Raw genomic sequence first — 121,896 nt, forward strand, 5'->3', positions numbered from 1 at the left:
CAGTGAAAAAACAAGGATAAGACAAATGTTCACACAAGTCAAAGTCCCATAAGAGGAACAGTTAAAGGATCTCAGAGGGAAAAAATCGCATTCAAACAGGAGCTGAAAATCTTTTTTTCAGGAAAGAGGCAAAAAGCAAGATTTTTTGACAGGTAGCAATAGCCCTTCCAGGCAGGGAATCATCATAAAGACAGAAGAAGTCAGGAACTCTTGTATGGATTTAGAAAACAAAGAATAGACCTTTTACAATCTGGTCAGAGGCCCAATACGTGTAGGAAAAGAATGGAAAATGAAAGAGAGAGGTAAATTGGGATTAGATGGAAGTACTAAGCAGAGGAGCTTGTTCTTGCTTTTACAAGCAGTGGAAGCTAATCAGAGCTGATTTGGAAGATTCCAAGTTTGCAGACTGGCTCCAAGGTGAGAGAAAGTGGCAGAGGGTCCAGAAGAGGAGACTATGTGCCTAAGCAAGAAGAGATCCTGGACCAGAGAAGCTAGCATGAGAGGAGACAAAAAATGAAGCAAACACATTAGAAAAGAATGACTAATGGAGCTTAGAAAGGAAAACCAAAGGTGAGAAGAATCTAGCACTTAGTCCATGTTCTGCACTGCACTATGTTCTGATATCAGAATCCAGCTCTGAAAAGGAAAAAGAAGCTATAGCCCAAAAGACAGCTCTGCTGCTTATCCCCAGCTTCAGGATTGGGAGGACCTGACCCAGTTAGAGCCATGACCCTACCAGATTATTGTTGGGGTGTGAGGGGGTACTCCATAGATTTTAGATTTGGGGGTTTGGGGTTTTTTTTTTAGTTGTATATGGACACAATATCTTTCTTATTTATATTTATGTGGTACTGAATTTTGAACCCAGTGCCTCATGCATGCAAGGCAAGTGATCTACCATTGAGCTATAAACCCAGTCCCAAAGATTTAGGGTTTTGTTTTCGGTACTGGGGCACTTTACCACTGAGCTACAATCCCCAGCCCTTTCTATTTTTTTATTATTTTTTAAAATTATTATTCTTTTTTGGGTGTACCAGGGATTGAACTCAGAGGCACTGAGCCTATTTTGTATTTTATTTAGAGATAGGGTCTCACTGAGTTGCTTAGTTCCTCGATTTTGCTGAGGCTGGCTTTGAACCTGCGATACTCCTGCCTCAGCCTCACCAGTTGCTGGGATTACAGGCTTGCACCACCATGCCTGACTAGATCTTGGTTTTTTAAAAAGTCCATTCTGTATAAATAGGACTGGAAGTCATCAGTGACAGTCTCACTGCAGCCACTGTTCTCATATCTTATTTACCTTCTTTACTTTTAAATATCCCAGGGACCCTTCCAACCTCCTTTGTGCAAAACCCCTTTACGCTCTAAAAGCCAATCCTTCTAGGACTCCAGAATTCTTAGCAAACAAACACCTGCCTTCATCTGTCCAAGCACAATTGTGGGAACAAAGAAGGAAGGGGGAGAGAGACACCAAGGAAATCCTTTTTTTTTTTTTTTTGGTCCTTGTGTTTGTGGCTCTGGAGATACAGCTTTGGAGAAATGCAGTTCCTTTACTGGAATGGAATGACATCAAGCAGGTCTTGGTTCCCTGTGCCTGGCCCTATAGATGTTGACATTCTTATCCTCATCCCGCTGGGCCAGCTCAAGTTGGAAGTGCTGGGGAAGAAGGTGCTGAAAGAAGTTCTCTGTCCCATGTTCCTCTCTCATCTTGGAGGCCAGGTAGATGGTGCCATGATGCCCACACAGATGTTGGAGGGTTCCCAGTAGCAGTGGGAAGGTGGGCTCCATGTACACGATATCAGCCCCCAGCACTATGTCATAGTCTCCAGGGAAGACATGCTGATCAATCCCCCAGGACAAGGCACAAACCTGGGCCCGGCCTCCGGCTGGCACGTTAGCCTGGACATTGCCCTTGATCTGCTCTAGGGCCACTGGCAGGTCAGTGATGGTAACATCCCCCCCTGAGAGAGAGCAAGGAGGAGAAATGCAAGTCAGAGGGACCAACCACCGGCTCCTGGTTGGAAGGTCCAGAGACCACAATGCCTAGAGGGCAATGTCTTCACAGCCCAAAGTCCACACTTTGACTTTTAGTTGCCCTAACATCCATCTCACCGACTGCTATTCTCATTACTCCACATTCTACAACATCAACATTCCCTCTGAGCTAATCTTCAACCTCTCTGCCAAACACAACAATCAGATGTCAGCAGAAGCCTGGGCACGACTGAGCTGGAGATGGGCTATGCACCTACCCCCACTGACACAAGCTGCCTTCAGGGATCTGGAAAGCTTCCCAGAAGACATGACCTCAGCTGAGCTCTAAAGGGAAAGCAGGAGTTAGTCAGGTGTTGCTTTCCAAGCAGAGGATAGTGAATATGAAGGCCTGGCAGGAGAAAAGTATGACATGTTCAAAGAAGGCTGTAACTTAAAGGTTGTGGAACAGAAAAGTGTCAAGACATGAGAAAAGAAGACCATAACATGCTAAGGAGATTTAGGTTTCATAGAGGGCAATAGGATTTAAGATGAGAAGCAGGACTGGGCATGGGGGTGCACACCTGTAACCTCAGCAGCTTGGAAGGTTGAGACAGGAGGATCGAAAGTTCAAAGCTAGCAACTTAGCAAGACCCTGTCTCTGAATAAAAATATTTTTAAAGGGCTGGTGATGTGGCTCAGTGGTTAAGTGTCCCTAGGTTCAATCCCCAGTACCAAAAAAAAAAAGCAGGGTGAAGATCAGATTAGCATTTCAGAAAGCATTCATGCAATAAATTGAGCACCCAGAAGTGCTAAGGATACAGTGGAGAGCAAAACAAAACCTCAGCTTTCCTTGAATTTTATTCTAGAGGTAGAAATGCACTATGTACTGCAAAATTAACTATTTAACTATAAATTAAAAATCATTATTTAACTATAATCATGATGAGTATTATAGAAAGAGATGTAGGAAGTACTAAGGATGAATTCATTCATTTTTATCATGTGCTTATATGCCAGGTGTTGAGACTACAGCAGTGAACCAGCCAGACAAGTGTCCCCTTCCTATGGAGCTTACAGTCTAGTAGCAAGAAACAGATGACAACAATTAAAAAAAAAAGGAAATACAATACACCATATGTCAAATGGTAATAAGTGTTATGGTGAAATGTCAAGCAAGAAAAGAAATAAGAAATGTTTAAGGATCAGGACAGGGAGTGTCATTTTAAATTGGATGATTGGGAAAAGTCTCCATAAGCAGGTTATGTTTGGGCAAAGACCTGAAGGCAGCATAGAGCAAATCACGTGGATCTCTCAGGCTAAAGTCTACCAAGTGACAGAACAGCAAGCAAAAAGACCTTGAGGTAGGACTCTGGTGCCTGATGCGAGTGAGGAACAGTGTGTCAGAAGCTAGAGTAGAGAGTAAAGGGGACAATAGTAGGCACTGGATCATAGTCAGGGTCTTATAAGAAGATTGAGAAATCTGGCTTTCAAATTTCCAGGAAACTGTGGAAGAATTTTAAATGGAAGAAAGGCATAAACTGATTTAATGTTTTAAGGGATGTATTTTGGTTTCTGCAATTAGAGGGCATTGGGGGATTTGAACCTGGGGTATTCTACCACTGATCTACATCCCCATCCCTTTTTATTTTTTATTTTGAGACAAGTCTTGCTAAGTTGCCCAGGCTGGCCTCAAACTTAAAGTCCTCAAATTTAATCCTCCTACTTTGGTCTCCCAAGTTGCTGGGATTACAGTCATGTACCACCAAATGTATTTTTAATATATTCAAATATCAAAAGAATATATTTCTGAATATATTTTGGAGATAGAATCCACAGGATTTGCCAACACATTGAATATGAAATATGACAGAGAAAGAGGGAAAGTTCGGATAGTTTTCAGACATTTGGCCTAACTAGAAAACCAAATTGCCATTCAACTGAACAAATAGTGCTACAGCAGGTGGTTTGAATAGGAAATTATAATGTCGTTTCTGGACACTGCATAAAGATACTGAGTAGATAGTCACAAACATGAAAAGGACATTCAAAGCCACAAAGTGTTGAGAGTGCTCAGGAGGGAATGTAGTCAGAAAAAAGAAAAGGTCAAAAGATTACTACCTGAGCTCTGGGGCACTCAAATTTTTAGTTGCGAAGATGAATAGCCACTGACAAAAGAGAAGGGAAAAGTGTGCCAGTCAGGCAGGCAGAAACAGGTGTGGCACTCCAGAAAACAAAGAAAGTTTCAAGGAGGAAGTGGCAATGTCAAATGCAGAGTTGATTGAGGTGGGCTGAGGACAGACTCCTGGGTTTAACAATACAAAGTTGAAAGGGAAGCTCATAACCTTAACTAGAGCCATTGAAGTGAAAGGCATGGTGCAGTCTGGATTGGAATGGATGGAGAAAAAAACAGAAGAAGAAGCAGAGACAGTGAACAATAACTCTTTTGAGGAATTTTTTTTTTTAAAGCAGAGCAGAAAAAATGGCTTGGTATCTGGAGGGAGATGTAGGATCAGAGTATTTTTTTCTGAGATAGGAGAAATTATAGTATATTTATGTATGTATGTATATATAATAATATAAAATATGTGTAGACAGTAGACATAATTATACATAGCATAATCACATATAGAGAGAGGGGAGGAGAATAAAACCCAAAGAGAAGGAAAAATCAACAATACAGAAGATGCTTGGGGGCTGTTGCTGGAACGGTGTCTTTGAGCTGGTGGGAAAATTTAGAATCTTTAGACAAATGGAGGGTTTGACTATAGCTAGCACAGTGTGTTGATCCATGATAACAAGGCAAAAGGCAGCCAGATGTGTTGGTGGACACCTGTAATTTCAGCCACTTGGGAGCCTGATGCAGAAGGATCACAAGTTTAAGGCCAGCCTCAGCAACTCAGTGAGACCCTGTCTCAAAATAAAATAAAAAGGGCTGAGGGTGTAGTTCATTGGTAGAGGGTCCCTGAGTTCTAGCCCTAATACCACTAAAAACAACAACAAAGCAGAAGGCAATGTATCAGACTCAGACACAGGAGAATAGATGTTGCAGCAGGAGCATGTGGACATTTTTTGAGAAAATACAAGCAATCAGGAGATGGAAAACAAAGTCATCAGCTGAGGGTGATGATAGTGGAAGAGGCACTCACAGTTTTGAAGAACAAGAAAGGAAGAAACAGATGTTTAGGGGAGTGGAAGAATAAGCAGAAAAGGGGAAGTGTAACAGACTAGCATTTAAGACCCACCTGTCAGTGATAGCAAATTTAAAATGAGACCAATGAGTACAGATGGATATGTACTAGAAAGGCCTAAACTGGCCTGGGGTGGAATTATCAAAGAAGCTTTTCCTTGGAAGTGATAGTTGAGCTGAGCAATGAGGAATGCATATGCATTAACCAGGTAGCAAAAGGGTTTCAGACAGAAAGTGCAGCCTGTGTAAAGTCCCCAAGGAAGGGAACATCAAAGTAGGTTGTGGAACCAACAAAAGGGCAATAGCATAAAGAGGACAGGAGGGAAAGAGAAGAACAAAAAGAAGCTGGAGAGCTAGGTGCACATCTGTAATCCCAGCTCTCAGGAGGCTAAGGCAGAAGGATCACAAGTTCAAGGCCCTGTCTCAAAATAAAATAAGAGTTGGAGATTTAGCTCAGTGGTAGAACTCTTGTTCAGTACATGCAAAGCCCTGGATTCAATCACTAGTACCTCCCTGCTGAAAAAAAAATATGAAGAAAAAAGAGGAAGAAAGAAAAAGGCTAGAGAGAGAGGTAAGGCATCGGAGGCCATACTAAAGGTATTTGTTCTATCCTGAAAACAAAAAGAACCCACTAAAAGTTTTGGAATGGGGTGGGGTGTGATTACATCTGCATTTTTTTGGTATTGGGGACTGAACTCAAGGGCACTTGACCACTGAGCCACCTCCCCAGCCCTATTTTGTATTTTATTTAGAGACAGGGTCTCACTGAATTGCTTTTGCTGAGGCTGGCTTCAAACTTATGATACTCCTGCCTCAGCCTCCCAGACTGCTGGGATTACAGGCATGCACCACGGTGCCCAGTTCCACATTTGCATTTTGAAAGTCATTCTGACTGCTGAGTGGAGTGGGCAGAAGTCTAAGTAGGGGCAAAAAGTCAAGGTAGGAAGACTAGAATGACTATGTTGCAGTCCAAGCAAGTGGTGATGGTCGCTTGGACTGGGAAGCTATCAGTGGATATGACAATACATGAAAAAATCCAGGAAATTTTTCAGGAGATAAAATCAATAGGACTTGAATAATGATATAGGGGTGATAAACAATGACATGTGAAAGGTTATGTCTAGGTACATTGGGAGGATGGTGGTTTGATTCACCAAAATGAGGAAGCCTGAGGGAGGATCACAGAATCTAGGTTGGGTATGCCAAACTTTCGCATAGGGAAGCATGAAGGCTCTTGTGAAAAACCAGGCAAGAAATGGTAATGGCCTAAACTCAACGTGGTGGGAAGTAGAGCAGATAACTGTGGAAGAGCTAAGGACATATAATGCAAGGACTGGCTGATTACCAGGAATTTGAGGGAAAGGGAAAGAGACAAAATGACACTCATAGCTGGGTGTGGTGGCATACACTTGTAATCCCAGTGGCAAGGAAGACTGAGGCAGGAGGATTGTAAATTTAAGGCCAGACTCATCAATTTAGAGAGGCCCTAGCAATTTAGTAAGATCTGCTCTCAAGATAAAAAAATAAAAAGGGATGGGGATGTTGCTCAGTGGTTAAGTGCCTCTGGATATAATCTCCAGTACCAAGAAAAGAGAGATAGACAGAAGATAGATAGATAAATAGATGGAAAGATAGATAGATAACATTCAGATTTCTAACTTGGCAACTTAACAGGGAGCAAAGGAAAAGAAGCTAGTCTGGTAGCAAGTGAAGGTAAGTGTTCCCATTATATGGATGCTTTTGGGCTGGGATTGTGGCTCAGCATAGCACGTGCGAGGCCCCAGGTTCGATCCTCAGCACCACATAATAATCAATAAATAAAAGTATAAATAAATATAAATATATATATTCATATATATTAAAATTGGTAAAAACAATTCACATCTTAAAAATATATATATATATATATATATATATATATATGCCTGCTTTTTCTCCTGTTAATATAACTACCTGACACTTTTCCATTCATCCCTCATGGAAAAGTTGCTGTTGACATTCCCTGTTTTCACAATGTTCATCTCCTCCTCACCTAACAGAGCTCTCCCCTGATGGATTCCCAGGGAGTTAAGGTAGACAGGGCCAGAGCAAGTCTACTGGCTCTGTACATACATCACCAAAGCTCTTGAACAGCAGCATCTTCCCCCCATTTTCTCCACTAAACCACAAGCTCCTTATGGAGTCCTGGAAAATCACTGTTGAATTCCCAATATCTAGCATGACTTCTGGCACTTAGGGAATTTGGAATACTATTGGTTGAAGGAATGCTTATCTCTGGGAAGACTTCCTTTAGCCACTGGAACTGTGGCTCAGAGGTAGCACACTTGCCTGGAATGTATGAGGAACTGGCTTCGATTCTCAGCACCGCAATAAATAAATAAAAAACAAAGGTCCATCAACAACTAAAAAAAAAAATTTTAATTAAAAAAAAAGGGGGGCTGGAGTTGTGGCTCGGAGGTAGAGCATTTGCCTCGCATGTGCAAGGTCCTGGGTTTGATCCTCAGTATCACATAAAAATAAATAAATAAAACAAAGGTGTTGTGTCCAACTACAACTAAAAAATAAATATTTTTAAAAAATATTTCATTTAATATAGGAACCTTAACTAGGTTCCCAAAACCTAGTTTTGCTTTTATGAACAAGGGCATGCTAATTTGCATGACTTCATTCATATTTGTTTTTTGGGGGTGGTTTTTTTTTGGGGGGGTACCAGGGAATGAACCCAGGTGCACTTAATCACTGAGCCACATTCTCAGTCCTTTTTTGTATTTTATTTAGAGACAGGAGTTGCTTAGGGCCTCACTAAATTGCTCAAGCTCATCTTGATCTTGCAATTCTGCCTCAGCTTCCCAGTCACTGGGATTATAGGCATGTACCACTGCTCCCTGCAGTTTCTATCTTTTTGCTTTCTGTGATTTCATGGGGGATTTGTCAATTAAAATTCCCTTTCGCATTTGAGAGGCTGAGACAGGAGGATTGCAAATTCAAGGCTAGCCTCAGCAAGGCCCTAAGCAACTCAGGGAGACCCTGCCTCAAAATAAAAAATAAAAAAGGGTCAGAGATGTGGCTCAGTGGTTAAGTGTCCCTGGGTTCAACCCCTGATACCACTCCAAAAAAAAAAAAAAAAAAAAAGTTTTTAGATAATTACTTTCAGTGTAGGGTTTGTCTGTTCCTTAGATTATAAGAGACTTTTTTTTTTTTTTAGTTTTTGGTTCTTGATACAAGCAAACTTTTCCTTACCCTTTCCTTTTCCAAGTCTGCCATGCTTAATTCCTACCCCCACTTCCCAAAAACCCAAGGAATCTAACATATATTAATACATAATGAAGTCTAAAGCAGTCACAAGGTTTAATACCCACAGGTCACTTTTCTACATGATACCCCCACATATGCATTTTGACAGAAGACCACCTCCAAGCCAAAGAGGATTTTTTTTGTCTTGTTTTTGTAATGGAGATTTAACTCAGGGGTGTTTTATTACTAAACCACATCCCCAGCCCTTTTTATTTTTATTTTTTGAGATAAGGTCTGGCTAAGTTGCTTAGGGCTTCGCTAAGTTGCTTAGGCTGGCCTTACACTTGCAATCCTTCTGACTCAGCCTCCCCAGTCACTGGGATTATAGTCATGGGCCACTATGCCATGCCCAAAGGCGACTTTAATTGACAAACTCTCCCATGAAATCACAGAGAGCAAAAAGATAGAAACTATCTGGATTGGTGGCACATATCTGTTACCCCAATGACTGGGGAGGCTGAGGCAGGAGGACTGCAAATTCAAGGTCAGACTCAACAACTGAGCGAGGCCCAAAGCAACTTTAGCAAGACAATGTCTCAGAATTCAAGATAAAAAAACAGAAAGGATTGAGGATGTCTCAGTGATTAAGCACTCCTGGGTTCAATCACTGATACGCCTCTCCCCACCACCACCAAAAGTAGAAACTACTTCTACAAGACCTGCCCAATTTTTATTTCTTGCCCTCAAATCAACCATCCCGGGTGCTCTGACAGCTAATTAGTGCTTTCTGTCACAGAAGGTGGTGGCGGGGGTGGAGGTGGGGGTGTGTGTGGGGGAGGTTGTTAAAGAGAAGGACTGGGCTGAACCCAAAGCACTGCCGTCTCCCAAGAGTCCACAAAGTGACAATTTCTCCACATTCCCGTTCCCCAACCCCTCCCTCCGCAATGCCAGCTCACACACCCTGCAGCGCTGCCAAGATTCCCACGATGCCGGTCCCTGCGCCCAGTTCGATCACCTTCTTGCCTCGAAAATCCACATTGTGACTTTCGAAATAGTTGCACAAGCTCAGAGCCTATGAGGGGTGGGGGAGAGAAAAGAGAGTGGCAGAGATGACTCCATAGGGAAGACTAGGAATCGAGGGTCGGTGGTACCTCCCAGGGACCCTCAACTGGCATAGCCCTTTTCTCACCGAATCCCACACGCCTGCAGCCACCCCGAGTCGTGAACCAAAATTCTGCGTGATGTTCAGTACATGCCCACAGAAACAGAACCGGCTTTTCTCGGAGTAAGAGTCAGTAAAGAGGCCGACTTCGTGAGGGAACACTGACTCCGGCTCTGATTCGGGATCCCGGCGGCAGTTCGCCATCCGGCAAGAGAGTACCCCGGAGCCACGGCGGGTGCTCGGATCCCGGGTCTGTGGCGGAGTAGAGGTTGAGGGCCGCCCCCGCACCCCCCGTCTCGGTTTCCCCGTGGCATCGAGCCCCGCCTCCCCGAGTCAGCACTCCTTTCTCCAGATGGACTTCCTGGAGGTGGAATGAGGAGCTGCCCCTCCTGCCTTGGTCCCTAGTATATACCCAACAGGACCTACTTAGGAACAGACAGGTGTGTGTGTGTGTGGTGTGTGTGTGTGTGTGTGTGTGTGTGTGTGTGTGTGTGTGTGTCCTCGCCAGAGGGCTCGGGATCGGGGAGAGGAAAGAGAAACGTGCTTGATTCCACTGTAGGAGGCGAGGCCCCCAGATCCCTCCTACCTGTGGGGTGCACAGGTACCTGCAGCCAGGCATGGTAATCAGACCGTGCAGAAACAACCTAAGAGAAGAGGTTGGTGCCCGGACTGGCCTTGCCAAACGGCTTAGAAACTAGCGGTGCGGAGGCCAGCTCCGGCACTCGACCCTTGAGCTCCTCCCAGCTCAGCCCAGTCGAATTTGCTCTTGGGTCTTTAAGGGGGCGGGACCTGCTTGCAGCATGCTTGTGCGTCATTACCTTGCGCCTCGGCCTCGGCCTCCACGTGGATGCTGTGAAACCCGCGACCGGGCATCATGGCGGGAATCGAGACTGGAACCCCAGTGGGAGCTGAGGCCCCGCAGCCTCAGAAGCGCTACTACAGGCAACGCGCCCACTCCAACCCTATGGCGGACCACACGCTGCGCTAGTGAGGAGCCGGGCAGGGGGAGCGGAAAGAGGGCTGGAGCCTCCGAGCAGCCAGGGAGAGCAATTGTGCTGGCACTGTAGGGAGGATTGGGATGGACCCGGGAGAATCAACTGGGTGACGTCAGTTAGGGGGTGGATCGGAGAGATTTGGCTGAGGGCTGAGCTGGCCAGTTGGAAGGGGGCGTGGCGTCCTAGTAGCGGTGCCAAATCTGGGAAGAGAGTTACTGAAACTAGCAGGTTGTCGTTTCCATCTTTCACTTTTGTTTGCTGGGTTTAACAAAAACAAAACAAAAAACCACAAAGATATACACAATCCTACACTCCTTATCTTACTGTCTCCTCGCAGAGCACACAAAATAGGAGGATCTCAGTGCCTTAGGCAGTCTCTAGGAGAAGGGGAACTTGTGTCCCAGAAATGAGAGCTGCCCAGTCAGGGTCATATCAACCCCAGAAGTGGAGATGGGCAGATCAACAATTGTGGGCCTCATAATGGGCCTGTGATTCACACTGGGAGCGAGGGGGCTTTCCGTTGTGCCTACTAGGGTCTAGTGTTACAGAATTTTTGAGAAATCCTCCTCTGTATACTCCACCCATACACATGCAATCCCACTTCTGAAAAATTGCATAACCAATATTCTTACATGTCTTATGTCTTCTTTCCAATAGCCCTGTGAAGCCAGAGGAGATGGACTGGTCTGAGCTATATCCAGAGTTCTTCGCCCCACTCACTCAAAATCAGAGCCATGATGACCCAAAGGATAAGAAAGAAAATCGAGCTCAGGCCCAAGTGGAATTTGCAGACATAGGCTGTGGCTATGGTGGCCTGTTAGGTAACACTGGCTCTTTCTCTGGAGTGAGGAGGGGCCTAGGTTCTGCTACCTCAGCAGGTTTGATGGGGACTACAGGTGACCTTTCCCCCTTAAGACATTGGTGACATCAGTGTGGAAAGCCTCCCACCTCCCTTCTGGATGTGTGGCCTTTGCCTTGGAGAAGGGAGGGGGTTGCCTCAAATGCCTCTTAGAACCTCATTTGTTCTGTCTGGCCTCAGTCCCTACTTGAGCCCCATTTTGCCTGCCAGGTGCTGGGTCAGTGAGCCGGTCAGCACAAGCGTCAGAGATTAGCTGCTGTGGTCAGTGATCCTGAACTGTCTTTCTCAGGGATTCCACCACTTTCCCTAACCCCCACCACACCTTCAACTAGTCACATTTTTTCTTCTCCACTCTTATGTTTTGGGGTTCCTATTATACTGTCTGTATTGTTTCAGGTATGCATGTCATGCCACTTCCCTAGTTTTAGATCTTTCCATACAGATAACAGCCTGATAGGGAGAAGAACATGGTACTTAGAGGTAGAAAACCTTGGTTTAAGTTCCAGCTCTACCCCTTCTTAGCTCTATGATCTTGAACATTTCTGGCCCTTAGAGTCCTCATCTTCTCAGTCTACCGTAGAATCTTATAGAAATTAAATAAGACCATGTATGAAATCACTGTGAAAACTGTAAAGGAAATTGCATATGTAACTCAGCCTTCCCATTGTAATCCTGGTGACAATTTTTGTATCTCCCCCAACTCATCCCCAGCAGAGAATAATTCATATAGGTATATCATACCCATTCTTGGCTTTGGTAGTTGCAGATTGAGTCCTCCTTTCTTGTGTTGACCCCTTTGAATTTCCACAAGTATGAGGTTGATGATCCCATTGCTATTTCTGTTTCCAGTGGAACTATCACCACTGTTTCCAGACACTCTGATTCTGGGTCTGGAGATACGTGTGAAGGTCTCAGACTATGTACAAGACCGGATTCGGGCACTTCGCACAGCCCCTGGAGGTGGCTTCCAGAACATTGCCTGTCTCCGTAGTAATGCCATGAAGCACCTTCCTAACTTCTTCCGCAAAGGCCAGGTGGGGAGGGGACCTGGTGGGTTAGGCTGGTAAGCAGGCCAGGCCTAGAGGCCAGGTCTCAACCTTCTTGGTGCCTATCTGTCTCACAGTTGACAAAGATGTTCTTCCTCTTTCCTGATCCACACTTCAAGCGAACAAAGCACAAGTGGCGAATCATCAGTCCCACACTGCTGGCAGAATATGCCTATGTACTAAGAGTTGGGGTGAGTTGGGAAGGAGGAGGGGTGAGTGGCTTACTTGGAATCTTCACTAAGAATTAGTTGGAAATGTATTTAGGAACTTCCATCATCACTCCCATCATTTTGCTGCTCAGTTGCATACAGCCCTTACCTAGGCTGATTTTGCCTATGCAGGGGCTGGTATATACCATAACTGATGTGCTGGAGCTACACCACTGGATGTGCACCCATTTTGAAGGGCACCCCTTGTTTGAGCGTGTGCCTCTGGAAGAGCTGGTAAGTAAAGGGCCTAGGGGAAATGTAAGGATGCAGGTCCTTTCCAGAGTACTTCTATACTCTTTGAACCCAGGTCAGGGCCAGGAGGATGGGATGGCAGTCTAGGGGTTGGGGAGTCTGAAAAGTGGGAAAGGACTTATTGGACCATTCCTTCTTCCAGAGTGAAGATCCCATTATAGGACATCTAGGCACCTCAACAGAGGAGGGAAAGAAAGTTCTACGTAATGGAGGAAAGAATTTCCCAGCTATCTTCCGAAGAATACAGGATCCTGCCCTCTAGGCATTGACCCCCAATTCTACCCTGCCTGGTCACTGACTGCCTACCCTACCTTAGCTGAACCCCATCTTCCAGGGACAGGAAAGAAGATCAGGCCTCTTCCAAAGAGATTGGGCCTTCCCACCTGAGCCTGGTGGGGCTGGGAGACTGCATTCTCTCCAAAAGTTGGGGAGGTGCTAGTGTTCTCACTTTCTAATTCATCCAATGCCAGCAGAAAGCACAAGCAGATAACTGGGAAGGACAAAGGACCTTGGCCGGAGGAGACCTTTGGAAGGGTGTAGGGTCTTGTCCTCCTGTAGTACTCCCTGCTCCTTGTGGGGACTCTCCTTATGTGGGATGCGGAATGCAATGTCCCACTGTCTAAACTCTCTACTCAGCTCAAATCATTTGTCCACTTGTGTTTTCTTTGCAGTCCTGGGGAATAATGTGTATGCATGCTCACGCATGCCCATGCTGCTATTTCTCGGGAAACATTGGTGGGGGGTGTATCAGGAGCCTCCTCTCATCTTCTCCCTGCCTAAGACTTGACTGGGGCAATCTCTGCCCCCTTTATTGTTGCTGTCTTGGAGAATCCCTGGTGGTAAGGGGGTGGAGACCCTCTCTTTTTCCATGTAAACCTTTGATTCCAGAACTTCAGAGCTGACTGGCACAGTGCCAGACACGGATAGTGAGGGGATTGAGATGTAAGAAGCAGAGATCTAAACTATGGAGAATTCTCTTTTTAAAAAAATATTTTTTAGATGTTGATGGATCTTTATTTTATTCATTTATTTATATGTGGTGCTGAGGATCAAATCCAGTGCCTCACACATACTAGGCAAGTGCTCTACCATTGAGCCACAATTCCAGCCCTAAACTATGGAGAATTTTAAAGCTAAAAGTGGAAAGGAGCGATTGACCAGACAGCTACTTAAAAGGAGACTGAGTCCGCTAGGAATTCAGAGCATGCACTCAGCCCTTGCTCATCCAACAGTCCAGAGAATTTCCAAACTTCTACTTTGCAAAAAGTTCTTTCATTTCTGTTCCTCAAACTCCAGATTCCCATGGGTAGAAAGAGAGCACTCACTGACCTAAGAGACCCCTCCTGAAGAAACAGATGAGGTGCCTGAAGCCATTTTAACCCATTAACCCACCTGCCACCTGCCTAGTATGAGTATGATACAATGGGAAAGGTAGATCCTGCTCATCTGCACAGAGAACGCAAATGTACCCCAACAAGCCAAAAATGTGGGGACAGTTACAGCCTCTACTAGGTTTCCCTTCTTTTCCTTTGTGGAGAAGCTGGAGGATGAGGAATTCCTAATGATGGCTCAATAGGGGCTTGGTTCCCTGGGGAAGTGGGAATTACCCCCAAGGTTGTCTCCTGTAATCTAAATAAATCCTAAATAACCTTTCCCCAGAAAAGACCTTTAGTTGTTGGATTAGGGCACTAACTACCAAGGAGAAACTGAGACAGGCCTCCCCTCCAACAAGGGTCATTGCAGCATGAGATCCAAAAAAGGCACAAAATTAATCGCAGACCTGCTTACTGATCTTGAGTGCTAATCTTGAACATAGACCACTCAGGAAAACGGGATTGGCTAAGAAGCTCTGAGAAGGGGTGTTGTCACTGCCTTGTCAGGGCTTAAATAGGGGTTCAGGCAAGTAGTCCAAATGCGCCAGAGAAGGGCTCTCTCGGGTTCTCTGAACTGCACCATGACCCAAACCCTCAAGTTCTCCTCCAGAGTGTTCCATCGCGTCCGCTGGGCTCCTGAGTTGGGCGCCTCCCGAGGCTCCAACTCAACGCCCGGGAGCTTGGCGGACATCCCCGGCCCCTCCATGCCTGCCTTCTTGGCTGAACTTTTCTGCAAAGGGGGACTGTCGAGACTACACGAACTGCAGGTAGGAAGGGACAAGTCTCTGTTCCTGGAGCTGGGGGAACTGGCTTTGATAACGCCAGCAAGGACGGAACATAGGACAGTTGGTGAGAATGGATGCCCATGAATTATTTAAAAAAAAAAAAAAGGCTCGATGGGACTGGGGTCGGGGAAGGTATTTCGACGAGTGCAGAATCAAGGGGTTGCCCTCAGAGCTTTCTCTCTGTACAAACGTTTCCTGACCCTGTAAGATAAGAATGCGGGAAAGGTAGTGCTGGGGATCCTCCTGCACGTTTGGCTGTAAATCTACGAGTTCACTTTCATTCGCTAGGGACTCTTCCTGAAATAGACAGCTCAGGTGGGGGAAGCTTTAGGGATTTCTCCTCCTTGGTTTTGCCCAGATGACCAAAAAGAGGTCCTGAATGTCTGCATGACACAAAATTCCTCCGTTTGGCCCACCACATTCAAACTTTCCAAGACGGTAGAGAAGGAGTTTCAAGCATTGTGGCCATATACTTAGCTGGGCACTCAAGAAACTCCTGGGTCCCAAGCCTAGTTAAGTGCGCTTGGCATTGGCACAAGCCAAACTCAGTGCCCATCCAGGGTATCCTAGTGTCTGCTGCATGGGTTTTCCCAGGTGCAGGGCGCTGCCCGCTTCGGCCCCATGTGGCTGGCCAGATTCGGGACCCTGCGCACAGTGTATTTGGCCTCCCCTGCACTCGTCGAACAGCTCCTGAGACAAGAGGGTCCTCGGCCAGAGCGTTGCAGCTTCTCGTCCTGGGCGGAGCACCGTCGCCGCCACCAGCGGGCTTGCGGACTACTTACCGCGTGAGTCCTCTCTGCCCTCAAAGCTCATACTCCTGACAGCGAGTCCTAGTGAGTTGCAACCCAATATATGCAGAGGCTTAGAGAAAGCTCCGCTGTTTCTTGCAACCTTCCAGCATCTCGGGGTTCTCCAGTCTGTTCCATCCAAACTCAGGTTGAACCCTGCTCTCGATCTCCACTCACTTCCTTATACTTAGAGACCAGAATCCTGGGAACCGAGGTAACAGCCGGAAAAGGCGAGGGTACAGAATCTGGATAGAATGTAAGATTATTTTGCTCAGGTTACCCGGGAACTCAGTCCTCCCCGCCCCCGGAGGAGGGGCGGGTAGAAAATGAGTAAAGAAGGTAGAAACATGGAAGATGGGCACAGGCAGGGGTAGCTTTTTTTTTAATCTGGAAGGAGGAGACGCAATACTTGGCCACCCCAGTCAAGCCATCTTCAGATATCCCCACCTCCTTAGTGCGCCCTCTCTCTGCACCCCTGCAGGGAAGGTGAAGAATGGCAGAAGCTCCGTAGTCTCTTGGCGCCGCTTCTCCTCCGGCCTCAAGCGGCTGCTGGCTATGCCGAAACCCTGGACAAAGTGGTCTGTGATCTTGTGCGACGACTAAGGCGCCAGAGGGGACGTGGCACCGGGCCGCCCACCCTGGTTCGGGATGTGGCGGGAGAGTTTTACAAGTTTGGACTGGAAGGTGAATGCCAAAACAAAATTAGGGGTAGGTGTGGGAGACACCCGAGCGATCTCCCAGTGCCCTTACAGCGCCCCCTCCTGGCCAGGCATAGCCGCGGTGCTACTGGGTTCTCGCCTGGGCTGCCTGGAGGCTGAAGTGCCCCCGGACACCGAGACTTTCATCCGCGCGGTAGGCTCGGTGTTTGTGTCTACGCTGTTAACCATGGCGATGCCCAGCTGGCTGCATCGCCTAGTGCCGGGACCTTGGGCCCGCCTCTGCCGAGACTGGGACCAGATGTTTGCGTTTGGTAAGACACAGAAGAGGGTTGGGAATGGGGAAAAGTACAACTTCTCAGAGGTAGTGAGGCATCAGGGTGTCTTTTCCCCATGTAGCCCAGCAGCTCGTGGAGCGGCAAGAGACCGAGGTAGCCACGATGAACCAGGGAAACCCTGAAAAGAACATGCCATCTGGGGCACACCTGACCTACTTCCTTTTCCGGGAGAAAGTGTCTGCCCAGTCCATCCTGGGGAATGTGACAGAGCTGCTACTGGCTGGAGTGGACACGGTGAGGTTCACCCTCTACCCTGAGAGACCCACTTCCGGAGTTTATCCTCCCCAGTCTCTGGTGCCACTTTTCTGCTTCAGGGAATCCCCTATGGTCATGAAGGGGCTCAATTAATCCCTTGATTTAGCACATTCTTGGCCCCAGACTGCTTCATATTCTGCCGCCTCTACTAGGCCCCATACCTAACACCTAAGATGCTCTCTCCTGCCCCTTCAGGTGTCCAACACACTCTCCTGGGCTCTCTATGAGCTCTCCCGGCATCCTGAAGTCCAGAGGGCACTCCATTCTGAGATCACAGCTACCCTGGGCCCAGGCTCCTGTGCCCACCCGCAAGCCACAGTTCTGTCCCAGCTCCCCCTGCTGAAAGCTGTGGTCAAGGAAGTACTAAGGTGAGGGGGGAGGAGAAGAGGAACTAGAGGAAAGGCTGGGGAAGCAGGGAGAAAGGAGAAAAATGGTATTCTATGGCTGGCCAAAATTGGGTTTGGAAGTTGGAGGCAATGAGAAAGAGGCTATCTCCCCTAGCCTCATCTTGCTTTTCCCTATCTTTTGCTCTGCAACCTAGACTATACCCTGTAGTACCTGGAAATTCCCGTGTTCCAGACAAAGACATTCATGTGGGTGACTACATTATCCCCAAAAATGTGAGTATAGCCTATGAAGCCCCTTTTTCTGAGCCACTCCTTACTATCTTGGGCCCCAGTCCTGTTCTCAGACACCCTTCAAACCTTCCCCTTGATCTTAATTCCTTTCTCTTGAGTACAATGAGGCAGCAGAGAAATAATTCCAAAAGTAGCCCCAAAAAACTTCCCTGTCAACCAGAACCTGACTTTATCCCAGTCCATAGATTTTCTTTTTCATAACTATCCCCACTCTACCTAACTCTTTGCTTCTGAGTCCAAACTGACAAGTTTGATTCCACTCCCACCAGACGCTGGTCTCTCTGTGTCACTATGCCACTTCAAGGGATCCTGCCCAGTTTCCAGAGCCAAACAGTTTTCGCCCAGCTCGCTGGCTGGGGGAGGGCCCAGCCCCCCACCCATTTGCATCTCTTCCCTTTGGCTTTGGCAAGCGCAGCTGCATGGGGAGACGCTTGGCTGAGCTTGAGCTTCAAATGGCTTTGGCCCAGGTAAGTGTTAGAGAGCTTATGTACCCAGACTGAGAAACTCAACCCCTCTAAACTGTGAGCTCTTGTCATATGATAAGCATAGGAAAACATGTAAAACCTGGCAGACCTAATCCTTGAAAATATGGCAATGCCATTATAGGTCTGAAGTATAAACAAGGATATTTGGACTTTTTGCCTTCTATAATCCCTTACCCTCACTGACCAAGAAGGTCCCTACTGTCCACAGATGCCACCCCAACTATTCTAACACTAATAAAGCCCTTTGCCAGTTAATCCTCCCATTATAGATTCCTTCTCACCCATGGTGATAGCCTTCTTCTTCCCTTTACAGATCTTGACCCATTTTGAGGTGCTGCCTGAGCCAGGTGCTCCTCCTGTCAGACCCATGACCAGGACTGTCCTGGTGCCCGAAAGAAGCATCAACCTACAGTTTGTGGACAGATAGTCCTTTGAAAGAGGCTGTCATCAACAATTTCTTTCATCATAGGGATTTTTTGGGCAGAAGATCAAGAGAGACACCTGTTCCCAGACAAGGCCTAACTAAGCTGAATATAATGACCGTAGCAAAGTGCAGGAGGCAGCCCTGACCCATGTGTTAAGTATGCACTTGACCTGTCTCAGTAGGTCCTGAGACAACCGCGGTCCCTCCACTTGCTTGGCCCTTTTCCTGGTCATATACAAATCCTTCAGAGCTAACTCAGATTTTAACAGGTAATCTTGGTGGCCTGAGGTAGGATTCAACTACTGCTCTTTTGGTGCTTCCACAGTGATCACTGATGCTGCTGGCTAAGTATTTCTCACAGCATGAGCAAAGAAATTGTGCATCTGCTCTGTACCTGGTTGGTCTCCCTTTAAATATGTGAGCTCTTCAAGAGAGAGGGATGAGACTTTATTTGGTCTTCATATTCCATATCAGGACCTATCTGATTAGGTGACAAAACACACATTCTCATATTGAAATTGGACCATGTAGAGAAGGGATAAACAGCTTACCAGGCTATGTCTACCCCTCTTCCTTCCTTCATCTTGCCCCAAGAAGATGAATCTGCCCTAGACTGGTTTATGATTAAAAAAAAAAAAAAAAAAACAAAAAAAAAAAAAAAAACCTTGGCTCTCTAGTCACTTTTTCTTCTTTTTCTTTGAAACAGTGTCTTACTATGCTGCCCATGCTGGCCTTGAACTCATGATCCTCCTGCCTCAGCCTCCCAAGTAGCTGGTATTACACGTGTACACTACCATGCCCGGCCTCTCTGGTCATCACTTAATTCCCAGGCAGAGATATCTTTGGGCCAGTCTTGTTTTATTTTTTATATTGAAAATTTTTAATATTCTTAAGTTTTCAAATAAAAGAATCCAAATGTTTTACCCTTGACTTTTGACTAAATCTTCTCTTACTCTCACTTCCTGCAAGACCCTGATCCCCATCTCCTTCCTTGGATTTTCAGATCCCAGGAATGACTGCCAAAGCAATGGGAGGTCTGGGTCCCTGGAAGAGTGATTTGCGTTCCAAAGCCTGACATGTTTCTGTCTGCAGTGGGAACAGCCAAGTCTAGTCTTGCTTTCAGTAAGAGGTCAAGGGGGTGGTAGTGAAAAGTAATTGTAGGAGCTGAGTTTAAAATGGGTTGGGGAGCTAGGCAGAGACAGCTGACTCTTTGGTGAGAGAAGTCTTTTGGAACCTGAACTACCAGAATTGAAGGATATCCTAAACTGCTACTCTGGAAACAAATTACTACAAGATAGTTTGCTTCAGAGAAAGAGGGTCATAGGAAGGGAAATGTGGAGTCTGACAGCATGAAAGTTGAGTGGGAGAGTGGCCAGAAGCCTGGGGCATGCAGTAGGAACACTGGAATGGGCAGAAGGAGCTAGTTTCTTAGTCAGCATTCTGGCCCCCGAGAGACTGGACACAGTATTCCTCTTGTAATGTGTGCAGGTTAACTCATCTTCCATCCAGATAAAACTCTCAACACCCTATGCAGCTCCTCTGCATTCCAAATTACCCTTCCCTTGTTAGGGCTTGCCCCTTTCTCCTGTCCTTCCCCCCATTCCAATTACTTGGGTGTTGGTGAAATTTCATTTCACATGTCTTTCTCCTCTGCATTTCCTCTGCCCCATCTTAGACATGGCTCCCTGACCACAGAAACTCCATTAACCATCGGACCTTCTGTGGAGGGAACAAATCATGCAAGATCTACGAAAGGGCATGGTATGCCCAATGCCTTGTGCAAAGACCCAAGAGACCCCTCCTCTCAACTCCCTTCTCTACTTAGTCTCCACTTGTATTCCCTTATCACCAAACCCAACTTAAACCTAAAATGACCTGATTTTTAGTACAGTTAAGCTTTAATAAAGCCTAGCCTACTATTGGGCTTTTTGCCCTGGAATCAGTGATAAGACTTCTACCTACCCATACTCTTTCTCAGGTAAGAAGGAATGAACAATTGAAGAGGACAGCAGTGCTCATGATCTTTTTCTTGGAAAAGGATCTCTTTAAGTTAGAAAAAGGGAAAGAGAGGACACCACATTGACCTGGTCCCAACCCCCATCTACAGACCTTCATTGGTGCTGAAGGAGAGGGAAAAATACTATCACTGTGCCTGGCTATAGGACCCAGGGTGGAAATGGAGATTGTGTAAGCATGCCTATTATTACTGGATGTGTCTAAGTTTCTATATAGCTCAGGCTCTGCACAGAAATTCCATGTATGTCACTGAGCCCTATGGGCCAGTATGAGTATTAGTAGTCACTCTGATTTCTAGCTCTCATGTAGCCCCCACCAGCTCTTCTGTGAATAGTCTATCTATAAAGTTTGGCCCTCTGTTCCCTCAGGTGGAGGCAAAGAGGGATATATCCTTAGGGAAAGTTTCCCACTGAAAGATGGAGGGATTGGCCTCAGTTCTCTCTCTGTTCTGATCTCCTCAGAACTTGGAAGTGATATGCTTCCACATTCCAAGGTGAATCAGACCCCAGTTCAGCTTTGATTCCTATACTTCCAAGTGCATCTGTATCCCAGCACCATGGACAGCACCCGGAACCCTTTCTGGAGAGGATCAAGGTTTCCTGCCCAAGGATATGTGGGCCTTTAGAAGAGAATAATTTTCTCCAAAGCACCGCAAGTGAGGAGGAAGCACAGAATCTTCCCTAAGAGAAGGACCAATAATAAGAAAGGCCTCTGGATCTGACTTTAGCAATGTAAGAAGGAATTATTTTAATGTTGATGAATGGTTCACTTGAAAGACACCATCATTCATATAATACACAATCCCCAGGCCTCAGGAGAAAGGTACCAGGCTTTGGATTGACCCATTTTCTTTTTCAGTGCTGGGGATGGAACCCAAATTTCCCATAGAGCCCTCTCTATGCTTCTGCCTCCAAGAACAATACTTTCCACTTAATACTACTAACTGGGCAAACCAGGATCAGACCTGTGATCCTGAACTGCCATCAAAATAGGTCGGGGGGACTCCCTCCATGGGTCCATATTCACTTCATACCACTTTTCTGAGGAAGCACAGTACCTGAGAAGAATAGAATTCAGATGACCTCCAGAATAAGATGGACATCTCCAACCTTTCCCCACCACCAGGCTCTAACGTTCAGAGAGAGAGGGTCTGAAGAGTTCTCAAGCAAGTGCTATACCCCTGAACTACATCCTTGGCCCAAGGAGTTCTTATTCTTACAAACAACCACCATCCTTCACATTTGCAGTGTCTATTACCCATCATGTTTCCATATCTATTATATCACTCAAAACAAAATTCCAAGGTTCTGTGCAACTCCTGATGAAAAACACATTTTGGAATTTGTTATACCAGTTACTATTTGAAATAAATGAACCATCAACTAGTCTAGAAATATTTATGCCATTGTTGATTTTCTTTGCAATGGCATCCAACCTGTCCCTCGTTTATCCTCATTCCAACTCTATGAGGTAGACAGGAAAACTATAGCTTAGAGATTTTTTCCTAAATCACACAACTTAAAGGTGGCAGGTCTACCCTCCTTAGATAGCATTGAGCACTGCCATCTAGCAGCCAAAGTGACTTATTCTCTAGCAAGTGGGAGTCACAACTTCAACTCAGAACCCACTGCTGCATTTAGAATTTGCAACATGTGAACAGAAGCCTCCCAGCCCTCCAGAAAACCCCCAGATGAGAAAGGAGTCTCCACGTGCATATAAATGATTCTTTATGCCCTTCCCCCATGCAATGGGGGATGGAGCAGGGGGAAGTCCCCCGCCCTCATGCAGGGAACGGGAGGTCAATGTATACTAGTCTTATTGCCAGATGCCCTGTGGCCATGGGATGGGGAATGGGGGTCTACAGCCCCTTTCTTCTGGCATCGGTCCCCCTTTGCCAAGTCACCATGGTGGAGCTGGGGTGAGGGGGGGCTGGAGGCCCTAGGAGCTGAGGTAAAGACGGTTCTTTCCAGGGAAGAAAAGCTGCTCTCCCCACCTGCCCACTGACCATCTCAGGATGAGTATGAGGAGCTGTCAATGGTGGCTAGAATGTCATCCAGGTGTCTACTCAGTGGGCAGTAGAGAACAGACAATGTCTCCAGCCTGAGGCTGCCCACAAAGATCCTCAGTGGTGGGGGCCACTGCCCCAAACACCTTGTCCAGGTGGTTCCTCCAGCAGCCATGAGAGCTTGTGTCTGGCTGATGCATTGACTTAAGATCCCTGCTTTTGGAATCCAGATCAGACGGTGGTGACCCTCATGACAACTTCTCGACCAGAATGGGAGCTGGAACGGGCATCTGGTGGCCGCAGCTGTCCAAGGAGGTGCAGGATTGTATAACCACAGCGCTGAGGCAAGAGCGTCCGCATGCGCTGGGCAGCTGGGGGACGGCTGGTAGCCCCAGTGGGGGGGCCCGTCCGTGAGGTCCTAGGGCCTGGCTTCCCTGCTGTCCCTCCCCCTGCATCTCCTCCTATGTCTTTTGTCTTGTCATAATTCAGCACCTTCCACTGCTGGTTCACTGCCTGCCAGCGCTTGAAGATTCGGTAGACAGAAGAGCCTTCATGAACGATGAGGCCTGAACAAGAAGGATAAAAAATCTGGGATCAACTGCTGTTGAGACCAAGGCCAAAGGTCCTTAAAACACACATAACAGAGTGAGAAGACACAGCTGCAAAGGATCCTGAAGAAGCAGGGAAGGGAGGGATATCAGGATACCTCTAAGGACACCAATGGCAGAAAACAAAGCCATGAAACTGAGGGGATAGACAGAAAAGTTAAGTGAGTGACTAAAAGGAAGATGCTAAGCACATAAGGGAGAGAGAGGTGCCCTCACCTATGCAGACAACATCCATGAAGCCGTACATGCCGTAACAGATCTGAAAGAGCAGATCTTGTCGTTGCCACTTGGCTGAAGGGCTGAGTGAGGACCAGATAAGCCAGGAGATGCTGGCGACGAGGAAGAGCGAGCCCAGAACTATGGCTGCAATCTGGACTTTCTCGATGACTGTCAGGGAGATGGCCTGCCACTGTGTAAGAGAAAAGACTCCAAATGGTCACAGAAAGGGACAGAGGACTGGGTAATGGGCAATCCTGAAAAGGAGGAGGCTCCAGGGGCCTTTTCTACATCCTTTAGGTAGGATTTACATCTGTCTTCTCTGTGCCTTAATCAAACCTAAAATGTGACACTCACATGACACTATTTATCTGTCTTATTTTACAAAGGCAGAATCAGGCAAGTGCTCTAAAGCCAAAACATCTAGGTATAAATTCCAAATCTTAACTCTATTCCTTACTGGTTGAATAACCTTATGCAAGTTTTTAAATCCCTTTGTGCATCAGGGTTCTCATCTGTAAATTGGGGGAAAATGTATCTTAATTAATAGGATTATTATTAAGCTTAAAAGAATTAAAGAGTTAAGGTATAACCACACTTGATAAACAGAAAATACTGCATTTGCTATCATTATCATCATCAACAACTTTCTTTTCCTTTTCTGTTGTCCCAGTGCCTGAAGCAGTGTCTGGAATACAAGTGGCACCCAATAAATGTCTTTGTGAATAAATGAATAAATGAAGAAAGGATTTACAGACAGGAAACTTCCATAATGGTGGGGAGGAGTGTCTTTGGAAAAAAAAGAGTAAATGAGATAAAATAGGCTCCCTGATCCCTATAGTAGAAAGGCCTTCCCCCATTCTGAGTCCACTCTTTGCACCTCACCTGCAATGGGTTCTTGGTGCTGATCGCCAGGACCTGGTACTTGAAGTAGCAGAGTTCACAGCTCCAGGAGCCCCTCTCACTGATCCAGCGGATGAGGCAGGGCTGGTGAGTGCAGCGCACCGATCCGTCACAGCGGCAGGGGCTCAGGAGCTCCCCCTGGAGGAAGTGTGAGGAAAGGCCCTGTCAGTCATCACCATCCCACCTGATTCTGTGCTCCTGTTGAGGGAAACCTCTTAAATTCAGACCTGGACTAGGGAGGTAGCTCAGTAGTAGAGCGCTTATTTAATATGTGTGAGGCCCTAGGTTTGATCCCCAAAAGTGGGGGGAAAAAGACAAAACCCCCTCAGGTCTTTCACCCAACACTGGGCAAAAGGCTAACGCTGCAGCAGAAAAGAAGGAAGTTAGAGTTCAACAAACACTTCCCATACTAAAGTAATGCGGTATAGGGGTTAGAGGTAAGTCTAGGCCTTCTCTTTTCCTAGAACTTGCAAAAGGTAGTTTTCAATATTTCCTAGAGGGAAGGCTTTGCTCTAGGATGCGGAGGGACAGAAGAGTGAGAGTTTCTGAACCATGGTTTCCTTCCCCCATCCTTTCATTGTAAAGTACAGCATTTCATAGATATGATGGAGACTAGAATGGATTATTGGTCTTCATTTCCACAAGGGTAACTCTTGAAGGTGGGAGTGAAGCATGTTCCCCTTTAGTCAAGGAATCATTTCTCATTACACAGAGACACCCTCTGGCACTATCCCGGGACAACTTTGCCCATAAAATTTAACAAAGGCGGCTCTTTGGAATAAGAAAGTTGCAGAATGTGAAGTGAAAAGTGCCCCAGCGGGAGAAATAGTGAGGCAAGGTTCTAGTTTGGTCCCTCCTCTGAAGATGGGAACAGATGCATTCTCCATAGGTCCCCTCAGTCAATGGCGACCCTGGCTAAGGGGAGCAGGAGACAATGCTGTCCCCATTAATGGGAGAGAGGAATCATGACCTCTCCCAGGAAAAAGCCCCACCTCTTCCTAAGGACCCCCGCCACCCCAACCTAAACACACTCTCCAGGAATCTCCAGCCAGCTGCCCCACCTCGCCCTATTCCCACCCAGGTCCTGGGTCCCGCCCAGCCTCCTCAGGCCCCGCCCCCTGCTCACGGTCCCGCCGGACAGCCCAGGTGCGCGCCCCCCACCCCTCCCTGCCCAGCCAGGTGCCCAGGCCTGACCTGCTCTGGGCCCTGGAAGCAGATCCGGCACTGAGGGGTTCGGAGTCCGCTATCCAGGCTGCTGCTGAGCGACAGGGCATCCAGTGCGCCCGGGGGTGGTGGTGGCGGCGCGGGCGGTGGCGGGGGTCCGGTCCGCGGCTCCTTGTCCCCGGCCAGGCCCCGGGCCCGCGGCTCCGACCCGTAGTACTCCTCCTCGTCGCCGTCGCCGTCCCGGGTGGAGCAGCCGGCGAAAGGCGCCCAGCCGCAGCCGCCTCCCCCGCCCCCCCGGGGCTGCGGCTCGGCCCGGGGCCGCCCCCCGCCCGTCAGCACCAGCAGCTTCAGCTCGTTCAGGAACATGCGGAGCCGAGACTTGAGCATCGTCCGGGCGCCGGGGGGCGGGGGGCGGCGTGCAAGGGGGGCTCTTGGGCGGCGGGGGGAAGGGAAGGGACAAGGCCGGGAAGGGGGCGCGCGCTGGAGAGCCGAGCCGGGCTGGGGTCTTCCGGGCCTGCAAACGCCTTTCACTGCTGACACCACCCGGGCTCCGGGGCTCGCGAGGCCGAGAGGGCTGGTGGCCCAGGGGCGGCAGGGTAGGCAACCATGACCGGGGCAGGGGGCGGGGAGGGGGGCTCAGGGTGCCGCGCCCTGCGGGTCCGGGTCCGGAGCGGGCCGGGCCCCCGGGGTTACGCGCCCGGGTCCTCCTGCGGCGGGGCCGCCCCCCATCGCCGTCCTCCGGCCCCAGTCCCGCTCCGGCTCCCGGATCCGGCTCGGCTCGGCCCGTGCGCTCGGCGGTGGCAAATGGCGGCTCCTTCCGGCGGCGGCGGCGGCGGCGGAGACCCCCCCGGAGCGGCGGGCGGGCGGGGCGGGCGGGGCGGGAGCCGGGGAGCCGGTGAGGGATGGAGGGAGGGGCGGGGAGGGAGAGAAGGAGAAGGGGCCGCGGCTGCGCATCCCCGCCCTGCCCCACACGAGCAGGTGTCCCCAGGGGCGGGGCGAGTGTGCTAGCCCCGGCAGGGGAGGGAGGGGAGTGGCCGAGGAAGGGGAGTGTGCACATGGGTAGGAGAATAGGTGTGTGTATGGGAGTGGGTGTGTGTGCCAGAGAGAATGTAAGAAAAGGTAAGTGCTGAAAGAAAGCAGGTGTACGGGGGAGAGGTTTATGCGAAATGCGAGTGTGCACAGAGCTGAGCAACGTCTGAGGTTGAGCAAGGGATTGACTCAAGCAATAAACACTCTTATGCAAAAGACTGAAAAGTGTGCTAGGCATTGGACTGTAAAAGAGAGCTGTGTGTGTAAGGAATGAAATCGGATTATGAGAGAAACAGAAGCGTATCATTGTAACCATTGTAACACGTCAGGGAGGTGAATGAGCAAGACAAATAGTAGTGCCAAAGGGATGGGAGTATATTTCCCGATACCTTCTTGCCCTCACCTCCACTACACTGAAAGACAGACACACACACACACACTCTCTCTCTCTTCTCTCTCTCTCTCTCTCTCTCTCTCTCTCTCTCTCACACACACACACACACACACACACACACACACACACACACATAGAGCCCTTTGTTTTTATGGGGGCCCTGAGCCTGAGAAACAATTCTCCCCAATCCCTTCTTTCTTTTCTTTTTTTTCTTCCTGTTTTACACTTAACATCCTCCCTCTCACCCCTTTTGCAAAGCTGAGGGAAAAGAGATTCCAGGGGAGCCCACTGGGTCAAACATGCTGGGAAAAAATTAATTAGTAAAAGAGTAATTAACAGGAGAAAGGAGGAGATGGAGCCAGGGACAGACTGCCAAATTAAGGCTCCCAACAGAAAGTGACAGAGAAGAGGCAATGTTTTTATGAAGTATTCAAATGTTTTGGATGGACAAATGAATGAATCAGAAAAAGAGGCTGGGAATCAGGCAGACATAGAGGATAGTTTCTGTTTTAGAGACAATAAGCTGCAGTAGTCTTAGTAGGGGGAAGGTAAGGGAACTAGTATATAAAGGGAGTTTGACAAACTTGCAGACATTTAGCTTAGACTTCCAGAAGCCATATAAACCAACCATCCCTAGCAAGGAAGCCAATAAAATATTTACCTCTCCAGCCTGGGCATGGGAGGTGTTTGTTGTTGTTTTGTGTTTTTGCAGTTTGAACCCAGGAACCCATTACTACCTAGGTACATCCACAGTCGTGTGTGTGTGTGTGTGTGTGTGTGTGTATGTGTGTGTGTGTGTGTGTGTATGTGTGTGTGTGTGTGTGTGTAATTATTATTATTTTTTAAAACAGGGTCTAAGTTGGCTAGGCTAGCCTCAAACTTTCCATCCTCCTGCTCACTATGGTGGCAAATACCTATAATTCTACTGTGGAGGTTTTTCTTTTGAGTGTCCCAGGTGCCCTTGCCAGCAAGGGCCCAGAGCTGCAACAGAATGGAAAGCAAGAAGAAATCTATAGCAACATGTCTTCCTATTTTACCCTGAATCATGGCTTACATTTCTCTTTATATGAACTCTTACATTGTTAGCCAGATAATTAGGGAAATTACAAATTTGGATAAAAGAAGTGGCAAATGCAAATGATAATAAAATAGTTACAGACTTTAGGGCTAGGGGTGCAGTTCAGTGGTAGAGAACATGCTTACCATTCCAAGCCCTTAGGTTCAATTCCCCAGCAACCAACCACCCCATTTTTTTTTTTGCCGGTACTGGGGATTGACCCAAGACCTTGCACATGCTAGGCAAGTGCTCTACCACTGAGCTATATCCCCAGCCCCCCAAAAAATAATTTTTATATGGTTCCATATTTTAGATAAATTCCCACAAATGGGATAGTAATCCCTTAGTCCCACACTCCCAAAGAGCTCAAAGATAATAAAGTTGGAGTTAATAATACAAGAGAAGTCAGAGATGGGCTGGCACTGTAGCTCAGTGGCAAAGGGCTTACTTAGCAGGTGTGAGGCACTGGGTTCAATCCTTAGCACCACATAAAAATAAACAAAATAAAGGCATGCTGCCCATCTACAACTACAAAAAAAATTTTTAAAGAGAAGTCAGAGAAATCTTCCTCTATCTAGGTGTATGTGGACAGGAACCTTTTGAAAACAACAACTACTACTTCTGGGCAGGGATAAGGGGTAAGAAAGCTGCACTGGGAGAAGAGAGGGAAGCACAATGATCTGAGTAGTCATAAGGTTTGCAGAGGGGCACAAGTCATTCTCATATTATGTAGTGGTCTGTGGGGAGGATGACTTCCTTAGACATGCACACCCCTATATCTACCTGTCTGTATACAACACACACATCACAGAACCGCAGAATCTTAGTGCTGAAAAGAACTTTTCAGGTCAAGTATTCCAGTTCAGCTCATCCATAACTGTCTCTGCCAAGTGACATCTAGTCTCTGGCTTTAACACCCCCTAGGAGGTTTGGGAGATGGGAAGAGGGGAGGGAATTACCTTGCCACTCTTCCTATTAGATTATTGTATTATCTCCTGTCCATTTTTAAGTCCTGGAAATTGACATGGAAATTTTAAGACATGGAAATTGTCTACTCTATTTTATAAGATCACACGATTGGCTACATCTTTATAGACAGCCTTATCACTACTTCGGAGAGCTAGTGACTGAGATGGCAAAACCTAACCAAAACAAAAAAACCACCTACAAACTGGAAGCAAGCACTTTATAAAATTTTGTTGAATGAATGAGTGAAACAAAGACCCAAATGAGAATCTGTTTTCCCATGGCGATGGAGCGAAAAGATGACAACACCACCTCTAGTACTCGGATCCCTCATCCTCACACGGACCACAACCTGGCCACCAACAAGGAAGAGACTGAGAGACAAGCAAGAGCCTGGAGTAGCGCTCAGGTTCGGCCTTCAGCCAGGAGTTGAAAGCTGGGTGGCCCAGGTTGCCATGGCACCGCTTTGGGCTCCACCCTCCCTCGCCCCCGTGCGCCCCCCCTCCACAGACCGGGTTTTGTCAGCCAGTCATGTGTCTCGCTGCGTAACCACACCTCTGCTCCTCCGAGCAATGTTAAGCGGTCACGTGTGATAGCAACAGGTCACGTGGCTACCGTCGCCCCTCGGCCCCCTTCCCTCATCACTCCCCTCCCCTCATCGCCCCCCTCTCAAAGAGGCTCCGACGGACCCTCTGCGCATGGGTAGCAGTCACGTGTCCCGAACGTCCGGCGTTCGCCCCTCCCTCCCCGTTTCCGCGCGCCTATTTGGCAGCTGGTCACATGGTGAGGGTGGGGGAGAGGGGGCCTCTCTAGCCTGCGGCCTGTGTCTACGGTCCCGCCCGTAACGTCCAGCTGCCTCGGACGGAGCTCGCGTGTATGGCGCCGAAGAAACCGGCTCCGGGGTCCCGATAACGGGCCTGCCCTCGTAGCTCTTGGTCTGCAGTGAGGTAAATGCAGCCACTTCTCAGGAATGGGGGCCAGTCCCCGCCCCCCAAGACTTCCGATGCGTGCGCCTGGCGGGCTGCTTTTGGAAGGGTCGCCCAAGGGCGGGAAGTGGGGCCTTTGTGGTGGTGGAAAGGTGTAACTTTAGGGACTGGGGTGTAAAATCGTCGATGCTAGATGTGCCATGTGTGATCTCCTTTGTGCACAGCACAGTGGTCCCCAAGAGAAAAGCGTATATTTTTCTTTCAGTTTCACGTGGCCAGAGGAGTTGCTGGTAGAGTCATTGTGTTACCTGAGCGCGGCCTCTGGACTGTTGGGAAGGGGATGGGATGCTGATGATGGTGTTCATGTGGGAATCGCTTTACTGCTACATGCTGCTATCATCCTAACTCTGGAAGGACATTTTAATGGTAGATGTCTCTGTGATTGTAGGGTCTCCTCTTATCTGAGAATGGCTACCTCACGATATGAGCCAGTGGCTGAAATTGGTGTCGGTGCCTATGGGACGGTGTACAAAGCCCGTGATCCCCACAGTGGCCACTTTGTGGCCCTCAAGAGTGTGAGAGTCCCCAATGGAGGAGGAGCTGGAGGGGGCCTTCCCATCAGCACAGTTCGTGAGGTGGCCTTATTGAGGCGTCTGGAGGCTTTTGAACATCCCAATGTTGTCCGGTGAGAAGAAGGTGGAAGGGTGGGAGTGGCAGTAAGGGAAGAGACAACCTTTAAGTGGGATGCGTGGTCAGAAAAAAAGTGGGGAACCTGAGAGAATATGGGAAACTGTTATCAGATCAAAGGGGATTGAGCAATATGTGACCATTTATTCTGGCCAGGCTGATGGATGTCTGTGCCACTTCCCGGACCGACCGTGAAATCAAGGTGACCCTAGTGTTTGAGCATGTTGACCAAGACTTAAGGACCTATTTAGACAAGGCACCACCACCAGGCTTGCCAGCCGAGACCATCAAGGTGAGTATTGTGGGTAGATCTTGAGAGATGGATTGGGATCTATGTTTAGAGCTTGGAATTTCAGGTATGGTGTCTGTTTCCAGTGAGTCTGTACCTCCCCCTTCCAAACCAGGATCTGATGCGCCAGTTTTTAAGAGGCCTAGATTTTCTTCATGCCAATTGCATCGTTCATCGGGACCTGAAGCCAGAAAATATTCTGGTGACAAGTGGTGGGACAGTCAAGCTGGCTGACTTTGGCCTGGCCAGAATATACAGCTACCAGATGGCCCTTACACCTGTGGTCAGTAGAAAGATGGGAGCTAAAATGGGTTCTGGTTGGTGGTAAGAGAGTATGTATAGTATTTGAGAAGTTCTGTGCTTCATGTCTTCAGTCACACAGTTGTGATTCATAACTAGGAGCACCCTCACCCACTCCTGTTCCCTTTAGGTTGTTACACTCTGGTACCGTGCTCCCGAAGTTCTTCTGCAGTCTACATATGCAACCCCTGTGGACATGTGGAGCGTTGGCTGTATCTTTGCAGAGATGTTTCGTCGGAAGTATGGAACCCCAGAATCCTAAACTATCGAATTCTCCAAACCTTTTATTCATCAGCCATTATCTATATATACCATTCCCATATTTTCCCCCCATGCCCATTGATCCCCTTAGTGCTGGGGATCAAAACTAGTGCCTTGTGTGTGCTTGGCAAGCATTCTGCCACTAAGCTATGTCCCCAGTCCACTCTGCCCTTTGTTTTACTTGAATATTACGGACCACCTTTATAACCAGAGACACTGAAATTTCCTGGAGTTAGTAATTTACTATCACTGTTCGTTTTGAACCGCTTAACACTAGTCATTCCACTACTTTCTTTGAAAATGATCACTACTTAAATCTTTTTCACCTCAGGCCTCTCTTCTGTGGAAACTCTGAAGCTGACCAGTTGGGCAAAATCTTTGAGTAAGTACCCAACAAGGAGAAAATGAATTTCCCATTTTGAGTCCTATTTCTGCTGAGCTCTAGATAGCAACAGGCTCTTTCCCTGGGGAACTGGAAAAGGTCCTGACCAGATTTCTTCTGTCCCCACAGCCTGATCGGGCTGCCTCCAGAGGATGACTGGCCCCGAGATGTATCTCTACCCCGAGGAGCCTTTCCCCCAAGAGGACCTCGCCCGGTGCAGTCAGTGGTACCTGAGATGGAGGAGTCTGGAGCTCAGTTGCTGCTGGTACAAGTAACAGGCATGGGGTGGGATTGGGATGAGAAATGTAGTAGGTAAGAACCCAGATCATTGTAGTTCATGAGACCTTATTGGTGGATGGGCTGCAGTTATTACTGCTGTGAATGGCCAGAAAGGGGCATAGAAGTAGCTCATCCCAGGATGTTGGAGGTGCGGGGTTTTTTCCCCCATAGCTTTCTAACCTTTGCCTCTCCCCTTAGGAAATGCTGACTTTTAACCCACACAAGCGAATCTCTGCCTTCCGAGCCCTGCAGCACTCTTATCTACATAAGGAAGATGATCCAGAGTGAGCATTGGAGTGGCTGCCACAGAAGGAAGAGATGATGCCATTTTCCCTCTTCTGGACACTTGAGTGGAGAAAACGCCATTGAGAAGGCGACCTCTGCCTTTCTCTCTGAGGCTGTGAAGACTCCTCCAACTTTTTACAGAGAATTTTTTGCTGCCTTAATGAAATTTTTTACTCACCCTTCCTTTTGAGGCTTATCCTTCTCCTGCCCCCGCTCCCATTTCTATACACTAAGGGGTCTATCTCTCCTCCTCTTCCCTACCTTGATATTGGGGTCCTTTTTTTATACAGGAAAACAAAACAAGACAAAGAAATATGGTCTTTTCTTTAATGTTTCTTATTCTGATTGGCTTTGCCATTGGGTGATTTGAAAAACCACTTGAAAGAAGGAACTTCCCTGCACAACTATAAAGACTCTTTCATTAAGTTACACAGGGCCTAGGCTGTCAGAGGAGCTCTTTGACTGGAGGTTAAGGCGGCTTATGTTCACTAAGCTTTCTCAAAGTGGGTCTTGCATCTGATTTACTCTTGGAGCCAGGCCAAAGCATGTTGAGGTGGTCCAGCATGCAGAAGAGTGAAAAAAAAGAAATAGCTATGAGTGAGTGACTCTACCCCACATCCATGCACTCCCAGGCTCTGTCTATATCCACTTGGGGAAACAGGGAGTTTTTCCTCCTCCTTACTTACTCTTGTTCCAAAATATGTCAGGACTTAAAGCCTAGCCATTCAGTTAGTTTTAGGGAATGTGGCAAAGGGCCTTTCCTTTTTCTTAAACAAAAAGGGCTTTAGACCCTAAATTTTCCCAAAGGGAGGAATAAAAAGCTGAGAGAAAACAGGGAAAAGTCAAAAGGGTCCTTAGTCTCATAGAAAGGCACTAGGGTTAGCTCGAGGGTCCTTCTGATTACGAAATCTCATTGCTAGCCAAACGCCAAGGATCTATGGGAACAAAGGAGGAGAAGCACAAATTAGTTTTGAAATTTGGGGGATACACTTACTAGAGAAAGAGTGTATGAGGGAACTGAAGAATATTACCTCTGTAAAGCTAAAGAATAATCCAACACCCCCCAGGATTTTCAGGGCTTCGTCTGAATGCTTAAGAAACTTTTCTCCACACATCTGGCATGTGGAACTCCTGTTCTTGCAAATCTGAGGGTTACAAAATGTGTTTACAGATAATGCAAAGTCCCTAGTAACAAAATCCCGCTTAGCTATGTTCCCAGCATCCATATCTCCCCTTGTGCCAGTACAGTCCCAATACAAAGCTGCTAAAGAGGTAATGAGATTCCAATTAAATCGGCCAATGTGGGCATTGTCCTGATCTAGGTTGCTATTTTTCTCCCTGTTGTGCTTCCCCATCCATCAACTCACTGCATTGCAGGAAGGATCATCTTGGAACACAGTTGTGAGGTTGAACAACCCACAGCAATCAAAACTTCTTTCCAGTTCATGCCTGGTGCTGTTGCTCATGACCCACCAAGAAGCATTGATGACATCTGTCTAGAGAATACAAGCAAAGGGAAGTTATCTCCTATTCCCCAACATCCTGATCTTGGTTCAAGTGTCTCAGTTTCCCTGTTCTAACAAAAGAAGTCAACATCCTTTGGAAAGGAATGTATGTCACAATTACAGTGAGAAATGTCTGTTTTGTCAGGTTCTCTAGATAACCCTCATGGAGAATTAACCATGTATCTCAGAGGAAGCGCATGGCTGAAGTAGTGGACCTAGGATGATTTGGGGGAGCAAAGTCAAGACTTAAAGTAAGGAGTTACATCAGAATCCCACTTGGTAAGGTGGGGAAAGGCAAGCAAATACTTGAAAGGGCATCCCCTTACCTGTTTGCTTCGGTTAATAGCCAAACATGAGCAAGAGATTCCAAACTGGAAGATGAAGACCAAACCAAGGATGATCATGTACTGAGAGGAAGAGTTAATGGAATAAAGTAACCAGATTTTTTTTTTAATTTGACCTTTCTTTACATATATTAGTTGTAGATGGACACAATACCTTTATTTTATATAACTATGTGGTGCTGAGGATCGAACCCTGTGCCTCACATGTCCTAGGTAAGCATTCTACCACTGAGATACATCTCCAGCCCCAGTAACCAGATTCTTTTATGTTCCATTTAAAATAACCATCTGGTCTCATATGTTCATAGAAATTACACAATCATGTCAAGTTGAAACATCAGCTTTTGCTGTTTTGCAGACTATGTATGATACAGGGAAGGTCAAAGAGACATGTCCCTACAATCAGAGTCCCATACCCTTTCTAACTTATTCCTAGACAAGAGCCCAGGTGCCCCTATCATTTCACACCAGGATACAAAGAATAGCAGGACTTGGTGGTGGTTGACAGCACCCACTAGTCCTGCAACTGCAATTAGGAGAAGGAAGACTCCCACAGCAATGACTCCTCCAATGATGTGGATGCTGGACACCAGACCCAGGCCCTTGCCCCAAGCAGCCACTCCAATGAGCAACAAGCCCACCAGCTATAGGAAACAGAAAGCAGGATACATCTCAAAAGAATTCTGGCATACAGCACAGTCAAAGGCTATCACAAAGGGAATCTGGCAAAAACTGGACAATCCAGGTGCGTGAATGGTGGGGGGTGGGGGAACGGGTGCTACAGAAACAGCTTTCCTGGGTTCTCTTTCCAAAGTAGGTCAGAATGGCTGGGATAGGAATAGGGAGACAAGGGAAATAATATACACATTGAATCCTTGGCGCTGTCTACCACTTGTTTTGGAAAGAGACCGGTTCACGAAGTGAGGGATGGGACTTTATACCCACAGCCTTCACTTCTTACCCCCCATCCTCAGATAAGGCCCCTGATCACCGGAAGTCTCTCCTCTTCCACGGAAATCCCCAGGAATCCCCTCCTCGCCGGAAGTTCCTGGTAATCTTCCCGGAACCCCCAGTACACCCCTCTCCCCACCGGAAGTCCCCTAGAGATTCACCCCACTCGCCTTTCCGCCGCGAAGCTTTCCCCCACTTCCAAAATCTCACCATGTAGACCACGTTGAGAGCGCACAGCGCATTCTTGGAGCAGGCAAAGCCTCCGCAAACCATCTCCCCAGCTCTGGGGACCCAAGTGGTCCCAAGGACTTGGGGGGAGGGTCTTAGGGGACCGTCTTCAAGGACCCCGACAGCTTCTGTCTCTTTAAATCGAAGACGGCCAAACTAATTCTCTGCGCCTGCACGGTCCCACCCCTGCCTGTGGATTGGCGAAGCTCGAGGCTAATCCAGGACGTTGATGGCCTGAATGCCAATCAATCTGCTTTACGTCACCGACCCGCCTCCCGGTCCCTCCTTTAGTTTCTTCATTGGATGAAATTTATAACTGGGGGCCGGGTTTCTAGACAGTCTCATACCCACCGGAGCCTAAACTTCAAAGGCCCGGATTGAAAGCTGAGCTTTCAATGCTTAGGGTTGAGAGAGGGCTGATCTGGGGTGGGAGGCTCTGGAGAAGCTCAGGGGAAAAGCGAGAAAAGGGGTTTCGAAAGCTGGACGAAAGGGCTTTGCCCCTCGAAGGCGAGCCTTCCCCCCCCCCTTTCCCCTTGTCTTGCGGTGACCTCATGATGACACCATTATCTTGTTATTGCGTCACACTGGGGAACGCCCCAAAGAGACAGATATTGAGCTATTTGGCCAGGCCACTCAGACCTCAGGTTGAGCATAGCACCACCCAGCAAACCCTCACACGTTTTGTGTACACTAGTACACAAGTTCTGTTCGGTATCCCCGATTACCAGGGTGTGAATATGCAAGAAATCCAATTTGGAAAACAGCGGCCTTCGACTGGTGCTTTCCTGTTTGTGACAAAGCCACAAGAACACACACGGGTGTGCTGGGCATCTTCTTGCAAGCCTGATCCAGGGCTTGTGTTGGCGCGGGGGGGGGGGGGGCGGGGGGGACGGAGACATAAAGGGAGAAGTGCGGAATATGAATAAATATGAGAGGATTCTCACGTTATCACTCAGAGGTGGGCACAATGGTTGGTCAATAACCGTCTTTTATTGCATAAATGCTTTGACACACCTACACACCTCCCTTTTCATAGGAGTGGGGAAAGACATAATCCCTTTCTCCCCCAAGAGAAAGGAGCAGTCTTAGTGGGAATGATTTGTGTGTACTTAGATTCTGTGTTGCCTAAGCAATATAGTCTCACTGAGCCAGACTGCATGGGTTCCAACTTTGCCAGTTCCTAACCTTTGGCTAGGTATTTAAATTCTGTTCCCATTTCCTCATCTGTAAAGCATAACAATACACTTACTTTAATAACACACCTCTAACAGTTCTGGATTGTTGTGAGGATTACCTGGTTACCGCCCCCCCCCCATTTTATATGTGTGTGTGTGTGTGTGTATATATATGTTTTTATATATTTATTTTATGTATGTATTGTAAACTATTGTAAATTATACACATGTTAATTATGAAACTAATTGAACACACAACACAATAGTTTTATCTGGTTATAGGTTACTTTCCTTCTTTATAACTCATTCTACACACACACACACACACACACACAGGAGAAATTGGCAGGCCAGAGAGGTTTAAGTCTTGAAACAAAGTAACTAAGTCACACTACCTACCAACTTTTACCCCTAATCCTACTACCCTCCACTTCCATTTCTCCTTCAATTCCTTATGCACTCTCTTCTCTTACAGGTTCTAATTGAAGGTCTGACTATATTAGGGAGAAGGGAAACTGTCTGGCAAGCATCTTGGTGTTGTGTGTGTGTATGTGTGTGTGTGTGTGTGTGATGAAAAGGTCATTAAAATTGTAATCAGAAGACCATATCTTTGTTGAAAAGCTCACCTGTTTCTGGCCTCTCTGAGCCTCAGTTTCCTTTTCTATATAATAAAGATAAATAATCCTTCCCTTTGGGCCTGTTATGAAGACAATATATATGAAAGTGTATTAACTATTATACATTATACACATTAATTATTATGAAAATAATTGAACACATATCATGATAGTTTTATCTGTTTATTGGTTACTTTCATTCTTTATAACTCATTCTCCCCATAACTAAAGGGTTACATTACTAATTAAGATATTAGTCTTCAGGGATCATTAAAGGGTGTGGAGAGTAGTAAGTATAACTGTACACTAGAATTCAGGGCTATGAGTAATAGACTACTTGTATATGTATTTCTGTGTGAGTTTGAGACAACACAAGTTTGCAGATCCCCAACTTTGGATTTGTACCCGAGACTGGCTGGCCACATTTTCCCACAACTGACACCCATCTTAATTAGCCACCTCCCACAGGAGGCTCTGGGACACTTGCTAAGGTTCTCCCTCTACCTGACTGGGAAATCATACCAGGGGCTGGCTGGCAGGGCTGATGAGCCAACGCTAGAGGGAGTGGGAGGTGCAGGAGGTAGTGCTGTCCCAGGCTGTGGGTTTGAAACTCACCAGTCAGGAAGTGAGGCCGACAGACGGAAGGGCAAGCAGGGGCGGGGAGTTCTGGGGCACAGCAAAAGGGGCCTTCTAAGGTTTGGGGACTACAGAATCATGGGCTTCAGGGCCGGAGGTTACTGTTAGTCTGGCAAGACAGGTCTGGGCAACATGCATGCCCAGAGGCAGTTGGCTATAGCCACAGTGAGAGCAGAAGTCAGACGACATGAGGTGGCCAAGCAGGCTCTAAGCCACCTCAGGAAGCTGGCAGAAAGAGTGGGTGACCCTGATCTTCGGGACAGCATCCAGGCCTCACTGAACAACATACGAGGTAAGAGAAGTATCAGTCTCCCAACTTGGATGTATCGGGAACCAGCAAGGGCATAGAAGAGCTAACAGTATCATGTATCATTTCTCAATCAGCTACTTCCTAGTCCCCAGGACACAGCTAGGACTCTAGGGAAGAATACATTTGGGGAGGATTGAAAAAGACACAGGAGGTTATCATCCTTCCTTTTCCACAACTCTAATCCTTCTCCCAAGAGAACAAAATACAGGTCACTGTTGACCTGACCTTCTTGGCAGTGGAGAAGCATGGGGAAGCATGGGGAAGACCGGCTGTGACAGACCCATGGTAGACGTATTCCCTGCTTAGGGAGTATAGAACAGGAAGCAGTCGGGGCAAGAGGTTCTGGGACTGGATATTGTGTTCATTCCCAGGACCCACTAAGGATAAATGACCTCTTGTTTTCCAGCTGTAGACACACAGACAGACACACATACACACACTCTGGCTTCCAGGCACACTTAAAGACCATGCTCAGCATAGCTAAAGTGAAGAGAGGGTCCCTATGACTCTCCTTGGTCCCCTCTCCTCCTCATGTTCCTGTTCCTGTCTTCCCCCCACATACCTTCCGCTCTACCTCCTTAGTGCCATTAGAGCAAGTGATGACAACACAGGGAGGAAGTGCTGCCATGGCAACACCATCCGCCACATCCTCCTGCCCACCCCAGCCTTCAATCCTGTGGTGGGGCCCTGGCAGGAACAGAATCTCTCCATCCATAAGGCCTCACCACTAAGGAACTGGTAGAACTGGATGTCACTTTCAGCTTGTTCTCATCTCATTCACCTCTGATGTAGCAAAAAACTCACAAAGGGAAACTTCCTAGCTCATGAAGGGTATCTGGTAGAAGCACATCCTCCATCATATCCTGATCTTTTCCAATCACTTCAGTCTTTCTCCTTTTTTTTTTTTTTTTTGGTGCTGATCTCAAGCCCTTGTGCATGAAAGGCAAGCACTCTGCCAACTGAGCTATACTCCCAGCCCTCCATTCTTTTTTTTCTTCCTCTTCTTCTCCTCCTCCTCCTTTTCCCGCCCCCACCCCCAGTAATGGGGAGATTGAACCCAGGGTCTCTCACATGTTAGGCAAACATTCTACCACTGAACTACATCCCCAGTCCTTTTTCATTTTGACACAGGGTTTGGCTAAGTTGCTTAGAGCCTCCTTAACTTGCTCAGGCTTGCCCTTTAACTTTTGATCCTCCTGCCTCAGTCTCGAGTCCCTGTGGTTGCAGGCTTGCACCACCACACCTAGCCAGTCCTCTCCATTCCTAGATGCTACTTAGGGACTCAAGAGACCATTCTTTCCACCATGGATAGCTTCTGCCACATCCTCTGATGGGCCACCAGAGCATGGGGGAAGGAATGGTTGGTTTGGGTTCCTAGTAGGACAGTATGATTCCCTTCCCATGTCTCCCTCTTTCCATTGTCCTTCTGAGGCTAGTGCTCCTCTCAGCTTCTGTCCCCACCCTTTGATAGTAACTACACCTGACTTTTTCCCTGACAGCCTTTGCATTAGGAAAGGTAGACCTCAGGGGAGTGGCACATGGGGCCTCCTAGGAAAGAACTCTTAAGGTCCCCTGACTTTAAAAGGGGGGCTCTGATGTTATAGTTCAGTGGTCAAATGCTTGCCTTGCATACACAAGGCTCTGGGTTTGATCCCCAGCACTTGGGGTGGGGAGTGTCCATGGAAAGCATACAATGAAAATATCTTAAAAAAAAAAAAAAACAAAGGAGGAGAGAGGTGTAGGCCAGATAAAGAAGCTCCCTTTATGGGGCTGGGGATGTGGCTCAAGTGGTAGCGCGCTCGCCTGGCATGCATGCTGCCCGGGTTCGATCCTTAGCACCACATACAAACAAAGATGTTGTGTCTGCCGATAACTAAAAAATAAATATTAAAAAAATTTAAAAAAAAAAGAAGCTCCCTTTAGCTCTGGAAAAGGAGAGAGAAAGGAAGGTAGAGGCTGATGAGACTCCGTGTGTGTGTGTGTGTGTGTGTGTGTGTGTGTGTGTGTGTGTTTACTGGTGATAGAACCAAGGGCCTCAAGCAGGCAACTGCTCTACCACTGAGACCCCTAGCTCAAGGCTGTATTCTATATAAGTGATTTGTTCTACTCTTTCCCCAAGTCAGAAGTCTGTTACTATTGAATCCTCAAGGAAAACTGAGGCCATCAAAAGAAGGAAGGTAAAGGCAGAGCCAATAATTGTTCTTCACCTTCTCCTTCAAAAAAGACCAGTGAAGGGTCTCCTGAAATGGGGATGGTGGTGTCATGGTTCTACAGGGTGTGGGGAAGAAGCTGTTGACCTCCAGGACAGGACCTGGGAGGGACTGGATACAGGCCTCTTGAAGAGCAAAGGGCTCCTGGCATCCTGGTTCAGCCCCCCCAGACCGAGTGTGCCTTGGGCTCCTGCCTCCAAGAGCCGCCCACGGCAGCACTTAATATAGTCTCTGCGTCAGGAGGGTGGGATGCCAAATTAAGGGACCGCTTAGACTCTCCAAATCCTTAGGAGGGGTCTCCAAAAGGCTGCAGGGAGACCTCCTCCTTCCCAGCCCACTCCTGGGGTCTCAGCCTGTCTTCCCCATAGGCCTAATTGCTCATGCTTCTCTCTGGGGCTAGAGGACAGAAAACTTTGAACTCCAAGGCTTCTAGAAGGGTGGGGGACACAGTAAATGATGTCCAGTTTGTTCTGCCTACTTCCTCTTTAACCTTCTGAAAGCCCTGCCCCATAAACCTCAGGAGACTGAATGGAAACCCAGAAGAGGCTGGCTCTTGCTGCTTCAACTAAGGGGTCTTTATATTCTAGGAGCAAAATCCCCCACAGGTGGGTAACCAGGGGTGAGGGTAGTACCTTCACTAACCCAGCATCCCCTGTCAGGTCCCCACCTACTCTACACACTGATCCCTCCTCTCCCTCTCATCCCCACGTTTCTGAGGCACTCTTGGAGCTGCGGTTGCTATGGAGACTGGATGCATTTTGGTATTAGGGGGGCTGTCAGTTCTACATGTATTTCTTCTTGTTTCACCTTGAGCTGGAGCCTTTGACTCACTGGGCAGCTTAGGCTCCTGAGCCCTCAGATCTCTCCACTACTGACACACACACACACACACACACACACACACACACGCACACACACACCTTTTCTTATCCTGCTAAGTCCCATGTTTGTCCCCATCCCTAGGGAACACTTTCCAAGTTCACTTTGGGGCCATCAAATCAAGTTGGAACCCGTCAAAGAATTAAATGTAGGGGTATAGGTGGAGAGGGAGCTGGGTGATGAGAAAGGAAAGCATCTAGGTCCCCTGGGAGGGTCCGGGAAAGGGATTTCAGGGTTCCCCCACTTTCCCACTTCAGCTTCCCCAGAATTCGTAGCGACCCCAAGTTTGCTATGTTCCTGGCGTCTGCCCATTCAATAAGTCTATATTTACCCCTGTCCCTAAGTGCCACACCCCACAGTCTTGCTCACCAGCCTCGGTGTTCGAGAGGAGGGGGCTAGATTGTTGGATATGAGTCCAAGTCCCAGGAAATCCAGCCCAGGATTTGGGAGGGAAATCCAGTCCTGGATTTTGCACCGCCCTCGCAGACAGCGGCGCTGCTAGAGAGGTGGTGGGGGGGAAGGGGTAGGGGGGGCCGGGGGCCGCCTCCTCCTCAATGTGAGGGGAGCGCCCGGACACAGCGCGCATCCGGACCCAGCCGAGCCCGGGCAAGGCCCCTGGACTCTTCACCAGGATCTCACGCCCCTTCCCTCCCAGACCCCAGATCCGTGGGTTCCCACCCCCTCCTGTTCCCTCCTTCCACCCCCGCCGCCTCCTACATCTCCATCCCCAGCATCCTCCCCGCGCCCCTGCGAATCCCCCGCACCGCAAGCCCCACTAGCTTTCCACCCTCCTCAAGACCCCCTCTCACACCGCATCCCTGGCCCCTGGCCCTTCAGTCCCCATTCCATTCCCTTGCCTCCCCCGCATTGGCTCTTCTCTCCTAGCCTTCGGTCCCCTTTTCTGCCCCCTTTTCCTCCCTCTCCCTCATTTGCCCCCACTACTGTCCTCCCCGCCCTCCTCCGCCCATCTCAGCGCCCCCACCCAGGCCGGGGTGCACGGCCCGGCGCGCCTCCCCGGAGCATCACCAAGGTCCCGGGGCTCTAAGGGGGTGGGGGCGCAGGGTGGGGAGCATGGGGAGGGGGAGCCCCATGTGATGGGAGGGGGGCGCAAGCGGAGGCGGCGGAGGCGGCGGCGACAGCGGAGCCGGACTGTGGGCTCAGCGGGGTCCGGGGGCTGGGGGCAGCGAGCAGGGCGGCCCCATGGCCGGGCCCCCCTGAGGCAGTCCGGGGGAGTCCCCTCCCCTCCCCAGCTCGGGGGTCTCCGGGCCCCATGAGCCGGGGCGCGGGCGCGCTTCAGCGCCGGACAACGACCTACCTCATCTCGCTGACCCTGGTCAAGCTCGAGTCGGTTCCTCCGCCGCCGCCTTCTCCGTCTGCTATCGCGGCTGGCGCCCCTGGGGCTAGAGGCTCCGAAACCGGGGATCCTGGCAGCCCCCGAGGCGCGGAGGAGCCGGGCAAGAAGCGGCACGAGCGTCTTTTCCACCGACAGGATGCGCTGTGGATCAGTACTAGCAGCGCGGGAGCGGGGGGTGCGGAGCCCCCAGCTCTGTCCCCGGCTCCGGCCAGTCCGGCTCGCCCGGTCTCCCCCGCTCCGGGCCGCCGACTCTCCCTCTGGGCGGCCCCTCCTGGACCCCAGCTCTCCGGGGGACTGAGCCCCGACCCCAAACCCGGGGGCGCCCCCACCTCCTCCCGACGCCCTCTACTCAGCAGCCCGAGCTGGGGGGGCCCGGAACCCGAAGGTCGGCCAGTCGGCGGCGTCCCCGGTTCGTCCTCCCCTCATCCTGGCACAGGCAGCCGGAGGCTCAAGGTGGCGCCTCCTCCGCCGGCTCCCAAGCCTTGCAAGACCGTGACCACGAGTGGAGCCAAAGCCGGCGGGGGCAAGGGCGCCGGTAGCCGCCTGTCATGGCCCGAAAGCGAAGGCAAGCCCAGGGTCAAGGGGCCAAAGAGCAGCGCCGGGACTGGAGCTTCAGCCGCGGCCGCTGCTGCCACCGGCGGGGGAGGGGGCGCTGCAGCCTCGACCTCTGGTGGGGTCGTGGTTGGGGCTGGAGTCCGAGGGAAGCTGTCTCCTCGAAAAGGCAAGAGTAAGACCTTGGACAACAGTGACTTGCACCCAGGACCGCCTGCCGGCTCTCCTCCTCCTCTAACCATCCCAGCAATCCCGGCTTCTGGCGCTGCCGTTACCGCCACCTCCGCGCAGCCCCCCGGGCCAGCACCTCCAATCACTCTGGAGCCTCCAGCTCCAGGGCTGAAACGGGGCCGGGAGGGGGGCCGAGCATCCACTCGCGACCGCAAGATGCTCAAGTTTATCAGCGGTATCTTCACCAAGAGTACAGGGGGGCCTCCTGGCTCAGGGCCCCTTCCAGGTCCCGTGGGCCTGTCTTCTGGCAGCGGGTCCCGGGAGCTGCTGGGTGCTGATCTCCGCGCCTCCCCTAGTGAGTAGGATCAGGGCCTGAGAACAAGGAGGGGAGGGTACCTGGAATGCTCAATTGGGGGTGGAGGAGCAGAAAACTAGGAAAGCTTTTCCCTTGGGTGGACGGGGAACCAGGCTCACTCCTCTGCTAAGGACTGAGGCAAATAAGAGGTCCCTGACGCTGGAGGAGCAGTTACACTGTGCACCGTGAGTGATGACTTGATTTTGGAGGGGGATTCAGAAAGCCTCAAAGCTTTTTTTTTTTTTTTTTTTTTTTTTTGGTGGTGGTGGTGGGGGGAATGCCCTTGGTCAGAGTGACTTTAGGAAATTGCTACCAGAGAAGTCCCAGATCCCATTTTCATCCTCCGCTGGATTCTGGGAGCGCAGAAACTTGCTTTGCCTTGTCTAGAGGGACACTGAAGGTGAAGGGGATGAGAAAACCTCAGTTTTCCCTGAGCACTTAGGGCAGGTGGCATGATAGTGACCTTGCAGACAGCTCCTCGCCAGGAACAGGTCTTCTAGGTTGAGAGCAGGCTAGTGGTGTTTTCCACACAGGAAAGGCTGACTGGGCGGTCCACAAGTGCGCGGGGGCTGGAACGTGCTGAATATTCAAACGTGAAGTGAGAGAACGCGGATAGGAAGCCTCACTTCCCCCACTGCCCACCCCCGCTCCACAGCAGCGTCGATACCCGCCCGGGGCTGACCCCGGAGTGAGTGGGGTGGGGGGCGGAACTGTTGCAAAGGCAATTCTTACACCAGGAGAATTGGGAGGCCGTACAGGGGAAGGTAGTGCCACCCAGGGGTGTCTTTATTATTATTATTTTTAACTGGGGTAGACAGGCAGGGGACTGAGTTCGGCTCACAAGCTCACACTCCCCTGAGGGGAGGCGGGTCTGGAAGCGGGGGCGGCCCCTGGGGTTTGGCTCCCGAGCGGGTGGGAGCAGATGGCTCCAGATCCCAGAGTTCCCGCGGCAGCTGTGGCGCCCCGGGAATGTCCGGCCAGTGTCAGGCGCGGGGGCTGGACCCGGCGGGGCGGAAGGAGCATCCTTCCCCCACCCCACCCTAGGTCTGTGGTTTCTCTAGGGCAGGGGATGGATCCTTTCCCCATAGTTCTTTTAGAGGGTGTTTCGGGGGAAGCCATGGGAGAGGGAGGTATAGGAAAATCCAAGCTCTATCCCTTGGAGTGTGTGTGTGTGTGGGGGGGGGTCAGAGCCACTGTGCGGTTGACCTTGAAAAGGGGGAGGGAAAGCCCTCACCTCAGTTTCTCTGTGTGAAATGGAGATTGAGGAAGACTCACTCCCTTCTAAGTGCCAGAACCTCCTCCCAGGATCGGTCCTGGGAATCTTTCCGTCAGGGAGGAGCCCTTCCTCTTTCTTCCAGAGGGAAGAAGTTGCCACTGTGAGAGCCTTGTCTCCCGGTCTGGGGCAGGGACCCACCGTTTAGGGATGTGCTTTAAGGGAGATGCCAACTGAAGTATTTTTGTCTTGCTAGCTCTGTTGCTAAGCAACCACTGAGCGGTGGCAACAGCTGTGGGGAGAGCGGTTAGGATGGGAGGACTGGGGACCACTCTCAGACCTATCTGTTGCACAAACCTCTCCAGAGCAGGCAGGCAGGGTCCTGGATATTAAGGGACACTCAAAGAGAGGAGGGGTTGATGAGGGTTGGGAGTCCTCCTGGGCAGCAGCCTCCCCTCTTACTGCCCCTCTTTCCTTACAGAGGCAGTGGTCAATAGCCAGGAATGGACTTTGAGCCGCTCCATTCCTGAACTGCGCCTGGTAGGTAACCCAGGCCCTTGGCCCGCCTCATAGGACCTGGAGTGGTTTTCCAACTCTCCTGAGAGTCTACCTTCATTGCACTATTATGGGGCTTGATACACCCTCACAACTTTTTCTTCATTCTTTATGCTCTTGTTTCCCTGTTTGTCCAGGACCCTCTTCCAGGCTTCTCATTTCTGACATCTGCCCTTTGTACCATTCATGTACCATTGCCTAGAATTGGGTACTACTTTCCAACTAGTGTCTAGGCCTGTGACATGCCATGCACACACAGGTCTAATGTTTCCTAAACAACACAAAAGAACTGGCACTGTGCTGCTTATGTTCTTCAGTGATTCACTTCAAGCTTGAGTTTATTTCTTACCCTACTTAAGCCATACTTATCACAACTGCTCTCTCTTAACTGACAGTTGTGCAGAACCTCTAGGACCTACTTGGGTGATTTAACACTGCCAGCCCCTTGGGAGTCTCTGGCGTGTGTAGACCCAAGCATTTCCCCCCTCATAATTCCCATTGTCTCTGCCTCACAACCTTGCTTTCAGGGTGTACTGGGTGATGCCAGGAGTGGAAAGTCATCGCTCATCCACCGATTCCTGACTGGTTCTTACCAGGTGCTGGAGAAGACTGAGAGTGAGTTCTCAGGAGCAAGAGTAAGCTAAGGATTGGGGTGGTGGATTCAGGAGTAAAATCAATGTCTGGGTAGTTATGAAGACCATGGGAATGGTGAAGCCATAGTAGCTAAAGTACAAGGAACTAGAAAAGTTTGATGACCTGGCTACCTCTGACCTGTTAAGCCTTTCAACTCTTCTGGACAGGTGAGCAGTACAAGAAAGAGATGTTGGTGGATGGACAGACTCATCTGGTGCTGATTCGAGAGGAAGCTGGGGCACCTGATGCCAAGGTGAGGAGCAGAAGCAGTGGAGAGGGTAGACTGATTGAGGACAGCATTGAATATGGGAGAAGACTCTGGCTTCCTAGGTCTCCCTCTGGGTAGTCCAGAGAGGTAGTGAACCTGTATGACCCTCCATTTGCCACTTCACCCCCGCAAGTTCTCAGGCTGGGCAGATGCCGTGATCTTCGTCTTCAGCCTGGAGGATGAGAACAGTTTCCAAGCTGTGAGCCGTCTTCACGGGCAGCTGAGCTCCCTTCGGGGGGAGGGACGAGGAGGCCTGGCCCTGGCACTGGTGGGGACACAAGGTAAGGAGGGGTTGAAGAGATAGTGCTTTCAGGGGAGGCCTTGGGATGCCCCTAGGATATTGCCCAGTGCAGTTGAGAGTTCAGTAAGGTGTAGAAATGGCTACTTGAATTTCAGTAAACCTCTGGAGGGAGCCTGATCTTCCAATAAGGAAATCATGAAAGCATCACAAACTTTCCAACATCTGAGCAGAGAAAAGGGGACTGCCAGGGTGGAAAAGGCAGCCATAATGGCCATCTCTGTTCCTTTCCTGAGATGTCACCTACCTTGTGTTCTCACACTGCCATTTCCCAATGCCACCACCAAAGCACATAGAGGATCTCAAGTAGGATAGATACAAAGCCTTTTCCATTTCCTCCTTGCTACAGATGGGTCAGGCTGGCACCTTTTGAAGGAACTTATCTGAAAACAAAGAGAAAGCACCTGGAGAAAACAGAAGGGCAGAAAACCTTTTAGTTCTCAAAGTAGTGACTCAGGCTCTCAAACTTCACTGGGACAGGAAAAGCTTTGCCGGTATCCACCTGTATCTACCTGGCAGGCTCTCTGTCTGGATGCCTGTGCTGCAGGTGCCAGCCTCCACCTGTTGCTTTCCTCTTGGTTTCTCACTATAGAATGAGCAGTGCACCTGTTATGATGGGCATACAACCTTTTCCTCATCTGCACTGCCATGTGATCTCTCGGATCATGGTTCCATAGATTTCCAGGGCAGGGTGATTATCACTCACGAGTTTCAGCCACTTCAGATGGGGTCAGGAAGCTACCCTGTCAGAATAGCTCCACTCTCCTCTGGAGTATTTTTTGAACTGCTTATGCCTTGCCTTCTTACTTGCAGCTGCGCATGTGACCTGGGCCCTACACTCAGAATTTACAGAATTTACTATTTGAGCAAGGACAGATGCTCTTTGATACTCTGCCTTCAGTGGGTTCAGCATAAGCCTGGAGCATAGATAAAGAGAATCATGAATAGTGGGGGGAAGGGGCCCCTCATCATATCCTGCCCCTTTCCTATTCCCTCAGACAGGATCAGTGCTTCCTCTCCTCGGGTGGTTGGTGATGCTCGTGCCAGGGCTCTGTGTGCAGAAATGAAACGCTGCAGCTACTATGAGACTTGTGCAACCTATGGGCTCAATGTGGATCGGGTCTTCCAGGAGGGTGAGTGTGGCTATCCCCAGTGCATGCAGGAAGCAGGGAACTGAGAGCCTGGGATATTCTAGAGGACTGGAATCCAGGCCTCTTTGTCAGCCAATGACAGGAAATTAGCTTCTGTGGAAGGGAGAGAGACCAGGGAGACCAGAGAAGGTTTGCTTTATAGCACAAGATCTTTCTGGGCTCAGGAACTGGCAAGGCTACAGGGGGCATAGGCCACAGTGACAGGGAAGTTGGAGCCTATATTATCTGCTGGGGATTTCTCGAAGCTGGACATGGAAGGATGGTCTTGTGTATCTGCTGTGCTCATTCCTCTCCCTCACCCGTTCCTTCAAGTGGCCCAGAAGGTGGTGACCTTGCGCAAACAGCAACAGCTTCTGGCTGCCTGCAAGTCCCTGCCCAGCTCCCCAAGTCACTCAGCTGCTTCCACCCCTGTAGCTGGGCAGGTGAGTTGGGGTTTGAGGGACAACAGAAAAGGGGCTGGGATCTGAAGATAGACACAGAATACCAAAGAGGTTTGGGGAGCAGGAGAAAAAAGAGGGAATGGTGGTGATACTAAGTGTAGAAAGCATTTGAGGAAATCAACCAAGTTTGAGTCACCATTTGTCCTTGAGCAAGTCGCCTCACTTCCCAAGATTATCTAGAAAATTGTATGGCATGATACTTGTGAAGTCAACCTTTGCAAAACTTAAAGCACAGTAACAATGCTAGTATATATTTTTATTATTAATTATAATGTAAATGAAGAGTGAGAAGATCAACTAATGTCTCCAGTTCCCCAGAATCGGATGTAAGAGTAGCTTGTCTGGGGAGGAAATAGCTCAGCTCTGCTGACCCCTCCATATGTCCTCAGGCTAGTAATGGAGGCCACACTAGCGACTACTCTTCCTCTCTACCATCCTCACCCAATGTTGGTCACCGGGAGCTTCGAGCTGAGGCAGCTGCAGTGGCTGGATTGAGCACTCCAGGGTCCTTGCACCGGGCAGCCAAGCGCAGGACCAGTCTTTTTGCGGTATTGGACATACTGACTCCTTTTTCTCCTGTCCTCTGTTACTTGCACATCTTTCCTCATCCTTAGACCCCTCTGTTGGGCCCTTCTTTATTTGTCTTCCCTGTCCTTCCATCAGTGTATCTCTCTATCAATCCTCTGATTCCAATAATCATTCCAGAATCGTCGGGGTAGTGACTCTGAAAAGAGGAGCTTGGACAGTCGGGGAGAGACAACCGGAAGTGGGCGAGCCATCCCTATCAAACAAGTGAGTAGTCCAGGGATTGGGGGGGAAGGCAGGGAGTTAGTTGGTGTTAGCTGGCTTTTCTTTCACACCCCTTTTTCTGTACTCCAGAGCTTCCTACTAAAGCGAAGTGGCAATTCCTTGAACAAAGAATGGAAGAAGAAATATGTGACTCTGTCCAGTAATGGCTTCCTACTCTACCACCCCAGCATTAATGTGAGTAGCAGAGACTGGGCATCCTGGCCAGCCCTGGATACCCTTCCAGCTCTACCTGTCTGTTTCTAATAAGCACTAACATAATCTCTGGGGAGATCTAGTTCTATTCTTTTAAGTTTAGGAAGCATGTTAAGAACCTGCTGTCTGCCTATGCTGGCAATCTAGAGAGAGAACACTTAGGAAGGGCCTATTCCTGGTCTGCCACTCAGACAATGCTTTATGGAGGAAATAATTCTGGAACAAGTCTGATGGGCTCCTCTCTTAGAAGTTCATTCCAGCCCAGTCAGTGCCTGGGGCCCCCTTTCCATCCCATACTATCGACTGCTTCCTAGAACCACCTAACCTTCTCCACACTCTCAACTTTCTGTACCCCTCCAGGATTATATCCACAGTACCCATGGCAAGGAGATGGACTTGCTACGAACAACAGTCAAAGTCCCAGGCAAGCGGCCTCCAAGGGCCATATCTGCTTTTGGTCCCTCAGCCAGCATCAACGGGCTGGTCAAGGACATGAGCACTGTCCAGATGGGTGAAGGCCCTGGTGAGTGGGGCTCATGACAAGGGGGAAGGAGAGGATCCAGAGATGGATAAAAGAGAGGGATAAAAGGGGAGTAGGGGTTGACCCTAGATAAGTGGGAAAGTAGGTGATCAGGAGGGACCAAATAAGGAAGGGTACAGGAACACAGAAGTTCACTGACATTTTATCCTCTTTTCCTTACAACAGAAGCCACAACTCCCATGCCCAGCCCCAGCCCCAGCCCCAGTTCCCTGCAGCCACCACCAGACCAGAGCACCAGGCACCTGCTGAAACCAGATCGGAATTTGGCCCGAGCCCTCAGCACTGGTCAGTGGGAGCACCCTTCATCCATTATCTTTCAGAGCCAAATAGGATGTAGATGGGAAGTGCAGTGGGGTTGGAGGCCTGGATTTGGAATAAATGCACAAGTGGACACATGGAGTGTCTGCTGGGTGCCCAGCACCAAACAGCCATACTGTGTCTATCATGATGGTTAAGACACATGGGCTCTAGAGCCAAACTACCAGAACCCAAATCCTGACTTATCACATGAGCAAATTATTCAAACTCTCCATGTCTAAATTTCCTCATTGTTAAAATGGAGATAATAGTTTCTACCTCATGGGCTTGAGACTTAAACAAACTGAGAACATTGTCCAGCATCAACATTTAGAATGTCTGAAAATAAAAAATAATACATACATACATACGTATGTATAAAACATTGTAACAAATGATCCTCACAACAACTTTATCAGGTCAAGATTACTCTCCACATTTTAGTGATGAAGAAATTGAGACTTACAAGATTAAGTAACTTACTCAAGGTCTCAAGGCCAATAAGTGGCAGAGTGAGGATCTCAGTTCATATCTGACTCTGAACATGTCCATCTCCCCAGGAATGATCTAGGGGGCTTCTCCTGGAGAGGGACAGTTGAGGAAGGACACCCCAAAATGCCAAAGCTGGTTCAGAGGAGAAGACAGGCTATCAAGAAATCAGGGGTGGGAATAAGCTCAATGGAAGAGTAACTTGCCTGTTATGTGGGAGGCCCTGGGTTCAATCCCCAGTACCACCAAAAAAAAAAAATAATAATAATAATAATAATAAAATTTAAAAAGAGGAAGAAGAGGGTGTGGTGGCACATACCTATAATCCCAGCAGCTCTGGAAGCTAAGGCAGGAGGATTGTAGGTTCTAAGTCAGCCTCAGCAACTTAGCAAGGCTGTAAGCAACCTAACAAAAGCCTGTCATAAAATTAAAAAAATAAAATAAAATAAAATAAAAAGGTCTGGGGATGTAGCTCAGTGGTTAAGTGACCCTGGGTTCAATCCCTGGTACCAAAAAAGAAAAGAAATCAGGAAATCTGGGCAGGGGCTAGAGCTCAGTGGGTAGAGTGTCTACCTAAGCATCCTCAAGGTCCTAAGTTCAATCTCCAGTAACCCCCCCAAAAAGCAGGAAATTTGTGGAGGGGCAACTGAGGTAGCTGTGTCCCCCTCCCTAAGACTGTACCCCATCTGGAGACCTGAGCCCCCTGAGTCGGGAACCCCCTCCTTCTCCCATGGTGAAGAAACAGAGGAGAAAAAAACTGACAACACCATCCAAGACCGAAGGCTCGGCTGTGCAGGCTGAAGGTGAGGCTCTGGTTGGCCATTCCATTCCCACGCTGGACCCTCATCCCCAACAGCAGATCCCTGGCCTAGTTCCTATAGCAGGAGGAAAAGTGCCTGAGCTGAGTGCTTGACTGTCGTTACGACTGCACATAAATGAGTGAAATAATGGATGGACTTTTCTCAGCCCATCCTTCCCCTGTTCCTCAGCCAGTGCCTTTCCCCCAGTAATCTCCAGCCCCTGTTCTCAATGACATGCATAAGTCTGAAGCTCCTGCTCCCTCTCCTAATGACTCTCTAGTGCCTGTTCCTATCCTCATCTCTACTTATGACCCCATCCCCTGTACCCCCAACCCTAATGACTCAGCCCCTGATCTCAGTGTCCCTGTTGACTCCCCAACTCCTGGACTCTGGCCACCCAACCCCTGCTTCAATAACTTTAAGTGATCACCAGGCTCCCTCAAAAAACCTGTCCACAGCAATACCATTCCTGTCTCCCAGTAACCCACCCCAGGCATCAGTGATTCCTAGGTCCCAGGGCCCTCTCATTCCAGCCTGTGTCCCAGCTTCTGTTCCCTTCCCCCATGTTCACTCAGATCCTGACCCTCCCTCCTCCTCAGAGACCCGGCTCCTCTCTGATCATGATAACTGTCCCCACTGCCCCTGCTTTCTGCCGGGTGCTCAGACCCGGGTTCCAGATCTGCCTACTCTCATGGCTCTTGGCTTCCGCTCCACTCTGCTCTGGGGCCACTGACTTTAGTTCTGCTTTCTCTCCCCATCTGTCTGTCCTGCTTTGTCTCTGGCACTCTGTCACTCTCTCCATCTCTATATCTGCCTCTCTTTTCTTGGTCTCTCTGTTCTGCTCTCCATTCTATCTCTATCTCCTTCGCTTCGGGAAACCAGCCAAGCGCAAAATGTGGAAACTAAAATCCTTTGGTAGTTTAAGAAATATTTATAAAGCAGGTAACAAGCGGGAGCCTGGAGGGGCGCTCAGCTGGGGTGCAGAGGGGTGGGGGTACCCCTGCCTCTCCCTGCATGTGCTCGGGCTTCCTGCTCTCCCCGACCCTCTGCTTCCCCTTCCCCCACTGCCCCACTCCCTGGGGCTCGGGATGGACATCAGGGAGGAAGGGTCTGGGGAAGGCAGCCCCTGCTTGAACTCTGTCCCTTATGCCACCATCCCATCCCCCACCCAGAGGAAAACTTTGAGTTCCTGATCGTATCCAGCACTGGTCAGACGTGGCACTTTGAGGCAGCCAGCTTTGAGGAGAGGGACTCCTGGGTCCAGGCCATCGAGAGTCAGATTTTAGCCAGTCTGCAGTGCTGTGAGAGCAGCAAGGTCAAGGTAATGGTTGAGGGGATGAGAGGAGAGAGGGATGAGAAGAGAGAGGGAGGAGAAGGGAGTTCCTTTAAGAGTCAATAGTAATCCTAGCCCTCTCTGCAGCTGCGCACTGACAGCCAAAGTGAAGCCGTGGCCATCCAGGCGATCCGGAACGCCAAAGGAAACTCTATCTGCGTCGACTGCGGGGCCCCCAGTGAGTGCAAAGGGGCAGCAGAGGGTCCTTGGAGGTGGTGTCTCTGGCTAGGGAGTATGGTTCGCTGTAGGTGTAGTAGGTAAAACCGGAAACCGACCCCCGCACTCCGTCCCCAGACCCCACGTGGGCCAGCTTGAACCTGGGCGCACTCATCTGTATCGAGTGTTCTGGTATCCACCGGAACCTGGGCACACACCTGTCTCGCGTACGTTCGCTCGACTTGGATGACTGGCCGCGGGAGCTGACCCTGGTGCTGACGGCTATTGGCAACGACACGGCCAACAGCGTGTGGGAAAGCGACACTAGGGGCCGCGCCAAACCCACACGGGACTCTTCGCGGTAGGTGTGAAGGAACAGAGGCGGCGGGGACAGGCAGTTGCTGGAGCCCGAAAGGATTCCCTGAGTAGAGGACAGAGGTCCTAGTTAGAGGTTTCTAGAACCTTTCCATTGCTCCATGGTTCTGTAGGGAGGAGCGTGAATCATGGATTCGCGCCAAATATGAGCAGCTGCTGTTCTTGGCGCCGCTGGGCACGACCGAGGAGCCGCTGGGCCGCCAGCTGTGGGCCGCTGTGCAGGCCCAGGACGTGGCCAATGTTCTCCTGCTTCTGGCCCATGCGCGACACGGGCCGCTCGACACCAGCGTAGAGGACCCACAGCTCCGTTCCCCACTTCACCTGGCGGCCGAGCTCGCCCACGTCGTCATCACGCAACTGCTACTGTGGGTACGTGAATGGGGGACGAGTAGGTAAAGGAATCTTTGAGGACTCCCATCTCAGAACACGACTAGCGCGGTAGAGCCCGATGTTCCCAGAGAAACCCTGGAGGTGGGCTTGGAACTCTTGGGGTGTCGGTGTGCGGGTGTGGGCCCCTCGGGGACGCGCGGTCACGCGGCGATTTCTCTCTCTAGTATGGCGCGGACGTGGCGGCCCGCGACGCGCAGGGCCGCACGGCGCTGTTCTACGCCCGTCAGGCGGGAAGCCAGCTGTGTGCCGACATCCTTCTGCAGCACGGGTGTCCAGGCGAGGGAGGCAGCACAGCCACCACGCCCAGCGCAGCCACCACGCCCAGCATTACTGCCACGCCCAGCCCCCGCCGCCGGAGCAGCGCAGCCAGCGTGGGCCGTGCGGACGCCCCGCTCGCGCTGGTATAGTTGCCCAACAGCGGGAGAGACACCCCTACCCCCATGCGGGCCGGGCACGAACACACCGGGTGGACAGCTGGACAGATGCACTCACTCACCTCTCCAATCCGCACCCCGCCCCACGGGAGCACTTCCTACCCTCACGAGGGCACAGCCCCCACGCCTCCCAGAAGACACAAACTCACCTCCCTCTCCCCAATGAGGCATGGAGACACCCCAGCTCAACACGCTCCCTCTCCACTGTTTCCACCCTCGGATTGCTCTGGGTCTACCCGCTCGGTGTTTGCAGAAAGGGACGTCCCTGCCACGGTACCGGTTCCAGGGCGCTTGGACATGCCCGCCCGCGCCCTCTAGGGGCGGGAAAAAGACCCAGTCCTGCCTGCATTCAACAATCCACGGCAGGAGCCCAAACCCAGGCTGGCTCCTGGGGCGACGCCACGCCAGAGGGAGGGGTTAGTACGTGGAGCGCTAGCCCTGGGACTTGGGGCTGATACCGGGGCCCCCGACCCTTCAATGCTGATCTCACTGCCCAGTAAATGGGGGAAGGGCAGCGAGGGGCAGGACCCCTGCTGCCTGTGGAGGTGGAGGGGTCCCCAACCCTTTCCGTGAAAGGGACCATGAGGAGTGGAAATCAGGATGTTCCCCTACACCTACCCATGGGTAAAAGTAAAAGGCCAGGGGGAGCCAAGATCCTGGGTCCTTCCCCTAATATCTTGGGAGGGAGAAAGGATGAAGCAGGAGCAGGCTAAGGGGGCTGGGGAGGGGCTTTGTAATTTATTGCTTTGTTCCCCAACATGGGAGTGGGGTGGGCATGGGCGTGGGGAGGGCGTTCTGGGGTAGGGGGAGCCAAGGGTGGGCAGGGGGTGGGGTGGGGTGGGGGTGCTCTCGGGTTGTGTCTGTGCCTGTGACTGCGTACCTGTGACTGTGCAGCGCCCGTGGTGATCTGGGGTAGGGGGCACCCCTGAAATGGGACCCCTCCCCCATTATTTCTTTCTGTCCAGCCCCTCCCTTCCACTGGAGCAGCTCCAGACCTGTCCCTCACCCCAGTGCTCTCTCCCAGCCAGGGCTGAGAGGATGTGCAGTGGTTGCGTTTCCAGGCCCCCTGCCCCATCCCCAGAATGGGAGTGGTGGGGTAAACTTAACCTGTCTGAGCCCTGCCTCCCTCAATCAACCCAGTCCTTGGGCTGTCTGTGTCAGTGGTTTCCGGTCTTTTTTTTTTTTTTTCTGGCTAAAATAATTTGCAAAAGACCAGGTAATTGGGGAGGGAGCGGGGGTGGGGGAGCAGGGGATGCCCCCCTCATCTCCTCTGAGGCAGGTGGTGTGAAACTTCAACAGCAATTAAAGAGGAAGTGATTTTGTCTAGGGGGTGAGCTGCTGGTCTGTTCTTGAAGAGACAAGTCAGGGTACAGCCTTGGTGAAGGCCCAGAACTGGAGGTGGGAAAGGGCCAGGCAGAAGTCCCTCCCACCGACCTGAAGCAGGGAAGTACCAATGGGCATGGAAGTGGTTCCCTCTTGAACAACAGTCCTGGGTTCATGCAGTGGAAAGAGATGGGCAGGTGGGAGGAACTGTGGGGAACTTGGAAGCAAAGAAGTCACATTTAGAAGTTCTGGAAGAGTTGGAGTGTGGTGCTTGGAGGAACAGATAAGGCTGTGGTAGGTGGTGGGTGTGTGGTGAAATGACATGGTCACCCTGGTTAAGAGTAGGAACAGATCTGATTTTGAAATGTGACCCTCCATTCCCTAGCTAGGGGACCTGAGGCAGTTGACTTTGGAGGCATCTATTTATTTGTGATCTGAGCAATTCCTTCAGAAGACATCTGGTAAATGCTCTAGCCCTGGAGAGCTGCCCTATGCCAGCCTACTCACCTTGAGTACCAAGTACTAGAGTAGAGCTAATAATAGGGATCCTTCTCCTGGCCCTAGTCAGGGGGTGCTAGGGAGAGCAGGGGTGAAAGATCTGGGAATGATTTCCCAGCCAGTTGTGGGTCCCTGATGTCCATAAACTCCATACTAGCTGATGCATTTGCCCCCTGCCACCCTTATCACAGTTGCTGGAGCTGCTGTACTGCCTCAGTAGCCAGTTCCACCATTTCCTGTATATAGCTGAAAGCATCTGCCCTGATGGAGAGGCTGGGCAGGGTGGTGCTGTAGGCCACTAACTGGTGCAGGTTGGACACAGATGCCACATGTTGCATTCCATCACATGTTGGTGGCACCAGTATCTTTGAGTAGGGTAGTTCCAACTTTTGGTGCCTCTCAGGACTCAGACACTCAGCTATTGATGTTCCAGCAAGCTGATGAAGTATAATTGCAATGCCAGGCCCAGGTCCAACTCACATGCTGCCTTCTGCTGTGTAGCATGGATGATTACCAAGGACCACAGAGAGGTAGATTCAGTGATGCAGGGACAGGTACAGGTATGTGGTCTGGGTGAAGTGAGAGGAAGATGGTCCTCCTAGAGGACCTGGTCATTTTTTGTCCCTTAGCTCAGACCCGAACTCCCTTACTTCATCTTCACCTTCCTTCATCATGGCTAAAGCTCACTCACTTCCTAAAAAACTCTGAGTTTGGGTACAGGGAGGAAACAAGAACCCCAAGAGAATAAAGCTACCTGCAAAGGGAACCACAGGCCAAAGGGAAGGTCCTTTTATTTCTAGACAGCAAAAATGGTTGAGGTGTTGGCAAACTGCACAGCAGATCCCACCAACAAATAATCCACCTGACCCTCTTTTTTTTTTAAATGTCCTGCATTTTTGGTCTTGAGGAGAGAGAGATGGAGGTGACAAAAAAATTAAACCTTCTAGGTTATGGCATAATAAGACTCTAGAAGGGGACTCCCTAGGTGGGTGAAGGAGAGTTGCTGCTGCCCCTTTATGTCTGAGTGCCTCACAGCTCACCATGAGTTTCCTTGCTTGGGTTCCTGTTGCCATCCCTCAACCACTCCTCATCTCTCCAAGAAGCCATCTGACACACACCCTGTTCCCTTCCTTCTGTTTGCCTTAGCACAGCTGGGGCAGACTGACTTCCATGGGAGTTTTGCCAAAAGCCAAAGGAAGTAAAAAGGAATTTATTATTGAAAGTACAAAATGATTAAATACAGTGATGTTTCCAGAATTCAGTTTTCTGATCTTGCTGGGACTCCATCCCCATCAAACCAAAGATAACCTCCTGTCCCAGCATCTCACCCTTCCCATTCTTAAAGATTCTATTGTAGCATTTGATCAACTTTTGGAATTCCTTTTAAGACTCTCATCTACAAATACTCTAGTATCTTGTGAACTTGGAAACTGTTTTATAAGTTGGTGTGTACTTACTATGGACAGATCCTATGTGAAGGGCATGAACAGTAGGGCCAGTGATACTTCTAGCCACAGTGTACCAATGAGGAAACACAATTTGAAAAATGAAATGATGCACACGTCTAATCCCAGCGGCTCAGGAGGCCAAGACAGCAGAATGGCAAGTTCAAAGCCAACCTCCCTCAGCAGTTTAGCAAGACCCTAAACAACTTAGTGAGACCCTGTCTCAAAATAAAAAATAAAAAGGAGGCTTGTAGCTCAATGGTAGAGTGCTTGCCTAGCATATGTGAGGCACTGGGTTCGATCCTCAACACCACATAAAAATAAACAAAATAAAGGTATTGTGTCCATCTACAAGTAAAAAAAAATTAAATATAAAATAAAAAGGGCTGGAAGTGTGGCTCAGTGGTAAAACACCTCTGGGTTCAATCCTCGGTATAAAAAAATGGTGAAATGACGTGTTCAAGGCCCACTTACGGAGATAGAAGAGCAATGATTTGAACTTAGTGCTCTGTCTATAAGCCATTCCCAAGGCAGTTTCTTTTTTGTTGAGACAGTTCTAGCTACATTGCAGAGGCTGGCCTTGAACTCATGATCCTTCTGCCTCAGCATCCTAAGTAACTGGAATTAAAGGTGTAAGCCATTAGGCCTGGCTCCAAAGGACAGTTTCTAAATTCTTGCCCAGCTGAAGCACCCCTCTCAAGATACACACATGAATCTCAGGAAGCAGGATTTATAAATCTACTCACTTACATTTAAAAACAAAACAATTTAAGCATAACACACACAATAACCACTAGTCCATATTTAGTAAGAAGAAGCTAAATCTTATGAAACTTCCTTCAACGACTGAATCCCTCACCTCTCACTTTTGAAGACATTCTGTGTCTTCTGTCCCTTTCCTTATCTTGTAAGCCAGTGGAGACTTCAGCAGGAAGGTTGTACACCTCTGAGCTGTGGAGCAAGAGGAGAGCCTCTGCCCTTGGAGAAGGAAGAAGGAATGTGGGGGGATCCACACCTACACTCGGCAGGCCCACCTACCCTTGGCATATTAAGAAGCAGGCATGCATGAGTGTCAGCCCTCTCTGGAAAAAAAGGTTGATGTTTTTTGGTTTCAACAACAAAAAACTGCCTTGGGGGCTGGGGAGATAGCTCAGTGGTAAAGCACCTGCCTAGCAAGCATGAGGCCCTGAGTTCAATCCCCATCACCACATAAAAAATAAACAAAAATAAAAAATGATATTTTAAAAAATCTGCCTTGGAAATGGCTTATAGGCAGAGCATTAAGTTCAAGTCTTCACTCTTCTATCTCCTAAAAATGGGCCTTGAACAAGTCATTTCACTATCTCCCCCCCACCCCCATAGCCATGAGGAGTATGGGATGTGGCTGGCAAATAGAACCTGGAATACGCTGCAGGGAAAGAGCTCAGCAGAAGGAAGATGTCCAGGTCTGGGGTCAGGGGTACAACTCCACAGTGTGCATATGGTACATGATGTCAAAGGGGAGAAGTTAAGGAAGGGAGGGAAGTGAGCTGGAGGTACAGCTTAGTGGTAGCATATGCAAGGCTCTGGATTAAAGGCCCAGCAAGGCGGAAGTTTAAAAAAATAAAAAGGGAAGAAACAACAGATGAAGATATATAGAGAGAACAGTATTATAGGTCTTTAGCTCCCTGCCAGGTGGCTTTGTTGTGGTCTGTGTGTACACCAGGCTCACTGATACCACCTGGGATGTGTGCCCTCTGGACTGAAAAGAACAGCAAGCCTCCTCCCTATGAGAGCACCCTCCACCTACCCCCTCCCATCCCCCAAAAAGGCTGATGGACTGATGGTCCAGTTCTTTATTTAGAAACCTGATTGTTGAAGAACACGGCGGGTGGGTCTGCACCCCACCCTCTTTGCTGGGACTGTGTCTGAGGTATGTGCAATGGTCTCCCATTTCCTCAGCAACAGAGGTAAAGGATCCTCGACTCAGAAGTGCAGATTGTAGAGGACAGTGGGAACAGGGAAAGGGAGAAGGAAATCCCAAGTCAATCCAAGAGATGGGAGGTAAAACAACTCCACACAGCAACAGGGCAGGGGTAGGCAGCCACTTTCTTGGAGCCTGCTAAACGCCCTGCTAGTTCAAAAGATCTCACTGAATCTCTAGGTAGGAGGAAGAAAAAACCAACAAGTTGGGGGATAATAGCAAGGAAAGCTGAGGAGGAAAGAAAGAGCATATGAGGGAGCCTGGGAGAGCAAAATCCCAAGCCCGATGAGGCAGCTGGGTAGCTCCAGCAGAACTCACCCCATGCCCTCCACACCCTAGACTGGGGGCTCAGATGCCTACAGCTTAGCTCCTCTTCACCATTTTGCCTTCAGGGCCCCAGGGGTGGGAGATGAGGAGGAGGCAGGGTCATTTAGGAAGACTCTGTACTCTTTGGAGGGTCTTGTTGTGGTAGTTTCAGAAGTCAAACTCATCCAGGTCCCCTGTGCCTTCTCCATCTTGAGAGCCCCACACTCGGCGATAGTTGCTCTCCAGTTCTTTTTGCCGCTGGCGCTCCTTGTGGGCTTCTTCAGCTCCCTGCACCTGGTGGGAGGATAGGGGTAAGCAGGAGATGCTGTCTGGGGGCCAAGGGAAGTGCTGGGTGCTTCAGGATCCAGAGAGGTCCCGAGACTGGCAGTGGTGAGGGCAGGGACTAGGAACACAGATTCCTAAGGGGCTCTTCCTGAATGGCAGGCAGCCCATACTCAGCCAGAACATTAGCTTTGCTTTACAGTCTTACAGACCACAGCTCAGCATGGGGCAAGGTTGGGACATGCCATTGTGACTCTAAACCATACTCCCAGCAGCACAATGTGCTAGAAGAGGGAAGGCTGGAGTTGGAGACTTGGGTAGGATGCCTCACCAAAATATTGAAGAAAATCTCCTTGAGGTTTTTCGTGTCCTCATCAGTTAGCCAACGTGCATCCTCCTCAGTCCCTTCAGCCCCAGGGCGGACAATTTTGATCTCAATTTTCCCTGTAGAGGAGCAGTATGGGTAATGAGGAGGGAAGGCTGGGAGCCTATGGGCAGGTCCCCTGCCCCCAGGTTCCCAGCTGAAGTTTCCAGTCCACCTTGACCCAGCCCCTCCACTTCAGCGGCAAGCCCTTCCAACAGCTCTTAATCAGCCCGCCCTCCAGGGCCCACCTTCAGCTGTGAGTCCCTCCCTCTCCAGCAGTTCTTTCACCAGCCCCTCGATTTGTTTCAGTTGTGGGTTTTCCCGTTTCATCTCGAGGACAGTCAGATCCTGATTGGGGCCTCCGTGACGGAGCTTGGTGACCCGGACCCGGACTCTGTGCTCAGGATCCTCCTCTTAGAGGGGGAGACACACAGGGAGACACAAAGCAGAGCCGTGACTCCAGGGTTAGGGGCTAGGGTGGTCACCTCTTCCTAAGCCGTGAATTGGTTTTGGTGGCTATATATGTCAACATGTAAGTGAGCCAGGGCTTAAAAAAAAAAAAAAAAAGCGGTCCCCCACATCCCGACCCTGGCCATTACTATAGCATTCTTTCTTCCCATCCCAGCCAGTAATTCTGCTCATTATCTACAGGAAAATATCTGTTTTCTGAAAGCAAATATCAGGCTGCCTGCACCAACAAAGAAGTTTTGTTTTAAGGAGCAGGCTGGAAAAATGTAGTTTGGCCCTCCACATTCTGGAACTTTAAAGACCTTTCAATGTTTACAGAAAGAATGAGGAAGGTCTGAAACTAGAATGTTCCATTTGGAATGTCTGATCTCCACATCTATGGAATTCCCCTGTGGCATGAACACAAGGGGATACAAGAAAGAAAAACTTAAAAAAGTTTTGTACAGCCTGGTGGCTTATGTGCCACTGGGCTTGCCTATTCATACCCTGACAGCTGGGGACTCTCCCAGTGCAAAGTCCTAAAGTTGACAGACCTCACAGATTATGGTTTTCAGTATTTATGCTCATGGCCAATCAGATTATATCTATGTGCCAGCCAGAGTGGTAGGCTCTGGATGCACAGAAGCAAACCAGAAATCAAGACACACATACTTAAAGGCTGCTTTCCAAAAGCATGACTAGGAGGTCATGCAAAGGGAAGACAGTGGTAAGAAGTGTTCTAGAAATCGGGTAGAGAATGTGCACTCTCAGAAGGGAAAGAACACGGTGCCCTCCAGGAACAGCACCAGCTGAGGGATAGAGACAGCAAACCCAGTTGCTCCTTCTTATCTGACAGCTCTCACCTGTAGGGTGGGGTGAGGGTGGAGGCTTTTTGGGGACAACTCTCTTTTTCTTGTACTTTTTCACCAGCTCTGGACTCTGTTTTTCCTCCAGCTTTTTGATGAGTTTGTTAAGTGTGGATGTCAGAGCCAGCATTGCCCGATCACGCTCCGACTCCTTCTTCAGCCCATCTGGGTCCAGCTCCTTTTCTGTCTGAAATGCCCAAGACAGGGCAGAGAGTCAAGGGCCTGGGGAGTTGAGGACAGTGGGCTTGCTTTCCTCTGCAGGATTTAAATACTGGGTCTTATCCCTTTCTCTATTGTCTCTTCCCTATCACCCCCTTTTAATTAAGTAAACAACCATCATGTTGAAGTGCCCTGTGCCATGACCTGAGCTGTGCTCGGTGCTGGACCATCCTGCCCCATAGGAGCTGGCAACTGTGGGAGCCTCAGGAATAAGAGCTGGACTTGCCTCCTGGATGATATTCTCCAGCTCCCGTTCCATGCCAGCCTTCACCTCTGAACGGAACCGCTCTCGGTCTGATGGGAGCAATATCCCTTCCAGTTCCTTCTCAAATTCTCCCAGTAGTTGACGTTCATCCTCATCCTCATCCTCATCTTCATCATTGTCCTCTTCTTCTGCCTCACCCTGATGTTCTGTGTCACCCTTTCCCTTCACTACAGGTTCCTGTTGAGGGGCTTCCATAGCATCATCTCCAGGCTGCTCTTGGCCAGCATTTGGCTTTCCCTGGGTGGAAAGAAAGAAAAACAGTTTTTGTGTTCTAGTAGCAAATCATGGGGGATAGACAGGCAGTGGTGGGGTGTATGGGGGGGATTCAGAGTCAAATACAGGAGTCAGCTCTGTCAATTCAGTTCAGATTACAGGAAAGGGGTGTCTTTAAATGCTCCCAACCAAAAGGTATGACCACCCCTCCACCAAGCAGGTACCATACCTTTTTTGTTCCACCTTTCAGCTCTTCTATCAATCGAATCAAGTCTGCAGGACTCCGAATAACTTTGACCTGTACGTTGTTCTGAAAATCTGAGATGAGAGAATAGGTATGGACTTGTGTTTTAAATTCTGATTCCTTAGGAGAGTTAATGAGAGACCAAAGAGAGGGGCATGGTATCTGTCTGAGAGCTACGTGACTGGTAATTGAGATGGGGCAAACACATTCTACAAGGAGTACTGTCCTAAAATGGGCTCTAACAGGGTGATGGATACTAACAAGGTGCTAAGTCTCCAGCTCTTCCACAAACTTCTGAGTCCCTTTCTTTGCAAACTCTGGCTTTTAGGACTACAGAAAAAATTCTGGGGCTAAAGGCTCTTCTTCTCTGGACCTTCTCTCTCCCCTTTCCACAAATATTAACCATTCATTATCTGTTCAGTTCTAGGCATTCTATTATGAATTAAAGATCCAGGTCAAAGTCAACAAGTGGTGGAGCCTCTGAGCTTTGCTATCTTCCTCAAACAGTGTTGCTGTCCACAATGAGTACTAACTCAGGTACAAGTGAATTCCCTGGGACTGGATGTAGCTCAGTGATAGAACATCTGTTTAGCATGTTTGAGGGCTTGGGTTTTAACCCCAACACCAAAAAAAAAAAAAAAAAAAATTTTCCTGCTGGCCTGTCTAACCTCCCTCCTAGGGGTTAGCTATACCTCTGCTCCCCCCGCCCCCAGTCCTGTTAATCCTACATTACACTCAAGCATAAGCTGTAAAGGAGAAAGAGAGGGTTGACTCACCATCAGGAGGGCCTGGAGCTGGATCCACTGCAGCCTCAAGGTTCAGGTCTTGCTCCTAATTAGGAGAAAAGAGCTGATTCAATCACAAAAGCTTGTTTATGCCTAGCATGCTCTTTAGGAAATGGTTCTGAGGCTATCCTTACATCCCTGGACATATGTAGGTCACCTCATAATGACCTCCCCATCCCAAAGCCCAGGTTCAAGCTCATAAAAGAAGTACATGGGAAGATGGTTCTCACCTCTGCCTGTACCTCTTCTCCTCCTGGAGCTGGGTCCTCTGGTTCATGAAGCATCTTCCAAAAATCAGATTCCTTACTGTCATCCTTGGTTGGGCTTGCACCTGGGGAATAGAGAACAGAAGGGAATCTGGAAGGAGGAGAAAAAGGAAAGGAGAAAATAGGATGGGGTATGCTGCCTCCTCAATTGCCAAGAGGTAAGAACCCATGACAATCTTTCAACCCAGCCTAATCAGTCAGTACAGACCCGTAAGATTAGAGGAAAGAAAGAAGTAGAGGTCAGTTTCATGGAACAAGTAAAATCAGGTCTTACCTGCTTTCTTTGGAGGCACTGCCTCAGACTTGGTCTCACTCCATATTTGGGGGTCCAGGTCTTGGAGCTCCTCTGTGATTTTGTCATCATACTGCTTTGACTCTACCAAGAAACAACATGCAACAGGATAGGGACACATTCTTATCTTCCACCTGCACCTCCCTACATCTCTACTTCCTCTTCCAATCACTCACCAGCTTGCCTCTGAAGGTAGGCCATGTACTCCTCAGGCTGCAGGGAGGGGTTACAGAGAATGGCCTGTGGAGCAGCACTGGGTGGAGGACGGAGGAGAGGGTGGGGGCAGAGCCGAGGAGTCCGAATAGTTAGCACATAAGAGCAGGACAAGGGCTCATCCACACGATCAATGTAGTCCCCAGAGATACTTGCACCCTCATCACAAAGGAACTGCCAGGACAGAACAGAAAATATATTGTAATTACTGCCAATAAATGGCTTTAGTCCTTGGAGTAGCTATCTTTTATTATATGCTTATTATGTGTCAGGCACTGTGTATACACTGTGTATATGTCACTTCACATAGATTAGCTCATTTGATTGTCATAAAAACCCAACAAGGCCGGTATTAGTATCAACTTTGTGGCTTAAGAAACAGATTTGATGTGGGGAAGAAACTTGTTCAGCTTTACTGGCTCGTAAATGGTAAAATAGGAACCAAAATCAGGCAGCTTAATTGTAGGTAACCAGCCAATTTTTGTTTCATTTACTTATACTTTTTATGAATATATATATATACACACACACACACACACACACACACACACACATACATACACACACATACATATATATTCACACACACATACACACTCTCTCTCTCTCACACACACACACACACGTTTATTTAGAAATAAGTATAAGTTGTTTATGGTAAAGAACAACTTCAAACAGTTCTAAGGTCCTAATTATCATTCAGAAAGACAGTGAAGAGTTTGGCTCAATGGCACATGCCAACAAACCCAGCAATTCAGGAGGCTAAGGCAGGAGAATTGCAAGTTCAAGGCCAGCCTCAGCAACTTATCAAGGTCCTAAGCAACTTAGGGAGACCCTGTCTCAAAATAAAAAAATAAAAAAGGGCTGGAGATGTAGCTTATTGATAAAGTGCTGCTGGGTTAAATCCCCAGTAGCCCCTCTCCCCCCCAAAAGAGTGAAGATACTGATTAATGTTGGCCTTTAATAAATTAAGCACACATTATTATAATTTGTGTTTACATGATGGCAGGGGGGACTGGGGATTGAACCCAGGAGGTATCTATCACTGAGCCACATCCTCAGCACTATCTATCTGTTTATCTATCCATCCATCTAGCCATACTAGGGATTGAACCCAGGGGTGTTTTAACACTAAGATACATCTCAGACTGCGCGCGCACACACACACACACACATACACACACACACACACAGACTTTTTTTCTTGAGACAGGGCCTTGCTAAGTTGCTGAGGCTGACCCAGACTTGCAATCCACCTGCCTCAGCCTTCTGAATCAATGGGATTATAGCTATGTGATACTGCCTGCCCTGCTCTTTCTTTTAATATTTATTTTAAAAATTACAATGGCCATGCCAGGGTGGATATGGTGGTACACGCCTATAATCCCAGTGACTGGGGGACTGAGGCAGGGGAAAGGAAAGATTGAGGCCAGCCTGGGCAGTTTAATGAGACACTATTTCAAAATGAAAATCAATCATCAATCAATAAATGGTTAGGGATATAGTTAGTGGTATATCACCCCTAGCTTCAATCCCAAGTACCAAAAAAGGTAAAAGAAAGAGAGGTCTTATGAGGTACTACTTCTGAAGCATTAGGGGCTATGCAGTCTTGCTTTAACTTGATAACTGCTAAAAATGTAAAAAAACAAAACATCCCAAGTCCTTGGAGATTTTCCTAAGGACATACAACAAATGATAAAATATTTAAGAAAATATACTGAATCTTTAACAATAGGAGTTTGTGGCACTGGAGCCATGACCTACTCCTTCCCCATCCCACAGCTCAGTCTGACAGAAGCTCCACTACAGGTGAGTATGGTCAGAAAAATGAGGCTTCCACATTAATCACGGATGTGGTATTTTATAACGAGGCATAGGCTGTCTATATTGCTCAAATCCTCCCCAGATTCAAGTCTTGGAGATTAAATCCCTGGCAAATTTGGACATGAGATCAACAGTTCTCTTCCTCCACTCAGCTCCACTCACAGGGCAGAGGCTTTATCTCAAGTGCAAGAGGATAAGAATCTGAGGACCCTGATTACATTCACTTGAGCTCACTCATAGGGTGAAGGTTTCATAAAAGAAGATGCAAACTGAGAGATCAGAGGCTCTCATTCCTGCTCAGTTCCTTTCTAAAAAAGCAGGATGGTCACTCCTGCAAACTACTGACCCTGACACCAGCTCCACAGCAAGGTCTCAGATTTTGCCCAGGGACAGAAGATCACAAGAACAGGGAGCTCCAAATCTGTCCAATGGACATGACTTTAAGTGAAACAGAATAGAAAAATTCAAGGTTGCTAAGATAATTCAATGAGATTAATCTTTCCAACAAATGATGCAGGAAAAACTGCATACCTGCATATAAAAAAAAGGAAGGTGAGCTTCTGCATAATACTACATGCAAAAATTAACTCAAAGGTGGATGAAAGATGTAAAATTTAAAACTCTTACACGAAAAGATAAGTGTTAAGTTTTCATAACTTCAGATGACACTAAAGTTGAATAGCTACAATGTCAAAAGCAAAATAAACAAAATAAATAAGTAGATAAATTTGACTTCATCAAAATCTAAAGATTTTGTGGTACAGAGGGCACCATCAAGAATGTGAATTTAGGGTTGGGATTGCAGCTTATTGGTAGAATGCTTGCCTAGCATGTGTGAGGCACTAGGTTTGATCCTCAGCAGTGCATAAAAATAAATAAATAAATAAAGATACTGTGTCCATTTACTATTAAAAAAAATTTTAAGAGTGAATTTATAACACACAGAATGGGAGAAAATATCTAAAAATCATGTATCTGATAAAGAACTTGTATCCAGAAGATATAAAAATGCTTATGCCTCAATAACAATGAGACAAATACCCAAATTAAAAAACAGGAAAATGATCTGATTAGACCAAATAGTAACTCATTGAAAGCTGTTAAAATATATTAATATCACATAAGAGACTTTAAAAAATTACTAAATTAGGTCACTTTGTAATATTAAAAGGTTCAATTTTGGAAGAAGTTAATTTTAACATTGTAATTCTTTATCTTGTTCTTGTCTGTCTCTCTCAATTTACAGCAGGAAATTTTGTTTACTGAAATATTCCTATAGCAAGAAGAACAATGCCTATCACAGAGAAGCACTTCACAAATATTTGTTGAATAAATTGCCCAAAGATACAAAGAATATCCATTGACAATATAAGAAGGAATAAATTGAACAACTAATAAGGAATAATACACAAATCCATAATTATATCAGGAGACCAATAAGGATACAAGAGATTTGAGCAATGTAATTAAAAATTATGATCTGTTAAAATGCATAGTCTACATAGTAGCCAACATTAGAGTACACATTCTTTTCAGGCACAAAAAAAAAGTCACAGAAATTAATGTATATTGGACTGTTCTATAAACTCAACAATCTTAAAAGGTCTCAAGTTAAATGGTACAACTTATCTGACCACAATTTAATTTAGCAAGAAATCAATAAAAGATAATTAGAATGAAACCAATTATTCAAAGAAGTAACTTACAAAAAACTCACAGTTCAAAGACAACAGTGATGGGGATGTAGCTCAGGAGCAGAGTGCTTTTGTGCCTAGCAGGCACCAGGTCCTGGGTGTGATCCCCAGCACCACAGAGGAAATAACAGAAGTAAAAATAATACATCAATATTTAGAATTGAAAATTATTGTTCATCAAAGCTATGGAACGAAAAGAGAAAGAAAAAGAAAGATATCTAAAATCTGATCAAGACCTACCAGATCTACCAATTTACAGGAAACATCAGGAAGACTAAAAAATACATTAAAAGAAATTCTTGGGGCTGGGGTTGTGGCTCAGTGGTAGAGCGCTTGCCTAGCACGTGAGAGGCCCTGGGTTCAATCCTCAGCACCACATAAAAATAAAATAAAGATATTGTGTCCAACTACAACTAAAAAATAAATATAAAAAAAAAGAAATTCTGAGGATACAACTAGCAAAACCAGACTATGGAAAACTGTTGTATATCACCATGTAATAGTCACAGACTTTATTTTACAAAAAAAAAAGGGGGGGGATTTTAACTATTATGTGAAGCTTTTTGTGAAAAACAAAACAAAAAACACCTTTTCTCCTCCTGAAAACTCTTTCTTCAGCTGTTTTCATGATGTTTAGTGAACATAATCACTTTCTGCTTGAAGTCCGCAGAATAGTCTTTTATTTACCCACAATCAGAAAGAAATGCTTCATACATTAATGTATTGCTGGTAGACAGAATTGTAGTTAGCCGTCCTGGGAAGGTTTGAGTCTTACCACATCATGCAACTTAGGCATGGCAGCTTTGTCTGCCTACCTGCTCCTTTTGCACCTATCTCCACTTGAGCCTACAGCTCTTCATTAGGTTGGGTGACAATAGAGGTAGTATTCCAAGGCTCTAAACCACCCAAGTCAGCTTTTGGAAATATACTTAGATTATGCATCTGCTAAGATTCTAGGTTCATGGCTCATAGTGCAGGAGAAGACAAATGTACATCCATATGCCACTGGTGAATACAGTGCTGCACTGTTTACCTTTTAAGCAGATGTCAAATAGAATCATATCATGCCAGATTATCCAAGTAAGGGTTATAAAAGATTTTTTTGGACTGAAAAAACAGGATGTTGCAATTATGCAGTGAAATACAGTACAGGAAAAAGTTTCTTCAACGAACTGTGAGGAAATAAGAAAAGATGGAGGGGCTATCAAGATATTAAAGACTGGGCTGGGGATGTGGCTCAAGCGGTAGCGCGCTCGCCTGGCATGCGTGCAGCCCGGGTTCAATCCTCAGCACCACATACCAACAAAGATGTTGTGTCCACCGAGAACTAAAAAATAAATATTAAAAAAAAATTCTCTCTCTCTCTCCCCCCTCTCTCACTCTTTCTTTAAAAAAAAAAAAAGATATTAAAGACTTAAGAGCCACAATCTTCCAATATATTAAATGAACCTTATTTGGGTTGTGAGTCAAAGAAGCCTACTTACCTACCTACCTATAGAAATATGATAATTAAACTTAGAAAATATCACATATTGGATGGTCATAAGAAATTATTATTTTTAAAAAATCTTTTCTTTGTATTTTATTAATTTCAGTATGATATGGCATATACTTAAGTTTTTAAGAGTTCTTAACTTTTAGGGTTATAGAAATATTTATAAATGAGCTGGGCTTGATGGCACATGCCTGTAATGCCAGCAGCCTGGGAGGCTGGGGCAGGAGCATGCCCAAGTTCAAAGCCAGTTTCAGCAACTTAGCAAGGCCCTGACCAACTTAGTGAGACTGTCTTAAAAGATAAAAAGGGGCCTCGCATGGTGATAGACACCTGTAATCCCAGTGGCTCAGGAGGCTGGGACAAGAGGATCTGGAATTCAAAGCTAGCCTCAGCAACAGGAGGTGCTAAGCAACTCAGTGAGACTCTGTCTCTAAATAAAATACAAAATAGGGTTGGGGATTTGAGGATGTGGCTCAGTGGCCAAGTGCCCCTGAGTTCAATTCCTGTACTCCCCCCCCAAAAAAAGATAAAAGGGGCTGGGGATGTGGCTCAGTGGTTAAGAGCCCTTGGGTTCAATCCCTGGTACCCCCAAAATGAAAAAGAAATATTATATTCATAAATGAAATAATATGATGTCTGTGATCCACTTCTATATTTTCTGGAGTAGAGGTAGTAGTGGGGGGAAGGTAGGCAAGGGGGTAAATGAAATGGCTTGGCCATATTTGTTGAAGCTAGGTAATACGCAGCCTGTCACAGCACAATTATCTCTGACTTTATGTGTTTTTATATTTATTTTTTTGGGAGGAGGGGTTTCACTATATTGCCCTGCTTAGCCTCAAATTCCTGGGCTCAAGTGATCCTCCTGCCCTTCTGCCTCAGTCACCCAAGTAGCTGACATTATAGGTATATAGCATCATCCCTAGTTTGATTTTTATAATTGTTCCTTTCTTTATTTCTTCTTCTTCTTCTTTTATACTAGGGATAGATTACAGGGCCATGCACGTGCTAGGCAAGTGCTATCCCACGGAGCTACATGCCCAGCCCAGTAAGATTTAAAAAACTAAGCCTTAAATATACATAACCTACACCCAGAAATTATACTTAGGATATATTTACACATGCACAGGTATGTAATATAATAATTTTTTTTGTACCAGGGATTGAACCCAGGGGCATTTGTATTTTATCTAGAGACAAGGTATCGCTGAGTTGCTTAGAGCTTCACTAAGTTGCTGAGGCTGGCTTTGAATACATTATCTTCCTGCCTCAGCTTCCCAAGCTGCTGGGATTACAGTCATGTACCACTATGCCCAGGGTCTATAATAATCTTTTTAGTTGTAAATGGATGCAATACCTTTATTTTGTTTATTTTTGTTGTTGTTGTTTTGTTTATTTTTATGTGGTGCTTAGGATGGAACCCAGTGCCTCACATGTGCAAGGCAAGCACTCTACCGCTGAGCCCCAGCCCCTATAATAGCAAGGCCCTAAGCAACTTTGAACTCGCGAGAAATTAATTTTTTTTTTAAAGAAAGAGTGAGAGAGAGTGAGAAAGAGTGAGAGAGAACTTTAATATTTATTTCTTAGTTTTTCGGTGGACACAACATCTTTGTTTGTATGTGGTGCTGAGGATCGAACCCGGGCTGCACGCATGCCAGGCGAGCGCGCTACCACTTGAGCCACATCCCCAGCCCCGAGAAATTAATTTTTTAATAAATAAAAGAAAAAGTAGGCCCTAATCTCCATCATATGGGATTAGGCCCCAACTTCCTTAATAAGACTCCTATAGCACAAGAATTAAAATCAAGAATCAATAAATGAGATGGATTCAAACTAAAAAGTTTCTTCTCAGCAACAGAAACAATCTGTGAGGTGAATAGAGAGCATACATCTTGGGAGCAAATTTTTACCCCTCACACATCAGAGAGATCACTAATCTCTAGGGTATATAAAGAATTCAAAAAGCTAAACACCAAAAAACCAAATAACCCAATCAATAAATAAGCCAAGGACCTGAACAGACACTTCTCAGAAGATGATATTCAATCAATCAACAAATATATGAAAAAATGTTCATCATTGCTAGCAATTATAGAAATGCAAATCAAAACTACTCTAATTTTTCATCTCACTCCAGTCAGAATGGCAGCAATTATGAATACAGACATCAATAAGTGTTGGTGAGGATGTGGGGAAAAAGGTATGCTCATACACTGCTGGTGGGACTGCAAATTGGCATAGCCAATATGGAAAGCAGTATGGAGATTCTTTGGAAAACTAGGAATGGAACCACCATCTGACCCAGCTATCTCTCTCCTCAGTCCATACCCAAAGGACTTAAAAACAGCATACTACAGGGACTCAGCCACATCAATGTTTATAGCGGCACAATTCACAATAGTTAACTTGTGGAACCAACCTAGATGCCCTTCAGTAGATGAGTGGATTAAAAAAATGTGGCATTTATACACAATGGAATATTACTCAGCAATAAAAGAATAAAATCATGCCACTTGCAGGTATATGGATGGAGTTGGAGAATATAATGCTAAGCAAAGTTAGCCAATCCCAAAAAAACCAAATGCTGAATGTTTTCTCTATGGGAGAAATAGATGAACCCCAGATAGGGCAGAGGGGTGAGAGGGGGAAAGGAGGGGGCATGGGGTCAGAAATGATAGTGGAATGTGATAGTCATCATTATCCAAAGTACATGTATGAAAATATGAATGGTGTGAATATACTTTGTATATAACCAGAGATATGAAAAACTGTGCTCTATATGTGTAATATGAATTGTAATGCATTCTATTCTGCTGTCATATATAAATTTTTTAAAAAATTAAAAAAATTTTTTTTTCAGTGATGGGGATTAAATCTCATGAACTCTACCACTGAGATACAACCCCAGGCCCACATTTTTTTTTTTTTAAGTTGTAGATGGACACAATATATTTATTTATTTATTTATTTATTTATTTATTTAGTGGTCCAAGGATCAAACCCAGTGCTTCATGTGTGCTAGGTGAGTACTCTACCACTGAGCCACAACCCCAGCCCCCCAATTTTTATTTTAATCACATAATAATTGTTCATATTTATGTGATATAGTGTGATAACTTGATACATGTAGACAATGTGTAATGATCAAATCAAAGCAATTAGCATTTCTTTATCCTTAAACACTTTTTTTTTTTGGCACTGGTAATTGAACCTAGGGGCACTTAGCCACTAAGCCATATCCCCAGCCCTTTTTAATATTTTATTTAGAGACAGGTCTTGCTGAGTTGCCTAGGGACTCACTAAGTTGCTGAGGCTGGCTTTCAACTTCTAATCCTCCTGCCTCAGCCTTTTCAGCCATTGGGATTACAGGCATGTGCCACTGTGCCCAGGTAAACATTTATTTTATAAATAATCTTTGTGATAACAAAATATTGGAGGAAAAGCTATTTAAATTAGTACAGTAATGGTGACAGGACAATGGAACATACATGTAATGGAATATTATACAGCTGTAAAAACAAATAAGAAAGCACTAGATGTACTGCTATTGAAAGATCTCTAAGAATTATTGTCAAGGCAAATAGAAACAAGGAAGAGGTGTACTTATTATATTTTGTGTATAAAGAGAGAGAAAGGAAATCAGAATCTTTGTTAGGGCAAGTTGAGAAATGAGCAAGTGAGAAATCTGGGAAGGATACTTTTCACTGTATGTCTTTTTATACTTTCTGGGTTTTATATCATGGGAAAATAATATCTATTTAATAATTAGATAAGGAATTTGAAATAGCCATAAAAACTTGTCAGAGATATAAGTAGTACTTGCAGGAAAATTTATAAGAGAACTATTAGAGAAAAAGAAAAGGTAAAAATGAACGAGATAGGCATTTCAAGAAGTTAAATAACAGCAAAAGTAAAAGGAAGGAAAGATTAGAGTGGGGACTGAAGGCAGGAGGACTGCAAGTTGGAGGCCACCTCAACAACTCAGCGAGACCCTCAGTAACTTAGTAAGAGACTCTTTTTCAAAATAAAAAATAAAAAATGCTGGGGATGTAGCTTAGTGGTAAAGTACCTCTTGGTTCACAAAGAAAGCGTAGGCCAAGATGACTTTACAGGTGAATTCACATATTTCAAGAATAAAAAGTTCCTATCTTACATAATCCTCAGAACATAGAAAAGATTTTTGAATTTTTTTTTTAAGGTTACCATGATCATTCTAACCAAACATTAGAAGAAGAGTACTAAGAAGGAAAATTACAGGTCAATATCTCTCATTTACTTATATATAAAAGTCCTTTAATTAATTAATTTATTTATTTAGGTACTAGAGATTGAACCCAGGGGCACTTAACAACTGAACCACATCTGGAGTTCTTTTTTTTTTGTTTGTTTGTTTGTTTTTTGAGAATTTATTTATTTATTTATTTATTTATTTTAGTTCTCGGTGGACACAGCATCTTTGTTTGTATGTGGTGCTGAGGATCGAACCCCGGCCGCCCGCATGCCAGGCGAGCGCGCTACCGCTTGAGCCACATCCCCAGCCCCACATCTGGAGCTCTTTTATTTTATTTTATTTAGTGACAGGGTCTCATTGAGTTACTTTGAACTCTCAATCCTTCTGCCTCAGCTTCCTGAGCTACTGGGATTACAGGTATGCACCACCAAACTGGGCATAAAAATCCTCTTAAAAATTAGCAAATTGAAATAGGTGCAGTAATCCCAGAGACTTGGGAGGCTGAGGCAAGAGGATCACAAGTTCAAAGCCAACCTCAGCAGTTTAGCAAGGCCCTAAGCAACTTAGTGAGACCCTGTCTCAAAATAAAAAATGAAAAGGGTTGGGGATGTGATTCAGTGGTTAATCACCCCTGGTTCAATCCTCAGTACCAAAATTTTTAAAAAATTAGCAAACTGAATCCTGGAAGATATGAAAAGAATAATCAAGGATAATACATATGACTAGTTAGTTGGATCCATCTCAAGAATGAAAAATTAGTTCAACATTAGAAAACCTATAAATCATTTAATTTCAAAATTAAAATAGGCTCAAAACATATGGAGGAAAAATTAATAAAACCACCAAATCCACCATTATAGGAGGAATTTCATCATACCCCTTTCAATAATGTTTGATCAATTCAACATAAGATTATAGAAAATTTGAACAATATGATCAGTATCATTGGTTTTGAGACAGGGTTTTGCCATATTTCCTAGCTAGTCTCAAACTTCTAGGCTCAAGAGATTCTCTTGCTTTAATCTCTTGGGACCACAGGTGCACTGCACCCAAGCACTGACTAGAAGCCTGAACTGAGTTATTAGAAAAAATACATGCTGGGGCTGGGGATATAGCTCAGTTGGTAGAGTGCTTGCCTTGCATGCACAAGCCCCTGGGTTCGATCCCCAGGAACAAAAAACAAAACAAAACAAAACAAAACAAAAAAGAAAAAACATGCTTTCAAGCACAAACATACCATTTTAAAAAATTCATCACAAAGAAAGTTTCAACAATCATCAAAGAATCGCTGAAAAAAAATGGCACGTTACAAAATCAACAACAATCTTATAAAAATAACAAAAGCAAAACATACTTGTTTAGAAATATAGTAAGCATAATTTTAAATAAATTCTGAGCAAGGTCAAGATGAAAATGGAAGCACCACATGTCAAAATTTGAGAGATGCAACCAAAATAGTACTTAGAGTAAAAAGAATAGCTATAAATGTATAATTAAGAAAGACTAAAACCAGAGAGGTAAGCATCCCACTCAAGAAGTTACAGGAATAGGGGCTGGAAGTATATAGCTCAGTGGTAGAATGCATGTTTAGCATTTGCAAGACACGCATGCACACTCGTACACACATACACACACACAGAGTTACAAGAGTAGTTGTAAATCATAATACAGTCAAAAGATTAATCTTTATAATGCATAAAAAGTCCTAATAAATTGAGAAGAAAAAGCTCAATAAGCCAATAAGAAAACAAGCAAAGAACATGGATTATTGAAAGAAAGGAATAAAGGAGAGACAAACAGCTCTTAAATAAGATTACATCTTTTCATAAGAGAAATGCAAATTAAAAACACACTAAGAAATAATTATCATATCCCTGATGATTGGCCAAAATCCAAAACTTTAAAAATACACCAGGTTGGCACGGCTATAAAGAAATTGGCAATCTCATACATTGCTAGAAGGAGAGTACTTTACCTAAGCAGGGTAATTTGGCAGTACATACCAAAATTACACAATTCTACTTCCAGGAATTTAATCTACATATATTCAGTAGGTACAAGATTATTCATTGCAGCACTTTTGTGTTAATAAAGATTTAAAACAGGGGGCCAGTGTTATGGTTCAGGGATATGGTTCAGCAGCAACTGATTGAGCATTTGCCTAGTATGCATGAGGCACTGGGTTCGATCCCACATAAAAGATAAATAAAATAAAGGTATTGTGTCCATACACAACTAAATATATATATATTTAAAGATTTAAAACAGGGCTAGGAGGACTGGGATAGTGGCTCAGCAGTTGAGTGCTCACCTAGCACATTTGAGGCACTGGGTTTGAGCTTCAGCACCACATATTAATAAATAAAATTAAGTTATTGTGTCTACCTAACAGCTAAAAATAATTAAAAAAAAAACAGGGTTGGGTTTGTGGCTCAATGATAGAGCACTTGCCTAGCACATATGAGGCACTGGGTTAGATCCTCAGCACCACATAAAAATAAAGAAATAAAATAAAGGTATTGTGTCCATCTACAACTGAAAGATATTTAAAAAAAAATGTAAAATAAGCTAAATGTCCATCAATAGGGAACTGAAGGTACAGATGTATAACAGAAGAGCAGCAACTGAATATAAGAACAAGGGAGGTTTTTATATATTAATCTAGACAGAGCTCAAAGAAATGCTTATAAGTATATCTTTAAAAATCTGGGAATAGAAAAAGAAACTAGCAGTGGGGGTTGGGGAATTAGATCAGTGGGAGAGCATCAATTTAGCACGCATGAGGCACTGGGTTCAGTCCCAAGAAACACACACATACACACAGAAAACTGCAATGGTTACCCTTTTAATGAAAATGAGAACAGGCTGATGAGAGCCAAGAGGTGTTGAGATTTTTCTCTGTATACTTTTAAAGCACTTTTACATTTGAGCTATTTTAAAAATTATAAAATTTTTAATTGTTGAAAAATACAAAAAGCTAGAATGAGAAGAGAATACACAGATAAAAAAGGAAAGGAATAATTAATATAAAATAGTGAAGATATTAATAAAATAATAAAGAAACAATAGAAAAGATAAACAAAATCAAGAACGGTTCTTGGACTAATTAAATAGATAAGTCTCTGGCAACAAAACTGACAAAAGGAGAAAAGGCAAAATCAACATTAGGAATAAAAAAGGGGAAACAGCTATAAGAAGATTATTAAAAAATAAAAATACTATAATTTTATGCTAATACATTTGAAAATTTAGGCAAATAATGGCTTTTGAAATTATAAAAACCTTCATGTGTAGCAAACCTAAAAAGCCTCAATCATTAAATACATAAGTAGTAAAAAATTATACCTCCAATATAACCGTTCTGTTGTATACTGTGGGGATAGAACAGCCCTACAGAGTTCTATCAGATCTTGAAAGAATATATTAATCTCTACCTTAGCAAACTATTCCAGAGAACTAAAAAGGAGGGAAGTTCCTCAAGGCAGTTTATGAACTCAATATAACCTGATACCAAAACAAATAAGGATAATATAATAAGAGAAAATTATAAATCCAAATTACTTATGAAAACATCCATAAAAGCCAATTACAGTATTAGGATACTGAATATAGTATCTGTTAAAAATATTTCATGACATCAAACTAAAAAGCTTCTGCATAACAAAGGATAGAGCTGGGGCTGGGACTCAGCAGTAGAGCGCTCACCTGGCACGTGCAAGGTGCTGGGTTCGATCCTTAGCACCACATAAAAATAAATAAATTTAAAGGTATTGTGTCCAATCACAACAACAACAAAAACTTAAAAAAAAAAAAAGCTTCTGTACAATAAAGGAAATAAGAAAAAAGAGACTCTACAGAATGGGAGAAAATATTCTTTTTATTTATTTATTTATTTATTTATTTATTTATTTATTTATTTATTTATTTTCTTAGTTCTTGGCAGACACAACATCTTTTTGTTGGTATGTGGTGCTGAGGATCGAACCCGGGCCGCACGCATGCTAGGCGAGCGCGCTACCGCTTGAGCCACATCCCCAGCCCCGGGAGAAAATATTCTAAAACTACATTTGACAAAGGGTTAATAACCAGAATATATAAAGAACTCAGATAATTCCACATTAAAAAAAATCAAATAATATGATTAAAAATAGGCAACAGACCTAAATTGACTTCTCAAAGAAAGACACACATAGCCAACAAGTATATGAAAAGATGCTCAGCATCACTAATTAATTGGGAAATGCAGATCACAATGAGATATCACCTCTCTCCAATTAAAAGTTATTATCAAGCCAGGTGCAGTGGCACATGCACATGTGAGCCTGGGTGACTTGGCAAGACCCAGTCTCAAAATAAAATTTAAAAAACAAAAACAAAAAAACAGGCAGGGGTCAGCCGTGGTGGCACATGCCTGTAATCCCAGTGGCTCGGGAGGCTGAGACAGGAGGATCTCGAGTTCAAAACCAGCCTCAGCAACATCGAGATGCTAAGCAACTTAGTGAGACCCTGTCTCTAAATATTAAAGTACAAAATAGGGATGGATGTGGCTCAGTAGTCAAGTGCTATCCTAGGTTAGTTCAATCCTAGGTTACCCACCACCACCAAAAAAAGAAAAAAAAACTGTGATATTACTAGAATCATGAAAGAAATGAATAGGGATCTAAATTTATTTAATTCCATATTGCTAACAATTTGTATCCAAGCCCTTATGAAGACTGCTCTTTCAACAAATACTATGGGGCTGGGGATGTGGCTCAAGCAGTAGCGTGCTCACCTGGCATGCGTGTGGCCCGGATTCAATCCTCAGCACCACATACAAACAAAGATGTTGTGTCCGCCGAAAACTAAAAAATAAATATTAAAATTCTCTCTCTCTCTTAAAAAAAAATACTATGCAGTTCTCCTACTAAGGAGGCATGGGGACCATGAAACTTCACCATGCCTGACGGAGTTGTAGGATTTACCTAATCACACAGAAAATTAACTTGGGAGGTCCATGAGGACATAAGAACTAAAAATGAAAAGCAACCAGACAGAAATGCCCTCAGTGTTCTGCCATCAAACCTCCAGAGTCACCAGCAAAAACACCATCCTTTCATTTTAGGTACAACTCCAGAGCCCTCCTCCTGAGGCCAATTGTTCTTCCTGTGTTCTGTTTCTTGGTTCTGTCCATATTCTCTTCTCATTCTTTCTCCTGTACATCAATCTCTCCTGTCTACTGCAATTAGTGCTTACCTTTCCCCCATCCTTCATATCCAAACTTCTTCAAAGATTCCCACTTCACTTTCCTCAACATTTACCTTCACTCCATTGAAATTGTTCTGGCAAAGATCACTGAGACTTTTGCCATTGAGTCCAACCAATGGGCTGGTCAGGGGTGATGCGATATAGAGGATTCATACTTTTCATCAGGCTCCTTTTCCCAACTAACTGAATTTTTTATTTCCATGTAAATATTTTGCTTTTAAAATAATCCTTGTCATCACCTCTATATTAATATGCCCCTCTGTGATATGTACTTAATGTGTGATATTATTTATTCTGCTTGTTGTATTGTTTACTTAACATCTATCTCCTGAAGGCAGGACCAGATCTCTTGGTCATCCTTTTATCTCCAGAAATACAATCATAAGCAATTTTCTTTTCTTTTCTTTTTTTGGTGGGTGGGGGTGGGGTGGGGATAGGGTACCAGGGATTGAACCCAGGGAACTCAACTACTGAGTCACATACATAGTCCCCCTTTTTTAAAAATATTTATTTTTTAGTTTTCAGTGGACTTATTTTTATGTGGTGCTGAGGATTGAACCCAGAGCCCCACACATGCCAGGCGAGCATGTTACTGCTTGAGCCACATCCCCAGCCCCCATACCTAGCCCTTTTTATTTTTCATTTTGAGACAGGATCTCACTAAATCTTTTAGGGCCTAAGTTGCTGAGACTGACCTTGAACTTGTGATTCTTCTGCCTCAGTTAGCCTCCTGAGTCACGGGGATTACAGGTGAGCACCACCATGCCCAGCTCTTAAGCAGTTTTCAATCCTCCTCTTCCTTCAAAGTTCAGAGTAGTCAACACCATGGATCTGTCTTGAGACTCTTTCTGGGTTCCATGTCACTGTAGTCCTCTGTGACCTCTTCTTGGTGAAGCTCTTTTCTGCCAATGTTTTCTATGATGGCTTCCTCAAGTTCTGTCCCCCTTTCCTCACCATATACTGTTTATTTGAAGGATTTCATGGATGCCCATGTCCTCCATCACAACTAAAATGATGATGACCCCCTGTCTCTGGCCTTTCTCCTGAGTTCCAGATCCTGTAGATCCATAGTATCCTCAGAAATCTCTACTTAGATGACTGATGGCCTCTAGAAGTATCATATTCAAAACCAAAGTCATCTTGTTCTTTTACAAGCATTCCTTTTCCCACTATACTTATCTCAGTAAGAAGAACCACCATCTGTCCAGGAATCATTCTTGACTCCTCCTTCTTATGCTATTGATCCCCCCTCTCCTGGAAATATCTTTCTCAATAAATCACTTCTTCATCCCCAAACCACATTTATTTCTCACCTGGATTTCTACAGTGTCTATAACTAACCTCTCAATCATTTGCTAATACTCCATCTAGAGTGAGTCTTCAAAACCAAAACTGAATGTCATTGTTAGGTTTACAATACTTCATAGCTCTCCATTATCTTGTGGTTATCCAAATTCCAGTTACAGAGCCCTTATGATCTGTGATCTGTCCCCTAATAACTGCCCAGCCTCATTTTCCACATCTTCTTCCCATGATTATCCCTCCTGTGCACTTTTGGGACATGCCACTGGCTCCTGTTCTCTAGGCCTTTTGTACTTGTTGTACCTTTCACCTGGCACTCTTCTTACCCTCTCCTGCCCCACCACATCTGCTGGGCTAGCTTCTCATCCTTCAATCATCAGTTCAAAAGTCACTTTCCCACAAGGACTTCCCTTTATCCTATACTCAGTTCCTCTATTATGTGCTCCCTTGCTGTGCATTTCACCAGTCACAATGTTTATCCCGCTTTGTTGTGATGGAAGCCGTTGGTATCGATGAAATACTTCTAAGAAACAGTATATGGTAAGGAAAGAGGAACAGAACTTTGAGGAAGCCATCATAGAAAGCATAGGCAGAAGGGGGCTTCACCAAAAGAGGATACTACAGTGACATGGGACCCAAAAAGGACTTACCTCAAGGACAGACAGGACCATGATGTTGATCTATCTCCTAAAGGCAGGATGAAGGCTCTCAGTGCACTGGGTATGTGTTCAATAGATAAGAGGAAGATATGGTCTTTGACCTCAGTTACCAGCCTACCAAAAGTACAAACACTGAAAAAACTCATTAGAATACAATGATGTTAAATGCTACGATAGTCATGTCCGTATATAGATCCTGGAGGGTATACAGATGTGAATGTCTGTATGTGAAGGACCAAAGGAACTCAGTTTTCTGGGTTATTCAAGAAAGGTGACATTTGAACTGGCTTATAACTCATTCCATTCATTCAATGGAAAAGTGGATACTACTTGGTGCCAAGCACCACTGTAGGCACTGAGGATACAGCAGAAAATAAGGCAGACTGTCCCTTCCTTCTTGGATCTTATTTTAATAGGGTTATGCAGAAACAGATATTAAACAATTTCAGATAATGATACATGCCTTGAAACACTATCATTGTAAAACACTGTAGCTGCTTACCAGGATGGGAGTGGAAATGTGTGTGTATCAGATCTCCCTATATAGGTGTCATTTAATTATATCCTGAATGAGGGGATAGAGCCAGCCTTTGGAATACTTGTGGATGAATGTTCTAGGCAGAGGGAACAATGAGACACATTGGTTCAAAGGACAGAAATAAGGCCAGTGTGGCAGAAACACAATGAGTATTTTTATCTCCAGCCTATATCTTGTCCCTGAATTCCTGAGTCACAGAGCTAACTGCCAAATGAAAATCACTACTGGGATGTCTAACAGGCATCTCGACCTTCATATGTCCAAAACTAACCTAATTTCTTCCCTTCGCCCTGCTCCTTCACACTTCAATAATTCTATCATTTCAGTTGCTCAAGTTAAAAACCTGGGAATCATCCTTACCTCTGCCCCACAGTCAACCCATTAACAAATTTTATTGGCTCTACCTTCAAAATATATCTAGAATCTGTTTCCCACCACTTCCACTGCTACTACCCTAGTCAGTGCTAAAGCTTTGGATAGTATTCTTTGTACAAAGTGGAATCACTGAAGGTTTCTAGCACTGAGAAGAAACAAGTGGTTCTAGTGATATGTCAGAGTTAGCTCAATTAGCTCACATGAGCCAAGTGGTAAATTTTTGCAAATGTTGCAAGATGGATTATATCACATTGATAGGAGGGAATATTTATACCACAGATATTGATTGGCAAAAGCTGCAAATCAGAGCTTCTCGCCAATTTGGGGATATGCGTATTAAACACTTGCCAGCACCCAATTGCCTGTGCAAATCTTTATTACAGAAAAATAACTGATTTGTGCCATGTGGTTCTCTACAGGTATGTATGTTTTTGACTGTATTAGAATCACCTGAACTTTTTCTACCATATAGCTGCTTGACTGCCTACCTGCCTGTCTCCACTCAGTTAAGGACTACCAGATTAGAACTGCATGTTAAGAGGTTACTGATAGTGATGCAGATGAGAAATGAAGACACCAATCATAAGAAAGGAGAATTTTAGAAATACCTAGTTAAAATCATGAATGGGCTTTGTCATTCACTCTGAGAGAACTAGATTCCTTTCTTTCATCTTGGTTCTTAGTTAGTAATTACAGACACCAGCACACAATTGCCTGTGAAAATCAAAAGACTCTGATTCTTTTGTTAGCCATCTGTCTTCCTCTCTAGATGGTGCATTACTGAAGGTCACTAAATCTTCACATCTGAGACCAATGCCTCAACACCCAACTATAAGACCTTCATAAAGAGATGTTAAATGAAGAATGCAGAACAATGAAGCCAAGTGAATTGGCACATGTCTGGATTCCCAGCGATTTGTAGGCTAGGAAGGAAGATTGCAAGTTCAAGTAGCCTTCAGTTCAACTAGCCTCAGCAACTTAGCAACATCCTGTCTCAAAAATTAAAAACAAAAAGGACTACGGATGTAGCTCAGTGGTAAAGTGCCCCTCGGTTCAATCCCTGGTACAAAAAAAAAAAAAAAAAGAAAGAAAGAAAGAAAAGGCAGGACAATGAAAGAGGAAGAGTCAAGAACTGACACCCAGGTTTACAGCTTATGTGACAAAAAGGAGGAATGTGGATGAGGGTACACTAACAGGAGGGGAGGATCTGGAAAATGTTGACTTGAAATACCTCTGAAGAGTCAGACATTGACATCTAGCTAGCAGGGAAATGAGTCTTAAACTTTGGGTTCAGGCTCTAGGACAGACATTCTCAATTAAACATGCAACACTACCTCCCTCCCTTAGAATGTGGATTGTCAATGAGGTAGTATAAACTTCTCTTCCTCAAGACTCACCCGAACCTCAGCCTCCCGGGGCCTTCCATTGAGGTCACACTTGGATCCGTTACCATAGGTCTGGCTGTGGTAGCGTTTCAGCCGATGCTGCTTGGAGGCCTGGAGAAGACATCAGGTGGTGGGGGGAACATAAGAAAGACAGCAAGGTGGAAAAAGGCACTGTGCCCCCACAGGGACTTTGAGAATCCAAGCCCTAGGGGACTTTGTCTTGATGGCTACTAAGCCCCAAGAAACATGTCAGCTAATCCTCCCCTTGTCCCAAATGTCAGTCTGCAGTCAGATCCATCTCTCTCCCAACCCCACACTTCTCCCACCTTGGCTGTCTCATCATCCCAGTCGAAGGCCGATTGGTAGTAGCCGAGATAGAGGACGTCACCTTTGATCTCTGAATCTGCAAGAAAAACCACAATGAAGTATGTTATTCTCTCTCTCTCTCTCTTTTTAAATACTAGGGATCAAACCCAGGGCCTCATGCAAGCCAGGCAAGTGCTCCACCACTGAGCCACTGAGCCACATCCCCAGCCCCATGTCATTCTCTCTTAAGAGGACAGAAAAACCATAACCAGGCTCAAAATAACATGGTGAGTGCTCAACAGGACAGGAAACAGTGTTGAGCATCCAGGTGAACATAGGCCTCGATTGTACAAGTTTTTCAGAGCATAGAAATTGTTCAATATCCGCATATGTTTAAGGATCTTATCCTTAGTAAATCTTGATAAAAATGAATGGGAAAAAAAAAGACTAGAAGAGAAGGAGACTGGAGAGGTAGGTCACCTTCTATGTTAGGGTGCTGAGAACTTAGGGAAAATGTAGGAGTGATTCACCTTCCATGTGATACTGCTGGATGTGGCGTCCATAACAGAATTCATATGTCCACCAGTCCTTGGTCTGATAATTAAAAAATGAAAAATCAGGGGGACAGAGTGCAGATCCCTTTTCTTAGAATCTTCTGGCTCATCTATTTCTCTCTCTCTACTTCCATACTAATTTTTCAAGACTCTCAGTGAGCAGGGACAGCTGTTTTCTTTCCACAATTTAGATATACCTCTAAAATCTGGCTGTTTTCCACCTGTAATCTTTCCATTTCTCCTGTTTTAATTTTTTTAAATACTTCCCCCTCCTCATAAAGAAAAGAAGTCATGGTATCCTAGAAGCATTCAGACCAGGGAAACAGAGAAGGCCCTAAAATCAAGTATTACTTGAACTTCTACCACATTTCTTGCACTGTTTTAGCCACTAGGGATATAGCTTTGACAAGATAAATTCCCTGACCTCATTAGTGCTAGTTTTCAGACCAACAATAAACAAACTGATTCACCTAATAAAATGACTTTGGATCATGAAGAATGATATGATGAAAATAAAGTAGGATACTGGAGCACAGGGTGATAGGATAAGTGGTAACTTATGTCGGCTTCTCTAATGAAGGGCCTGCCCGTTCTACCCACACTGACCTTCTTTAGGCACCTCAATCTTGACTTAACCTAGTTTGAGATATTTTATCCTCTCTTCTATATTTAGCAAAGTGTTATAGAGTCTTTGCTTCTTTCTTGTCTGGATTATTATGTCTAGTCCAACAAAAGCCTCAACTCCTACAGGTCCTCTAGATCCTGCTCCACTGTTCTTAGATGGACTGTTAGTTCCCAAGCCCTCGTTCCATTCATCCCAATTTCTTTCACCTTCAGCAGGCAGGGAGCATCTCTCATTGGGCTCAACAACTCAGGGATCCCAGGCCCTTGGTAGGCAGGTGCCTCCTCCTCCCTTTCACGCTGGAAGTGAATAGCTCCAGCTGGCAGGCGACACTCATAGCGCTGTTTGTACTTAGAAGAAACAATCACCACATCCGAAGCCTGGGTCAGGGAAAGAAGGGAGGGTGGGGGACATGGAAGCAAAGAGAGGCTGGTATCAGAGAGAACAACGAGATCCCTCTTCAGACCCTGGGGAAGAGCCCAGTCGAAGACAAATCCTCCAGCTGTACTGGGGTATGTGTGTGTTGGGGGCGGGTGGAAGGATACTCCCACTTATCCACTGGGGCGGAGTCTCAGTGTTTTCTTGAGGAACTGGAACCTGAGGTTGACAGTAGGAAGCCCCACCCCTCCCATGCTGGGTCTCTGGGGGGAATGTGTCTGCCCGAGATCCCCAGGTGTCACCGTAAAAGCCCTACCTACGCTTCCGGACTCCTTTAGTCTCCTACCCCAGATTCCGCAGCTGCCCTTTCTCCTCTACCTTTCCTCCTCTTCCTCTTCTCCCCAGGACCCTCGTCCCTTCTACGCCTTCTCACCTGCCCTCCCAAGACAGGCAACGGCAGGATCTGTATCCCATATCGCATTTCACTCAGTTCTTCCAGGTTCAGGCTCCCAACACCTCCTGTCAGGCTTGCAGGTAATAGGAAACCCAGAAACAGCAGCCCCAACAGACTGGACAGCAGCGTTTCCGCCGCCATCTTTCGTTCCCTTTCTTATCCCGACACTCCTTCCGCCCTAAACCTGGCAGCAGCCTCACCGCGCCCATTAGCGCCGCAAGCTCTCATTGGCTGTATTTTCTGTCCCTCTTACGTATCCTCGTCCCATTTGTAAACGTGGCCTCAAACCCTTCGGGGAGGTGGATCCGGGCGATAAGCAAAATCAATTGCTGCCCGTGATTGGTCAGAGAGATCAACTAATCATCAGCGAGGTTAAACCCCCACCCTCTCTCTCAGTTTCAGAGAGGCGTGGCCTATGCTCTGGGTTCTTCTAAGCGATTTTTCTCTGGCCTAGCCCAGCTGTCAGGCGCATTTTTCTTAGTTTTTCAGACCTTTCTTGCAATGTATCCCGCCCCCGCCGGGCGGAGTATTGAGGCGGATGGGTGGGTGTGTGGAGCACCCCTGGAAATTACTTAATACTTTTGCAAGACAGTTACCATACAAAACCATACCTTTTGTCATATATCCATATTACTTACTCTAGGGCAATCAGATAATTGTGTCAGTACCTTTCTACACGATCCTGCAGTTGTCCTCCAATAAAATTATCCTAAAGAAATAATGGGTCTTCATTATTTGTGAGGATTAGGGCTTTGTGTGGGCGAATGCACCTAATATTATCCAGGCCACAAGGTAGAAACCCCCAAGAATAAGGAGGGAAAGGAGACAACAGCAACAACATTTTGGAAACTGTAAAGCAAACAGGAATAGTAACTGGTTTAGCAAACCTGAGAAAATGGATTCCTAAAAAAAGATTAACAAGAGCATGAATATAGCTTTGGAAAACCTTCTCTAGGGAATCTCACCAGCCCAGGAGAAAAATCCCAAAGATACTCTCATGAGGATTTTCTTAATGAAATAGACAATGAATCCTACTATTAAGCCCTTGACTTTTATGCCGCAGCCCTCACACACTTTCCAAACAGCTTTTTAATGTCCTTACTCAACCATAAGCAGACAGCCAAGCGTCACTAGATATTTAAGAAAAGTCTTTAATATACAAGAAAGAAACCCAGAAAACAAGAAAGAAAAAAGCAAATTAGAGGAAACAGATATTGCAAAGGAGAAAAAAAAAGACTAAAAATAAAAAAGAAAAGTTCAAATATGTCATCAATATATTCAGAAAAAAATAATACAGTGAATTTATAAAGTAACAATGAAAAGCTATTTTTAAAGTAACTCCTATTCAGATAAGCAAAAAGAACTCTTGAATATTGTTACCGCTGTTGACCGGTGACGAGTTCTTGCTCCCCGATGTTGAAGAATAACACCAAAGAAGCACGCCGAGGCAAGGTCAGAGTAGAAATTAGAAATTTATTAAAGGACAGAAGAAAAGACTTCTCCCGGAGGAAGAAGGGGACCCAAAAGGTGGAATCCGTGGAAGTGCAGTTATCTCCCCTTTTTATAGTTCTTTCAGTGATGGAATGTAGGTTGGTAGGCCCGAGGGGTAGACACAGGTGGGCCAAAGAAGTAGTCTGAGCAGGAAGGACTTCATTATCACTTCTTGGTGATGGGCTATCTCCAAATCTGCTGGGGGCTATTCATTAATACTTCTTCCAGGTGGACTTTGGCCTAGGGCCTCTTCAGGACTTCATTAACATTCCATGAGTTGTCCTGTTTTCCCTGAGTCATTCCCAGCATGGCCTCCATTTTAGATTTCACTCGGTATTAGACCCGATTTACCTAACTACACTGACTACCTAACTTTAAATCTGGCTTCAATATCAAAACCACAATAAGAGAAAAATTCAAGAGAAAGAACATAGAGAATAAATTTTGTTCTACTTTAAGATAAAATTGATAAAAATTAGAGGATCAGTTCAGAAGGTTAAACATCTAAATAACAAGAATTCCAGAAAGAAAACAGAGAATTGAAGGGAAGAAATAAGTAATTTATAAGTAGATTGGTAGCCTTCCATGGTGACTCATGCCTGAAATCCCAGCCACTCTGTAGACTGAGGCAGGAGCATATCAAGTTTGAGGCCAGCCCCTGTATCTTAGCGAGATCCTATCTCAAAATTTAAAAATATGTATATATATAAGGACTGGGAATGTAAGTCAGTGGTAGAGTGCTTTTGAGTTCAATTCCCAGTATCTAAAAAATAAAATAAAATAATAAATGTCTTTCCCTGAAGAAATGAATCTCCAAAGGCAAACTAGGTATCCAGCATATCAAATCAATCCCATTCCAAGTCACATCATTATAGAATTTCAGAACACAAGAAGACAGAAAAAATTTTAAAAGCTTACAGAGAAAAAGGTCAAGTTGCAGAAACAGATCAAAAGTCAGAATAGCAGTAAGCATATCAACTCATCAATACTGAGATCTAGAAGATGATAGAAATTGCCTTCAAATTTTTGAGGAAAATTATTTTCAACCTGGAATCCTACACTGAGCCAAACTATGGTTTAATTGTAAGCTAGACTACTTTAAATATGCAACATGTCTCAAAATATTAATATTCCATGCATTATTTTTCAGAAAGGTTGGAGAGGATTTATTACATCAAGACAAATTAGCAAACCAAAAAAGAGACATGCAAGATATCCAAGAATCAGGATCCAAAAGAGATACAAAAGAAATCTCCAAGCCAGGCATGGTGACTCAAAGCTGTAATCCCAGCTGCTGGGGAGGCTGAGGCAGGAGGGAATCCAAGTTCACAGCCAGCCTCAGCAACTTAGTGAGGCCCAAAGCAACTCAGTGAGACCCTGTCTCTAATAAAATATAAAAAGGGCTGGGAACGTGGCTCATTGGTTAGGCACCCCTGGGTTCAATCCCCCCACTAACCCCCTGCCCCATACAAAAAAAAAAAAAAAAGAAAGAAAGAAAAAAGAAAAACAAAAGAAACCCCCAGGGCAATGATGAAAGTAGACATCAAAATGTACTGCAGAACTAGATATCAATTCATCAAAATTAGAGCAGTTCAGAAAGGTTTGGAAGTGATTTCTTTAAGAAAATAAAATTGATAGGGTACCTATTGCATTTCAACTTATAGAGAAGAAATTTGCCTAACCATAAGACGGTTCAGAGACATATTGGTGATAGGTAGGTAGAAAACTAAGGAGGGAGAAAAGACAACTATTAACTGTGAAGAAAATAAAAAGGTTGGGTTGGAAAAACAACAGAATTTTGTTTTCTTTGATGTGGTGGGTGTTTCTAAAATAACTAAAAATTATGGGAAAATGGAAATGACTTCTGAAAAGCATACAAGAATCCAAAAAGAAAGTAAAGAATTAACAGGTCACAATCTAAATGAAGTCAGCAAACTAGAGGTATTCAAAACAATGCAGTCATATTTAGGAGGGTAGATATGAACTTTGCTTACCTGTCTGTTTTATAGAGGAAAGGATGAAAGAGCCACTTGAGCTGCAAAATCTAAGAGATCCTCCCTGCTGGGAACATTCCCTCCCCTCTGCATTCTCAGGGATCTTCAAGAAAAGTTGCCTTGGTATCCAATGGAGGATGGTGGTATTAATAACCACAGTGGTCCTTAAAGAAACTTGAAGGGGGTTATAGCTCAGTGGTAGAGTTCTTGCCTAGCATGTGTGAGGCACTAGGTTCGAGTCTCAGCACTGCATATTTTTAAAAATTTTTTAATTCTAATTTGTTATATATGACAGCAGAATGCATTACAATTCATATTATACATATATAGCACAATTTTTCATATCTCTGGTTGTATACAAAGTATATTCACACCATTCATGTCTTCACACCTGTACTTTGGATAATGATGATCCATTTGGATAATGATAATCACATTCCACCATCATTTCTAACCCCATGCTGCCTCCCTTTCCCTCTCACCTCTCTGCTGTACCTAGAGTTCATCCCATGCTCCCCCTCCCTACCCCACTATGAATCAGCCTCCTTATATCAGAGAAAACATTCGACATTTGTTTTTTGGGGATTGGCTAGCTTCACTTAGCATTATATTCTCCAACTCCATCCATTTACCTGCAAATGCCATGATTTTATTCTCTTTTATTGCTGAGTAATATTCCACTGTGTATATATACATTTTTTTCCCATTTATCTACTGAAGGGCATCTAGGTTGGTTCCACAATTTAGCTATTATGAATTGTGCTTCTATAAATATTGATGTCAGCACTGCATATTAATAAAATAAAATAAAGTTTTTCTGACAACTAAAAAAAATTTTAAAAACTTGAAATCTGAATTTGTGTGTGTATGGTGCTGGGGATTGAACGGAGGGCCTTGTGCATGTGAGGCAAGCAGTCTACCAACTGAGCTATATCCCCAGACCATAATCTGATTTTAAAAACAAAAAACAAACAAAATCTCAGTTTGTAAATTGAGTTTAAGGTAATTCTGCAGAGGAACGTGGAATGCTCCAAAGCACTTTGCCGAAAAAAAATGCAAATCTACTCCAGGCAAATGTCCTCTCATCCTAGGCACCAAAGAACTATAAATCATTTTCTAAGGAAAATTATTAGCTCAAAATAATCATAATAAAATCTAAATACACAAGGAACAAGACACCATGAATTATATCGAGAAGAGAAAACAAGACTTCAGATATTGTAATCATATGACATGAGTTATAAAACAATTATGCTTACTCTATTTAGAAATAAAAGAGAAACTTGAAAATATATTAGAAAAAAAAAGAAATCACAAAAGCAAATATAGCACATTTAAAACAAAAGCTCTAGAAATGAAAATGAGAAACAGTGGAATGAGAGGGACATTATTACCCTATGTGCATGTATGATTACACTACCAATGGGACCCTACACCATGTTCAGCTAGAAAAGTTGTGCTCCATTTGTGTACAATGTGTCAAAATACATTCTACTGTCTTGTATAACTCATTAGAACAAATTTTAAAAAAAGCTGAATGGATAAGGTAGCTAGTTTAAGAAGCAATTATTCACCGGGTATGGTGAATTCACAAGCCTGTAACCAGAGCAACTCCAGGCCTCTGGGAGTTCCAGGCCACAGCCTCAGCAATTTAGTGAGACCCTGTCTCAAAATAAAAAAAAGAAATGTGACTCAGCAGCAAAGCACCCCTGGGTTCAATCCTAATTATTCTTCATAGAAGAATTCCAGCTAGGGGCTGGGGATGTGGCTCAAGCTGTAGCGCGCTTGCCTATCACGCGTGGAGCCCATTTCGATCCTCAGCACCTCATACAAACAAAGATGTTGTGTACGCTGAGAAACTAAAAAATAAATACTAAAAAATTTCTCTAACTATCTCTCTCTCTAAAAAAAAAAAAATTCCAGCTAATAAGTGCAGAAAGTGTAATATACAAATTTAATCTCCCTTATCTGATATGCTCAGGATCTTCAGAAGTATTTCAGATTATGGGTTTTTTTTTTTTTTTAGATTCTGGAATATTTTTAAATACATAATGAGATATCTCGGGGATGGGATCCAAGTCTAAAAATGAAATGCCTTGTTTCATATACAACATATAAAATAACCTTAAACACATTGTCTGAAGATAATTTTCTACAATACTTTTTCATTGCATCTGCATTTTGACTGCAACTTGTTACATGAGGCTAGGGGTGGAATTTTCTTTTGTGCAAGTCATCATCATATTGGCACTCAAAAAGTTTTGGATTTTGGATCATTTCAGATTTTGAATTTTGAGATTAGTCATGCTCAAACTGTAATGTCATGATTTCACAATTCTAATAGAATAAATGATCTAGGTGGCAATTTTCAATGATGCCAAAAAAATAAGAGACTTAAGGGTGAATCAAGCTGACACTATGTGAATACACTGACCAAACTTAACATCATGAAAGGAGGGAATCAGTGCTTCTTGAGGTGATACATTAGGAAGTATAGGTGGGTATTCTGATGCATGCTTGTAATCCCAGCAACTAGGAAGGCTAAAATGAGAAAATTCTGAGTTCAAGGTTATCTGGGCAACACATCAGGACCCCATTTCAAAACAAAACAAAACAAAACAAAAAAACAGAAGGAAGTACGTTCCATTATCTATGAAGGACTGTTGTTAAAAAAAGGAAGACTAAATATAACCACCAGTTTATAGGAAATATGAGAAACAGGGGATTGTGTTAAATGACACCACAGAAATGTAATAAGGAACAAATAGGATCAATGTCCCAGTTTTTTCAATAAATACATTGCAAAGGAACAAAAGAGGGAGAATTTTATGCATTAAAAGATAATCAAACAAATATAATATATAGATTTCATTTTGATCCTAAATCACACTAGCTATAAAAAGACTTCAAAGGATCTGGGTATAGCTCAGTGGTAGAGCACCTACCTAGCATGCACAAGACCCTGAGTTCAATCCCCAGTGTGCACACACACACACACAGAGTTTTATGAATCAATTAGGGAAATTTGGACACAGAATGCTATGTGATTTTAATAAATTATTAAATTTTGTTAGATGTAATAATAGTTATTGTGGTTATGTTTTTTGAAATGATCCTTAACTCTTAGAGATACATATTCATGTCTATCAATAGAATGGCATAATGTATGGGATTTTCATTAATAATCCTGTGGGAGTCTAAGGGGAAGTGTTGAGGTATAGATAAGACAAAAAATTAAAAATAAAAAAAATTAAATATATTTTATCATGGTCGAAGCAGTGAACGGGTACCTAGGGGTGCATTATACTTTTGACTGTGAATTGTTCCATTTAATTTTTCCTCCAGCACTAGGGATTAAATCCAGTACCTTGTTCAAGCTAGACAAGCACTCTACCACTGTTATGGTTTAGGTCTGGAATGTCCCCCCAAAGGCTCATGTGTTGAAGGCTTGATGTCCAGTGCAGCAGTGTTCAGATTGAGGCTCTTAGGAAGGGATTGGCTCATGAGAGCTCTGATCTCAATAGTAGATTAATGTATTGGTGAATTCATATTTGATGGCATTATTGCAAGGTGTGGAAACTGTAGGTGGCAGAACCTAGTAGAAGGATGTGAGTCCTTTGGGGCATGTCCTTGGAGACTATATCTTGTCTCCAGTGTGCAAAATGTTGTTCTCTCTCTCTCTCTCTCTCTCTCTCTCTCTCTCTCTCTCTTTTCCGCCCCCCCCTCAATCTTTTGATCTCTATCTCTCTGCTTTCTGGATGTCATGAGGTAAACAACTCAGCTCCACCATGCTCTTTCAGTCTCTGTATTGATGCTCTGCCTCACAACAGGCTCATTGAGCCAGCTTATCATGGACTGAAACCTCTGAAAATGTGAGCCAAAAATAAATCTTTCCTCCTTTAAGTTAGTTTTTTTTTTTTTTTTCGGGTTTCTTCATCATAGCAACAACAAGCAGACTAACACTGAGCTATATCCCCAGTTCTTTTTTATTTTGAGATAAGTTATCCTAAATTCCCAGGTTGGCCTCAAACTTGTCATCCTCCTGCCTGAGCCTCCCAACTAGCTGGGATTATAAGTGTGTACTGGCTTAAAATTTCCTTTAAAAATCTCAAAGAAGGGCTGATGGGGGGGGGGGCGTCACAGCTCAGTGGTAGAGCACTTGCCTAGCATGTACACGGTCCTGGGTTGGATCCCCAGCACCACAAAATAAACAAATAAACATGAACTTTAAAAAATAGTTTAAATTTAGCTCGAAATAACATTAATGAAGTAGAAGATTGATCAGAAGAAATTATCCAAAACGAAACACAGAACACCAAAGAGAAGAGTGAGAGAATAAGATATATGAAGAATGAAAAACCTAATAGGAGTTCCAGAAAGAGTACAGAGCAAAGATTTTCCAGAAATAATGAAAAATACAGGGGGATAGGAAGGGCAGCAGAATAAAATAGACATTATTATTTCTGTATGTATATAGGTGACTGTATGACCAATGTGATTCTGCAACCTGTACAATCAGAAAAGTGAGAAATTATACCCCATTTGATTCAAATGTATGAATTGTCAAGATCATTGTACTGTCATGTGTAACTAATAAAAAAAAGAAGAAAAAAATAATGAAAAATACAAATCAGCACAGATTCAAGAGGTGCAACAAATTTCAAGCAAGATAAGTATTTGTACGGGCTGAGGTTGTGACTCAGTGGCAGAGCACTTGCCTAGCATATGTGAGGCACTGGATTTGATCCTCAGCACAACATATAAATAAAGAAAGAATAAAGGTACATCAACAACTAAAAAATATTTTTTTTAAATTTGAAAAAAAAGATTAGTATTTTTAAAGCCTATATAAGGCTGGGGTATTTTAACTCAGCGATAAAATGCTTGTAAGCATGAACAAGACCCTGGGTTCAATTCCCTAGCACATACACAAAAGAATCTTTATATAGACAGAAGACAGGGAAACTGAATAATACCAAAGGATATTAGCAGATATTAGAAGCAGCCAGAGTGTGGGTTATATGGGCATATGGCCTTTATCAAAATTCATTGATACATCTAATTTCCAGATGTATTAAAATATGAAAAAATTCATATCTTTGAATCAATGATATATATGCTACTTACAAGGAAGAATACCTAAAGTCTAAGAATACAAAAAGATTAAAAAGATAAAAATATAATATAAAAATATTATACCATGCAAACTATAAATAGAAAGAATTTGTTTTTGTTTTTGTTTTTTTATTTTTTTGTTTTGTTTAATGGCAGAGACGATGCAATGTTTTATCAAACTAGTTCTATGGTCTCCTGACCACATAGACAAATTTCTAGCCACTTGTTCAGGCCATATGATCAAGTTCTGGCCAATAAGATTTGAACAGTAGTGATGGACATTGCTTCCAGGCCTGCCTTCTAAAATACTCTGTGCTTTCTTCCACATTCTCTTCATCCCCTACCTGCAGACTGGATTACAACTCCCAGACATTTTGGCCACTATAATTTGAAGATGGTGGATGTCTGTCAATCTAGTCCCTGAATGAATGCATGGAGCAAAGCACACTAGCACTTCCACTTCTAACACATGCCAGACTCTGTAATGAACAATGAAATAACTTTTGTTAATTCACTGAGTTTGGGGTCTGTGATTGGCATTTCTAACCCTAACAAATATAGATATTTATAGAGCAAGTGGAATACTGCTATAACAAAAACAAAAACAACAATAAAAATATTTGACATTAGCTTAGCAACCAGGTGGCTAGAAATTATAATATGCATTTGGAGATTCAAAGGATGTCAATCAATTTGTGTCAGTAAATGAAATTTGTGTTAGGAAAATAGAAACATTTCTAAGTATTTTGAATACAGGGAATTTAATACAGATATTCATTTAAGAAAGGGTCACAAATGATGGAGCAGTGAAAAGAGACGTTAAGATGACTTAAAAAATTAGTAAAACAGGAAGCCACAGGGGCTGGGGATGTGGCTCAAGCAGTAGCGCGCTCTCCTGGAATGCATGCAGCCCGGGTTCAATCCTCAGCACCACATACCAACAAAGATGTTGTGTCCACCGAGAACTAAAAAATAAATATTAAAAAAAATTCTCTCTCTCTCTCCCCTCTCTCACTCTCTCTTTAAAAAAAAAATGCAGGAAGCCACAACACAGGGAGCAAAAGGGGAAATGATGTTAACCAAGTCCAAAATAGCTGTGCTGCTGAAGCTCCTGGTACTATTAAACTAAGCTGCCTGAACAGGAGCCCAGGAGTCCCTTAGTCACTGTTATCACCACTGCATCTCCAGCCATCTAACAGGACCTAACAGGAAATCAGACAGGAAGCCTGAGAAAAATTCTTACCGGCCAGTGGGGAAGATATTGTGAAAGAATAAATGTTAAACTGAAAGACCATAGACTCTGTGTAGAACATCACATTATGCAATGACAAAATATTTTGTAAGCTGGCACCTGAAATAACACAAAATGCACACCATATGCTCTTGAGCCTAGAGCTCTAGGGGAATGGGTTGGAAAGAATCAAATGGCCAGCATGTATCAGCAACTCTTGGCTGCATTACAGACATAAAAATGAGCTTAGGAGGGAATTGGCCTTTTTCCTCCTAGCAAAAGTGAAAGGCAATCACATGTTCTGAAACTTTGGACCTTGAAGTATTGGAAATTCAATTGCTTTAAGACCCCAAATAGTAGGGAATAAAATCAAGAAAGCCTTTGACCAAAAAGGCTTTCAACCTGTGACAAATGTGTCTTCTCTTAACAGAGAAGAGCATACAAGTGGGGAAGCAAAGAAATAAGGCAGATTTAAGAACTAGTCATAGGAAAGAACTCTGGATATTGTTATCAGTAGTAAATGGAGCCCATTCAAAATAAAAAACCCAGAAACTAGAACATTTTTGTTTTAACAATCTTATATAGGTATAGTTGACTTAAAACACACATATTTAATGATTACCATTTGAGTTTCAATATGTAAATGATAGACCCAACCTGATCTTTTATTAAAATTGGGAGCCATCTCACCACAAAGCCATGAAAAGATAATTTCAGCTTTACTATAAATTACTGCAAATTCTGAACCTGCTTGGAATGCCTGCCCGTGTCTTGAACTCACCCATGCCTGGCTCTCTGACCAGATAGCAGCCCTCTCTGAAACTTTAGTGACACCTCATAAATATTGGCCTTCCCTGGCCATCCTCTCTGAGGCTCTAATGGTCCTCATAAATTCTGATGTTGGGGCCAAAAAAAAAAATGTGTAAACTACCATTAGTGTGATACTTGTCAGAGTTCTGTTATCTGTAACACCCCTTTTGTGTAACTTTCTGGGCTATAAAGCTGGGCTGTAGGAAAGGTGGGGGGCTGTCTTGTTCCCGCCGTTTTGGGAGGGAGAGGCAGCCCAGCCAGTCGAAATAATAAGCTTGCTTTAATTTGATTTTAATTGGAGTCAGTGGTCTTTTCTTGCATCCTGGTATAACATTTTGGAGGCCTCAGCGAGATGACCCTGCCTGACCAGATCACAAGACCAGACTGCTGGAAATTCTGAAGCCGGCCTTCTCTCCAGGGCTCCGGGATGGAGAGCCACTCTAGGGGGTGTGCAACTTGAGACGTTCCAAGGCCTCGGAGTGAGCCTTCAGTCCCGGAGCACTGCAGTGAACTGCCACACTAAAACTATTAGCAAGCACCTGGTGGAGGAGGCCTCCATAGGTAAGTGGCGCCTTTATACCCTTGATTTTACATTTCAGGTTGACCCTCTGTGAAAACATCTGGTCCCCTTGTGGGGACATCTACGGTGCCACTGGTGTAGGAGATTTTTCTCTTATCTGCTCTGTTTTAAAGGTTTCTGTCTGTCAGCCATAGTCTGGAGCTCCTTTCTGTCTGTCTGTCTTGTGTCTTTGTTTCTGGCCCTTTAAGACATGTGCAATAGTGTGTTGATATTATAAATTGTTTCTTGGGAATGATCTTGGCTGAATGTGTGTCTAAAAGATGATGTTTTATTGTAACAATCTGGTATCTGAATGGGTTTTTGAAGCATTGCACAATCTTGCAGTTAAAAGTTGGGTTTAGGTAATTGTTTAGTTTATGATTTCAGATAATTCATGCCAGAGAACTTAAATACTTAGGATGGAAAACTAAAGAACTCTACTTCCAAGTTGGCAAGTAACTTCCCAATCATTCAGTCTTTTTTTTCACCAATTTTGAATTGGGTAGCCTGGGAAAATGTCACTGTGTGTACCAGTGCATTAATTTGGACAAGGATAGTAAATCATAGTATGGTATCTGTTGACAAAACAAGATGTAAAGATATAAAATTTTGTGAATTGTATCTTAAACTTGTATCATAATTTTCAAAATCAGAACCTGAAAATTATGACTTATGGTTAAAATGCCTTAGGCCTGAGGTGTCTGCTCAGAATAGCAGTTTTTCCCTGCTCTTTCAGACCTCAGCCAGGACTTATGCTGAAATGCAAATGAAAGAAGCCTGCAAGCTCAGTAGGAGACTGATCTGAGGCCTAAAAAAAAAAAAAAGAAAAAGTAAATTGTATGGTATTTACTAATTACTGGCTAGTCATTTTTTCTAGGACTCTTGTTTTTTCCTTAGATTCTGTATTTTTTTTGAGCTGATGATTTTGATCCTATAGACCTAGGTTAATGTGTTTCTAATCAGTTCTATCTTTGACCAACTGTGGAGTTTTTGAAACATTGCAATGGAGATTTCACCTGCGAAAAGCTACTAAGGCCTTTACTATTGTTATGTGTGCACACTTTTGTTATGTGTTGTATGTCTATATATACATATGTCCGTATATCATATATATGATATACAAATTAACATATATAAGGAGCGCTCATAAAAACAAATTTTTAAAAAATGGATCCAAAGATCTTTAATTCATGTGATTTAAATGGTTCAATTTAAATTGGATAAACAGATAAAAATAAGTGTCTTTAAATTTAAGCTTACAAGTTTTCCTAGGTGTTCAAAAAAACTCATAAAATATTAATGTCTATACAATGTCTAAAATGCCTTGGTTCTAGGACTTTTCCTTCAACAACAACAACAAAGAAAAATGGCTAGCACTGTTCAATACACTTGTATAATATTTTTATAAAATAAGTAAATTTGATATGGGATTACTCATTCATGAGTACTTTTGTTAGATATCTGATTGATTTACTAAGGTCTGTATAAGTTTGTACTAAGGTCTGTATAAGATTGTAAAAATCAGTCATGTGTTAAAGAGACAAAAATTTCTTAAAACATAAGTTTACCAATAACATTATGTTTATTAAGTTTTATTTTTTTTTCTAGAGCAAGCAACCATAAAAATTAAACAACTGGTTAAATAAGAACTGTTATTTTAGAGCACTGTACTGCCATTTCTTTAAAAGCTAAACTTGGTTAATGTAGAAACATCAGTGTAATTGTGATGCTATCAATGTGCTCATATCTTCCAGGTATACAAGTCTGTAAGGTAGAAACTTTAAAAGAGCATTATATCAAGCTGGTGTTCTGAAGTTGTATGGTAACAAATATATTAGGGATTTATTTACCTGTTATCAATAAGATATGTAAAGTTTTATGTTACTTTTTACATTGGGGAACAATTTAAATGTATTTTTAAGTTAATGAGAGCCTAACCTATGTAAAGGTTAAAAACTTTCAGCCTTTCTTTAATTCATGTTTTAAATGTGATATCATATGGTGTTAGCTAATGTTCATGTGACCTCAAACAATTTATGTAAACTTTGTAAAATGATATTTAAAAAACAAAGATCAGCTTTAGAACTAAAACACTTAAGATTTATAAAGAGCCCTGCCTTACCTGAGATAAGGCTCTGTGTCCCATCTTACTACATGTGAGAATGACTATGAAAGCCATAGGCCAGATTTTAGTTCATTTAAAGTTATGTTCAAAAGGATTTTTTTTTTTCTGTCAAGATTACTAGGATCTCAAACAGGGGATATAATGTATAACTCAGCCAAAAATTTAGGGTAGCTGTTACACGAACTGTGTTTTTACTCTTGTTAATTTTATTTTGTAATTTCCTTATAAGTGATCTAAAGATTCCCTGTTAGTGTTTTACAGAAGTGTTGCTTTAAGAACACAACATAGGTTAATTTAAGATAATAAGCCATCACCTACAAGACAGATAGGATAATACAGATCTCAATTAATAAAAAGATGAATAATTACAAAGTTATAGACATTAAAGCCCAGTACTCTTAATATAAGGCTGTTAAAATTTATTTGCTGGATGTTTAAGATTAAGTTTTAAAATTAAAGTTAAATGAAAAGGGCCAAGAAAACCAATATTTGGCTCTTGCCCTCTGAGTCAGTCTGAATCCAGGGAACAGGGGACTTCTCTAAAGAGCTTTGCAACTCTGGGCCACATAACCTCCCCATCAGGGAGATTAATGAGACCAGTGGAGGACAGAAAGCCAATCAGTGCATTTGCTATGAAGAGGAGAGTCATCAGAGAAGGGAGACATCCTTGGTGCTTCCGAGGGAAGCCACATGGTCAAGCAAGACCTAGACCCATCCTAGCACAAATGGCACTAGCAGAACTGAGAAGTTTCCCCAGGAATGACTCCCATAAAAGCTCAGCTGACTGTTAACAATAGATAGAAACAAAAGTCAGTTTGACTGCTTCATCTTAAACACTTAGCAAAGACAGTTAAAACCAAAATACAGCCATTCCTGGGCATTTTAAATAATAATGATGATGATGATGATGATGATGACAATAATAATAATAATAATAATAATAATAATAATTTAAGGTATACACTTTATGTTAGCCTCCCAAAATAAGTAAGACTGGAGGCTACAAAGAAGGATTCTCAGACAGAAACGCCTGATAACTATAAAAAGAGACTATCAAGAGGAGCTGCCAGAGACAGAAGTTTTTAGTTTAAGGCCTACAGATATTCCTAACCTACACAGGTAGGCTTCGTGTTGCCAGTATGATTATCCAGCCCTGAGTAACAGAATTAAAGGTTTCTCTATTAGACACAGAGCTCATACTAGTAAAAGAATTTTGCAAGATCAGATGACATTAAATTATTAAACTGTATCTTATGGGGAAGGACATCTGTAACACTAAAAGTTAAATGTTATGCTTACAGTCCTGATAACTGGGGATGTTAAAGCCTGGTGAGGGAACTTCTATACAGTGACATGTTCCAGCTGCTGCAACATTTATTCAGTACTCATGGTTTTTGTTTCTCTCATAGAAGCACCATCCCCAGATGACTTTACAACCTGTTCTTCCCCAACCAGACTTCAAACCGAACTGACTTCTAAAAGGCAACTCATGTCCCTTAACTGACTTCTAAAAGACAACTCACACCTCACGCCCTGCCCCCTCATGTCACCCCCTCTCAGCTCAGAAGAAACCAAAATGAGCCACGCCTCTCTTCTTATAACAATGGAGCCAAAAATAGACTGTCAATATAAATAATTAATTAAGTCAGGTAAAATCAGGGAGACCGGTTTTGGGTGAGTTCTAAAAGTTGGAGACTGTTGCCTGAGGGATTAAAATTCCCTCAGTGCTCTTCCCCTACCCTATCAAAGATTTGAAAGGGACACATAAGAAAAGGGGGGAATGATAGACCCAACCTGATCTTTTATTAAAATTGGGAGCCATCTTGCCACAAAGCCATGAAAAGATAATTTCGGCTTTACTATAAATTACTGCAAATTCTGAACCTGCTTGGAATGCCTGCCCGTGTCTTGAACTCACCCATGCCTGGCTCTCTGACCAGATAGCAGCCCTCTCTGAAACTTTAGTGACACCTCATAAATATTGGCCTTCCCTGGCCATCCTCTCTGAGGCTCTAATGGTCCTCATAAATTCTGATGTTGGGGCCAAAAAAAAAAAATGTGTAAACTACCATTAGTGTGATACTTGTCAGAGTTCTGTTATCTGTAACACCCCTTTTGTGTAACTTTCTGGGCTATAAAGCTGGGCTGTAGGAAAGGTGGGGGGCTGTCTTGTTCCCGCCGTTTTGGGAGGGAGAGGCAGCCCAGCCAGTCGAAATAATAAGCTTGCTTTAATTTGATTTTAATTGGAGTCAGTGGTCTTTTCTTTCGTCCTGGTCTAACATATACACTCACGGAACCACCACCACCATCAAATTAAGGAACATGTATATACCTTCTGAAAGTTTCCTATAATTTTTTTAAAACATATTTTTTAGTTGTAGTTGAACACAATAACTTTATTTCACTTATTTATTTTTATGTGGTGCTGAGGATCGAACCCAGTGCCTCACGCATGCCAAGCGAGCTTGCTACCATTGAGCCACATCCCCAGGCCCTCCTATAATTTTTTAAGGTTTGTTTTGTTTTAGTTGTAGATGGACACAATTCCTTTATGTTATTTATTTTTATGCGGTGCTGAGGGTGGAATCCAGGGCTTCACACATTTTAGGCAAGCACTTTACTGTTGAGAGCCATAGCCAGTCGGAATGGCCCCTGGCATTTTGCCAGAAGTAATGGTTGAGAGGTGACGCCAGCAAGCCATTAAGATGATGACAATTAAGTTAAGCTGTGTATAATTGCTGTGAGTGGATGATGCTGGATTGAAACAGGCTGTGTATTCAATTGTATATAGACCCCTACTGTCCGGCAATAGGGCGGCTGGGCAATAGGGCGGCTCCTGCTGCCTTGGGCGCCTGCTACTTTGGAGTTCTCAAGGGGATTCATGAAAAGTTCAAGTTGGTTGGTGAGGTTCCCATGGAGGGAGTTCTGGTTTGTGTGTGGTGTCCCTGAGAGGGCGCGTGGGTGGCGTTCTGGGGAGTTCGGAAATAAAGTTTGTTCCTGCTTGAGTGGCTCGTGATCTGTGCCCAGCTGGACTGAAGCACTTTACCACCCAGCCACAACTGCAACCCATCCTATAAGTTTTTGAAGCATTGTATTGCAAAAAAGCACAAGTTAGTACTCAGAATGTCTTTGATAGCTCAGATGTAAAACAAGCACAATGCTTTGTGATGGCTAATTTTTACAGTACTGGAGAAACACAGAGCCTTGTGCATGGTAGGTAAATGTTTTATCGATAAGTTACACCCCTAGTCCTGTGATTGTTTATTTTATGTATCAACTTGTCTGGTTTGGGTGTTGCCCAGAAGCTGGTAAAACATTATTTCTGGGTGCAAGAGTGTTTCTAGACAACATTAGCATTTAAATTGGTGACTGAGTACAGCAGGTGTCCCTGATCAAAGTGGGTAAGTGTCAACCAGTCTACTGAGGGCCTGAATACAATGAAAAAGGCAGAAAGGCAAATTTGCTTTCTGTTCTTGAACTGGAATATCTTTCTTCTCCTGCCCTGGTACATGAGTGCTCCTAGTTCCTGGGTCTCTGTTCTCAGATCAGGACTTACCCAATTGGTTCACCTCATTCTCAGGCCTTTGGGCTGGGAATGGAACTATACCACTGACATCCCTAGGCCTTCAGCTTATCAGTGGCATACTGTGGGATTTGTGAGCCCCAATAATCATGTAAGCCTATCCTTCATAATAAATCTATTTCTATTTATCTCCATATATGCTATTGGTTCTGATTCTCTGAAGAATCCTGACTAATACAGCTCCCAAATTTCCACATACAGAAAGTAGGCTATAAAACTTATATGGTTCCTGAGGAGGGAATATTCTCTATAGTTTACTTGAGATGTGACTATGGAGAATAGGGAATAAGGAAGCCTCTACCTACACCAGGAGTGAATCCATGGGTTATAGGGAAAACAGATAATGATGTTTATTCAAATAACAAAATCAGAGTCTAATGAGAGAACTTCACTGCACAGCAGGAAGGTTTTCTGTCAGTTTGGGCCCTAACCCTCCACAAACCCCCTAGTTTAGACTGTGACACCAAAAGACATTTTATGTCAGCGGGCATGGTGGTACCTGCCTGTAATTCCAGCAGAAGCTGAGGCTGGAGGATTGCAAGTTCAAAGCCAGCCCCAGCAATTTAGTGAGTGCCTAAGCAATTCAGTGAAACCCTGCCTCTAAGTAAAATACAAAAAAAAAAAAAAGGGCTGAGGATATGGCTCAGTGGTTAAGTGCCCCTAGGTTCAATCCCCCATACAAAGAAGAGAAGAAAGAAAGAAATTTTATGTCAAAAATTTTAAAATTTTTAAAAAGAGAAGAAAAAAATGAAAAATAAGGGGTTGAGGTTGTGGCTCAGTGGTAGAGCACTCGCCTAGCATGTGTGAGGCACTAGGTTCGATCCTCAGGACCACATGAAAAATAAACAAATAAAATAAAAGGTATTGGGCTGGGGATGTGGCTCAAGCAGTAGCGCACTCACCTGGCATGCATGCGGCGCTGGGTTCGATCCTCAGCACCACATACAAATAAAATAAAGATGTTGTGTCGCCGAAAACTAAAAATAAATAAATAAATAAAATAAATATTAAAAAAATTCTCTCTCAAAAAAAAATAATAAAAATTAAAAAATAAAAGGTATTTTGTCCATCTACAACTAAAAATATGTTAAAAAAATAAGTCAGCTTCTGAGAATTGTGGAGAATTGTTTCCACAATAACACATTGATGTTACCTTTGTTATTAAGCAACATTAAAACAAATATATGCTGCTGAAGTAGCTATACAAATATCAGACAAAAATAGACCACAGGGGGCTGGGGATGTGGCTCAAGCGGTAGCGTGCTCGCCTGGCATGCATGCAGCCCGGGTTCAATCCTCAGCACCACATACAAACAAAGATGTTGTGTCCGCCGAAAACTAAAAAATAAATATTAAAATTCTATTCTCTCTCTCTCTCTCTCTCTCTCTCTCTCTCTCTTTAAAAAAAAATAGACTACAGGGTATGGAGATAGAGAGGATGACTTCTAATATTAATATATTCTATTTGCTAGCAAATGTACTTTAAGCTTGCATGCATTTAATAATAAAACTTAAAAATATAAGCTGGGGGGGGCTGGGGTTGTGGTCAGCAGTAGAACACTTGCCTAGCATGTGTGAGGCCCTGGGTTCGATCCTTAGTACCACATTAAAAAAAAAAAAAAATATATATATATATATATATATATATAAAAGCTGGGCCCAGTAATGTGTAACTATAGTCCTAACTACTCGGGAGACTCAGGCAGGAGGATTACTTGAGCCATGAGTTTAAGGCCAACCTGGGCAACACAGCAAGACTCCATGTCAAAAAAAAAAAAGTAAAGAAAGAAGGAGATGAATATACAATCTAAGTGGGTGATTTTGCCTCTGACAGATAGAAATTTATTTGCAACCAAAGGGCAAATGAGGTGGGTAAGAGCCAAGTTGTATTGGACTAAGCAAAAAACACCAGATGGTAAATGGAATCCCCAGGAACAATGGAAAATAATAGAAATGGTAACAAGGTTAATATAACAGATACCATAAATATACTTGCTCTTCTTCTTTCAAATTCCTTAATAGAACTAAATTACATAAATTAATAATTATAACAATATATTTTTAAAACCCCAAAATATTATTGGGTTTGTAGCATATATACATGTAAATATATAACAATATTACAAAAAATGGGTGGGAATAGAGCTATATAGGAGTAACATTGCTATAACTTTCTGGAATATATATGAGGTATATTTGAATTGAAAAACCAGCCTCTATCTCAGAGCAAAGCCTGTCCAAGGAAGGGACATGACCTTAGTCCTTGGAAAGACCCACAGAGCACTCCTAAGCACATTCCCACCCTGCTGAGTTGTTTATCTACAAATGACAGGAGAGATCTGCTGCACCAGGTGTCCCTGACTCAGTCAGGCTAGGTGGGGATCCATAGCAGCCCCTTAGCAGCCACCAATCAGCGTGAGACAGGAAAATACCTGGGATGCCAGTGGCTTATGGTAGTTGATAACAAGTTGGGAAACCATGTAGTTCAGCACATACACCTCTCTTGGCTCAAACCAATCAGTTCAAACGAATACCCCTTTTGTACTGACCAATCACCCCTACCCAACTTGTTCCCGCCAGTGAATGTGCTAATCATGTTTTAGAGTTGTTATTTGATTTTCCAGCGGTGTGTGATGATTTGCTAAGGGATGCTATGATGTATGTGAAGTCCCTGCCCTCTCCAAAGAATGTATAAAACTGCTGCAAACCCTGGGCTCAGGGCCTCTCAGCGTCACCAGTTGCTGTGTTTGTGAGCGGAGGACCAAGCTAGCTCGCAATAAACACCTCTTTGCTGCTTACATGGATCTTGGGTCTCTGGTGGTCTTTGGGGGTCCCGAATTCGAGTATAACAGAATCAGTTGAGATGTATATGATGAGCTATAATACAGTAAAAGACTAATTAAAGGAATTAAAATGCTATACTAGAAAATATTCACTTACCGAAGAACAAAGAATCAGAGAAATCAAAGATGAGCCATATAGATAACACAAAGTAAAATGGCAAAAATAAATCTCACTAAATCAATAGCAATACTAAATGGGAACAGATTAAACAATCCACTCAAAGGGCAAATATTGTTAGACTGGATTTTAAAAAGTCTAAAATCCAAAGATACTTTAGGTTCAAAGATACAAATAGATTGAAAGTAAAAGGATGAAGATGGTGGAATGAAATGGACATCATTACCCTAGGTACATGTATGAAGATACAAATGATGTGACTCTACTTCGGGTACAACCAGAGAAATGAAAAATTGTGCACTACGTGTGTACTATGAATTGAAATTCATTCTGCTGTCATGTATAACAAATTAGAATAAATAAATAATTTTTTAAAAGGAAAGTAAAAGGATGAAAAAATATATCATGCAAGCAGCAAAATAAGAAACCTGTAGTGTCACAGAATGGGAGAAAATTTTTGCCACCTGCACCTCAGATGGAGCATTAATGTCCAGGATATATGAAGAACTCAAAAAAAAATAACACCCCAAAACCCCCACATAACCCAATCAATAAATGGGCAAAGGAACTGAACAGGCACTTCACAGGAAGAAACACAACCGATCAACAAATATATGAAAAAATGTCCAGCATCTCTAGTAATTAGAGAAATGAAAATTAAAACTACACTGAGATTCCCTCTCACTCTAGTTAGAATGGCAATTATCAAGAATACTGTAACGGAGGAAGAGACCACCAAGAGACTGTCTCATGCAACAGCAAAAGGGGTTTATTGAAGATCCAGCACGCTGGGGCTCTGTGCTCACTCAAGAAGGGAGAGCCCTGAGCAGGGGTTAAGCAGTGCTTAAGTACACTTTTTGGGGAGGGCGGGGGCTTTGCATACATCAGAGCAAATCATCATGAGGCGCGGGAAAATCGAACAACAACTCTCAAACATGATTAGTACATTCATTGGCAGGAACAGGTTGGGCAGGGGTGATAGGTCAGTCCTAAAGCGGGATATACATTCAAACTGATTGGTTTAGGCCCTGAGGTGCCTAAGTGCTGAGCTGCACTGGGTCCAAGTTGTTAAGCAACTAAGTGGTCAGGGGGAATTCCTACACATATCTAATGGGCAGGCCCGGGAATTGTCTTAACAGCTACAGGAATTTCAGGCTTTAAGTGTAGTTTAGAAACTTAACAATACATTTTAACTCAGGTTTTGCAGCTTAGAAACTTTACAATACCTGGTCCTTTACATTTTAACTTCAGTTTCTTTTACTCTTTCAATACAAGTAACAAAAACAACAACAACAAATGTCGGCAAGAACATGGGGGAAAAGGTACACTCATACATTGATAGTGGGACTGCAACCACTCTGGAAAGCAGTATGAGGTTCCTCAGAAAACTTGAAATGGACTCATCATTTGACCCAGCTGTCCCACTCATCGGTCTATACCTGAAGGACTTAAACTCAGCATACTACAGTGACACAGACACATCAATGTTTATAGCAGCTCAATTCACAATAGCTAAACTATGAAACCAACCTAGGTGCCCTTCAACAGATGAATGGATAAATAAAATGTGGTGTATATACACAATAGGATATTACTCAGCAATAAAAAGAGTGTCTTTATGACTTTTACCAGAAAATGAATGGATCTGGAGACTATCATGCTAAGTAAAATAGGCCAATCTCAAAAAAATCAAGGGCTGAATATTCTCTCCAATATGTGGACACTAACACCCAATAAGGGAGGAAGGGTGCAGAATAGCAGTTGAGTGGATTAGACAAAGGGAAATGAAGGGGAAGGGGAATGGGAATCAGAAAGACAGTAGAATGAATTGGATATAACTTTCCTATGTTAATATATAAATACACCACTAGTATTTATATATCCACATCATGTGTAACCACAAGAATAGGATCCTAATTAGAATAAGTTATATTCCACATATATATAATATGTCCAAATACACTCTATTGTCAGGTATATCTAAAAAGAACAAATTAAAAAAATAAATCTATAGTGTCTGTAGTAATGCCAGGCAAAACCATATGTGTATCAAAGTGCATTCTACTGTCATGTATAACTAATTAGAACAAAGAAAAAAAAAACAAATGCATGACTAGAAATAAAGAGGTACATTTTATAATGATAAAAAGGTTAATCCTTCAGGAAGATGTAAACATATATATACTTAACAATAGAACTCCAAAATATGTGAAGCAAAAACTGACAGAACTGAAAGAAAGAAATAGACAATTCAAAAAGAAGAGTTGGAGACATAAATACTCAGCTTGCAGGAATAGGTAGAAGAGAAATGCAGAAGATAAGCAAGCAAACAAAAGGCTCAAACAACATAATCCAGCTAGATTTATTTATTTTCTTTTTAAAGTCATGTTTGTTGAGATATAATTTATATATGGTACAATTTACCCCATTTAGTTTTATAGTTATATGAATTTTGATAACACAAATATAAAAAATGACAACATATATATGGATATATAGTATTACCATCAAGATTCAGAATGATGGGCTGGGATTGTGGCTCAGCGGTAGAGCGCTCGCCTATCATACGCAGGGCCCTGGTTCGATCCTCAGCACCCCATAAAAAATAAATGAATGGAATAAAGATACTGTGTCCAACTACAACTAAAAAATAAAAAGATACAGAATGTTACCTTGTTCTCCTTTACTTCTCTTTTTAAAAACAAATAAATTAATTTTAATATATTTTCATTTAACCCAATGGATTACCAACAAAATTTGCAAAGAAAATAATTATTAGTAAGATATTTCATATTCATTTTCTTTGTCCTAGTAATTCTTTGGAATCTAATGTCTATTTAACACATAGCACACCTCAATTCAGACTAGACACATTTCAAATACTCAGAGGCCTCCCTCATGTAACCAATGGCTGCCATATTGGCTCCTTTCTCCATCTTTCACCTTTTGGTGAGACATATGTTGTAGGCTGCATAAGTCCCCTTGTTATGTGGTTTCTTGTTGAGTTCCATCAGAAAGGGACACCAAAGAGATGAACTTAGAATATACAAGAGTACAGCAAGGTGTTTATTCCTCCCTATAAGACTCTATTAGACTGTGAGTTGGTTTCTACATGCTTTTGCTGGGAATAACTTCAGTTAGTTCCTTTCCTACAAATTTGTCATAATGGCTCTCTCTTATTTCATCTCCTACCTCTCCAAGTTTATAAAAGGAAAGGTGCTTCACAAAATTTATTAGTTTTCCTCAACTTTGCCCTTACCTTTATAAATACCTTATTAAACAATTTTTACTCTGATTGATCTTTTTATCCTTGAATCTTGAATAATGGATTTTAAATTATAAGAGAGTAAAATATACCTCATCTCATATCACAGGCAATGTATAGACACATACCAGATTAATTATATATTAAGATATAACATATAAAATGCTAAAACTTTTAAAGAACATATTTGAACATATTTGTATAATTTTGTGAAGAGAAATGGAAAACAAGAAATGTGAAATAAACAAAAACCTGAAAAATTAGATGATATTGTAGTTAAAATATTTATGTGTAAAAATTTATCAAAAAGAGTTGAAAGATATAATGAATTGTATTACAGGTCATTTTTGTTTATTTTTTATATTTAGCTTGACTTTGTTTCTCCTTTGGTTGGCTTTTCCTTTATTGTAGTTCTTCCCTTTGCAGATTTTCATTGGTGTTTTTTATTTCCTCCTCATGGAATATTTTGCCAAGAATGTTCTGTAGTGCAGGCTTTCTTGCTGTAAATTCTTTTAGCTTTTGTTTATCATGGAAAGTTTTTATTTCATTGTCAAATTTGAAGCTTAATTTTCCTGGATATAAGATTCTTGGTTGGCATCCATTATCTTTTAGAGCTTTGTATATGTTGTTCCAGGATCTCCTGGCTTTGAGAGTCTGGTTGAAAAATCTGCTGAGATGTGAATTGGTCTTCCCTTGTAGGTAATCTGATTGTTCTCTCTTGTGGCCTTTAAAATTCTATCCTTATTCTGTATGCTAGGCATTTTCATTTTGATGTAGATCTGTTGTAATTTTGTACATTTGGTGTCCTATAGGCTTCTTGTATTTGATTTTCCAGTTCATTCTTCATGATTGGGAAATTTTCTGCTATTAATTCATTGAAGAGATTGTATATGCCTTTGGTTTGAATCTCTGAGCCTTCCTCTATCCCAATAAAATCTTAAATTTGGTCTTTTGATGATATCCCATAATTCTTGGATGTTCTATTCATGGTTTCTTACCATCTTCACTGTGAAGTCAACTTTATTTTCAAGATTGTATATTTTGTCTTCATTGTCTGTAGTCCTAACTTCCAAGTGATCTAGTCTATTGGTGATGCTATCTATTGAGTTTTTTTTTCATTTTTTTAAGTTATAATTGGACACAATAACTTTATTTTTATGTGGTGCTGAAGATTGAACCCAGCACCTCGAATGTGCTAGGCAAATGCTCTACCACTGAGCCACAATCCACCCCCTATTGAGTTTTATAATTGGCTTATTGTTTCTTTAATTTCAAGGATTTCTATTTGTTTGTTTGTTTTTCAGTATCTTTCTTTCTTGAAGTAATCTCTTGCAACTTGTATTTGCTCTCTTATCTCTTTGTGGGAGAGATTGATTTTTGCCTGTATCTGCTCACTTAGGTCGTTCTTTAATTCCCAAATCATTTTAGTTATGTATATTCTGAACTCCTTCTCTGACATTTCACCTACTTCGCTATCTATGGATTCTATTGTTGTAGTATCTTGGTTATATTGGGCTGGGGATGTGGCTCCAGCTGTAGAGTGCTCGCCTGGCATGCGCAGGATGCTGGGTTCGATCCTCAGCACCATATAAAAATAAAATAAAGACGTTGTGTGGGGGCTGGGGATGTGGCTCAAGTGGTAGCACGCTCTCCTGGCATGCGTGCGGCCCCGGGTTCAATCCTCAGCACCACATACAAACAAAGATGTTGTGTCCCCCGAAAACTAAAAAATAAATATTAAAAAAAAAATTCTAAAAAAAAAAAAAGACGTTGTGTCCACCGATAACTTAAAAAAAATTCTCTCTCTTTCTCTCTCTCTTTAAATAAAAATTAATTAATTCTAGCCATGAAGGAAATTGTGCACATCCAGGCCAGTCAGTGTGGCAACCGGATCAGTGCCAAGTTCTGGAAGGTGATCAGTGATGAACATGGCATCGACCCCACCGGTACCTATCATGGGGACAGTGACCTGCAGCTGGACCTCATCTCTGTGTATTACAATGAAGCCACATTGTATTACAATGAAGCCACAGGTGGCAAAAATGTTCCTCGTGCTATCCTGGTGGATCTAGAACCTGGGCCTAGGGACTCTGTTCGCTCAGGTCCTTTTGGCCAGATCTTCAGACCAGACAACTTTGTTTTTGGTCAGTCTGGGGCAGGTAACAACTGGGCCAAGGGTCACTATACCGAAGGGGCTGAGCTGGTTGACTCAGTCCTGGATGTGGTGCGGAAGGAGACAGAGAGCTGTGACTGCCTGCAGGGCTTCCAGCTGACCCACTCACTGGGAGCGGGCACAGGTTCCGGAATGGGCACCCTGCTCCTTAGCAAGATCCGGGAAGAGTATGCCGACCGCATCATGAACACCTTCAGTGTAGTACCCTCAACCAAAGTGTGCGATACTGTGGTGGAGCCCTACAATGCCACCCTCTCCGTCCATCAGTTGGTAGAGAACACTGATGAGACCTACTGCATTGACAACGAGGCCCTTTATGACATCTGCTTCTGTACCCTCAAGCTGACCACACCAACCTACGGAGACCTGAATTACTTCATCTCAGCCACCATGAGCGGTGTCACTACCTGCCTCCGCTTCCCTGGCCAGCTCAATGCTGACCTCCGCAAGTTGGCAGTCAACATGTTGCCCTTCCCACGTATCCACTTCTTCATGCCTGGCTTTGCCCCTCTTAGCAGCGTGGAAGCCAGCAATATCGGGCCCTCACTGTGCCTGAACTCACCCAGCAGGTCTCTGATGCAAAGAACATGGTGGCTGCCTGTGACACCCCCCCCCCCATCGTCAGTACCTCACCGTGGCTGCAGTCTTCCCTCCATGAAGGAGGTTGATGGGCAGATACTGAATGTGCAGAACAAGAATAGCAGCTACTTCGTGGAATGGATCCCCAACAATGTCAAGACATCTGTCTGTGACATCCCAACTTATGGCCTCGAGATGGCAGTTACCTTCATTGGCAACAGCACAGCCATCCAGGAGCTCTTCAAGCGCATCTCGGAGCAGTTCACTGCCATGTTCCGCCGAAAGGCCTTCCTCCACTGGTACACAGGTGAGGGTATGGACGAGATGGAGTTCACCGAGGCTGAGAGCAACATGAACAACCTTGTCTCTGAGTACCAGCAGTACCAGGATGCCACCGCAGAAGAGAAAGAGGATTTTGGTGAGGAGGCTGAAGAGGAAGCCTAAGGCGGCTCCCCCATCACCTCATGCTTCTCAGTTCTCCAGCCTTCTGCTGCCCCTTTCTTCAGAATTTGTATTCACTGCCTTTTTTTCCCCTTTTTTATTCCCTTTTGGGAGGCATGCAGAACAATACCTGACCCATATTAGGCGCTCAATAAATATTTGTTTCTTGAATGTCTCCTCTTTCCACTCTGGCAAACTTAAATTTCTTCCATTCTGGATTACCCTGCATTTCTTTTTGGTACCCACTTTTCACATCTGTCCAGTTAATATCTTCTGTTTCCAAAATGATTCTCCCAAGAGCTGGTTCTTGTCCAGATCCCATTTAGAACTAGCCAGATACTTTCAGTGGCCCCCATCCTAAGGCAAATTAGTACGAGGTAGAAGGTAGCAGCAGGTAGAAATCATGATGGGGATGGGATTTTTTCGTTATAGGACAGTTTTTTAAAGAGGGGAATCTATGCTTTTACAGTCATTTTTAGGCATTTCCATGCTCCATCTCTCAGCTTCGGGAGAGGTGTTAACAGTATTATTTCCATTTGCAGCCTCCCTCTCAGCTGTCCAGAGTTGTGCTCTCCCTTTGGAGGAATCTGCCCCACTCTGGGAGGTGTGAATCCTTCCTCTTTCTGCTTTACCTCTCTCAAAAAGGAGAAGGCAAGCCTTGGTCCCTAAACTTCCAGAATTGCCCTCCCCAACCCCCACCTTTTCACCCCGCTCCAAAGAGTAACATGTGTGATATGTGGAAAGGTATGTACTATCACCTAAATGTGAGTCACTCCAGAGGAGGGGCAACAAAACCCTTTTTTAAAAATCTTCTCATTTCTTTTTCTATTGCTTTTTCCTTCCTACTGTTGATTTTGTCCTATCCTACCCTTCAGATTTCTAATTTGTGTTGAACTTGCTGCTTTTTTCATATTGAAAAGATGACATTGCCCCAAGAGCCAAAAATAAATGGGAACTGGAAAATAAAATACTCAAAGAACACTTCAATATTTTAGAATATACATGTTATTAGAAAATAATGGAATGAAACTAGATATTAATAACAGAAAACTTAGGGCTGGTGAAAGGAAAGTGACCACAACACTCGGAGGGACCAAGAGATCTTTACTGAGGCGGTGTCGGATTAGCAGGAAAGGAAGAGAAAAAAAGAGAGAGAGAGGAAAAGAGTGAGAGAAAGTGTGTGGGAGGGAGCAAAGCAAGTGAGAGAGGAGAGAGTAAGAGAGAGTGAGAGAGAGGAGGTGAGAGAGAGTGAGAGAGAGAGGGAGGAGTGGAGGGGACCGGGCAGGAGAGTTTTTATAGCTATAGTTTTTATAGCTCATGGGGTCTCTGGGTCTGCAAGCTGCCTTGCTGCCATACAGTTGCTAAGGGTGTCATCTTCTGCCCTCAGGCAGACCCGGCAGGGGTCAGATTTGGGTTTCTGTTGCACTAGACAGGTGGGGGGTTGAGAATTCAACCTTGAGTTGAGTGTTCAGCCTTGAGTGGGGTTGAGTGTTCAGCCTTGACACAAACAAGTGATAAGAAACCAGATTGGGGGGGGCGCTGGGGATGTATGTGGCTCAAGCGGTAGCTCGCTCGCCTGCCATGCGGGCGGCCCGCCGGGTTCGATCCTCAGCACCACATACAAACAAAGATGTTGTGAACCCCAAAAACTGAAAAATAAGTATTGAAATTCTCTCTCTCTCTCTCTCTCTCTCTCTCTCTCTCTCTCTCTCAGAAAGAAAGAAAGAAAGAAAGAAAGAAAGAAAGAAAGAAAGAAAGAAAGAAAGAAACCAGATGGGTGAGAGTCAAGTGTTCAGCCCACCCTGCAGCTAACATTTGTTCAGCCTGCTCCACAACTAACAGCTGTGGCTGTAGCTCAGTGGCAGAGTTATGTATTATGACCAAAAGTGACTTATGTCAAGAGTGCAAAGTTGGGTTAGCATAAAAAACAAATTAATGGGGGCTGGGGTTGTGGCTCAGTGGTAGAGCACCTGCCTAGGACTTGCAAGGCCCTGGGTTTGATCCTCAGCACCACATAAAAATAAATAAATAAAATAAAGGTATTGATAACTACAACTAAAAAATAAATATTTTTTAAAAAACAAATAAATGTATACATGCCATCCATGGAAAAAAGGACAATAGATACAAAAAAGACATTGGACAAAATCCAATACTTCCTCATGATGAAAACATTTAAGAAACTAAGGACAGAAAGGTATCTAATTGAGCTGTTAAAAGTCATCAGACACCCACTACACCCACAACTAAAATTAGAGGTAATGGTAAAAAACAAGTGGTTTTCCCCTCCTGTCAGGAACAAGACAAGAATGTCTTTTCTCATCAATTTTTTTTTTGATATGGCAATGAAGATTCTAAACAGGGCAATTGGGCAAGAAAATGACATACAAGCCACACAGATTAGAAACGTAAATTTTATAAATTATCTTTATTTACAGATTACCTGATCTTATATGTAGAAAATCCTAAGGAATACACTAAAAAAAATCTATTAGAACTAATAAATAAGGCTGGAGCTGTAGCTAAGTAGCTGTAGCTTAAGGCATTCTGTCCATCTACAACTACAAAAAAAGAATTTTTTTTAAAGAACTAATAAACAAGTCTCATAAGGTTGCACTAGACAGAAATCAATCGTAATTCCATACACTTGGCAATGAACAATCAAAACATGAAAGTAAGAAAATAATTCCAAACAATTGGGCCCAACACCTACTTAATAAATAAAATTTTAAAATGAATAAATAAATAAACAAATGGGCCTAACAGACATTTACAGAACATTTCATCCAATAATTGCAGAACACACGTTCTTCCATTAGCACATGGAACATTCTCCGGGGTAGACCATATGTTAGGACACAAAGCTAGTTGCAACACATTTTTGAAAAATCAAAATCAGCCTGGCACACCTCTAGGGAGGCTGAGACAGAAGAATCACAAGCTTAGGACAAGTCTCAGCAACTAAAGGAGATCATCCCAAAATGAAAAGGAGCTAGGCATGGTAGTACATGTCATAATCCCAGCAACTCAGGAGAGTGAAGCAGGAGCATCACAATTTCAAGGCCAGACTGGGCAACTTAGTGAGACTTGTCTCAAAATAAAAAATAAAAAGGGATGGGATGCCACAAAATAGTAGAGTATCCCTGGATTTGATCCCCAGTACTCCAAAAGTAAACTAATTACCTTAAAAGGGCTGGGAGTATAGCTCAGAGGTAGAGAACCCCTGGGTTCAATTTCAAATACCAAAAAAAAAGAAAAAAAATCAGTAACAGTATGTAAATTCTCTGACCACAATGGAATAAAATTATCAATAATTATCATCAACAAAAGGAACTTATAAATTGTACAAATACACGGAAATTAAACAACATTCCCTTGAATGACCAATGTATCAAGGAAGAAATCAAAAGGGAAATTTTAAAATTTCTTGAAACAAATGACAATGAAAACACAACATACTAAAACCTGGGGAAAAGAAGCAGGTTCTTACATTAAAAAAAGAAAAAGAAAAGAAGAAAAACTGCAAATAACTAGATTAATGATGCAACTCAAGGAATTAGAAAAGCAAAAATAAACCAAATCCAAAATTGGTAGAAGGAATATATAATAAAAATCAAAGTAAAAATAAACAAAATAGAGACTAAAAAAAAAAAACAACAAAAGATCAGTGAAACAAAGAGGTTTTTTAAAAGATAAAATTGGCAAAACTTAGCTACACTAACCAATAAAAAAGACAACAAATAAAAACAGAGATTAGAAAAGGAGACGTTAAAACTGATACCACAGAAATACAAAAGATCATTAGGGACAGCTAAATACCAAAAAATTGGAAAACCTAGAAGAAATGGACAAATGCACAAATCTCTGGACATGTGTAAGCTATCAAAATTGAAACATAAGGACATAAAAAAACTGAATAAACCAATAACAATGAACAAGATTATATCAGTAATAAAATGTCTCCCAACAAAGAAAATCCCAGGACTGGATGGCATCACTGATGAAGGCCAATTTTTTTCAAACTACTCCAAAATATTGAAAGGGCGGAAACTCTTCCAAACTCATTCTACAAGGCCATCATTACCCTGATAACAAGACTAGACCAAGAACATGACAAAAAAAAAAAAAGAAAACTGCAGACCAAAATCCCTGATGAATATAGATGCACATATTCTCAACAAAATACTAGCAAATCAGGACTGGGTTGTGGCTCAGTGGTAGAGAGACCCTGGGTTTGATCCTCAGCACCACATAAAAATAAAAAAATAAAATAACGGTATTGTGTCCGGCTACAACTAAAATTAAATATTTTTTAAAATACTAGCAAATCAATCCAACAGCACATAAAAAATTTTATACATAATGATCAACAGCAGTTTATCCCAGGGATGCATTGCAATGTAACTAAGTGGTAGTGTGCCCATGGATTCAATTTCCAGTACTGCAAAGAAAAAGATTAGATATACATAAAAATTATTAGGTCACTTCATGATATTCAAAGCTTCCATTTAAAAAAATAATTTCAAAACTGAATGCAATTATTTATCTTGCTTATCTGACTCTCCCAACTACTGCAGGAATTTTTGTGTTTGATTCACTGTTGTATCCCCCTGGCAACTACAACAGTGTCTGACACATAGAAGGCACTCAATAAATATGTGTTAAATAAATGAGTAAGTAGCTCCAATACATAAAGTAGCAAGCTAACAGAATAATAAAGCATGTGCACAAACCCATAATCATAGCGGGAGGCATAAATTAGTAAGGATATGAAAGATTTGAATAGCATATTTAACAATCATGACCTAAGGGACATACAGAAAACATGGTAATCAACAAAAGAATACACAATATTTTCAAGCATAAAGAAATAGTCACAGAAAATTGACATATGCTGGACCATATGTGAAGTTTCAACAGATATATAAGAGGACTCAAATCAAATGTAACAAGTCTTCTGACCACAATGTAATCAAGCTAAAGTCAGTAACAAAGAGGTAACTAAAATAAATGCAAATGGTCTGAAAAGAAGAAATTTCTAAAACTCAATTAGTTCAAAGTACAAATCATAACATAATTAGAACATACACCTAATAACAATAATACTCCATTGTCTAGATGGAATGACTTATTTATCCATTTACCCACAGAAGGGCATTTGATGGCTTTTAAGTGTTGGCAACTAACCACAAAGTTTCTATAAATATCCATGTGAACATTTTTGTGTGAACATAAGTTTCAACTCTTCTGGAACAAGACTGTTGGATTATGTGGGAAGAGTATGATTAGTTTGGTAAGAAATCACCAAATTATCTTCCAAGCAGCTATACTTTTTGTAATTAAAGAGAGTTCTTGGTGCCCTACAGCATGGCCCACATTTGATGCCATCAGTGTTTTGGATTTTGCCCATTCTAATAGTGAAGAGTGATATCTTATTGTTTTAATTTGCAGTTCCTTAAATATATATGATATAGAGCATCTAAAAAATACTATCTGTATATCTTTTTAAATGGGGTTGCTTGTTTTCTTACTTTTTTAGTTTTAAGTGTTCTTTGTGTATTTTGGATATGAATTCTTTGTCAAATATACCTTTTCAAATATTTTCTCCCATTCTATCTTCTTATCCTCTTGAAGGATTTAGTATTCTTAAATAGAAAACGTTACCCAGACTGAGATGTGGTATAGATTCAATGCAATCCATATCTGAACCCTAAAGGGATCTTTTGAAGATATTAACAAGACTATCCTAAAATGTATATAGAAATGCAAAGGCCCTTTAATAGCCAATCTGAGGGGGTACTGAGATTTGAACCCAGGGGCACTCTACCACTGAGCTACATCTTCAGCCCTTTTTATTTTTTATTTTGAGACAGAGTCTCACTAAGTTGCTGAGGCTGACCTGGAACTTGTTATCCTCCTACCTTGGCCTCCCAAGTTGCTGGGATTACAGGTATACACCACTTGGCCTGGCCAAAATAATTTTTATTTAAAATTTTTTTTACCAAATAATTTTTAAAAAGAAGAAATTCAGAGGATTTACCCCAATCCATTACACAATTTAGTATAAAACCTCAATCATCAAAATTATCATCAGGGGCTGGACGTGATGGTGAATGCCTATAATCCCAGCAGCTCAGGAGGCTGAGACAGGAGGATCGTTAATTCAAAATCAGCCTCAGCAATTTAGTGAGATTGTAAGCAACCTAGTGAGAACCTGTCTTAAAATAAAATAAAAAGGCTGTGGCGGGTGCTCAGTGTTTAAGCACTGTTGGGTTCAAATCCCTGGTCACCATCCCCCCCAAAATTGTCATACATGTGGCTGGGCATGGTGATGCATGCCTGTAATGCTATCAACTCTGGAGGCTAAGGCAGAAGGATCACAAATTTGAGGCCAACTTCAGCAACTTAGCAAGACTTCTGTCAAAATAAAAAATAAAAAGGACTAGAGATGTAGCTCAATAGTAAAGAACCCTGGGTGTTCCATCCACAAAACCAATGAAAAAAGTTATCATCAACTTGAATCCACACAAAAACTCCACATGGATATTTATAGAAACTTTATGTTTAGTGCCCAGGTCTTGAAAGCAATCAAGATGCCCTTCTGTGGGTGAATGGATAAATAACCTATAGTATATCCAGACAATGGGATATTATTCCATTATTGTGTATATGTTCTAATTACTCTATGATTTCTACTATGAAGCAATTAAAGTCTTGTGAAATGTCTTCTTTTCTAAATATTTGTGTTTATTCTGTGGGGGGTTGGGAGTATAGTTCAGTGGTAAAGTACTTGCCTATTATGCAGGAAGCTCTGGGTTAATCCCTAGTGTCACCCCCCAAAACACAAACATACACACACATACACACACACAAAAAAAAACTACCATACTGGGGTAATATAGGCATACATACAGATGAATGAAATATATTTTCAAGTCCAAAATAATCTTCAATTGATTTTTGGCAAAGATGCCAAGGTAATTTAATGGGAGAAAGGGTGGACTTACTAATAAATGTGCTGGGATAATGAGATATTCACAAGCAAAATTTAGACGCTTGACACACACAGAAATTAACTCCAAACAAATCACAGACCTAAATATACAAAGTAAAACTATAAAATTTCTGCCAGATGCAGTGGTGCACGCCTGTAATCCCAGCAACTCAGGAGGCCAAGGCAAGAAGATCACAAGTTCAAAACCAGCCTTAGCAACATAGTGAGCCCCTAAGCAACTTAGTAAGACCCTGTCTCAAAATAATAAATAAAAAGGCTGGGGATGTGGCTCATTGGCAAAGTGCCCCTGGGTTCAATCCCTGGTACCAAAACCAAACAAACAAAAAACTATAAAACCTCTAGGTTTTATTAAAAAAATTCTTCATGCCTTAGGTTAGGTAAAGATTTGTAGATGTGACACAAAAATACGACCCATAAAATTAAAAATTATTAAACTAGACTATATAAAGATTTAACCCTTTGATGGAGGACAGTTCTAACACTTTCTTGCTAGCAATTCTCAAGAATAACAAAAGAATGTGCTGGGAGTGCAATGTCTAGAGATAGCGAGAAAATTCCTGAGAATTTTCTGCCTGCCCTGCCTGGAAAATGTAGCATTTTGACATAAGGAAGAACTGCCTGGGACAGCCCAGGCTTGATTCCTCTCTCCTTGGAAGCAGGACATCACTCAAAACCTTACCAGGTAAGTCACATGGACCCTGAGGTAGATAAACCAGGTGGGTTACCCTTCCAGGTCTGTTAGCTTCGGTGTCAATGGGATGCATGCAATCAAGTTTCCATCCATACCTGGCACCTTTTTTTTCCCCTCCAATTTTGGAGTTCTGGGATCAAACCCAGAGCCTCTCAAGCTAGGAAAGTGTTCTACCCCTGAGTAACAAACAGCCCCAGCCCCTGCCAGCTTTCTTGAGTCTTGGGAAATTAGCTCACATGGATCTTAGGCTTCTGTTGATCCTTTCTGTCTATGTGAAGTAATAAGCCTGATCCATGTAACTTGTTGCGTATGTGTGTCCTGTCTTATCAGACTGAGTCACCTTTGTACCCAGTGCACAGTGAGCCTGCCTCACAAAATTGGCACAGCTTTCTCTGCTTGCACTGATTGGGAAGGCAATGGCCTCAGCCTCAATATGCAGAACAACCCCAGGTGATATCATGAAGCTTCACCAGTATCCACATCATTGACCACAAGGACCACATGTTCATCCAGATGAACGTGGCCAATGTTGACAAGGTATGTGCAGGTTTAACTGCCAGTTTAAAATGTAAGCTATCTACAGAGTTATCAGCAGGATGAGTGACTCAGAGATGACTCCATTCTCCAACAGGCCCAGGCCAGTGACATCATCTCAAAGAACTTCTGACTAGAGAGAATTGTGAATGTGGAATATTTGTCATGAATAAAAAGTGAGAAACAGAACAAGTAAACAAATTTTGGTATAGTGAACAGAAAGGGTCTGACAGACAGTAGCTCACAGTCAAAAAGGAGGCAGGTACTGACTATCCACTAGTACCTGGCCTAGGATAGAGACCTCAGCCTGGGAACACAGGGCTAGACGTGCAGCTGGATGACTGATGAGAAGGAAGCGTGATAAGTGGGACATAGGTCATTTACATAGACATACTCCTGCAGATGTGGGTGAGCTGACTGGGCCAGAAAGAAAGCAATGTGGAAATGGGTGCAAGGTGTACCCTTGATTGCTCATTTCAAGGGCTGAGAGCCTGGAGACTGAGCACTCAGATGGACCTTGAGTTATGAGAAAGAGGGATTCAAATGGCCCTTGAAGCATCTGAGAGGGAACCAACACACACAATGTGGGTCTTCAAGAAAGGATACTCACTATCCAAAGGAAGGACATGGAGGCAGACCAGGGAAGTTTCATGCAGCCTGACTGGTGTGTTTGTTTGATAAAGAGGCATTGCAGATCCAAGTGCGTCTGTCTCAATAGTGCAAATAGAAATGGGGCCAAGGTCTCTGGGTCCTCACTGGAGGACAATGACCCTATACTTCTGTCAAAATAAAAGAGGAAATAAAAGGTGAATTCAGATTTTTCTGAGGTTCTTAGATACTGGAGCCCACACAACAGTATTTCCATTTCCCTTAGGAGAAAAAAAATTAATCTGAAGACAGTGACAAGTTTTGGGATGGATGTGGTGACTTATACATGATGCTTATCTGGTTATTGACCTTATCTGCTTATTGGTGGGTCCCTGTTGGCCAGTCTGTGTGCCAGTGACTGTGATTCCCACCACTGAGAGCATTATAGGCATTGAAATTTTGGCTGCTTGTGTCACAGGACATCACCACCTCTTGAGGGGGTATGCTCCTCACAGCAAGATCAAGCCACAACAGTGACACACATCTACTCTTACCTGCTCCTAAGATACAAATGCAGTATTAAAAGCAGATCTTTCAGCTGATTTTATTTTAATTTAATTTTAGCTTTTTGAGATGGGGTCTTGCTATGTTGTTTAGGATAGCCTCAAGTTCCTGGGCTCAAGTGATCCTCCCACCTCAGCCTCCAAAGTATCTCAAGGCCTGTGCGTGCACCCAATTGATATCCCCTTTTTGAATAGCAAACCCTTGCTTTCTGCACAGGCTCAACAGAACTCAATAATCAAATGGAAACTGTACATTCATGATGGAACTTTATCTGGGCATGGTGGTGCATGCCTATAATCCCAGCTATTCAGGAGACTGGGACAGGAGGATTGCAAGTTCCAGGCCAGACTGGGCAACTTTGTAAGACCCTGCCTCAAAATAAAATTAAAAAAGGGCTGGGGATGTATCTTAGTAGTAAAGCATCCCTGGATTTAATTCCCAGTACCATACATACAAAAAAAGATAGGGCCCAGCCAGGACCCCAAGAGACTAGTGGTCTCCATAAACAAATGACTAGTATACTAGAAGGGATGAAGCAACCCATAAAGGATGATCAAGCTCCTCCTGTGGCTACCTAGAGTCCAAGACTCAGAGTCATGTCTACCAACAATGTAACATGGTTTACTCGTGGCTTTGCAAACATTAAACATGGCTGCCATCTGCCAGTGACTGGCCATTCTTTGACTGACACTGGACAGAAATATTCTGCCCAATGGCAGAACTGTATGCCAAACTACATACAGTGATGATGGCCATGCAGGCCACCTTTACCACCAAATCTTGCCAATACCCTAGCCATCTGATCAGAAGAATGGCAACTGAATGACTGACTACTAAAGGAACCCCAGTGTGCAGACGAAGACTATGGTAACAGCTTACTACCTGGAAGGGACAAAACATGTGGCCCTCATATGGATGCTGGGACTGCAATGACAATGAGAGAAATATGTTACATTTTTGGATATCCCATGGGGGTTCACTCTTACCAAAAATCATCCTTCACTGTCCAAACAACATGACAATGGGCACACTCTCA

At 44.2% G+C, this 121,896-nt stretch overlaps 8 protein-coding genes and 1 pseudogene across 17 annotated transcripts; 5 read left to right on the top strand and 4 right to left on the bottom strand.

The window, feature by feature from the left end:
• Positions 1-1,569: 1,569 nt before the first annotated feature.
• Positions 1,570-10,294, bottom strand: Eef1akmt3 (EEF1A lysine methyltransferase 3). 2 transcript variants are annotated; one of them, XM_026398440.1, is made up of 3 exons: positions 9,585-9,833; positions 9,356-9,467; positions 1,570-1,961 (listed from the first exon to the last, which is right to left on the bottom strand). In XM_026398440.1, exons 1-3 carry the CDS (start codon positions 9,759-9,761, stop codon positions 1,570-1,572), a joined length of 681 nt encoding a protein of 226 aa, XP_026254225.1. In that variant the 5' UTR covers positions 9,762-9,833. The 2 variants fall into 2 exon arrangements, 1 of the variants encoding a protein (XP_026254225.1); XR_013343604.1 differs by lacking the exons at positions 1,570-1,961; positions 9,585-9,833 and adding an exon at positions 10,144-10,294 and having other exon boundaries at positions 9,380-9,467.
• Positions 9,911-13,560, top strand: Mettl1 (methyltransferase 1, tRNA methylguanosine). 4 transcript variants are annotated; one of them, XM_026398439.1, is made up of 6 exons: positions 9,911-9,997; positions 11,210-11,373; positions 12,261-12,445; positions 12,535-12,648; positions 12,799-12,900; positions 13,061-13,560. In XM_026398439.1, exons 2-6 carry the CDS (start codon positions 11,229-11,231, stop codon positions 13,178-13,180), a joined length of 666 nt encoding a protein of 221 aa, XP_026254224.1. In that variant the 5' UTR covers positions 9,911-9,997; positions 11,210-11,228; the 3' UTR covers positions 13,181-13,560. The 4 variants fall into 4 exon arrangements, with proteins under 4 accessions (XP_026254224.1, XP_026254221.1, XP_026254222.1 ...); XM_026398436.2 differs by lacking the exon at positions 9,911-9,997 and adding an exon at positions 10,406-10,544; XM_026398437.2 differs by lacking the exon at positions 9,911-9,997 and adding an exon at positions 10,406-10,544 and having other exon boundaries at positions 12,577-12,648.
• Positions 13,561-14,872: 1,312 nt separating this feature from the next.
• Cyp27b1 (cytochrome P450 family 27 subfamily B member 1) lies at positions 14,873-18,663 on the top strand. Its single transcript, XM_026398473.2, has 9 exons — positions 14,873-15,058; positions 15,671-15,861; positions 16,346-16,548; positions 16,634-16,834; positions 16,920-17,092; positions 17,309-17,481; positions 17,655-17,733; positions 18,021-18,218; positions 18,550-18,663. The coding sequence occupies exons 1-9, from the start codon at positions 14,873-14,875 to the stop codon at positions 18,661-18,663; spliced, it is 1,518 nt and encodes a 505-aa protein (XP_026254258.2).
• Positions 18,664-21,468: 2,805 nt separating this feature from the next.
• Positions 21,469-26,381, bottom strand: Marchf9 (membrane associated ring-CH-type finger 9). Its single transcript, XM_026398373.2, has 4 exons — positions 25,603-26,381; positions 24,391-24,546; positions 23,506-23,698; positions 21,469-23,247 (listed from the first exon to the last, which is right to left on the bottom strand). The coding sequence occupies exons 1-4, from the start codon at positions 25,957-25,959 to the stop codon at positions 22,913-22,915; spliced, it is 1,041 nt and encodes a 346-aa protein (XP_026254158.1). The 5' UTR covers positions 25,960-26,381; the 3' UTR covers positions 21,469-22,912.
• Positions 26,382-29,701: 3,320 nt separating this feature from the next.
• Cdk4 (cyclin dependent kinase 4) lies at positions 29,702-32,610 on the top strand. 2 transcript variants are annotated; one of them, XM_077798311.1, is made up of 8 exons: positions 29,704-29,965; positions 30,393-30,629; positions 30,788-30,923; positions 31,036-31,203; positions 31,351-31,460; positions 31,813-31,863; positions 31,993-32,128; positions 32,341-32,610. In XM_077798311.1, exons 2-8 carry the CDS (start codon positions 30,412-30,414, stop codon positions 32,428-32,430), a joined length of 909 nt encoding a protein of 302 aa, XP_077654437.1. In that variant the 5' UTR covers positions 29,704-29,965; positions 30,393-30,411; the 3' UTR covers positions 32,431-32,610. The 2 variants fall into 2 exon arrangements, with proteins under 2 accessions (XP_077654438.1, XP_077654437.1); XM_077798312.1 differs by lacking the exon at positions 31,036-31,203 and having other exon boundaries at positions 29,702-29,965.
• Positions 32,611-32,747: 137 nt separating this feature from the next.
• Positions 32,748-35,634, bottom strand: Tspan31 (tetraspanin 31). Of its 2 annotated transcripts, none has more exons than XM_026398299.2 (6): positions 35,438-35,634; positions 34,753-34,920; positions 34,259-34,339; positions 33,795-33,923; positions 33,459-33,572; positions 32,748-33,362 (listed from the first exon to the last, which is right to left on the bottom strand). In XM_026398299.2, the coding sequence occupies exons 1-6, from the start codon at positions 35,498-35,500 to the stop codon at positions 33,288-33,290; spliced, it is 630 nt and encodes a 209-aa protein (XP_026254084.1). In that variant the 5' UTR covers positions 35,501-35,634; the 3' UTR covers positions 32,748-33,287. The 2 variants fall into 2 exon arrangements, with proteins under 2 accessions (XP_026254084.1, XP_026254086.1); XM_026398301.2 differs by lacking the exons at positions 34,753-34,920; positions 35,438-35,634 and adding exons at positions 34,946-35,103; positions 35,238-35,307.
• Positions 35,635-38,015: 2,381 nt separating this feature from the next.
• Positions 38,016-54,838, top strand: Agap2 (ArfGAP with GTPase domain, ankyrin repeat and PH domain 2). 3 transcript variants are annotated; one of them, XM_026398296.2, is made up of 19 exons: positions 42,419-43,714; positions 45,409-45,467; positions 46,010-46,097; positions 46,283-46,368; positions 46,517-46,664; positions 47,680-47,814; positions 48,145-48,254; positions 48,662-48,820; positions 48,978-49,064; positions 49,152-49,256; positions 49,635-49,797; positions 49,981-50,100; positions 51,276-51,404; positions 52,574-52,722; positions 52,822-52,912; positions 53,029-53,251; positions 53,379-53,634; positions 53,820-54,056; positions 54,343-54,838. In XM_026398296.2, the coding sequence occupies exons 1-19, from the start codon at positions 42,553-42,555 to the stop codon at positions 54,508-54,510; spliced, it is 3,675 nt and encodes a 1,224-aa protein (XP_026254081.1). In that variant the 5' UTR covers positions 42,419-42,552; the 3' UTR covers positions 54,511-54,838. The 3 variants fall into 3 exon arrangements, with proteins under 3 accessions (XP_026254083.1, XP_026254081.1, XP_026254082.1); XM_026398298.2 differs by lacking the exon at positions 42,419-43,714 and adding an exon at positions 38,016-38,175 and having other exon boundaries at positions 53,820-54,433; XM_026398297.2 differs by having other exon boundaries at positions 53,820-54,433.
• Positions 54,839-56,217: 1,379 nt separating this feature from the next.
• On the bottom strand, positions 56,218-85,295 carry Os9 (OS9 endoplasmic reticulum lectin). 2 transcript variants are annotated; one of them, XM_026398395.2, is made up of 15 exons: positions 85,121-85,295; positions 84,519-84,689; positions 83,664-83,727; positions 83,154-83,230; positions 82,840-82,938; positions 64,044-64,254; positions 63,850-63,951; positions 63,540-63,640; positions 63,301-63,355; positions 62,510-62,598; positions 62,029-62,304; positions 61,581-61,770; positions 60,519-60,683; positions 60,238-60,350; positions 56,219-59,918 (listed from the first exon to the last, which is right to left on the bottom strand). In XM_026398395.2, exons 1-15 carry the CDS (start codon positions 85,280-85,282, stop codon positions 59,793-59,795), a joined length of 2,001 nt encoding a protein of 666 aa, XP_026254180.2. In that variant the 5' UTR covers positions 85,283-85,295; the 3' UTR covers positions 56,219-59,792. The 2 variants fall into 2 exon arrangements, with proteins under 2 accessions (XP_026254181.2, XP_026254180.2); XM_026398396.2 differs by lacking the exon at positions 60,519-60,683 and having other exon boundaries at positions 56,218-59,918.
• Positions 85,296-110,121: 24,826 nt separating this feature from the next.
• Positions 110,122-111,471, top strand: LOC144254973 (tubulin beta chain pseudogene; annotated as a pseudogene).
• The last annotated feature ends 10,425 nt before the right edge of the window (positions 111,472-121,896 follow it).

This window comes from Urocitellus parryii, chromosome 5 (assembly GCF_045843805.1).
Source record: "Urocitellus parryii isolate mUroPar1 chromosome 5, mUroPar1.hap1, whole genome shotgun sequence".
NCBI lineage: Eukaryota > Metazoa > Chordata > Mammalia > Rodentia > Sciuridae > Urocitellus > Urocitellus parryii.

Excerpts from the sequence above, each read along its gene's own strand:
- Cdk4 (XM_077798311.1), top strand. The coding sequence starts at position 30,412 with ATGGCTACCTCACGATATGAGCCAGTGGCTGAAATTGGTGTCGGTGCC. Across the intron at positions 31,461-31,812 it reads GCAGAGATGTTTCGTCGGAA|GCCTCTCTTCTGTGGAAACT; the intron begins GTATGGAACCCC and ends TTTTCACCTCAG. Across the intron at positions 31,864-31,992 it reads CAGTTGGGCAAAATCTTTGA|CCTGATCGGGCTGCCTCCAG; the intron begins GTAAGTACCCAA and ends CTGTCCCCACAG.
- Mettl1 (XM_026398436.2), top strand. The coding sequence starts at position 10,432 with ATGGCGGGAATCGAGACTGGAACCCCAGTGGGAGCTGAGGCCCCGCAG. Across the intron at positions 11,374-12,260 it reads TGGCTATGGTGGCCTGTTAG|TGGAACTATCACCACTGTTT; the intron begins GTAACACTGGCT and ends TTCTGTTTCCAG. Across the intron at positions 12,649-12,798 it reads CCTATGTACTAAGAGTTGGG|GGGCTGGTATATACCATAAC; the intron begins GTGAGTTGGGAA and ends TTGCCTATGCAG.
- Eef1akmt3 (XM_026398440.1), bottom strand. The coding sequence starts at position 9,761 with ATGGCGAACTGCCGCCGGGATCCCGAATCAGAGCCGGAGTCAGTGTTC. Across the intron at positions 9,468-9,584 it reads CTGCAGGCGTGTGGGATTCG|GCTCTGAGCTTGTGCAACTA; the intron begins GTGAGAAAAGGG and ends CACCCCTCATAG. Across the intron at positions 1,962-9,355 it reads AATCTTGGCAGCGCTGCAGG|GGGGGGATGTTACCATCACT; the intron begins GTGTGTGAGCTG and ends GCTCTCTCTCAG.
- Agap2 (XM_026398296.2), top strand. The coding sequence starts at position 42,553 with ATGAGCCGGGGCGCGGGCGCGCTTCAGCGCCGGACAACGACCTACCTC. Across the intron at positions 46,369-46,516 it reads CTGGGGCACCTGATGCCAAG|TTCTCAGGCTGGGCAGATGC; the intron begins GTGAGGAGCAGA and ends CACCCCCGCAAG. Across the intron at positions 48,255-48,661 it reads CCACCCCTGTAGCTGGGCAG|GCTAGTAATGGAGGCCACAC; the intron begins GTGAGTTGGGGT and ends ATATGTCCTCAG.
- Cyp27b1 (XM_026398473.2), top strand. The coding sequence starts at position 14,873 with ATGACCCAAACCCTCAAGTTCTCCTCCAGAGTGTTCCATCGCGTCCGC. Across the intron at positions 15,862-16,345 it reads GCTTGCGGACTACTTACCGC|GGAAGGTGAAGAATGGCAGA; the intron begins GTGAGTCCTCTC and ends GCACCCCTGCAG. Across the intron at positions 16,835-16,919 it reads GGACCAGATGTTTGCGTTTG|CCCAGCAGCTCGTGGAGCGG; the intron begins GTAAGACACAGA and ends TTCCCCATGTAG.
- Os9 (XM_026398395.2), bottom strand. The coding sequence starts at position 85,282 with ATGGCGGCGGAAACGCTGCTGTCCAGTCTGTTGGGGCTGCTGTTTCTG. Across the intron at positions 83,231-83,663 it reads CCAGCAGTATCACATGGAAG|ATTCAGAGATCAAAGGTGAC; the intron begins GTGAATCACTCC and ends TTTTTCTTGCAG. Across the intron at positions 62,599-63,300 it reads AGCTCCAGGCCCTCCTGATG|ATTTTCAGAACAACGTACAG; the intron begins GTGAGTCAACCC and ends CTCTCATCTCAG.
- Tspan31 (XM_026398299.2), bottom strand. The coding sequence starts at position 35,500 with ATGGTTTGCGGAGGCTTTGCCTGCTCCAAGAATGCGCTGTGCGCTCTC. Across the intron at positions 33,924-34,258 it reads CTATTAACCGAAGCAAACAG|ACAGATGTCATCAATGCTTC; the intron begins GTAAGGGGATGC and ends TGTATTCTCTAG. Across the intron at positions 33,573-33,794 it reads ATGATCCTTCCTGCAATGCA|ATTTGCAAGAACAGGAGTTC; the intron begins GTGAGTTGATGG and ends TGTAACCCTCAG.
- Marchf9 (XM_026398373.2), bottom strand. The coding sequence starts at position 25,959 with ATGCTCAAGTCTCGGCTCCGCATGTTCCTGAACGAGCTGAAGCTGCTG. Across the intron at positions 24,547-25,602 it reads GCTTCCAGGGCCCAGAGCAG|GGGGAGCTCCTGAGCCCCTG; the intron begins GTCAGGCCTGGG and ends CACTTCCTCCAG. Across the intron at positions 23,699-24,390 it reads GCACCAAGAACCCATTGCAG|TGGCAGGCCATCTCCCTGAC; the intron begins GTGAGGTGCAAA and ends TCTCTTACACAG.